Source organism: Haliotis cracherodii, unplaced genomic scaffold, assembly GCF_022045235.1.
Source record: "Haliotis cracherodii isolate W230 unplaced genomic scaffold, xgHalCrac1.p SCAF_10, whole genome shotgun sequence".
Classification (NCBI taxonomy): domain Eukaryota; kingdom Metazoa; phylum Mollusca; class Gastropoda; order Lepetellida; family Haliotidae; genus Haliotis; species Haliotis cracherodii.
In genome coordinates, this window is record NW_027266265.1 from 52,627,893 (window position 1) to 52,772,071 (window position 144,179).

The 144,179-nt window shown below is 40.7% G+C and overlaps 2 protein-coding genes across 7 annotated transcripts; both read left to right on the forward strand.

The window, feature by feature from the left end:
* Positions 1-2,726: 2,726 nt before the first annotated feature.
* Positions 2,727-46,132, forward strand: LOC139454518 (trafficking protein particle complex subunit 8-like). 6 transcript variants are annotated; one of them, XM_071236279.1, is made up of 28 exons: positions 2,727-2,992; positions 10,197-10,403; positions 11,342-11,431; positions 12,074-12,248; positions 13,084-13,246; positions 14,498-14,536; positions 19,635-19,806; positions 20,892-21,205; positions 21,916-22,025; positions 23,034-23,184; positions 24,394-24,497; positions 25,398-25,509; positions 27,011-27,142; positions 28,020-28,091; positions 28,849-29,001; positions 30,117-30,240; positions 31,468-31,662; positions 32,898-33,121; positions 34,486-34,800; positions 35,194-35,597; positions 36,449-36,602; positions 37,708-37,873; positions 39,952-39,995; positions 40,896-41,087; positions 41,854-41,958; positions 43,143-43,285; positions 45,022-45,111; positions 45,371-46,132. In XM_071236279.1, exons 1-28 carry the CDS (start codon positions 2,836-2,838, stop codon positions 45,648-45,650), a joined length of 4,587 nt encoding a protein of 1,528 aa, XP_071092380.1. In that variant the 5' UTR covers positions 2,727-2,835; the 3' UTR covers positions 45,651-46,132. The 6 variants fall into 6 exon arrangements, with proteins under 6 accessions (XP_071092380.1, XP_071092381.1, XP_071092382.1 ...); XM_071236280.1 differs by having other exon boundaries at positions 40,899-41,087; XM_071236281.1 differs by having other exon boundaries at positions 25,398-25,503.
* Positions 46,133-48,348: 2,216 nt separating this feature from the next.
* LOC139453891 (uncharacterized) lies at positions 48,349-72,289 on the forward strand. Its single transcript, XM_071235340.1, has 3 exons — positions 48,349-48,377; positions 50,107-50,212; positions 71,330-72,289. The coding sequence occupies exons 1-3, from the start codon at positions 48,349-48,351 to the stop codon at positions 72,287-72,289; spliced, it is 1,095 nt and encodes a 364-aa protein (XP_071091441.1).
* Positions 72,290-144,179: the final 71,890 nt, after the last annotated feature.

Below are 144,179 nucleotides of genomic sequence, written 5' to 3' on the forward strand. Positions count from 1 at the left end.
AACTGTGACGCTCAATTTCAATTTCATCTAATATCGATAAATAGTTGAGCCATGTTCTGTTGGTTTTTTTCATGCAGATAGGTAATTCAATACAGAGGGTACTTTTCGGGACAAAAAACAGGCTTTCAGTAAAAAATCTCCCGGGATTTCTTGCAGAAAGCCCGGGGCTTACCCTAGGAATGCCCGGGGCTTACCCTGGGAATGCCCGGTAAACTACCAGTAGGGGTTTAGTCGGTAAAAGAAGACCCTGGCGAGACAATAGAGTGACGTCACTAAGGTTTATAATACGATCAAAACCATGGAATGATGAAAAATACTCAAATAAGACTTGCGTACCCTCTCAAATGGATACGACTACGAAGCATTAAGCATTCTCTGTCCCGAGTGAAGCCCCTCTGTAATTGACGAGCCTTGGCGACGAACTTTCAGCATTAGCACCGAGGTTAATCTGTATATTACCTCTCTTTTCTGAATAAATGTCGAAAATTGTAGGTTTCCTGAGCTATCATGGAAAGATCAACTCAGCTACTCTTTTTTGCAGAGAACGACGCCACACAATTTTTTTTGTGATGTCAGGACCATTATTTGCGACAGTGCGGTCATATGACGTCACGTTGCTAATGACCTATTTCACGAACTAACCAATCAGCGTGAAGCAAACATCATAAAGTGATCAGTCAGAATTCCCGAAAATAGTTTCACCTTTATCACTGGATTGTCTGTTTCAGACTCGATTATTTACAGACCGCCGTCATATAGCTGGAATATTGCTGAGTGCGGCGTAAAACAACAAACCAATCTTTTCATTGTTATATTATTGTTTCGAGATCTGATCGGACGTGATAAAAGAATTCGGGTGTCCAGCTATAGGTGAACTGGGATTCGAACTCACGATCAATGGTTTCTCGCCCGCTAAAGAGGCCTATCTCTGCACAGCAAGGAGCGGTAGGGGGTAGCCTAGTGCTTAAAGTATTCGCTCGTCACGCTGAAGATACGGGTTGGATCCCCACATAGGCACAATGTGTGAAGTCAATTTCTGGTGTCCCCCCGCCGTGATATTGCTGGAATATTGCTAAACGCGGCGTAAAAACATACACACTCACTCTTCGCAGCAAAACGTAGCTAACGTTTATGGGAATGACTAAAGCCAACTTGAGAGGTTCTGGGGGTTTATTAACGCCGATTTTTTATATCGAAAGTTATTATTAATTCGGTAATTGGTTCTTGAAATTCATAGGTGAGGTGAGGTGAAATGGGGTTTAACGTCGCGTTCAAGATTATTGCACTGATATAGCGCCATGCATGCACGCGTGAGTGTGTGGCTGCTTGTACTAGTCCGGACTGATGCCGATTAATAGTGCTAGCCCACTGAGATACCATGACGTAGTTTAACATGAATACCTCACTCAGACACAGTATACTGACTCCGAGCCGACCAGTCCTTGTTATAGCCCTTTAATGTCGAGAGCCAGACAGGGTATCGACAAGTACCATCTTTAAACGTCTTTTGGTATGGCTGCCGGGAATCGAACCCCGGACCTTCCGCTCTCCGGGGTGACGCTCTACCACTGGACCACGGAGCCGGCCCTTGAAATTCAGAGATATAGAAATGTTATATTACAACACACTAGCATGATTTTGCTAAAACATGTATCCTAATAAAATATCTTTCAATCTGAATTTATTTTGAAGTTGATCAGCCCAATATCTCCCTGTAGCAATGCCTATATAGACACACGGACATCAGTATCCGTAGGTTGATGCATGCACATTCGCTGGATGATCACGGTGAACCGAAATAAGGTGAGGTGAAATGGGCTTTAAAGTCGCGTTCATATTATTACACTTGTATGGAGACTTGCCCTTTGCCCTTCGGGCAGACGCTCTATCCACTAGACCACGGAGGCTGTCTCTTGGCAGACGCTGCATCAACTTGACCACGCAGGCTGTCCAGAACAGAAATACATCATTTGAACGGTGGAACGTTGTATAATGAAATACTGAGAAACGTTATGCCGATCACGAGACGTTTTTGAAGAAATAACGATGATCATATTCTCTGACTTTCTATGACGGATATTTTACACAGGTCGCTTTTTGGCTGAAATAATGCCGATGCGACGTTAGATTTTAACTCACTCACACAACACAGTGAGCATCTAGTTGGTTTCATGATGTGACCCGAGAGCCAGTGTGTGTGGTTGTGCGCCGCGTTCAGCAATATTCTGGCTGTATCACGCCGCGTACCAAAAAATGTTGAACTAAATTGAAATTAATACTATAAACTATAGTGAGTGTGTGAGTAAATAATGCTTAACGCCGCATTAGCAATACTATAAACGACGTTTCCTGCCTATAGACATTTCAAACACACTTTAAACACATTATTTTGATCTGTAACTGAATTAACACTACAAAAACATGTAAACTATTACAGTGAAACTTCAAAATTGCATTTTCAATGGTATATATATATGTACAGCATCTATCGTTTTCATAATGAGAATGAACTATGTTTATTAGAATTTGATTAGGGTATTAGAAATCTGTGATTATGCATGTTTATGACGATTAACATAGAAGTAATAAATACAAATCATAAAAATGTATGATAAAATGAGGCCATCTGGCGGCTTGAACGCAAAATTCCCAAGAATGCATCCAACATGATAAATAAGGTTTTCACGATTATCTCCCTTGTTCAATCCCCCGGAAGTGGTATTTCATCAAAATGGCCGACGACATGTCACAAATGGATTATTATGCATTCAGTTTTCTCAGAGACAGTAGAATATCTGTAATATGGTGATTTTAGGGAAAATATCTTAAGGAACAATGGCACAGTGCAAACAGTCTGCACCGGAGTTTATCCAGAACACATTCAGTCCGCATGTGGCTGTCTTGTGTAGCAAAGATGCAGAGGTTTTGTGTCAGAAAAATAATTTGACTTTTGCTCAACTTGTTCAGCCTTTTTGTCGCTTAGGCACAGAAGGTAATGCGTTTATTTCATTTGAATATTCCATTGTGTGTCATTTTGTTGTTCAGAATACTCTATTTATCAAACTGATCACACTAGCCATGCCGTGTTTACAACCAATTCTGGCGACACTGAGGTGTAAAGGGGTGTGTCTACAAAGCCAAGGTGGTCAGTTCCATGTGATCATTAAATGAGTGTCATCTGTTAATTACTGTTGACACACTCACTTACAGTAGATATCCATTTAGAGTAGTTGATGCTAATATTTGGTTGTGATAGTGAAAATCATGCTTTTGAAATATTTATGATTGTATGTGATAATAATTTGGGGATCTGAACATGTTGTGAAAGACAGCAGTCAGCTGTTTCTCACAAACTATGAACATGCATAGAACCTTACATTATTCATGTTTGACATCCATTACTTTTTTAATATTCTTTGATAGATGTAAATATTATTCGATGAGAAAACCAGGAAGTAAAGCTGCCATATGCTTTCCTTATAATATGATTATACTACTGCTAATAAATTGTCAACAATTAAAAATATGTATATGACACACAAGTCTCCAAATCCCCTTGATCTATTTAGTCATCTTGTTCAAAAAGCATAGATTTCTTGGGTCCTATTTTAACCTGAAATCCCCTGAAAGCTTGAAGCTGTTTGGCCCTAGCAATTGAAGCATCGAATCAAAACATGTTAAACCTATCATTACTGAATGCTAACTGAAGACTTTGGAGGTTACAATAAGTGTATAATGTATTCCAGTGCAAAATTGATAAAACTTGGTGTTGAATTAGGTACAGTTGAAAACAAATTTTATTTTTTGGATATAATGTCGGGCCCTTATTTGTATTTTGCACCATAAAAAAAGATTTGTGTGTAAAAGTCCCCATGACCGCACTCTGAAATGAACACTGCTGCCTGCTATTACAAAATGTACAATACATCAATACAGCATGTACAGTTTATTGTTTCTCTCGTAATGACAGTGGGGCCTCGTTAGTACAATTGTCATGGTAACGAAGGGTAATTATTGATTGGAGCAAGTTATGTAGGATTCTATATATAGTATAATACTCTTTGTTTCATTTGGGTGATTAATCTGAATAGTTGATACAACCTGTACAAACAATAGCCATTATTGATTGGGTGAATTCCAGCATATGCTCCACCATTCTGTAGACAGGCTAGCTAATGACTAGTAATGTTGTACAAGAAATTAGAATGGTTTTGGTCGGTACATGTAGTATAACAGCAGGGATAGAAATAAACCAATAAAGACCAGCTTGAATAGCGATTATATATTGAATGAACAGCAATATACCCTAAAATATTTTTTTTTTGTCTTTTTTCTTTCCTTCTTTATCATGTTTATTTGTCTCAGCAGGTACAGCATATATATAGCATATGCAATGTAATGTGCCAGGGCGCTCTCAAAATTAGAAATAGGGGGCTCTTATTAGAGTATAATTTTGGTGAGAAAAAATATTGAGTTGAAAGATTGTAATTTTCGTGATTTATGCTGACAGCCTGAAATGATACAAAGGAAAGTCAGTTCTTATTATGCACGACAGTTATTTTTTCCAGAATTTAAGTGCCCATAATTAAGGTTGCATATAACACACAAGTGCATATTATACACAAATAAATACGTCTTGTGTACATAGATCAATCGGAAGGGGTGCTAATTGGGATTGTTCACTAGCCAATATATTAGCAAATATCGCTGTGGGTGCATATTTTGTGCATATTGGCTGCAGTAGTATGTGTCCAGTAAAGCCCTAACCATGCTATTGCCATCCCCAGTCTTTACCATGTTTTGAGGATGTTGACAAGGTTGAATGTGCTAGCTCTAAAATTGTCTGTTGTCATCATTCACTGGTATTCTCAGCATTTATTTGTCACTTCAGGGATTTATCACCGATTCCAAACTAAGGCCCTTCACTGGCAGACTGGGAAAACTCTTTTCAAAATTGGGATTTTTGTTAAAGTTGTTATTTTCCAAATATGGAGGTATTTTACATTGCATTCAATGGAATAGTGTAAAATACCTACTAAAGCCTTACTGATGCTCCTCTTTGGTCCTGTTATGAGTGGAATACAAGTCACTTCTACTAAGCCATAACATGACGGGTCACGGGTGGCCCAGTCGTCTAAGGCGCCGCGATTCGCTGTGCAGAGGTGTGTCCCTTGGGCACGCCAGAAACCTATGATTGTGGGTTCGAATCCAGGTATGCCCCGATTATGTTTCTAGGTTTGTCAGCACCATACCGGTGCTCGTGGGTTTCAGCGAAGTGGTAAACGTCTGAGACCTGCATCACTTCAGGCTTTCCTCCCACGTTAAGCTGACACGCCATGATATTACTGTAATACTGTTAAAAGCGGCGCTAAACCCCACTTACTCACTCATCATAAGATAGCTATGACTATAACTACATGTACATGAAGTGGGGAATTTGTAGTTCCAGTTTGTAATGACATTAACTTCAGACTTGGGCACAGATATCGAACTCTGGACTGACCTAGATAAATCCTTTCACTTGTCCAAAGCATGAGCCTGTACAAATCCATATTATAATGCTAAAATCTACTAGAACACATATAGAAATGATGAAAAGAGCCATGTTCGGTATATTACTCTCAAAAGTATTTAGCACAGACTGCACTTAATTAAACAACCCTTGAAGATCCAGGGCAGAATAGGTCTTCAGCAATCCATGCTTGCTGTAAAAAGCGTCTATGCTTGACATAAGAGGCGACTAACATGATCGGGTGGTATCCAAATTGTGTGGATGGATGCTCATGATGTCAATCACTGGATTGTCTGGTCCAGATTCGATCATTTACAGAGTGGGGTCATATACCGTACCATACCGTACCAAACAAACAAAGCATTAAGTTAAACATAAAATGCAGGGAGACATGTAGTTTTTGTCTAGTGTGCCAGGGGACACTCATATAGACGTGCCCAATTGGAATCAAGTTTCCCTACAAGAAGAAATACATTTGATCATCTTCTAACAAGGTTAGCTGTTGTAATTTAGAAAGTTTGCCACTTTCCTTTCATTGAGATTGATTATATTGATTATCCTTTTCAACTTCTGACTGCCCAGGTTTATTTTGTGAATCATTCTGCAGCGTTAGCAATTGGTGCTAGTCCTGCCAAACTGCCCTATAGTTAGCGTGGTTAAGGTATCATAAGCATGATAAGGACTAGTAGAAATTTGTTGTTTTTATGGGTTTTGCTATATGTCTTCATTATAAGGACTAAAGGGCTAAAACTGTTAGTTTCTGTCAGAGCATACTGTGTAATAACATAATTAGATGTGTTCATCATGACCTATGAAGATCCGGGGTAGAATAGGTCTTCAGCAACACATTCTTGCAGTAAAAGGCGACTATGCTTGTCGTAAGAGGCGACTCACAGGATCAGGTGGTCAGGCTCGCTGACTTGGTTGATGCATGTCATCGTTTCCCAATTGCATGGATCGATGCTCATGATATCAATCACTGGATTGTCTGGTCCAGACTCAGTTATTTACAGACCTCGGTCATATAGCTGGAATATTGGAGAGCGACGTTAAACAACAAACAGACAAATTAAACAAACATATGTTCATACAATCATTAACATGATTAACGTTATTAATTTCCATGTGTTTGTCCAGTTTTGTTTCAAAAGTAACTTTATCTCAGGTTTCATATTATATTCAGTATCATCATGATCATAAGCTATTTTTGTTAAAAGATATTCTTTGTACTGTTCAGGTACCAGGAACTTATTTTAACCATGCCATTGGGATAACGACCGTACCATCATGACCACTGACCATGTTGACACTCTAATTCAAGGAATTTGTAACCATGGTAACCCTGAAGTGGCTGTCAATAGTGTCATGATTAACATGTTGAAGTTCAATAAGTTTTGTTTCGTATTGATCATGCTGATGCTGATGTGGAGATTAATCATAGATCTACTTCACTTCAACGTGTTAAACATGTTCCTCAAATGTATTATTTTTAATCATTTTTTGCTTATCGTTAAGTTTAACATTGTTAAATAGGTGGAAAAAGCAATCATACAATATTGTATTGCCACACAGCTGATGCATTGTGCATTGATTTACACAGCAGGTGTAATGATCATGTGGATTCTAACACCACCTTGAATTTTGTCAATACCTTTTGAATATGGCGAAACTGAAAACATTATTGTAATTAAAACATGTAACATTGACCATAGGACTTTCAGTTCAGGTGAGCCTGTGAAGCTGAAACTTGTTAGGATGGTCCCTCCACAGCAGCCATGTTGGAAATGGTCATGTTTGCCCAATAACATGTTTAACCGAATGTTGCAAGTATTCCAGACCAATACATGTGAAAACATCATCAGAGCTACAGATAAGCAGCATATTTGCTAAAATACCCCCCCCCAAAAAAATATTCGAAACCCAGTTACTTACAATGAGCTTGCGTACAGAAACACTGCATTTAACATGTTGAATGAGTGAGTGTGTGAGTTTGGTTTTACGCCGCTTTTAGCAATATTCAAGCAATATCACAGTGGGGGACACCAGAAATGGGCTTCACACATTGTACCCATGTCGGGATTCGAACCCGGGTCTTTGGCATGACGAGCGAACGCTTTAACCACTAGGCTACCCGACCGCCCCTCATGTTAAATGAAAAACTCAAATGTATAAAAACAGCTCTTGAAAATACCCAATGACACTTTTTCAGCATGCGTTCAAAGGAGCTAATTTCCGAAAAACGATTCTGAGCTAATTTACTTTCCGAGTCAAGCCTATATATTTAGAATAGTCTTATACATCTAAAACATTGTCATTTTTTCAAAATCTAAAAATGTTCACTAATTTTTGGAAAAAAACAATAGAGTGATGAACAGATGAGTGAAAAAATATTGTTTACCCAACGAAGAATGTAAAAACCCACTTAAAATAGAAACCCTAGAATTAAAACTCAATTGCTCAAAAAGTTATCAGGAGCCCTGCATCATGTATCATTTCAAAGGGTGTAGGTATTATCGGTATATTGGTAAATTGAGGTTCATTCTTTCAAAGATATGTATCACAATATCATTTTTTCCTGCTTGATTTCAAATAGCGATTTTTATCATGTGATTAATGTTATATACTTGCCAAATACCTTCGCTGCCCAGGAGCGAGCATTTGGGGCCCCAAGATGGCTGTGTATTTGTTGACTGAGTAACATCATATTGTACCAGCATCTTATTTTGTTCCATTTATGAACTTCAGTTCATACCTTATTGTATCAAATTGCTTCTGAATTCAAAATTTAGAATTATACAATATATCATGATACGTATCGAATACGGCCTTGTGCATCGCAAAATATTGTGATACACTTCAGATCTCCAATACCCATCCCTGATCATTTCCATTTGATTAACTTCAATATCTGACAGTAAAACAAATAACATATTTGAACAATTTCAAACCAATACAATTTATTAAGATTTTAACATTGTTAGCATTGTTAGCATTGTTAGTGGTGTTTTTCATCATCCATTATTTTCTGCTTTGATTGGTCAGACCACCTCCTGGGTCGGGTCCTCGGGTCTTTGTTTTCATATATTGACCTCGTCATAAGTAATTATTTGTATAGCAAATAAGCAATGATCATGATGATATTCAGTACTCATAGCTCCAGATAAGCTGCGTATCTGCGTGAAATACGCATCAGAAATGCAGAAATATGCAGTAAAATATAATCCAAGCGTATCAAATACGCAACGAACATTACAGATACGCTACAAAAATAAAACTTGTGCGTATCATCAAAAATATTGTAAAGTAACCCTGCGTATTTGATTAGCAAATGAGCAACTTATATTGAAATTATAAGTTGGCATTCCGTCAACCTTGCCAAACTCATCATGATCATTTGCCATCACACTTTCTTGTGGAAGTATGGTGGTATTTTTGAGTCCTATAAAGCTCTTGAACCCACACGACACCAGTTTGCAGGGACTAGATGAATAGTGTTTTTAAATATTTAACTTAAATACCCACATGTGTAAAAACTAGTGGGTAACAGAAATACGCACCTAGAATAACTGATACCCAATGATTTTAAAATGCATGGGTAAAATACCCACAACACCAAAAGCTTATCTGGAGCTCTGGTACTTATCATGAACAGGACCCTGAGGCAGTGTATGCTTGTCTTACTGGGTGACGTTATGGAGTGAGTGGTCAGGCTCGGGAGTGTGTAGCATCTCTATCTACCCCGATGGCGTGAATCATTGCTCAAAATGTTAATCACTGGATTGTCTGTTCCAGACTTCATTATTTACAGGCCTTTGTCGTATAGCTGGAATATTGCTGAATGCAGAATTAAACAACTAACGAAACAACATGAACAAAAGGACTATTATTAACATAAGTGTTGAATATTGGTTGAAAAATCATGATAAATGATCCCAAGTAATCTATCATAATACATTAATAGATTGGCATCATGTTGCTTTGTTCAAGTTCAGGAAAACTAGATCACATCTAACAGAAACAAACACAAATACTTACTTCAGCACTATTATTTTTACAAAAAGGCGCTTTCCTCACAAATAATATGGAGCGACTCAACCTTCCAGGAAACAAAACTATCATAGGCTTGAGAGAGGGTGAAAATCGGTTTGTGTTCAAATCTGGAAAATTCGGTTCGATTGCTTGTAGGTGTTTCACTGGACACACTGACTATTGCTCTCTTGTTAATATTTCTTGCTTCATGTTCACATAGACAGCCTATGTGGTTTAGTGGATAGAGTGTCTGCCCGGAGAGCTGAAGGTCGTGGGTTTCAACCCAGACTCGTCATACCGAAAGATGTTAAAATAAGGTATTTGTTGTTACCCTGCCTGGTGCTCAGCATTAAGGGGCTAAAACAAGGACTGGTTGGCTCGGAGTCTGAGTGGGGTATTCATGTTAAACTGCAGCATGGTATCTCAGTGGGCTATCACTATAAAATCGGCATTAGTCCGGATTAGTACAAGCAGCCACACAAACAAACACATCTGCATGCACGTCGCTATATGAATGCAATAATCATGAATGCAATGTTCATATTGAAGAAAATGTCATTGTTGCATATATATACAACCATATTCTCCCACTCACCATTCTCTCCATGCTGACCAAATCAAAGCAATAATATTTCCCAACACTCCTGTTCTACAGTTCACATCAAAGACCCCAACAATGTGTCCCACTCAATCCACAACCTGCGTATCAGCACCTGTGACATGTCTGCCACGCCCCCTCAACAGGCGACCACCAAGAAGATGCTCGGTGATGCCGTGGCGGGATCACAGTTACAGACGGGGGATGGGGGGAGAGGAGCGGGCAATATGATGTCAGTTGGCAACTATGACCTGCAACTCCATGGTGAGTGTTATGTTTATAATAAATGTTAAGTGATGCTCTGGTACGATCAGGAGGGAGGAGAAGGGGAGGGCAATGTGATGTCACCTACAGCTCCTTGTGTAACACCATCCTTGTGTCTGAAGTCTTGGTGCTAAAGTTTCATAATTAACTTGGAAATTCTTAATGAAAATTATTGATTATTTTTTCAAACAAATTTTAAGCAGTAGACATGAAGGATTATTATCCCCCGCCACAAAGTTGAAGGGGGATATAGGAATGGGTGCTGTCCGCCGTCCTTTTGCCCATCCGTTACGTTGCCGGAGCAGAGCTGAAAAAACCATAAGGAGTATCCTAACCAAACTTGGCACATAGATAGGTCTAGTGATGAACTGGTGCCTTTTGATAATTTGGGATTTTTGAAAAATTTATTCAAGTTTCCATAGCAACGACTTTGACTTAGACTGAAAATGGTGGTAGTGCTTATTTCCAGAGCAGATCTTGGAAACGTACAGTATTTTTTTACTTGCACACAACCAAACATGTCATATTGGTGGGGGATATGAGTATTTCATGCTGGTTAACTAGTAAAATCTTAATGGAAATTATTGATTATTTTTTCTACAAATGTTAAACAACAGACAAGTGTGATGGGTTATTATTATTTATTAAAAATTTTAAAGGGAGTCTATAACATGTATAGGCCATAGCAAATTGTTCTAGTAAGTTCTTGTTCATCTGAAATTGCACGCTGTATGCCAATTTAGCTGTATATTAATGCCGTAATTATCGTAGTCTTAGTCTCAGTTTTCCATATGGATCGGATATGGGACCACACCGTCGTCACCCTTTACTTCAGAAAAGGTTTAGAACCAAGTATTTCTAATCATTTACAGATCGCCAAGGTAATTACCATTATTACCATTAGTTGGAGAAAATACAGTATGTTGATTGTATTTCAGCATCTACTCCATGGTTTGAGGCATACAGGGAATGTTTCCTCGATGTGATTGCCCTGTCAGACCACGAGTACCTGAGTCACTGTGTGGGATGTATCCTTTGTCTGGCAGACCACATGGAGGGGTGGTACTTGACTGTGTCGGCCACAGGGAGGGGTGGTACTTGACTATGTATGCCATGGGGAGGGGTGGTACTTGTCCACTGGGAGGGGTGATATATGACTATGTCAGCCACAGGGAGGGGTGGTACTTGACTGTGTCTGCCACAGGGAGGGGTGGTTCTTGACTATGTCGGCTACAGGGAGGGGTGGTACTTGACTGTGTCTGCCACAGGGAGGGGTGGTACTTGACTATGTCGGCCACAGGGAGGGATGGTACTTGACTATGTCGGCCACAGGGAGGGGTGGTACTTGGCCACAGGGAGGGGTGATACTTGACGGTGTCTGCCATGGGGAGTGGTGGTACTTGGCCACAGGTAGGGGTGGTATGTGACTATGTCGGCCACAGGGAGGGGTGGTATATGACTATGTCGGCCACAGGGAGGGGTGGTATATGACTATGTCGGCCACAGGGAGGGGTGGTATATGACTATGTCGGCCTCAGGGAGGGGTGGTATATGACTATGTCGGCCACAGGGACGGTTGGTATATGACTATGTCGGCCACAGGGAGGGGTGGTACTTGACTATGTCAGTCACAGGAAGGGGCCAGTTTGATCAACCTTAACCACTTCAAGGTATATTTGTGGCCTCCTCTGGTCAGAGTGACCCCATTGCGACCTTCACCAGCTTGACCAATCAGCAGCTTCAGCAGCAACAACAGTTTCCCAACAAGGTGCCGCGCTGGTTCTGTCCAGGAATACTCACCTACTACGTCCTCCTGCATGACGTCAGTGACGGCGAACTGCCCAGGTAAGTCAGTGCCAGACAGTGGTCTCTATATATGCTACATGAGTGTAGAAGTGGAGGTATTATAGAGCATTATTTGGAGTATTAGGGGGATCAGTCATTTGTTATTTAAGGGAATATGCGGAGGGCACCTGTAACTATGGCTGCTAATGGTCCTAAATAAGATGCACTTATTATGCAAAGTCATTTTATTATTTTGAAGTTAAGAAGGGTCATGGTTGTAAACACTCACATGGAGGGTTGGTCCAGATTGGGTTATTCTCAGGCCACCAGCATCATGTCATGTAGATGGAATATCGCTGAGTGAGGCGTTAAATGACAAACACACAAACATAACAAGGGGAAGTAGTTTCTTTGCTAAGTATCCAGTACATATTATCCAGTATATACTATCCAGTATCTACTATTCAGTATCTACTATCCAGTATCTACTATCCCATATATGTTATCCAGTATATGTTATCCAGTATATATTATCCAGTATCTACTATCCAGTATCTATTATCCAGTATATGTTATCCAGTATATATTATCCAGTATCTACTATCCAGTATCTATTATCCAGTATATGTTATCCAGTATCAATTATCCAGTATATATTATCCAGTATCTACTATCCAGTATCTATTATCCAGTATATGGTATCCAGTATCAATTATCCAGTATATATTATCCAGTATCTACTCTCCAGTATATATTGTCCAGTATCAATTAACTTGTATATGTTATCCAGTATCTAATATCCAGTATCAATTATCCAGTATATGTTAACCAGTGTTAATTATCCAGTATCAATTATCCATAATATATTATTCCCAAACCCTGATTTGTTGCACAGGGCGGAAGCTTACTACCAAAGCATGAAGACGACATTCGGGTCTCAGTGTTGCCACCTGCTCCAGATCAACTCTCGCTCCCTCCAGACTGTGGAGAACATGAAGCCTGAGGCCTCCCTCCCCGACCCCTGGAGTCAGTTCCTGCCCAAACCCCCCGAGGTACAGGTGGGTAGTAACACAAGGGCTGTATGTCCCCACAATATTCCCACACACACTTTCCTCCATTAATGTGGTCAACAATGACTGGGATGTGAAATGATGAGTATCTTGATCAGAGTTGAATATCATACCAACCATGATACATACAAGTGCAGTGAAAGAGTGACACTTTCATACACAAAACCTGCACTACAAATGTTTGCCATTTAGAGTTTCAAAATGGGCCCTTTAGGGCCAAGACCATCTTCCTGAGGCAAGGGAGTTAACTGACCATAAAAAGTCCAGTTTCCACCCTTGCCGAACTAGGCTAGTATTATGGAGTTACATTTTGGCTGGACTAACGAGTCTATGCATAGTCCAATCAAAATCGAGCACTGAAATTGAATTCCGGTTTGTAAAGTGTCATGCAGATTTCAGTCGACTGAAGGATTTGGAAACATGTGCACCGCTAACTCGTTGACAACAGATATTTTCTAAATCTTTTCATGTTTTTAATCAAGGTGCTCACGTGATTTGATACACTTCGCGATGTAAGACTCGTTTTATCACAATATAGATCTTGATTATCGATCAGATTGTCTTGACCGTGCGCCACAGTTTTGTTTGAAGCAAATGCAAGTGATACGAGAGGTTAAATCTGATTGGTCAATATGAGAGGCATAGAAAGGACATAACTCGTAATAGCTATTATACGATCGAGCCCAGGAATTCCAGCCTAGTTCGGCAAGGGTGGAAACTGAACTTTTAAAGTCAGTTAACTCTCTTGCCTCGGGAAGATGGGCCAAGACCAACATTTTGCCATGTGTTTTTTGGGGTTGTTTTCATGGACACTTTAATATTATAGGAATAGCATCATTTACTAAACACAATGTTCCAGGTATTATGATGTATTGTAGTACTTGTATTCTTACAGTTGCCTGTGTGAGTATTGGGATATATCCTGTAAGCAACTTGTACAATGTTAGGTTGTTTTGCTACTCGGGTACTATGATACCAATGTGTATAAATTTATTCCATACAAAGTTACAACACACACCCTGTGGAGACTTTAGGTTAGAATAGGTCCCCAGCGACTAAATGGACGAGGTGGTCAGGCTCAGTGACTTGGTTTATTGCATATTATCAAACCCTTATGGTGTGGGACTTTCAGCAAATGAGCCAAGTTACACCTTGAACCATCGTCAATCGTAGACAATTCTTACTTACACTGAGAAACTAAACAGGAGACATTTGGTGTAACATGCTCCCTTCTTCCAGCCGGTGAAATCCCACACGCCTCGCTACTTCATCACCTGGGTAAGTCCGCTGGCGCCCTCAGCCTGCATGTGGGGAGCATCGCCAGTGTCACACTTTCCATGCTTCCATCACTCGTGTGACACGTTGTCGTCGTTCAGCTTTCTCTGTTGCATGTTCACATCTTGGGGATATTTCAGCTTTCATGGAGACCTGTTTCTAACTGTAATTTTCTTGAGAAGTCTTCTGCGTTTCATCACCTCTTTTTCGGCTGATTTTCTTATTGAGGAGAAGTCCTTCTTTACCTCCGAACTTGAAACACGTTCTGCAACTCATGTTTTTGATGTGAATTGGCTTTTGTTTCATTACTGTACCTTTCATTTTTATTTCTGTATTTATTTTTTTACAATAGGTTGCTTGGTTACCTGACTGTGAAAAGCTACAGTGGTGCCATTGATATGTTTACTGTGTGATTCCTCCATGGGGATTCCAGGGCAGACTGGTCCTCTATGACTCATGTCTGTCAGCCTCCATGACATGCAGACTTCCGTTGTCCATGGACAGGCAGTCACACATACGAGCGACCCCCTCTCAGGTAGTCACTTGTATGTGTGACGGGGACCCGTCTCGCGTACATGTTACGGCCTGTAGTGTTGACTTCGTTGAGAGCATATTGTTGTACCCTGATGGCGTGGATCGTTGCTCATGATATCAATCACAGGATTGTCTGGTCCAAACTCGATTATTTTCCGACCGCTGTCATATAGCTGGAATATTGCTGAGTGCGGCTTAAGTCAACAAACAAACTAACCCCATGGATATTATAAGGGTAACGTTATTTTTCAGGGCATTATCATTTGCAGAAGCCTGAGGTCTTTCATTAACTGAAACAGTTGAAAAGATCGAGGGCTTCTGCAAATGATGCCCTGAAAAATAGCATTACTGTTATTATAGGTAAAATGGATAAAATTTGCTATCAAATAAAAATAAACGACAATATCGGTTTTGAAACAGTTACTGCAAAGAACACAAATTTCACTGACCCACATTTGCGAATATGGAAACGTCATAGAACAAACCAGATGAGGTATCTATTGAACATGACGTCACATTTCCCTGTCCCCATGACATCACCTAACAACGTGCGTGATAATGGCCCGTCGTCAAGCAATATGAGGGCATTATGAAGTTACAGTGGCCCCCTCATTTCTGATAACATACAGGTGGTTTAATGATAATTCTATCCATTTTAGCTATAATCAGTGTTACAGCCTCTGTGATGCAGCTTGAATGTCGCCAACTGCATCGTCAAACACATTTCTTACAATGAACAGGAATTACAGCAACCCATGTTGGTCATTAGAGGCGACTAAGTTGATTGGTTGGTCAAGCTCGGTGTAATGACCATGTAATGAATCGATGTTGCGGCCAGTGTCATGGACGGTGCTTATTTTAAGTTATTTCGGTTGGCTTAGCACTTTATTAAATGGCCACTTTTTGCAAAACTTTAACAATTTTTCACATTTGGCAAATTTGTTCATATCATTTATGATGTGCTATTAATGCAAACAGAAGTAGTGTTCAAAGTAGCATTAAGCGTGTCATGCTTATCAGCCTAGTAGCAGCATGTAAACATTAAACGTCAACGCCGTCAATGTCTCGAATACCCTCCTAAACCGATTTCACAAACCAGTCAGCAGTGAATATTATATGAATGGTACTCCGAAAATCAGTGATAACAGGGGTGTTTGTGAAAAGGGTAAGCATGCCCTGCCCTACCGGTAGCAGCAGCGACTCACACAGTTTGCCTAAGGAAGTCATACACACCGAGTTTCATACCAAATATTAGAGACCCGTGAAGACGCCGGGGTAGAATAGGTCTTCAGCATCCCATGCTTGACGTAAAAGGTGACTATGCTTGTCGTAAAATTTGGTTGATGCATGTCATTGATCCCAATTGCAGGGATTGATGTTCATGATATCAATCACTGGATTGTCTGGTCCAGACTCGATTATTTACAGACCGCCGTCATATAGCTGGAATATTGCAGAGTGCAGCGTTAAACAAAAAACCAACCAACCAACCCAATATTAGTGGGCATTCTCTTTAAATTGGACCTGTGAAGATCTATGTAGAGAATAGGTCTTCAGCAACCCATGCTTGTCGTAAGAGGCAACTAATGTGATCGGGTGGTCAGGTTTGCTGACTTGGTTGATGCATGTCATTGTATCCCAATTGCTTATGATATCAATTACCGGATTGTCTGGTCCAGATTCGATTATTTACAGACTGCCGTTATATAGCTGAAATATTGCTGAGTGCGGCGTTAAACAACAAACAAACAAATCTGTTTAAATTGTGTGGAATTATTGTCTCCCTTTTAGCATGTTTAGGGAGACCCAGGCTGCAGCAGGGATGAAGTGTTACTTTCCATATTGCTGCTTTTATTCTTTACACATTTAATATAATTATCAGGGTTAACATTACCATGAATATCCACCCAATAATAAATGCTAATGAAAGTTTTTCCAGTATGATGTATCAAAAAACATTGTGTATCACTAGTTGAAACAAGAATTGTAGATTTCATCTCTTGGATTGTGTGCGTATTTCTATCACCCAACATCTGTTGCTATTTTCCATGAATACATTGATGTGGATTGTATTGAATAGATGCAGCAGCTCAGGCAAGTGCATGATTGCCTGTTCATCCCAGCTTTTAATCTCCATTTTATTTCATGTGGAAATCCAGTCCATATTTTTATGATAATGCTGCATGTACGCTTCTGTAAAGAAGTGTGGTTCAGTTGGACACCCACCCCTTTTCATATCCAGTCCTTGTGGCATCTGAATCTCCAGTTCCCTGTTCCTGTTCCTGTTCCTGGCCTCATAATGCCATCATTTGGAGACGTTTAACATATCATTTCATGAATGTAATAACCGTGTCAGTTATGATGGGCAGTTCAAGGATTGGGGGACCACAATGGCTGCTGATAGATGCATGGATACATTCAGTAGTAACCATGGTTATGGTACTTTTAGTAGTAACCATGGTAACCTTGCTGATTGTGACTCATGTCTCATGGCTGTAGCAGGACCAGTGATGGTTCAAAGATCTGTGATAGAGCTCTTACAAGTTATGGAGCTGTGATAGAGCTCTTACACGTTATGGAGCTGTGATAGAGCTCTTACAAGTTATGGAGCTGTGATAGAGCTCTTACACGTTATGGAGCTGTGATAGAGCTCTTACACGTTATGGAGCTGTGATAGAGCTCTTACACGTTATGGAGCTGTGATAGAGCTCTTACAAGTTATGGAGCTGTGATAGAGCTCTTCCAAGTTATGGAGCTGTGATAGAGCTCTTACAAGTTATGGAGCTGTGATAGAGCTCTTACAAGTTATGGAGCTGTGATAGAGCTCTTGCTGATCTGTGATAAATCGGTGACATTGCTGTCATTTGGCTGTGATATTGCTGTCACATAGCTGTTATATAGCTGTGACAGAGCTCTTGTAAGTTATAGTGTTGTGATAAGCTGTGATAATGTTTCATGGCTGCGATATTGCTGTGATATAGTTGTGATGTATTTGTGATATAGCTGTTGTGCGATAACCACTGATGACATGAAAGCCATTCCCTCACAAATTCCATACTTTTTAACTATCAACTACAAACATAATAACTGCCCCATGAATTAATGTTTTCAAATAGAGGATAGATATTGAGTAAAGTTCTTAACCATGTTAACTGTGTTAATATTTATCAAGGGAATATTATATATATATATACTACTCAAAAGAAGTTAAGGATCACCCGATTCTTTCTTATTGGTAAAGTTAATCTGTCATGGCATGAGAGATTAACTATTGTAATATGAAAGAATCAGGTGATCCTTAACTTCTTTTGAGTAGTACAGTCGTGCCCCGCTTATACGGACTTCAGATATCCGGAAACCTCGGTTCCCGGACGATTTTCATTTAAAACGAAATAATTACTATAAATTTACCCGTATATACGGAAATTCAGTTTCCGGAACCGGACGGTCATTTTCATACACAAAACACTGAAATGCACACAAAATTGTCTCACTTATCCGGACAATACACTTCCGCTGGTGGTAATTCTTTGATTCGTGAGAAGTCAATTAACCAAGTGACACATTATTGATTAAAATTCAAACCTCAAAATGTGGTAAAGTTAAAACTTCCATGACAGACTTTTTGAAACGTGTATGAATAAAGATTGAGTGGATGTATCTGTTTGTTCTGTCATCTGTCATGAGTTGAATAATTGAAGGGAAGTAACTCTTCCAGTAAGAAGCTGGTTTCAGTTATACGGAAATTCGTTTATACGGACGAATTGTGAAATGACGCAAGTGTCCGTATAAACGAGGCACGACTGTATATTTATTTTCTGAAATGATGTAAAATATGGATCATGTAGAGAAAGGTTAGAATGCAAGTGTAAACAGTTACTGAGATGATCCCTACATTTAGGTAGACACACATGAATAACAACTTCTTTAGTTTACTGTAATGGCGTCTTTCCTGTATTGATCCTTGCTGACAACGGTGTAAGGACCTATACCGAAACGTCGCCATTACAGTCAAATACAGTTGTCATCCGTAAAATTGAGTCTTCTTTGCCATCCGAAATGCCTTTCAAACTATTCCCCACATTTACCTCTGTACATACAGGATAGAGGAATAGTAGCCTGTATACAGTGAATCTCTGTTAATCTGGACGGTTGCATTTCTCTTTGAGACCCGTGAAGATAAGGGGTAGAATAGGTCTTCAGCAACCCATGCTTTCCGTAAAGGGCGACTATGCTTGTCATAAGAGGCGACTAATGGGATCGGGTGGTCAGGCTTGCTGACTTGGTTGATACATGTCATCGATCCCTATTGTGTGGATTGATGTTCATGATATCAATCACTGGATTGTCTGGTCCAGCCTCGATTATTTACAGACCGCTGTCATATAGCTGGAATATATTGCTGAGTGCGGCGTTAAACAACAAACCAACCAAACAATTTCTATGTGAAAATGTCTAGATCAACACGTATCAGATGAACAAAACAGATACAGATACGGAAATGTGACTGTATACTTTTTGCATGTTTGGAGATATAATTTCCAATATGTCTACTCTGCTTGTCCAGGAGGGTGTTGAGTACGACGGGCTGCCACTGCAGGATGACGCCAGCTTTCCTTCCCATCTGTCGGAGGCAAGACTGACCTCAACAATCCCTGACCTCGAGAACTCAATGATCGAGACCACGCCAGATGTTATTTCTGACAAGATCTCCTCAGTTCATTCCTCTAGTCTTACAGGTAAGGGGTTCAGATAAGTCGGCAACAACTGAAGGAGATTGAACTGTAGTGGAACACAGTGCTATATGTATGGTGAAGAACTTAGGAGAAATGTGTTTGTGTCCGTGGGGATTGCGATTAGAATTGGTGCTAGGCAACCTATGCTGGTCGTAAGACGGAGACATAATGGATCAGGTTTTCAGGCTCGATGACTTGGCTGTCATCATGGTCATAGTGCCCCAACATCATGGATTGTTGTTCACAATATCTGTCACTGGATTGTCTGGTCCAGACTTGATTATTTTACAGGCCACAGGTTTTATAGCTGGAATATTACTGAGTTCTGCAAAAAAGTGCAGTTTATAATAAGTTTTGGGGCGGGATTTTGAGTCCACCTTTAATATGCTTGTCCTAAGAGGCTACTTAAGTGGATCAGATGTTTTGGCTTGGTGACTTTGCTGATTGGCAGCAATAGAAACTAACAGTTTTAGTCCACTTGTCCTTATTATAATAAAATATAAAAAAGACGAATTTCTATTTGTCCTTATGTGGGACATGGGTGGCCCAGTCATCTAAGGCACTGTGATTCGCTGTTGAGTTGCGTCACTTGGACACGCCAGAAACCTATGACTGTGGGTTCGAATCCCAGTTCGCCCTGATTATGTTTCTAGGTTTGTCAGCACCATACCCGTGCCAGTGGGTTTCACCGAAGTGGTAAACGTCTGAGACCTGCGTCACTTCGGGCTTTCCTCACACATTAAGCTGACACGCCATGATATAACTGGAATACTGTTAAAAGCGGCGTTAAACCCAACTCACTCACTCACTCACTCACTCACTCACTCACTCACTCACTATTAGTCCTTATGATACTTGAACTATTGGGCAGTTTGGCACTTAAGGACTAGTGCCAATTTCTAACACTGATTGATCACCAAGGCAAAGTCTTCCTTTTGTTGTCATGTCATTTCCAGTGGTAGATCTGGTGCAAGCATACTGAAAGAATCTCTTCTTCCTTTCTTAATAGGTCTATTATAGGTCTTTTAATGATCACACTTCAAAATGGCTGCACAGATAGTTCCATTAAATTGTGATGTTTTTCTCAGATTTGAACGAAACCAACACCAGCAATAACGAGATGTTGATGGATCACCCACTAGCATTCCACTCCACGGAGACCCAAGCTCAGGTAGAAGAATCCAGTATAGCCCATGACGGGGATGCCACAGCGGCTGCCAACGGTTACCAGGACGGGAAGAGCGCGGGCTCGGCGGCAGGGCAGGAGAAGAGCAAGCTGCGTGTCCACGGTGTCTGTCTCACGACCAGTGACATGGACCGCCTTCGTATCTTCATGCACGAGTTTGTGGTGCGATCCCTCATACCCTGGGCAGAAAAACAGATGAGGATGCTGAATGAGCAGGTGAGTGTGGGGCCCAGGGGGCTTCTCTGAAGTTCAGCCATTTGTTGTGCAGGGTTGTGTCTCTTGAGCGTACCAGAAACCTATTATTCTTGAGAATCAACTACCTCTGTTACATCATTGCCATACATCCTGTATTTTGGCTGCAGTCACACAAAACTAATTTTCAGAATTTTCAACAGAAGTCCTCTTCACTGTCAACCACACATGAATAGTTGTCAAGACACTAAGGGGGCGGTCGGGTAGCCTGGTGGTTAAAGCGTTAACTCGTCACACCGAAGACCCGGGTTCGATTCCCGACATGGGTACAATGTGTGAAGCCCATTTCTGGTGTCCCCCGCCGTGATATTGCTGGAATAGTGCTAAAAGTGGCGTAAAACCATACTCACTCACTCACTCAAGACACTAGGACTGCTGATAAACATCTAAGACTCTAGCTTGTCAAGGCGGGAAAACTTCACTTTTTTCCTGTGTGTACTGGATTCAATATCAGCTTTTCAGCTGAGTTTAATCTCCAGCACTTAAGACTATGTAGTCACACTGGATATCTAAAATTCAGATAATTAGCTGTTATATATTGTTCAGCTATTCAACACTTAGAAGTCACTCACAGGAGGAATTGTCCATGCCTTGTTGCGATGAACCCGTTGAAAAGAGTAACGTGTTTGAATGCCAACAAGGATGTTTAGGTGATGGATGATTCTTTGTTGCAGCTGACATCAAGGAAGGGAATCCACAGATCCATCTTTAGCGCCACCAAGAAGTGGTTTGGTACCAACAAACCATCAGGACCCGTACAGGCTTCCCAGAATACATCTGTAGTGTAAGTACACGGCTGATCTCCCAACACGTCATAGAATCTAGAATAGGGAATCATTGGACAAAGTGGATGCTGAGGATTGAATATACAGTATTTCCTCTATATTTTCCTCTATAGACGCAATATTCATGCAAGCTGTTTTGGAGGTATGGGTCTAATAGAAGAAATACTGTGCCTGGAAGGGGAACTGCCTGGGAAATTCAGCCCTGTGACCTGTGACCTGTGTCATCATTCCCTGACTACATGAATTAATGGTTTCAAAATTCATCCTGATAATTCATTTTTGAGGGTCCTTGCTGGCAATATGAGGGTCTCCTAAAGTATTGAACATGTTGAAATGGTGTAGTGTACTGTACGTTTTGATAATTACTTTAGAGCCTGGAATGAATCAATGATCATTTGGTCATAACTGCTCTTGATGTGCTGTTGATGCAATGAATATTATTGTGCGTACCTCGGGATGCACTATATTCATTTTCTGAGTCCAGTCTCAACATTTGTGCATCTCGTAAAACCCGATACTTTGGTTTGTGTGTTGGTTGACACCTCCTAAGCTGCCATCTTATTTTGTTAATGTCTAATTGTAATTGTAAGCCTTTAAAATGTTCTTAATTGGTAGCCTAGTGGTTAAAGTGTTTGCTCTTAATTCAGAAGGCCTGGATTTGATTTGCTATGTGGGTACAGTGTGGGCATCCCGTTTCTGGTGTCCTCTGCCATTATACTGCTGGATTATTGCTAAAAGTTGCTTAAAATCTTACAAATTCCATACTTTGCGACAGATCAGTGCCTAGTCAGAGACAGGCTAGACTGCCAGTTCCAGATTTTATGAATGTCCGATTGTAAGAATTTATGAGAGATCAATGGTTGCACCTGCTGGCTGCCGTTTACACAATACAAAGTAACATGATAGCATTGTAATGTTATTGACTTAGCCATTTCCCACTCACATGATAATAAAATGGACAGGGAAATTTATTTCTGTTGTCTTCAAAGGAAACTTTAATATTCCAGGTACACGTCTGAAGCACCTGAACTTCAACTCCGCCGTCTTGCAGACTTGGCTTTCCTCTTCCAAATGTACGACTATGCCTACCACACCTACCACACTGCCAAGAGAGACTTCAACAATGACCATGCATGGCTGCATTTTGCAGGAGCCTTGGTGAGAGACTTAGGTCATTGTTAAATCAGTCCCCTGAGGGGTCCCTGAACCCCCTGAGGGAAATAGATCCTCAGTATCGAGTTGTCTAGGGCTGGGATGAGTCCAAATTTACTACCCGGGTACCCACCCCCCTATTACCCAACCCTACCTTGGTACCCGATGTAGGTCTCAGGAGATGTCTCAAAAAGTCCAATTGGGAACATTTTTAGTATAGCCCTGGCAAAACGTATTTAAATACTTGTATTAAACAATCTGGTCATTCATACACTGATAATTTTTGTCATGAAACAATATATCACATAACTAACCACGGGTCCGGGTAGTCCTGTGGGTAAGGGGGTCCTACCCAGTACCCACCCGACTCGGGTACCCGAATTACCCATCCCAGCACTAGGTTTGTCACAATGTGTAACTGCTTAACTGTGTCTCACTGTATCTATGCTTGTTGGATCATGCTCATGCTGTCAGCCACTGGTTTGCCTGACCTGTAATTGATTATTTACACATGATATAACTGGTGAAGATTCGGGGTTGAATTGATCCTCATCAACCCATGCTTGTTGTAAGAGGTGACTAATAGGATAAGGTGGTCAGGTTTGCTGACTTGGTTGATGCATGTCATCATATCTCAGTTGCGTAGATTAATGCTCATGATATCAATCACTGGATTTTCTGGTCAAGCCTTGATTATGTACAGACTTCCATAAAAAAACGTGACTTTTGCTGAGTGTGGCGTTAAATTAAAAAAAAGAAACAATATGAACAAAACACCATGAAGTAGCTTGAATTGTGCTGATTTGGTGTCGATCTCTTAGTCACTAGTCAGGTAATCATCCTAAAAATAAAATGCCATAAATGCCAAGGAAAAAGCAAAAGTCTAATTAAGACTCACCCGTGAAGATTCCGGGGTAGAAGAGGTCTTCAGCAACCCAGTAAAAGGTGACTATGCGTGTCGTAAAAGGTGACTAATGGGATCGGGTGGTCAGGCTCGCTGACTTGGTTGATGCATGTCATCGATCCCAATTACGTGGATCGATGCTCATGATATCAATCACTGGATTGTCTGGTCCAGACTCGATTATTTACAGACCGCCGTCATATAGCTGGAATATTGCTGAGTGCGGCGTTAAACAACCAACCAACCCACCCACTTATCAAGACTCCTCTCTTTGTTGTGGCTGATGGTATGGCTGCTGTCCCACATTTCAGGAAATGGCCAGCCTGTCTATCTTCATGCTGGGGAGTCAGAGCCAGAGACAGTACCCACACCACTACATGGAGTCGGCCATCACCACCTACCTGACCACATGCAGGTGAGGACAGAGCAACGGTCACGGGCTCACAGTAGTACGGGGTGGTGGGGTAGCTTGCTTACATTGGTTGATTCATCACGCTGAAGAATGGTGTTCAATTCCACACATGGGTACATAAAGTGAAGACCATTCTGTCCCCTGCCACGATATTTCTGAAAATAGTACAGAATATGTTAAAATGGACATAAAACCAAACTCACTCCCAAACATTAATAACAGAGAAGGACTTGCAGGAGTTGGGTAGAAGAGTGCAAACTCACTATTGTTTGAAGTCCTCATAAAATTTTCAGAATGTTGACATGTATATTGTATGAAGACAATATGTACATTTGAATGTAGAAAAGTGCAGATTGTTATCAGTTTTTTGTAGTACTAATTTTAAAAGAATCAATATATGTTTTGTCACGCGTTACGATTGTATCCGTCAATAATCTTCGGAACGCAAAAAATACAAATCACAAGCTTCAATTCACATTTATTACAGAGATACATGACATCACACATATTGATCTTCACTGAAGTAGGGGGCGGTCGGGTAGCCTAGTGGTTAAAGCGTACGCTCGTCACGCCGAAGACCCAGGTTCGATTCCTGACATGGGTACAATGTGTGAAGCCCATTTCTGGTGTCCCCCGCCGTGATATTGCTGGAATATTGCTAAAAGCGGCGTAAAACCATACTCGTTTACTCACTCTTCACTGAAGTAAGTTGATGTCAAGCGTCTTTATGACATCACAGCACAATTGTATCCTAGCACCCATAAGGCCCTTTTCTCCTGGTGGGTCACAAATGTTTTTGCAAGTAACAAACCAATCTTAATTGTCCTTTGTTTGTCGTGCCTGGGGTTGCCACGTACCAAGCAGTCCTGTCATCACGGTCATGTGTGTATTGTCTCCCTCCAGGAACTTCCAGTACGCTATCCGGGCCACTCTAGTCAGCACGGAGGCACTCAAGTGTCGGGGAATGTATGGGGAGGCTGCCATGCAGTTCCTCAAGATGACCAATGAGGTGGGGGTTAGTTTCTGCTTTCACACTCTAGGAGCATAATCACACCGCTTGGGAACAAATGGGACAAGTTTGTACGTATTGGCTCAGTTTCAGGTATTTGTGTCAGGGACACAAACCAAACCTGACTTTGATGGACCCTTTCATCCCACTGAATCTACATCATGATGATCAGGATCAAAACTGAAGCGACCACTGAGTAATTTTTTTTTAAAGTGAGACAACGTCATATTTGCCAAACTGAACATTTGCAGAAGACCCAAGGAAATAAATAATATTTTTTCGGCAATACTGATCTGTTGATTAAAATGATCTCTAAGTACAGTTGTCCTGATGTTCTCCCGTCTGCTGTTTGGCTGCCATTACTAATTCTGCTTCAGTAGTGCTCATAGTTGGTTTCTGAGTAGAGAATAGGTCTTCAGCTACCCACATTTGCCATAAGACGTGACTATGCTTGTCATAAGAGGTGACTAACGGGATCTGGTGGTCAGGCTCGCTGACTTGGTTGATGCATGTCATCGTATCCCAATCACTGGATTGTCTGGTCCAGACTCGATTATTTATGGACTGCCGTCATATAGCTGGAATATTGCTGAGCGTGGCGTTAAGCAACAAAAAAACAAGCAAACAAAACAGTTGGTAGATTCAATAAGACTAATGGTGTGTGGGCTTTTCAGTTGAGTATAAGGCTAAAGAATAATAAGTGGTTCCCTGGCAATATTTGGTGTAAAGATTGATCTTATCCAATGTGCTTTGGGTTTGGTTTGAAGAGCTGTAATGTCAAGGTGTCAGAATTGCAAATGTTTTGCCAAAAAAAATTTATGCTTGGGTGTAATGAATGCAAAAGGTTTGAAAAACAAGAATATAGTTTTTCGGTCTAATATCAAGTTCATAATTGTTGAAGCAAATACATTGCTGGGATCCTTTTAGGGTTGTGAGTTAAGGACATTTTATCACAAAAGATTTCTATTGAAAATACTCTACATCATCATAAAACATTACATCATCATAAAATCTCAGTCATGGATTTATCTTTACCTGATCAGGGGCCGATAGTCGCCCCCAAATTGGAATTAAGCATGTCCCAATTCATGGTGTTTTAGTTATAACTGGTGTTCTGGCCTGGGTGAAGGTGACTCACTGATAACAGGACTAATATATGGGGAGAGGCGTTAATGTTTCATTTTACAGTATTACATTGGATGCAGTGTTCAAAATATGGTGTTAAAATACCTCTGAATTAAATAAAATGAGGTTTTGTAATAATTTCAATTTTCAACAGAGTAACAATTTTTTCCCAATTTGTATGCCAAAGGCACTTAGTTTGGAGTCCTAGATAAATGTCTGTGATTGGTCATTTTCTAATCTGAATCATGGTATAAATTGTTTTGAAAACTTCTAATGTATTAAACATTGGTTTTGAGAATATCCTGTTTGCTTGTGGGTTTTCTCTCCTACTTTTCTCAGGCAGAAGTATCTCTGGCATGTTCACGTGTTAATGATGTTGTAGGATTCCGACCTGTCCAGTGCCCTCTTCCTGGAGCAGGGAGCTCACTGTTTCATCAATATGAAGACGCCGATGGTGCGGAAATATGCGTTTCATATGATACTGGCAGGACATAGGTTTAACAAGGCGGGACAGGTACGTGCCTATCAGTCATTTGGGGTTTGGGTTAGAACAGGTCCCCAGCATTCTATTGCTTGTCGAAAGAGGCAACAAAATGGATGGGGAGGTCAGGTTCGGTGACTTTGTGTCATTGTACCTTGAAGTGTGGGACATTGCTCATAATATCAATCACCAGTTTTTCTCGTGATTATTTTCAGCCTCCTATTATGAAACTAGAATATAGTTTACTGTGAAAAAAATACAAAATATTAAGATAAGTATTTGTCACCACGTGCCATTTTCTATTACTTGCAACACTTGTCATTGTTTGATAAATCTTATCTACGAAATATTCACTGGTGGAAAGCAGAATCTGTGCTATTATGAAAATATACATGAAAACTTTCACAGCTAAGTTGCAAGTAGTACCATAAATTGTCCCTTGTTTCCACCAAGAACAGGGTGGTGGGGTATCCTAGTGGTCACACTGAAGGCTTGAGTTCGATTCCCAACATGGGTACAATTTGTGAAGCGCATTTCTTATGTCCCCTGTCGTGATATTGCTGGAATATTGCTGAAAGCAGTGTAAAACCATTCGCACTGACTCCATCACTCAACAAGATCGTATCCAGTCAGTAACATGGACGCACTAAGGTTCCCATTTGGTCCAGTACAAAGATGAAACACTCATCTCCCACAAAAAACATTTGAATCACAGTGACTAAAAAAGATATACTTGCAAATCATTTGATCATTTACTCATGTTTATGTTGAAATCGTTCCAATTTAAAATCACTGTTCACGGATTTGGTGGATATTTTAAAGTTTGTTGCAGTCAAATATCTTTGTTTTTCAACCTGACAAAATACTTTCACATCTGTGTGGTTTATCATCTAAGTGATTTATTCCACAGCGCAAGCACTCATTGAGGGCCTACTCGCAAGCATTACAGGTCTTCAAGAGCAAGTACTGGTCACTTGCAGAGGTCAGTTTTCCAACAACTAAATATGAATTTTTTCGATAAACATTTATCAAATTTAATATTTAATGCATGAGTTCAGGACACATTTTTATGGACGAAGACTTCTGTATTCTTTGTAACCGTGTTCCAGGGCCACTTCTTGCCCCTTTATCATTCACCCAAGAATGAAACGTGGCCCTGAAACATTGTTACAAAGAATAAAGAACTTTTTGTCCAGAAAAAAGTATCATGTATTCATGTTCTTCCAACTTCTAAAGTCTATCAAAGACTCACTTATGTTTTGGGAGAGCAAACATGGCTGGAAAATTGCTTTTAAGAATGTGTATTCTTTGCTGTGTCCACTATACAGATATTTGGAATAATTTGAAGCTTTGTTTTAGAACATGGTGAAAGGAAAATATCTGTTTTTACTTGGGTAATTGGACCCGTGAAGATCCGGGGTAGAATTGGTCTTCAGCAACCCATGCTTGCTGTGAAAGGCATCTATGCTTATCGTAAGAGTCAAATAACGGGATCAGGTGGTCAGGCTCTCTGACTTGGTTGATGCATGTCATCGTATCCCAATTGCGTTGATCGATGCTCGTGATGTCAATCACTGGAATCCAGACTTGATTATTTTCAGACCGCTGTCCTATAGATGGAATATTGCTGAGTGCAGCGTTAAACAACAAACCAACCAACTTGGGTAATTGCTTCCTACTATAAATGTGATAAGTTGTTGATAATCAGTTCTAAATGAGTTGTTTGTTCCTGTTGCCAGGATCACATCCACTTTACTATCGGGCGTCAGTCATTCAACCTCAAACAGCTGGAGAATGCTTCCTCCGCGTTCAAGCACCTGCTGATGGCGGAGAGCAAACAACCAGCTTCCCAGCAGGGAGCCTTTCTCAGAGAGTACCTGTTTGTATATAAGGTTAGTGCTACATCTCACTACATGGCATACGCTCTAGGTGTAAACTGGGCGGTCGGGTAGCCTGGTGGTTAAAGCGTTCACTCGTCACGACGAAGACCCAGGTTTGATTCCCCACATGGATACAATGTGTGGGGCCCATTTCTGGTATCCCCCACCGTGATATTGCTGGAATATTGCTAAAAGCGGCGTAAGACCATACTCACTCACTCACTTGGTGTTAACTACTGTGAGGATGTCAAGGCAGAATAGAAGGTGGTAAGAGCCGTTAATAATGAGGTTTGGGGGCAAATAAGATATGCATTCTGTTGATTTAGTCATGGCATGCTTGGAAGGTCGCCTTTTGTATCAGCCATTGGTTTGCCTCATTCCTGACTGTTATTTACAGGCTGCCATGATATCTTGTGTCTGTTCCATGTCCGACAGATGGCTGCTTGTGTTGTTGTCAGACACTCAAAGTAGACACAATTTTTGGATAACAACTTCTCTAATTATTTTACAGTAAATAAAGAAGTTGTTATCCATAAGTTATGTCTACTTTGTCATCCGTCAACTGCTATAAAGTGGCTAAAACAACATCCACTCATTCTGTATAAAGTGTAGCTATTGGGACATTTTATGTCAACCATAGTGTGGGAGCCTAATGTTAGGAGCTGTTGCTCATCCCACTTGTAGACTCTGGTTTGGTTCACCAGCATATAATGGGGGAGGCCATTTCTCGGCTTCCCCTGCAATGATATGGCTTCAATATTCAGGGATAAGAATTTTCCTTCAATCCAGGGAAATCTGCGGATTTTGTTACGGCAAGGGTCCATTTTGTAAATGCCATTACATTACATGTATAAATCATAGAACCCCACACTGGCTGACTTTCAGTGTTTAACATTTTATTCCTGGATTTCAGAGAAAGGTCGTTATTCATACCATATTAATCTCCAGTGTCCACTGAGTATTCAGTATTGTAATATTGATAAAAATATTTAACATCGTATTTAAAAAAATACTCTCAATTCTTACAGTGGTAACATATTCGTTGGATAATATGTTGATGACTAGGAGAATTTTCTTATTCAAGAGTTTTGATTTGATGTTGAGATGACCTTGACCTTGTTCTGCAGCAACTGCTGACTCAGGAGGCCGGGGAGAACTGCTCATATGGCCGCCTGCCGGAGCTGCCACTGCCCAACATCAACAGCAACACCACCAAGGTCCTGCTCGGGAAACAACAGCCGCAGATTCCAGGTGTGTGGCAGACGGGCTTCCACGAACTCTATGGCCGAAACAAGATGCTTAGTTTACTTTCATGTCTTTACCACCCGTGAAGATCCGGGTTGAAACGTGACTGGGTGGTCAGGCTAGCTGATTTGGTTGATGCTTGTCATCTTATCCCAATTGTGTGGATCAATGCGCGTAATTTCAATCACTGGAATTATCTGTTCCAGACTTGATTATTTAGAGATCAATGTCATATAGCTGGAATATTCTGAGTGCGGCAAACAACAAACAAACAAAAACAAAAAACAAAACATCTTTTCTTTTCATAGTTACCTGAAGCACTCTTTCATACAGCTGATTTTCTGAATATGATTTAAGGAGTTAATTCTATAAGTTCAAAACCAAGTAGAATACTCAGTTAGGTAAATCGTCAGATAACTGTGCTTGGCATGGATCAGGTGGTCAGGCTCTGTGACTTAGCTGGTTGATGTCTTATGATGGCATGTCTTCATGCAATGATCCTCGTGTTCATCTCATGCTCACTGTTTTGTCTGGTGCAGACGTGATTATTTAAAAGCCATCGCGACGTAGCAGGAATATTGCAGACGGCTATAAACAACATTCACTCACTCATTCAACTGAAATCTAAATAAAAAATGGTATACACTGTATTGTAGGTAAAACTATCCCTATGTCTGTTCCGAGATAGAAAGGTCTTTTCTCAAATGACTGATATTGATCAAATGGTTTCAGTGTGTTCCCTGACTGGTTGTGTGTCGTGCTCCAACCATGAGTAATGTAGCTCAGGCTAACACGTATTATTACCGTATGCGACGTAATAAGCGCCCCGCTCTAATAAGCGCCCACGGCGACATTTGCTAATAAATTGGCTAGTGAACAATCCCAATTAGCACCCCTTCCGATTGATCAATGTACACAGGACTTATTTATTCGTTTCTAATACACACTCGTATGTTATATGCACCCTTAATTATGGGCAATTAAATTCTGGAAAAATATATCTGTCGTACATAAACTCTTCAGGCTGTCAGCATAAACCATGAAATATATCTTTCAACTCTGTTTTTTTCACCAAAATAATATTCTAATAAGAGCCCCCTTTTTCTAATTTTGAGAGCGCCCTGGGTATTACGTCGAATACGGTAAGTAGTGCAATATTTGAGTATTGCTGTCCTCAACAGTCAATCAGTCAATAAATCACATGTAAATATGTACATTATTGACGTATTGCAGAGAACCCACGGAAGACGCCAGCAACAGGGGTGTGGTTCGATCACGATGAGAGTCGAAACATGAGCTGGCAGAAGCTGGAAGAGAGGCTGGTCATTTCAGCCAATGGTGGATCCCTGCCTAACACCTTCCGATCTACACTACAATGCTTTACTAACAATACAGAGAACAGGGCCAGCCCTATAGCTTTTGTAGGAGGTAAGTATGTCTCATTTCACATGAATGAGACCTGGGAAGATCCAGGGTAGAATGGGTCTTCAGCAACCCATGCTTGCTGTAAAAGGCGACTGTGCTTGTTGTAAGAGACGACTACCGGGATTGGGTGTTCAGGCTTGCTGACTTTGTTGATGTGTGTCAATGTATCCCAATTGTGTTCATGGTGTCAATCACTGGATTGTCTGGTCCAGACTCCATTATTTACAGACTGCACATGAGTGAAACCCAGCAGAGATCCCCACCCCTGGAGAGATTAGATCCACAGTCCTCGAGGCGTATCGTGACAGATGCCTAATGAGGATTGGGTGGACACAAATTGTGACTCAGTTATTCACAGGTCGCCATTGTAAAGCAGGGACATAAAACATTCATCCTTTACGTGTGTTTCATGGCGCCCATTTTGGCCCAGGAGTCAAAGGCAAATAGTTGCATCCCTTTGACGTGCCAGGATCCAGTGATAATGTTTTTTGAAACTCTGATCTGTTTGTGGTCCTTGATCACCAAAGTGGAAAAAACCTACAATCAGCGTCAATTTTTTTTTTTTTTGCTGCAATGTTAGGAGGGTATATATAACTAAACAACATTTTCTATTAATTTTTTATCCATTTTCAAAACACTTTGAATGAATTATTTGGTCCATTTTTGTCAATTCGGCCATATATTTTTATGTAATTCTACATAAAATTCTGCAAACATTAGACATCAGACTGCTCCTTAGCACAAGTATTTGCTAGTTTTTGAACCTGTTTGACATGTGGCTGGCCTTTTTCTGACAAACTTAATCATTATAGACTTAATCATGGCTAGAATAGTTTATTGCAGTGAATCTGGCGATCACTAGTGTCAACATACAGACATGCACATCCATAAAGCAATAATTCAGAAGTCAGCTTCACTTTGAAGTGAAATCAGGATTACATTTGATCATACCTCCAAACATACAATGTTTAAAAAAGCGCTCATTTTAATACAAGGCACAATTCAAATAACGACTGTTCGTTTAAGTAAACCTATGCAATTTTTACAATTTTAGAACATGCTTTCGACTCGCAAGTTAATATTCGGCAGTGTATTTGACAAATCCTGTGGCAGAAAAATGAAAAAAGTTGTATGATTTTGACACAAAAAGTGAGTGGACATTTATGTAAAATGTTCTGCGTCCACAGAATTGCTAATTGTTGTGTAAATCAACCATCTAATACCACTCCCGCTTTCAGAGCACATCGTGGTGGAGGTGCAGGTAGAAGACCCCCTGCAGGTGACTCTGGTGCTGTCTGACGTCATGCTGCTGTGGAGCTTCCTGCCCAGTATAGCCGGTGCTGACAAGCCACAACTCATCTCCAACGAAGTGTCCACAGGGGTCAAGAACAACCTGGCAGATGAGATTATCCAGACAACGGTCATCAAGGAGGTGGTTCTTGAAGGAGGGCAGACGGCTCCAGTGAGTTTCATACATGGGACTGTGAGGACCGGGGGTAGAATAGGTGTTAAGCAACAAACAAATCATACGTGAATTATATGCTCACCCCTATGCACCCTCCCCTGGATCCAGAGAACACATATCCTCACCCCAACACACCGTCCTATGGATCCAGAATGTCCTCACCCCAACACACCGTCCTATGGATCCAGAATGTCCTCACCCCAACACACCGTCCTATGGATCCAGAATGTCCTCACCCCAACACACCGTCCCATGAATCTAGGATGTCCTCACCCCAACACACCGTCCCATGGATCTAGAATGTCCTCACCCCAACACACCGTCCTATGGATCCAGAATGTCCTCACCCCAACACACCGTCCTAGGGATCCAGAATGTCCTCACCACAACACACCATCCCAGGGATCCAGAATGTCCTCACCACAACACACCGTCCTAGGGATCCAGAATGTCCTCACCCCGACACCGTCCTACGGATCCAGAATGTCCTCACCCCAACACACCGTCTCAGGGATCCAGAATGTCCTCACCCCAACACATCGTCCTATGGATCCAGAATATCCTCACCAGAACACACCGTCCCATGAATCCAGAATGTCCTCACCCTAACACACCTTCCCATGGATCCAGAATATCCTCACCAGAACACACTGTCCCATGAATCCAGAATGTCCTCACCCTAACACACCTTCCCATGGATCCAGAATGTCCTCGCCCAAACACACCATCCTAGGGATCCAGAATGTCCTCACCCCAACAAACTGTCCTATGGATCCTGAATGTCTTCACCCCAACACACCGTCCTATGGATCCAGAATGTCCTCACCCCAACACACCGTCCTATGGATCCAGAATGTCCTCACCCCAACACACCGTCCCATGGATCCAAAATGTCCTCACCCCTACACACCGTCCTAGGGATCCTGAATGTCCTCACCCCAACACATCGTCCCATGGATCCAGAATGTCCTCACCCCAACACACCGTCCCATGGATCCAGAATGTCCTCACCCCTACACACCGTCCTATGGATCCAGAATGTCCTCACCCCAACACACTGTCCCATGGATCCAGAATGTCCTCACCCCAACACACCATCCCATAGATCAGAATGTCCTCACCCGCATGCATCTTCCCCTGGTTATGGTTATATACTAGTTTTAAATAAAATCTGTGATAAGTCTAGTTACTTTATTGTCCTTTGTTGACAGTTTTTTTATATTGTCTCAATTTATAATCTGTTATAGTCACAATATGGCTGTAAAGTGTAAAAACCCTTTTTCTGGTCCTCCAGCATGCTTTCACTGAAAGCAGTGTAAAACTTCATTCATTCTCTCATCTTTATGAATGCCTCCTTACAGATCCGCTTGACCCTGGTGCCAAGACAGCCAGGTGAGCTACGGGTGGTGGGCCTGGCCTACAACCTGGGCACCACCAGCTCCCAGTCCCAGAGCTCCTCCCCCCTCCCCGGGGACATGCCCTCCTCCACCGCCTCCCCCTCTATCCTGGGCTCGCAGAAACCCACCTTCATCAGCAGCGTGTACGTGCGTGGCAAGCAGAAGCTGGAGGTGCAGGGGCCGCGGCTCAACGCCAGCAAGGATGACAAGACCAGCAAGTTGTATGGGCCAGACAGGAGGCTGGATCTCACGGTCCACGAGGAGATGCCAATATTAGAGGTAGGTTCCAAGAGTTCAGCAAGGGTAGAACTAGTGGAAACATTTAACTCACCGTTAGAAATTGGCACTAGTCCTGCAGTCCTTGACAAACTGCCCAATAGGTATCATAAGGACTAGTAGAAATTTGTCATTTTTAAGGGTTTTGCTACATTTTATCATTATAAGGTCTGGTGGACAAAAAATGATGGTTATTAATGCTGTTAACTTCAGCTCTACTAAATCATTCAGAATAAGTGTTGGGCCACATTCACAGACATGTTTGCAATATGTAGCAATACACGTCGGCCTCAATACAGTCACTTTGTACTGTAATATACCCAAGACAACTGTAACCACCAGCATTGCCCCATGATTGCCAGGCAGGCCTTTGTACAGAATTCTGTCCTGTTTCAGGTGAGCTTCTGCGACTTCCCCGACTCCCTCCTGTGTGGGGAGGTCCACTGTATTGAGATGGAAGTACGGAACACCGGTCGCAGCCCCCTACATCAGCTCAAGGTCACGTCCACACACCCCGACTTCTTCACATTCGGCTGTAGTCAGGACCTCCCGAAATACCCCTACGTTTACCAGACCAGGTCCGTGGACAGTGACATCAGCAACCCCATAGACTCGTGCAGTGTGCGCTCAGTGCCTGATGTTATAGACATTCCTATTGAAGGTAACATCCTTCGTCCCGGGGATACCAGGTCGCTGCCCATGTGGCTGCGGGGGAACGACATCGGAGGGGTACACGAAGTGGACTTCCTGTTTTACTATGAACCACTTAACACACAAGCCAAAGATAAAGATTCTGTGAGGTAACTGTTTATCAGTCTTATAGCTTTTATTTATGTTTGTTCTGGAGAATAATCCTAGAAAATTCCTTAATTGTTATTTTTGTTGTTGTTGTAATAAATATGCATTCAAGTTCCGTAGTCATCTTCCAGTGAGTCATCCTCGATTAGCAAGTGTCCTTGATTATCAGGTGCATCTGTTGGTATGCTCTTGCATCCTCGATTATCAGGTGTATTATATTTCCATTCTATTTTGATAAATATCCTGGACTTATTTGTCAGTATAGTTTCATTTTGATCCAGATTCCAATGCCATGATGCAAGCGAAGACATTGTGGCACTAGGAAGCAATGGTGAATATGTTTAGGGTATTTATTGAAATAGAATGGAGATTTTAAAACACTGTATAAGCAGTATACATGCAGTATACGACCCTGATCATGTGTCTGAGTTTGTCAGCGCCAGAGCCATGTCTGTGGGTTTCTGCGAATTGGTAAACATTTCGGACATGCATCACATCAGCTTTCCTCCCATACCAAGCTGACACTCTGTCACCCGCTGAGATTCTGGGGCAGAATAAGTGAGATTTGTACATAAAGGATAAAGAGGTTGCCTTTTTTGTTATTCCCACTGATTTCAGGGCAGAATAGATCTCCAGTAGCTTGTCATATGAGCCAACTAAATTTCAATTTGATGGTTAAAAATGTGTTATTACTGTTTGTGTGTTATTGTACCTTGATGACAAGGATTTATCATCAATGTCATGATCTATGATTCTATTTTCCTGTCCTAGATTATTTCAGGTCCAGGATATAGATTGAATGTGGCGACTGTACATTCTGTACTTACTTAATCCCCGTGTCCTTGATCCCCAGACATCGAGTACTGCGACACCGAGCGGTGGTCAACACAGTGGAGTCGTTGAGTGTGAGGGCCATGGTGACCAAGCCCAGTGCATGTGTGTCCAGCAGTGACAGGCAGGAACTCAAGTCTTGCATCATCTCGTGCGAGCTGGAGAACCTCAGTCAGGTAGGAGGCAAGGCACTGGGAGGTCTGTAAGAATCAGAGTCTAGCACACTTAGCTTGGTCGTCTAAGGTGACGCAATTCACTGTTCAGACAACTACGTTCATGGTGTAGAGGATAGAGCGCCCAGAGAGTGAACGTTTGTTTCCAGCTGACTCTTGCAAAAGAACTGCAGCTGTATGATTCAGAGTTTAGAGGCTAAAAGGGGAGGCTCGGTAGCCTAGTGGTTAAGGCTCATCACGTTAAAGGCCGAGGTTCGATTCCCCATTTAGGTACCCCTGCTGGTGCTCCATGCTGACATAGGGATCAAATAATGCTAAACGTGGCAAGAAATTAAACTCCCTCCACCACTAAGTCGTAGCTTAGTTCGTCATCTTAGGTGACAATTCACTGTCCAGACAACTGCCTCCATGGTATAGAGGATAGAGTGTCTGCCCCAAGAGCAAATGGTTGGGGGTTTGATCCCTGGCTGAGTCATGTCTAAAGATGTTTCAAGATGGTACTTGTTGTTACCCTGCCTGGCTCTCAGAATTAAGAGGACTGGCCAGCTCAGAGTCACTATACTGTGTCTGAGTGGGGTATCAATGTTAAACTGGTGCATGGGATCTCAGTGGGCTAGCACTATGAAATGGCACAAGTCTGGAATTGTGCAAGTAGCAGCACGTTACTACATGAGTGCAATAATCTTGGAGCGTGACGTTAAACCCCATTTGACCTCACTGTTCAACCCAGGTCCTGGTTACAATTGGTCTTCAGCAACCCGTACTGGTCTTAAGAGGCGACTGTGCTTTTCGTAAGAGACAAATATTGGGATCTGGTGATCAGGCTTGCTGACTTGGTTGATGCATGTCATCATATCCCAAATGTGTTGATCAATGCTCATGATGTCAATCACTGGATTGTCTGGTCCCGACTCGATTCTTTTCAGATCACCGTCATATAGCTGGAATATTGCTGAGTGTGGCATTAAACAACAAACAAACAAAACAAAACACCTCACTGTCCAGACTCTCATCCTGAGGCATGCTGGGACCCTACGATCATGGTGTGTACGCTTCAGTATTGACAGTGATGTTGCCCTGTTGTGTAGTTTACCTGTGCTTGGTACAGGTGCAGGTCCAGCGGCCCCACATCCAGGAGGTGCAGGTGACCCAGGTGTCATGTGCCAGTCAGGACTGGGTGGTCAACTCTCTCAGCATCAGCGACCAGAAGGACGTCCGCATCGGCAGTCGGCACATCCTGCAGCTGGCACTCAAGGGGACCAAGTGCGAGACAGGTGGGACAAGTTTGATGTGTTTGTTGTCAAGGGTGTGGGGCATGTTTCATAGTTTGGGTGTTGAATTGTTGAAATCTCAGGTTTGACAGTCAGTACTTCAGTATTAGGGGTTCAGGTGGCCAGTGATCATGGTGTAAACTCTGGAATTTAAGTGGGTCCTATATATTAGGGGATAAGGGTGGTCCAGTGTTTCAGCTTATCTCACTACAGCAAACTAGATAATTTATTTATTTATTATGACTGACAACTAACACGATATAACACGTTCAGAAACAAATTATTTAAGAATTGACCTTCACTTTGTGTGAGTTCATTGAAGTATGAACCTTCATAGAGTGAGGGCCAAACTGTAAGAACGTCGGAGCTTTGACAGAGTGAAAGTCAATTCTTATAATTTTTTTATCACACTTTCTTACCTCAAAGGATGTAGGCCAAGATCTAAACACAATTTTATTTTGTATGTGTGACTTCATGTTTTCACTGACAGCCATACAACAACCAGCTATATCGCGGAATAAAATAGTTCCTCAAAAAGAGAGCTGACATGAGCGTAGAAATGCACGACTTGCTCTTCAGAAACATCTTACACATCACATGTGTTCAAATAATATTACTATTAGATGAGATAGGTCTGTAAAGAACTACCTCAGTAAGTCAGTCACAATGACAGCGCATCATAATACATTTACGGTACATCAAGTACTAGACGTCAAAATGGCCGACACGATAAACGTGACGGGAGATTTCTGAAGTTGTTAATGAACCTGTGGCGATTACATGTGTTAGTCATCATTGATCAACTGAAAGGTGAATAAAGATGCGTCAAACAGACACATAGGTAAATTCGAAGATTGCTGGAGACGGTCACTGTCAGCCTAGACACGGATCGAGTTGATACTACAATAGTTTGGATATGCATTTCTTCGTTTGTTCATTAGGATATTCGTGATCAGTCAAGCTCTCTGATGTTTCTCAATGTATACTGAAACGCTGAGACCAAGATTAAAGGTTCTAAATGATCAGAAAGCTTATGTATGTTTTCGTGCTAGGGAATTCCCAGGGGTTTCCCCAGGAATGTGGAAGTAGTCCGTCAGTGATTATGACATTTCAAGAACACGATCTCGTGAAAAGCGTATGAACGTCAAATTGTGTCGTTCGTACACTTCTGAAGGTCAATTTTGCTGTCATGTGACCGACCTCTCGTCCAATAGAAAAGCTGTATATCGTGTAAACGTCAAATTAAAAAGTTATTATTAGATGCTATTAGACATTTTGGAGAGGGATTCTCCATGTGCTGTGTCCAGAGCGCCTGCAGGGTATGTACTGATGGAATATGACGGACAAACACTCGTGACTGGGTAACCTGTTGATGAAGCAAGTTGCATGCAGCAGTCTCTAAAACCCTAACTACTTGCCCTGGGTACCATTCCACAAAGGGATCTTAGCACTAAGATGATCATAACTCCCATACTTTAACATAGGCTTACATCAATCATAGCGCTAAGATGATCATAACTCCCATACTTTAACATAGGCTTACAACAATCATAGCGCTAAGATGATCATAACTCCCATACTTTAACATAGGCCTACAACAATCATAGCGCTAAGATGATCATAACTCCCATACTTTAACATAGGCTTACATCAATCATAGCGCTAAGATGATCATAACTCCCATACTTTAACATAGGCCTACAACAATCATAGCGCTAAGATGATCATAACTCCCATACTTTAACATAGGCCTACAACAATCATAGCGCTAAGATCGCTTTGTGGAACTAGGCCCTGGTCGACAGTAAGGCTTGATGGAGAAGTTACTGTATGGTTGGAATCATTGAACGTATGTGACAAACTTAAGGGGTGATATATTCCTCGTTGACGTTATGTGGATAGGTGCCAAATGAACCGTTGGAAAACTGCCTGAAGCATGAATTCAGAGTTGCCTCCCTTTATTATGTTTATGGACTGTTATGTACCGGTAACTATGAAATGGATTCAAACTCTGTTATAGTTGGCCAGTGTTTGTTGTATAAAAACTATCGTGCCCTGAATGTGTGTCTCTTTGTTTGTAGATGGAAATCTGATGTTCAGTGAGGTATTCTTCGACATGCAAAAGGTAACCTTGTGCAAACAATGACAATTTGTTTTTCACATGCTTCTGGCTTGCCGTAACATATCTTTTTGGTATTCTTGTTAAAAACAGTAGGTCATGCTTGTTGTAAAAGACAGATAATGGGGGATTGTGTGGTCTGTGTCACTGAACCCCATGGGCACGCTGCTACTACTAATCCTAATCTGTTTATACAGTGCTGAGTTCCACCAAAGCTCCTCACAGGTGCTTTACGTTATTATCATTACCCTGGTCAGTGAATCAGTGTGCACTCAGAGTCACATTACCATCACCTACTGGGTACCCATTCACTGCTGAGTGAACAGAGGCATATTTTGAACAAAATTACTTGACTAAGGAGACAACACATGTATTATATGTGCTTCAGTGTAGGGACCTGTGAAGATCCGGGGTAGAATAGGTCTTCAGCAACCCATGCTTGCCGTAAAAGGCGACTATGCTTGTCGTAAAAGGCAACTAACGGGATCGGGTGGTCAGGCTCGCTGACTTGGTTGATGCATGCCATCGATCCCAATTGCGTGGATCGATGCTCATGATATCAAACACTGGATTATCTGGTCCAGACTCGATTATTTACAGACCGCCGTCATATAGCTGGAATATTGCTGAATGCGGCGTTAAACAACAAACCAACCAACCAACCAAAGCTTCAGTGTAGGACAGGGCTGAAGTCCTAGAAACTCTCAGGACTCCTCACCCATCCAACTTCCCTACTCGATTATTTACAGACCACCGTCATAAAGCTGGAAGATTGCTGAATGCGGCATTAAACAACAAACAAACAAACACTTTAAGAACCAGTAAAGTAGTTGTATGATATAACAGATCTATACAAAACACAATGAGGTGTTTCTCCAGCACTACCATGCCATCATTCCTTGTCAGCAGATCAACAGTGTCCAGACTCCCTGCTGTGACTTCTACTTCCGGAGTCCAGCATGTCGCCAGATCAGCTCCTCCACCGGTGACACCACCCTGCTCCCCATCCCCTCCTACCGCTCAGCGCCCACCCAACCCGACTTCTCCAGCCTCAACAAGGCCAGGGAGGTGAAGCTGACCCTCATCATACTCTGGAAGGTAGGTCTGTTGCCGGGAAAGATGCTGATAACTCTTCTAACATGCTGACTGAACGAACCCTCACTTTGGCAATGAACCCTCCAGTGTGCCAGTGCATTCACATTCTACATTTGGCTCCCATATTTATCAAGAAGTCACTTTGTGACTCACTTATGTCAAAATCTATAGAAAACTGAAACCCCCTTTTTCTACATTAATGATTTTGGTCATGAAGACTTTGGTTTGGTTTTTATTTTGAAGCCTTGTCTTTCAGTTCGTTAAATTTTACCCTTTTGGAAAATATAATATTCCTTTGGCTGCCTTGAAGATAACATTAGCTTCCCCCCACCCACCCCCAATCTGACTTAGGTCTGCTCGTTTGAGTTTACTAAAGTCCATGTAAACGCCTTGAATTTGGTCACATTTCAGCAACCCCCCCCCAAAAAATGAAAGAAGTTTGTTTCAGCTTAAGAAGGATGAGTTATGACATAAAGTCTTTACGTTTTTTGTCATATTAATTAACAATTATGTTTTGGCCATTACATTTATTTTCTTGTCTTTATTTATATAAGTGAAGAATAATAATTTTGTTTTTAATTTTTATTAAAAAGAGTTTTGTATGAAAAACTATACTGAATATGTACATTTTGATTATTTTTCTGTCAATTTAATGTTTCATCCTGTAGTGTAGCATATCATAACAAAGAAAATATCTTAAACTTTGTCTGGTCTTTTATTGTTTGATGTCAGCCTCATCTTAACCTTGAACATATTGTTTGTGCCTTAGGCATTTGTCGCCCAGGAGAATGGTCAGCTGAAGATCCTTGTCGGACAGCATCATGTGTGCATCGAGAGAGTGGACACAGTGGTCACAGCATATCCTCTAGTCCAGGTAGGGCATGGTATTCCACACCTGAAACTGTCATGGCACTGCCACAGAATGGGGGGAACAACATTAGAGAGGACCAAGATTACGTTTATGGGGCAAATACATGGACGCCCACTGACATGCGTAGTACCTGGGGTGGCCCGGTAGCCCGGGGGTCTAAGGTGTACAATTTCACTGTGCAGAGTTGCATCTCTAAGGCATGGTATGATTATGTTTCTCAGTTTGTCAGCACCATACCCGTGCTCGTGGGTTTCACCGAAGTGGTAAACGTCTAAGATCTGCATCACTTCGGGCTTTCCTGCCACATTAAGCTGACACGCCGTGATATAACTGGAATACTGTTAAAAGCGGCGTTAAACCCAACTCACTCACTCACTCACTCTCAGTTTGTCAGCACCATACACATGCTCAATTGGGCTTATCTCCCACATCAAGCTGACATGCCTCTAAGCTATTAATATTTAAGTTTTTTTACAGTAAAGACTGTCCGTAAAACTCATCAGAATCCTCTTCGAGAGGGTTAGCATTGAATTAATGGAAGTGTTTAAACAGTTTGGAAATGTCAAGAATGCTTGAGAGTTTTGTGTTCACTTTAACATGTTTCGGTATAAATCATAGATAACATATGTCATTGTGTCCCATATATTTAAGATAATGTTAAAAGTCATTAGGATTGTCTTAAGAAGTCCATCTTCCCATCCTTCTCCCTCTCCCTCCTACACTCTCTAATCATTACATATTGTGGGGGCACGGGTGACCCAGTCATCTAAGGCGCTGCGATTCGCTGTGCAGAGTTGCGTCCCTTGGGCAGGCCAGAAACCTATGATTGTGGGTTCGAATCACGGTTCGCCCCAATTATGTTTCTAGGTTTGTCAGCACCATACCCGTGCTCGTGGGTTTCATCGAAGTGGTAAACGTCTTAGACCTGCATCACTCCGGGCTTTCCTCCCACATTAAGCTGACACACCGTGATATAACTGGAATAATGTTAAAAGCGACGTTAAACCCAACTCATTCACTCACTCATTACATATTGCCTGGGAGGGAAGAATTAGGAAAGATTAAAACATGTAAGTATTATAACTCTTGACAATTTATGGATGGATGAGTAAATGAGGTGATTTTCGGCAACATAGAAGCCACTTCACTGACCATGCACGGACTCACTGTCTGACCTCTGTTTCTAGTCCAACCAAGACCAACCCCCACTCAAGTTTATCCGTGATGTAGAGCCGGAGACGGAACCCCAGCCGAGTCCTGAGGTGACGACGAAGCTTGTCAGCTACTCCTTCCTCCACCAGCTGGACTCCACGCACGACTTCAACAAGGGGTCAGTAGCCTGGGGATGTCCCAGCAGCATAGGTCCAACACGAACGTGTACCATGATCCATGTACTGTCAGCGTGGTAATGCATTGGGGTGTTTATTGCTTGGTTTACTAATCTGTCAACCGTAAACATAATAAAATCAGAAGTGTGGAAAAAAATTAAATAATTCCATCTGAGAACCTTTTTCATTATTGCTGATCATTAACTGAATATATACATTTGTTCGCATTCCTGTCAACTTTAAATGAAAATGCTATAGCCCTATTTCTTCACATAAACATTATTCATTATTTATGATTTATTTTTTTATGGTGATAAGTGTTGTTAATTGCTATTTTACTGCAGTTGGGAGACTAGGTCTCATAGGGACTTTTTTTGATACGTGTTGTTACTTCCTGTGTTACTGCAGTAACCTCTCCTCATGGGGACTCCTGGTGATAAATGTTGTTACTTCCTGTGTAACTGAAGAACCAGGCCTCATGGGGACTCCTGGTGATAAATGTTGTTATTTCCTGTGTTACTGCAGTAACCTCTCCTCATGGGGACTCCTGGTGATAAATGTTGTTACTTCCTGTGTTACTGCAGTAACCTGGCCTCATGGAGACTCCTGGTGATAAATGTTGTTACTTCCTGTGTTACTGCAGTAACCTGGCCTCATGGGGACTCCTGGTGATAAATGTTGTTACTTCCTGTGTAACTGAAGAACCAGGCCTCATGGGGACTCCTGGTGATAAATGTTGTTATTTCCTGTGTTACTGCAGTGGGGACTCCTGGTGATAAATGTTGTTACTTCCTGTGTTACTGCAGTAACCAGGCCTCATGGAGACTCCTAGTGATAAATGTTGTTACTTCCTGTGTTGCTGCAGTAACCTGGCCTCATGGGGACTCCTGGTGATAAATGTTGTTACTTCCTGTGTTACTGCAGTAACCAGGCCTCATGGGGACTCCTGGTGATAAATGTTGTTACTTCGTGTGTTACTGCAGTAACCTGGCCTCATGGGGACTCCTGGTGATAAATGTTGTTACTTCCTGTGTTACTGCAGTAACCAGGCCTCATGGGGACTCCTGGTGATAAATGTTGTTATTTCCTGTGTTACTGCAGTAACCAGGCCTCATGGAGACTCCTGGTGATAAATGTTGTTATTTCCTATGTTACTGCAGTAACCTCTCCTCATGTGGACTCCTGGTGATAAATGTTGTTACTTCCTGTGTTACTGCAGTAACCAGGCCTCATGGGGACTCCTGGTGATAAATGTTGTTATTTCCTGTGTTACTGCAGTAACCTCTCCTCATGGGGACTCCTGGTGATAAATGTTGTTACTTCCTGTGTTACTGCAGTAACCTCTCCTCATGGGGACTCCTGGTGATAAATGTTGTTACTTCCTGTGTTACTGCAGTAACCAGGCCTCATGGGGACTCCTGGTGATAAATGTTGTTTCCCGTGTTACTGCAGTAACCAGGCCTCATGGGGACTCCTGGTGATAAATGTTGTTTCCTGTGTTACTGCAGTAACCAGGCCTCATGGGGACTCCTGGTGATAAATGTTGTTTACTGTGTTTCTGCAGTAACCAGGCCTCATGGGGACTCCTGGTGATATATGTTGTTTACTGTGTTACTGCAGTAACCAGGCCTCATGGGGACTTCTGGTGATAAATGTTGTTATTTCCTGTGTTACTGCAGTAACCAGGCCTCCTGGGGACACCTGGTGATAAATGTTGTTTTCCATTGTTGTTGTTCAGGTTGTGCATTGTCCCTGTGACCCTGAAACTGCAGAACCACACCAACACCTCTGTGGATATATTGGTGGACACCAGCAAGTCTTCAGACAGGTACAGGATCCATTCTCTCCTTACAGTTTGGCGGGCTGGGTGGGTGGGGTGCGCATAGGTGCCAAACAATGTTTTTGGGAACAGGATAATACTATTATATTTAGTATATAAAAACAGGTCTGAAATGCTTAGATTGAATTCCATCACAGAGATATTGAAATTGACCCCTCAAAAGCCTCAGAGACAAGAGATAGCCCTGGTATTAACATTATATTCTCATAAATGTCTGTGTCATGTCATGTTTTTAATTTATACCCAGGTTTGGAACAGCCTCCAGCCCATCCCCGCCTCAGTTCTCCCCCGGTTCCCCCACTCCCCCAGTGATGAGCTGCAGTTTTAGCTGGGTCGGCCCCACCCTGGCTAACCTCACCCTTGACCCCGGGGCCGACCAGCAATTACAACTGAAGGCTGCCTTCTGCCGCCCAGGGGTCTACAACTGCAACAACCTGGCTGTGTTTGTGACCTACGCAGATGCAGACCCCTCAGAGATGATACTACAGAAGCACTCGACACCTAGCATCATCACACTCTCTGCTTGACCATGCTGGACATATCAGCTTTGTCCATTTGTCTACATCATGGCATAACAGGAACTCATTAAATCCATGGAATTGGCAATCAGTCATCCTAACAGGGCTTTGGATACAGATACAAAAGAAGAAATGTGTTTTATTGTTTTTATTTGGGCAATGGACATTTAATGTTCAAGTGTCTTATAAAGAGTATGGAGGAATTCCTGTTTTGAATAATACCTTTTGAGTGGATTGAGTGCAACCTTATAACTCTTGGACATGTGTTAGAAATGCTTCATGTGCTTGACTTGGTGGTGCAAGCTTTGCCCTGACCAGTTGCATGAGATGGAGATCTTTGTCTGCGTGCTTTGTAAGATAGAACATGTCTTTCACAGTTTAACCCAAAGTTGGTGTCTTGAGCTGACAAGAACTGGATTAGCAGAAGGAAGTACTTTGGTATTGTAAGAAGGGACCACTGGATCAAGGCAGGACATCAACGTGACGGTAGAGTTAAGCCTATTAGAAGTTCCATGAAGGGGACACAAGACATTGGAAGCTGAAGAATGTCATGCCAGTGATGATTAGCAGAGGAGTTGAGTTCACAAGACAACAGAAGGTTTGGTTCATTCAACAATGATGGGTGATATTGTGACTAGGTGTTCACATAAGTGACTCAATTTGGAAATGGTTCTGATAAGGATCTTTCTTGTAACAATACATTGGACAATCAGCTTGGGTTATGTTTGATGTCTTCATACAAGATCCAAGGACACCCAAGGACACCCAAGGACACCCAAGGACACATGATGAAATAATGGCCTGAAATGGAGTGCTTGTGAATTGTCTGCTTATGAATTATTCTGATGATCAATTCTTGTGGAGTTCAACAATATAGAGGAACAGTCTTTACTTTTGTGATTATCAGAGGGTGCATTGTGCAAAGCAAGACTTCTTGAACATGATGAAGCACTGCTAATATTGGTGACCAGTGTGATGAAGGCTTGGAAGTATTTTTTCTTGCAATGGTTGGAATTTTGGAATATTCCACAGTTTCTATGTTGTTTTTTGTACAGTTCCAGGTGTGTCATGGATGAATAATAACCATGAGAGGCTTCCTACAGTTGCACATGCTTCATGTTTAGTGTTCTCACAAGAAACTCTTGCCCTTGTCTGTTGGACATGTGTCAAAGAAAAATCCACGAGAGTCCCCAGAAACAGTTGAAGCCACCGCTCAGACAGCCTCCATCTTGCTTTATGTTGTGACAAGCACCTGTCTGTCAGGATCTGTGGTTTCAAAGGATCATCTGACAATGAGGAACCGTTGGAGCCACCACACAGACAGCCTCCATCTTGCTTTAGGGTATGACAAGCACCTGTCTGTCAGGATCTGTGGTTTCAAAGGATCATCTGACAATGAGCAAATGAGGAACAGTTGAAGCCACCACACATCACATCCAGTCCTCATCTTGTTTTTGTGTAATGACAAGCACCTGTTATCATCAGTTGGTTCATGATGTCCTCTGCCTTTGATCATGAAACTAAACAGTAGCAGTTATACAGACATGTTTTGGCCAACCAGCGAGTGTGTCGATGGTACAACATATAGCTTTACATGTGATTCAACTTCTGTGATCAGATTCAGCATCTCTGTCAACTTTCATATTGACTCTGTGTAGCACCTTAGACTGGACAGCAGATGTGTGTGTGTGTTGTTAGGTTTCTTACATTTGATATTGATAATCCTGTTCCATATCCTTGAGTCTTCTGTGATGTTCATAAATCCTATGTAAAAACTCACTAACTCACGCACGGACACGCTTTCTTACCTTCAGTGCTTGAACTTGTGAATCAGCTAATAATGATATATAATCATATAATCATTGTATAGGTGTTGATCCAGGATTTTGTAAAAAGGGGGATATGCACACTCAATATAAATCACACCGTGAACAAACACATGCTACGTTGGCAAGTCAGGTGTTGGACAAAAGGGGATGGATGGTGTGGGTGGGGTTCTGTGTCTGCCAGTTAACAGTGTTTGAAATCCATCACAGTATCCAGCCAGTCCCTTAGGTCATTTAAGCCAAAAAAGGAAAAAATCAGAAAGGTTACCAAGATTACTTGCCCTTGGGAAGAGTTTCAATAATGTGACTGGCTGTGTGACTCTATTCCAGCACTGCCAAGATGAAGATGTACATGTGCATGTATCCTATGTTGCTGATGCAGAATTGTATGTATCGTCCAGTGTGGTACACATAATTTATTACATAATCCTTTATATGATACATTTTCATAACTGAGCCTTTAATGTTGTTGTACCCACATTTTGTACCCACTGTTGGTCCTGTTCATACTTCACCTTGCTCCTCCGTAGGATACATAGAGTTGGGTTTCTTTCAGGATTGTTTCCTTCATTGTGACACTAAATAGTTGATACACAACCTTGGACTAAAGAGTGTTCATTCTCTCCACTTGAGATACACTTCTAGAAATTGGTACGTACTATAAATTGTAAAATTATTGTGAGTGCCGACCGCTATTGAAAGTGTGACATGAATCAATTCAAGTTGCCCTACCTTTGAAATATGAACCAACCTCTTTGATGTTGAAAGTTATTACTTCAAGAAAGGGATGCTCGCATGTTTTGCATCAGGTCCATGCATCGTGTAGTTTACAGTATTCATGAAAGTGTTGTCATGCTACATTGTTGATACACATTTAGAACATGGCTCCTCTCTTCATGAATCACTTCATGTGAGTGTCGACATTAAGCATGTTACCATGGTTACTATGTCTATTATGTTTACTTTGTCCTTGAGTAGTAGCTCTTGCTGTTTTCAATCATATTATGAAGTATCCTTTTTTTAACTTTAGAAGTTGGAGTACTAAGTAAGGATAAGTTATATCGTTGAACAAATTGTAATAAAGAAGTTGTTCATCCATATATCTTATCCTTACTTATTCTTTGCATATTGCATCAAAGTAATTTCATTTAAGTAATTGTCATCAATTTCAAGTTGATTTGTTTTTACAGGGATTGTAAGAAGGTTTTTGTAACTTTTATGAAAATTGTATCAAAATGTAGCTTCATTTATGACGTACTTATGATTTATGATCAGCCCAGCAGTGTTGTGTGCATCAGGTGTATTCATGTATGGATGAGGCTGTTATTGTGGGGCAACCGTCAGCATCACAGGTAGCAAGCAAGACAGCTAAATATGTCAACAGTTCATGTGGATCAACATGCGAAGGGGAGTATTCATGTGTGTTATTTGTTTGAAAATCATATTAGCTGATAAAGATCTTGATGATGCCATGGTAGCATGCAAATCAAGATGATTGAAGGGTAAAATTGAATCTTGGTTGTCGGAGTGGACAGGAATTGAGGGCTAGGATGTTGATATGTTGTTTCCATGGTTATAGTCAATTGTAGTTCTTATCACACGGCGGGTTATGATGCTCAAAGAAAGCGAAAAACAATTTTACTTATCTCAAAGTCGTATTTTGATTTAAGTAATTTTATTGATCCAAAGGGGCCACTGGTGTCCCAGTCATCTAAGGCGCCTCAATTCGCTATGCAGTGTTGCGTCCCTTGGGCACGCAAGAAACCCTATTTGCCCCGATTATGTGTCTTGGTTTGTCAACACCATACCCGTGCTCGTGGGTTTCACCGAAGTGGTAAACATCTGAGAACTGTGCATCACTTGGGGCTTACCCCCCACATTAAGCTGACACATTGTGATATGACTGGAATACTGTTAAAAACGGCATTTAACCCCACTCACTCACTCACTCACTATTGATCAAAGACTCTTCGAGGGGATGATAAGCCCTAAATGTTATAAAAATAACTGCAAGTTACCTTTTCCTAATGAGATGATTAGGAAATAGAGTTTAGTTTAGCTGATTGGAAGTTTTTGAAGAATATCTGGCATTCACTCTTCCAAATATACCTTGTCATTTTGAAGGAAAATAATACACCTGTACTCTTCTCCACAATCTGCTCACTTCTAACAACATCATCCAAAGAACAACTTGAATGTGTTGTGACCATAGAAAATGCTTAGTATTATTAGCACAGGTTACAAGACATAGCGGGGCGGTCAGGTAGCCTAGTGGTTAAAGCATTCACTCGTCACACCGATGACCCGGGTTTGATTCCCGACATGGGTACATTGTGTGAAGCCCATTTCTGGTATCCCCTGCCGTGAGATTGCTGGAATATTGCTAAAAGCAGCGTAAAACCATACTCACTCACTACAAGACATAGCATATTATCACTGGGCCTGATATCCCTGCACTGTAGAGTGGGAAAGACATGCTGCTTCTGTGGGCATCCCTGTCATAGAACACTGCAATCGGTACTGGTCGGAAGCCAACACAACGTTAAGTAGACTGCTTCCTTGTTTAATTTGTTTGTAAATGGGCATTGTGTGTGTCATGTGAAACCATCACACAGCTGTGCAATTGTCATTTCCTGTAGTTCATCATTCAACAGAGTGAAACCAATGCTCATCAGCATCATCATCGTCATCATCATCATCATCATCATCAACATCTCATCATCAGGGAGGCGTGCCGGGAGGGCAGTGTGTTTAGTATAGGCCATTATTTATTCACATTACATCACTAACACGATTATGTTCTCAGAAATTTGGGTAATTATTTGTGAAAAGTATTAATGATTTGATATTCTTGCCTGGTGACAATGTTGAGAGGTTATTCTTGATTTGTTTTATGTTTCTACAGGTTTACCTATTTTAGTGAAGTTATGGTAGGTCAGTCTCTGGTGAAGTGTGACGTCTCGAGGATGCTTAATGGTGATACAGCAGTTTGTATGGAACATTCCTATTGATTAAACAAATAACACTATATCCTTGTCGTCTCCTAAGAAGGCGACTAGTAGGAATTCTATATTGATATTTCTAACACAGATGGTTAGAACAGTAGTGAATACTATGGAAACATGATGACAACTGACAGGGTCCCTTGTCCCAGATATCACTAAACACAGACAACCGCCTTCTAGAAATGTGTTGCTACGGGGCTAAGAATGAAGTTTTGTGAAAGTAAGATAAGTTGCAGATTAATGCCTGTCCTCCATTAGTTTACTAGGAGGCAGTGAAGCACCGTACGAGTTGTATCCTTTAGGTTTGCGTGGGTCTTATGTAAGATATAGTTTGGGAGTTTTGGTGTCCAAGTCGTCTTTGGCAAAATTCAGTGTACAGAGTTGCGGCCTATAAACCTACAGTTATGGGTTCAAATCACAGGCTCATGCTGATTATGTTTCAAGGTTTGTCAGCACCGTGCCCTTCTAATGGGTTTTACCAAAGTGGTAAAATGCTGAGATATGCATCACTTGTGTTTTCCTCAACATTGGGAGGCACGGGTGGCCCAGTCGTCTAAGGCACCTCGAGTCTCTGTGCAGAGTTGCATCCCTATGAATGTGGGTTTGAATCCCAGTTCGCCCCGATTATGTTTCTAGGTTTGTCAGCACCATACCCATGCTCGTGGGTTTCACCGAAGTGGTAAACGTCTAAGACCTGCATCACTTCGGGCTTTCCTCCCACATTAAGCTGACACGCCGTGATAAAACTGGAATACTGTTAAAAGCGGAGTTAAGCCCTACTCACTCACTCCTCCCACATTGAGCTGACATGCCGTGATATAACTGGAATATGGTTCAAGGCGGCATCATGGTTTAGGTCGTTATTAACTGTTTGAATGGCCTTCTAGAAGTTGGTGAGTAAATAAGAAAACGTACAACTTTATGGATAACAATAACTTGAAGTTGCTATCCATAAAGTTGTAAGTGTTCTCAGTCAGGTCATTATTGACCTCAGGTTCAAATCCTTATTCATGGACTGGTAGAGATAGTTGTATTAACCGTAGGACTTTTGTCAGTATTTCTTGTCAGAGGAAAACTTGACATCGCAATAGAGGGAGGACTCTATCTACCTTCTGTACATATGAATAGGAGTATTGGTTGTACATTTGCGTCAAATTTAGTGAAACAAGTTGTACAAATTTAGTTTGGACTGAGTGGATGTGTGAATGGTGTGGAAGGCTGTAGAAGTTCCTGCTGACAAGATGTTGATGAAGGAATGTACATAGGAAGATTAGTACTTGTCTTGTCATGTATGTGATCAACTATCTCCAGGTTGATAGGAATGTTTTAATGAGTCCTCACTCTCAGAGAAAACTGCATAATCATGAAAATGTTTAAAAGTATATGTTTATTTTGCATGTTTTGGAAACTATAGTTCACATCCGTTTTTTAGTTATCATTTAATGTTGGGAATATAACAGAAGCTGTAAAACAACATATCTTTGGCAGAAAAAAACGATTAATTGGCTCTCAGGCAGTGACTTGTATAGAAGTGTCAGAAAGCAAACTGTCCATGGGATTGCTTATGAGACACAAAGGCAAATTCCAATGTGACATCCCCCATTGATAATGCATGCCTATGTGAGTAAGGCCAACTCAGACAAGCACTCAAAGATGAGATGTATTAATGCCTGAGAACCAAGATGTATTTTTTTTCTGCCTAATTTTGACATGGTGCTGGGAGAAAACATGAATGTAAAGTAATGGAAACATCTCAGGAATAAGCCCACTGAGTCCAGTGAATTAAGCATTTTAACAGTTTTTGAAGATTGAACACTAAATGTGCATTAAGCCAGATCAATAGTCTTCAAATGAGACATTTAGAAGATGTTTAACCAGAAAGGGATTTGGGGCATTTATAAAATTCAAGTTGTACTGATTTTATCAGATTAGGGTGTGTGAGTAATTCGTGTCAGAAAGGCCCACAAGCCTATACAAGGCCTTGCACTTGTTTCCTCACACGATCAAAATTCATATACAATCATACACTTAGCCTCCTATAGTTGCTCCCCTAGGGGGCGCCAGAAACCTATGATTGTGGGTTCGAATCCTGGTTCGCCACGATTATGTTTCTAGGTTTGTCAGCACCATACCTGTGCTCGTGGGTTTCACCGAAGTGGTAAACGTCTGAGACCTGCATCACTTCGGGTGTTCCTCCCACATTAAGCTGACACGCTGTGATATAACTGGGATACTGTTAAAGGTAGCGTTAAACATAACTCACTCACTCACTCACTTGGCCTCCTATGCCAGAAGATGCAAGGACTATTCTCATGGGCTTATTACACCCGTAAAGTGAAACTCATGTGGGCTTATTCCAGAGACATATATATATGGTACAGACTATAGTTTAAATGTTTGTCCTCGTATTGAAACACTAAGCAAATTCCTATGAAACAGATGCCACTGCTGTGAAGGGCTGTCTCTCCACATCTTCATGTCCCATGTTCACATTCTCATGTCATCCGGCAGTGTGGCCTGGCGTTGTTGTGCTTGCAAGGTGGCCATGCCTGGATGTAGCATTATGCATGGTGTGGCACGAGCTCTGTCTGTGTGCTGTTATGTTACTTTGTACACAGTTGGCATAACTTATTGCAACCATTCCATTGTACCCTCACTGGGTATTCTCATGGGTAGAAGTATCCATGCCCCCTCAATCACAAGTCCATTCCCTCTGCTCAGACCCGTATCCTTTGTGTTGACAAAGCTTAATCACACATTGGGGCATTGGGGCTGGTGGGGATTCCAGGTTAGAATACGTCCCGTGCAGTGTGTGCTGGTCATGAAAGGCAACCAAGTGAATCAGGTGACTTGGTTGAAAGTGTTTCATTGTGTCCATTGCATGTATTGTTCATAATATCAATCACTGGATTGTCTGGACTTGATTAATATGTAAGTGTTCAACAACAACAAAAGAACAATGCTGGTGGGCATCTTTAGACACCTCTTTATGTTTTGGATCACCCAGTGCCAGATAAGTTAAGGATTGTATATCCCATGAAATGCCAATTTGAAAATTCTATTACCAGAATTAATAAGGTTTTTTGAATCCAGAAATATTGGTACCAAAAAGCAATGGTAAAAATACACAAATATCATGTCATGCAAGAATAGAAAATGTATTAAGATTTTATCACAGCCTTCCAACCTTCTTTGCAATGAGAAGGGGGGTGGCCAGGTAGCCTTGTGGTTAAAGGGTCGCTCGTCACGCGGAAAACCCGGGTTCGATTCCTGACATGGGTACAATGTGTGAAGCCCATTTTTGGTGTCCCCCGCCGTGATATTGCTGGAATATTGCTAAAAGTGGTGTAAAACCATACTCACTCACTGCTATGAGAAGAAACTGTAACAAAGAAACTAGTTGATAGCAAGGTCCCAAAGTTAGGACACCACATGGTTTCCTTATTGTCCCATTAATTTAACACATAGGAAGCAATGAGGACAGTCTCAACAATTATCTAGAGGCGATATTGCCTTATATGTAGCCATTAGTGGGGACTTGCCAGCCACACCACATGGGTAACTTGGTAAGTTCATGCTTGATTTGTGAGTCATCTTTGGCTAAATGTCATGGATGTCCACGGCAATAAAGTGTTCACTGTTTGGTGTCTGTAATGTTCTTCATCAAACCCTATGTAATTCGGTATCTCATGATACACATTTCTCTTATATTATTTCATCAATCAGGTGTATATGTTATAATAAGGATTGTTAAACATGAAACATGGTATGTCCTCTTTAATCAAGCGTAACCATGGCATCCACAGCAGTCTAATGGTTGATCCCTACAACTACATTCTGTATTGCTGTGATACTGACACAGGATGTGACCGTCACATTTGTGAGATTGTGTTAGCAGCTCTGCATACTGCTATGTGGAGTGGGACTTGTGATTGGGTGTAGGCATCGCCCATTTAGACTACCGTCATAGTTCGCCCTGGCTGTGATTGATGTATTTCAGGGCCTGTCTGTTGTGATGTGGTAGAGGTGAGATGTGTACATACAGGATAAATAGTCATGAATCAGTCAAATAAACTGTAAAGCTTCAAATGTGTTTCTTCATTTCTCCCTGTGGTAGATCCTGAGTTTAAATAGTTCCCTGGCGACCTATGCCTGTTATCAACGGCTACTTAATGGATTGGATGGCAGCCTCAGTGAGGTGGTTGATTGCATGTCATCGAACCGTGGCTGAAACTACGAAGCAATGGTTTGATCCTGCCTAGATTACTTTCACGCTGCGGTCATATAGCTTGAATATTGATGAGTGAGGCAATAAACTACAAAGATGCAGTAACTGGGATCACTGCAATCATTCTCACCATGACAAAGTCGATGAACCATCCGCTCATTGACATAATATTCAAAATATTAGCGCAAGTAAATATTAGTTTTGGAAACACTACATTTATATGATATGATAGGCCCATCAAAGATATCAGCTCTTTCATGGTCATTCATAATCATTTCATTTCAACTGACATTGAAAGTGTTCTACAAGTATTTCAACTTCAAGTTACTTCCAGTGTTGCTGATACTTTGACGTTTTAGATACTAGATTTAGGCATTCTAATTCTTTGGTCCTAATGGCAATAGTAAGTGACAACATTACACTGATGAGACATTTAGACGCAGATGCTAGCACACTTCTATCATGCTTGATAATGGTGCCAGCATCTGCAATGGCGCTACATTCTACAAAAGAGATCCACCACAGCCTTCGAAATTCATACTAGACCTTAAATTATTTAGTTTGGAAGTGGGATGGAAGTGGATGATAGGTCGTTTCAATCTATTGCTGAAAGGAAGAAGTTACACCTTCTTTTCATTGTTCTTAACCATACTTGACGTACAAAGAGAACGGCTTGAAAAACGATTGTAAATCCCTTCCCATGCCTCAGTAGTTTGTAGCGTGCATGGCTTCCACGGACAGAGTGACACCACAGACCTGGTTCATCGGAGACTACAAGCTAGGTTCCATGCAAGAATGACTGTTCTTCTTCACATTGTTTATCGGTTACTTGACACATTCTCTGAACCATAAATCCTTTTCGTTCGTTTGATGGTTTTCTCTTTTTACAAACGTTACTGTTTCTGGAAGCAACAATTCAATTTCTGAGTGTGGTTATACCCCGCAAATTAAATCGAAGACCCCGAAATGGCTGTGTCGTTCAAGAAGACAGATTTGTAATGATGTTCCTGGTCAATCTATCTCTGATCGTGACTACTAAATACCAATTTAGTTCTCTGTGAGAGGGAGAAGACATTTGAGAATTATATTACTCGCAGGCACTTGCAGGATATGTGGAGTTAGGTGACATCAAATTGAAATTGGACAGAAGACTTATTTGCCGAAATGGCGTTCAGAGAGAAAATGCTTGTCTAGTCCCAGTTATATCAGGGCTTGCATGGAATCTTGTTTGTGTCTAGAAATTAAAGACAAGCAACTGTCGATAACACGCGCCGATGCAGCGTTACATGCGATTGCCATTTTATTGACAGATCTTGAATCAAATCACGACGTCCCTATTCTTGTTTACACATGACGGAATTTTCTCCAGAACAAACACGACCATTCAAAATCTCACGTGATGTCACGATACACCTGACCACAACACAATCAAGCCTCAAATGCATCTTAAGTAAGATCTGTTTTGGGGTTCGGGCGTCCCAGTCATTTTGGGCGTCGTATTTTGCTGTGCAGAGCGACAGGCCAGAAACCCGGATTCAATGATTTAATTTCGGTGTTTGTCAGCACCATACCCGTGCTCGTGGGTTTCACGGTAAGCGTCTAGGCCCACCATCACTTCGGGAGTTCCTCACATCAAGCTGACACACCTGGGAATACAAAGCGTCATTAAACCCAACTCACACACTCACTAATATCTATTTTCCAAAATAGCGCCTACAGATACTACTACTAATAATAAGTGCATTTATAATGCGCCAGATTCCATTCACCAAGTGGATGCTCATAGCGCTACACTATTATTACCCCGGTCAATGGATCAGTGTGCACTCAATTTTCATTTCGGATACAAATGCATATCTGGAAACAGTTTTATCATGAATCCTACATGTGCCCAGAAATGACAGACAAGTAAGTGTCAACAACACGTTTACTTACACGCAGTATTCTTGTTATCGGAAACCTTGAATCCAATCACGACGTCTCTGTTCTAGGTAACATGATACGACTGCCCAAAGAACAAATAGTCAGACCTTTAAAATCTCAAGAAATCTCACTATGCCCCTCAACACAGCCAGGGGCGGTCGGATAGCCTAGTGGTTAAAGCGTTCGCTCGTCACGCCGAAGACCCGGGTTCGATTCCCGAAATGGGTACAATGTGTGAAGCCCATTTCTGGTGTCCCCCACATTGATATTGCTGGAATATTGCTAAAAGCGGCGTAAAACCATACTCACTCACTCACTCAACACACCCATTACCACCTGTACATTTTAAGAGGTAATCATGAAATGTTCAGACAAGAAGGCAAAAGGTCGAGTAACACATTTGAAATACCATTCTGTTAACGATACTGATCGAAGCAGGTCGTCAACGAAACTGACAAGGCAAGTCTTTTTGTGAGTGTCATAGGAATCTGGTGTGATGCTGCGTTTTTTTCTTTAAAATGTTTCCTTTCAAAACGGCGTTGTGTTAAAACATTTCAGACGTTTCCAGACATTATGTAAATAGGTTTTCATTTCTGCTCAGAATAATATTAAAAAAATTCAACAGTGAAATCGATTATTTATTGTGTACTTTCATAAATGCGTGATGGCCGAAAGTTGTTTAAAATCTAACACGCGGGCAAGAGCGACTTGCATGATTTAATTCCGACAACCAGTGAGTTACCAGCCCACCATAACTGCCTGACTGTGTACACAGGGCGAGTGTTCATGCTAGGTCAGTCAGGGGGAAATCGTTGACAATTTAACTTCACAACCCTTTTTATACGAAGCTTTACGGTTTTTATCTCTACTGTACAAGTTAAGATTTTGATTTGGATTGAACTCGAATGCATCTTCTGGTTCTGTATGTACTGCGTCATTTTTATTGTGTAATGACAGGAGCAATGTTTGCATCTCACACGCGGAATAGAGCAACAACCACGATGGCGGGTTTTATATTCTGAGAAACAGAGCAATAACCTAAGCCAGTCACACTGTCTACCTACTCCCAGTTTGTATTGAAAAAGATGTGTTTGCTACCTGACTCGGCACAGCAGTGGCCCTGTCACGTGACGGCGGTATGACAACAAACCTGACAATCGAGTGATGGACCTCAAATCTTGTCACACGATAGCTTCGTTACTGATATTCGTGAAACTAGAAACGATATGCCAATTTTGAACCACGTCTGCTGTGTACATTTTCAGTGACAATATCTTAATCATTCCGACCATGCCCCCAAAAGTACCCAGTAAACTGATATTATGCTTTGAATTTTCAACCTCTGCTAAAGGAGAGCTAAATTTAATAACATTGTTGTAAACTTCGGCTGTCTCGATGTTTACCCTAGACACCTGTTTTAGCACACCTGGCTGAAGGCGGTTATCAATATACATAACATTGATGTGGTGGAGGCAACTTGATTGAGCGATAACACTGTTAGATATAAGGTGGCAATATTATTGTTAGAATAGACAGATGTTGCTCATATTTGAGACATGTATGGAAGACGACAGGGCTTTCGGCACATTCTGTGAATAGAATAATGTCTAAATTTGAAGGTGTACCTGTTATCGAAATAAATAAAATTCAAAAAGTTGTAAGTACTTTCAAAGATGGTCTAAATCCAATAGTCAGTGCCTGTTTGTTTTCTCCCACATGAATAGAAACAAATAGATCAAGGGAAAACTTCAATTCCAAAATTATTACAGAAACTGAAACTCAAAGGGTTACCCAGAAATCATTACGTGCAGAACTAAATTGTGAAATCAGTAATGAGTGAGTTGGGTTTAACGCCGCTTTTAACAGTATTCCAGTTATATCGCGGTGTATCAGCTTAATGTGGGAGGAAAGCCCGAAGTGTTGCAGGTCTGAGACGTTTACCACTTCAGTGAAACCCACGAGCACGGGCATGGTGCTGACAAACCTAGAAACATAATCGGGGCGAACCGAGATTCGAACCCACAATCATGTTTCTTGCGTGCTCAAAGGACGCAACTCTGCACAGCGAATCACGGCGCCTTAGACGACTGGGCCACCCGTGCCCCCGAAATCAGGAATGACCACACACGATCACTGAATCATCAATACATCTATCTGATGAAGACAACTCATATCAAAGTTTGTAGTGTTGTTCTTTTTGATTTTCACAATTTCATGTATCATGGCCGTATCTATCATTTTTTGGACTGACAGTGTGACTGAACGTGGGACAACCACTAATTCTTCAAATATGTGACCAAATATTCCTTTCAGAAATGACAGACATGACTTGATAAGTGTCACCAGGATGTCATACATCAGTGTTACTGGATGCCGGAGTGTGATCAGATCCAATACATAACGTCAGTACCCCCGTTTAGCTGACACGCTGGTCCTTTGTGTCTATTACATTGCCATCTAAATGTCATATCTCAATTCCACACCTTCAAATAATCAGCGTCAAACCTTCAGTTAGAGAGAATCAGGATGTTCCCTGAATCGGTTGTCGTTGCAGCGAGTTACACTTTAAAAAGACGCCAAACCCTTCGCAGCAGCCTTTCTCCAACCAGACAGAGTTGGTACTAGTATATCATTTCTTGCCTCCTTACCGAAACTGTTTTACTAAGATAGGTTGTCTAAAATCGCTTTGTCCTCCAAATATTAATAAATTAAAGCGACACAAACTATTTCCATAACCATAAGGAATATGTGCTGGAAGAAGAGTCCACTGTACGAGTCCACTGTACGAGACCGATTATATACCGTATTCGACGTAATAAGCGACCTGCTCTAATAAGCGCCCACGGCGATATTTGATAATACATTGGCTCATGAACGATCCCAATCAGCACCCCTTCCGATTGATCAATGTACACAAGACTTTATTATTTACAGACCGCCGTCATATAGCTTGAATGTTGCTGAGTGTGGCGTTAAACAACAAACAAACAAACAACGTGTTAGTGAAAACCAGTGTTTATATAACCAGCCCAAATACAGTATTAACGTATTCCATATAACATTCCAGTGTTATGTGGAATCGTATTAGGATAATGTTTGCAGAATCAACATCCGTGTGTTATTGCCATTCATCCTCTTCTTTGTATTTTTGTTTCTTATCACAAACTCCGTGTTAGTTACAAAAATGGCAAACAGAACATTCAATGCTTGGAAACTTCATTTTTGTCCAAAGGAACGCGATCGTTCTAAGAGGAGCGTGTCAAGTGGTTGTGTTGGGTGTCACATCATCTCTCGCTGGTTTGTTGTTTTACGCCGCACTCAGCAATATTCCAGCTATATGACGGCGGTCTGTAAATAATCGAGTCTGGACCAGACAATCTAGTGATTAACGAATTGCGAGTTGCACAAAGAGATTCCGGGTAGGGCCCTCGACCCCCTGCTTGTCTTACGGGTCTAAAACGGGGATCGGGTGGCCAGGCTGTGCGACTTTACTGATTGTGTGTCATATATCTCGATAGCGAGCTCATCCTTTCCTTCTCTGGTCTGCCTTGTCGATACTCGATTATTTACAGGCAACCATAGTATGGCTAAAAATATTGTTGACTTTGTTCGTACCACGTGATGCATGTCATCGTATCCCAATTGCGTGGGTCGATGATCATGATGTCAATCACTGGATTGTCTGGTTCAGACTTTATTATTTACAGACCGCCGTCATATAGCTTGGATGTTGCTGAGTGTGGCGTTAAACAACAAACAAACAAACAAACAACGTGTTAGTGAAAACCAGTGTTTATATAACCAGCCCAAATACAGTATTAACGTATTCCATATAACATTCCAGTGTTATGTGGAATCGGATTAGGATAATGTTTGCAGAATCAACATCCGTGTGTTATTGCCATTCATCCTCGCCAGTGTTATAACATGGCCTGAACAAGGGTGTTCCATTAGGCATTACGTTGTAAGATGTCTTCTTTGTATTTTGTATTTTTATCACAAACTCCGTGTTAGTTACAAAAATGGCAAACAGAACATTCAATGCTTGGAAACTTCATTTTTGTCCAAAGGAACGTGATTGTGTATTTCCATCAATTTATCATGCGTAATGTCAAATTTAACTTACGTAAAAGGAGATTGTAAAAAGGTGTTAGAGATAGGCTGAACAGGTTTCAAATCATCCTCAAGGAATATCATGGACACACCTTTGCTCTGATCTCTGACACGGGAACATCCACATCAGTACTGAGAAGTCCCATCGTTGGTGTAATCCTTGACTTAGTTTCACACATTGTACCCATGTCGGGAATCGAACCCGGGTCTTCTGCGTGACGAGCGAACGCTTTAACCACTAGGCTACCCGACCGCCCCTGCTTCTTAGAGGACCGTGTCAAGTGGCTGTGTTGGGTGTCACATTATCAGAGAAGCACGAATGTACATGGACCTCGAAGCCAAAAGCTCCCATTACGCTTGGTCTTCAGTGCTGGCTTTCTCTCCTTAAGCTACCATCCACGTGTTAAAGGTTTGAAGTTTCCATTACCTTGTTTTTTATTGTTCCCAGGGTCGCCCTTTCAGAACATTTAAACATGATCTATTTACTTATTACTCACCTTACCGACCTCCGCAGCCATATATTAACATTCTCTACCTGCACTCAGGATTAAACATGTCACTGCCAAAGTGTGTTTGTATTCTGTTCAAGCAAGTAAAAAATACCTGCTCCAAAATCATTGCACCATCCCTGTCGTAAAGGTCGCACACATAGTGCTCGAAGCTAAGAACAGATCCTAAAAGGATCACTTTCCACGAAATGGCTATCACCCGCATCATGTGTTGACGAGGACATTCTGTTCCATCTTTGAAGCTGAATTGGCTGACGTATGCCTGACCACCCATCACTATCACCTTGTACAGAAAACAAGTTTCCGGTTGGAATAACTATCCGCGATTATCCAGTGTATCATATCTCCATTTCATTATAATAAATACATTGGACCCATACACCAGCATTGCTTTGTTGTGAATCTTCTTCTTTTTTATTTTTTTAAATTTATTTTCCCTCTTTATTCATCTCAACAGGTACAGCATTCATATATACATGTCATGTCAATACAATTGTGGTACATGGTTTTAACAAAATGTACATCTTTCCATACAATAAATTGTTGCCTTTAAAGTCCGCGTACTGTATCAGTGTATCACTGATCAGTTTGGAAGGAAGACCAAAAACTAAACAAGTTTGCATAGTTACAATTTGTGAATGACATTACCTTTGTAGCATTGTAATAACTTTTTATCTCTTGCTGTATGTGTTCAAAATGTGGCCTTAATCCTTTCCTATATTGTCTGTATATTACTTGTTTTGTTATTAAAAGTACAATATTCAATGGGTTGTTGTGTTTGCCTTCAAATCCAAACAAAACATTTTCTCTGTTTAAATCAATGGTTCCTTCCACAACAGATTTTAACCAGATATACAGTCTCTCCCAAATCTTTCTTACATGTTCACAATCATACAACATACGGATTATAGTTTCAGGTTGTTGTGAATCTTGATCGAATGACACGAAACTAGACGATAGTAACTCAATCAATTTGTATGATCGAAACAAGGGTTTACATGAAATATATCGATTGTTCGTACGGTGCTTCAAATTTGATTGTAGATCTCTGCGGAACTTGCTTTCATAAGAGGTATTTTTATTGTTTTTTCATTGTTGTTTTTTATTTCAAGCTCATGAACGAGATATGTTCAGTGCAAGGTGCGTGATAAGAGAGAGCGTGCTAGTGACGTCACTCCCAAAACGAGGCTGTGGTAGCGAATGGGTCTAGGGTATATATCGTAATAGAGGTACCATTCGTCACCAACTCGCGTAATTCCGGAACAAGCCAAATAGCGACTCGTGCTCCTCTCATGGGCATTTTTGCGACTGCGTTCCGTCTAAGCGCAAACGGGCAGAGTTAAAAGAATTGTCAACTCGTTAAGTATAATTATTATATATTTCCCCCATGTCATATATATTCCAGGTGCTATTTAAAACACATCGGGACTTACGGTACATATACAGTATGATTGAACACATTTAACTGTATCTAGGGTATATTTTTAGATGCAAGACATGTGTAAAATCAAAATTCATTTCTGAGGGATTCTTTGACCGAAGTACTTTAAGTCATACGCGCATTCTGATTGGTTTGTCGTATTTTCGCACATAACATTCATCGATAGGGGGACGAGTCTTCTTGCAGGGTACGGAAAGGGGCGAATGGTGACGAACGTAGAGGTACGATACACTCGAAAGTCGAGGATGACAATTGGCACGTACATTGTCCTTGTCCTTTGTCCTTTCTGTACAAACCAGGACCACAGTATGTGTGGCGAGTAGAGAGTCTTCATTGAACGTATTTGGAAAAATCAGAATATATTACCCAGTAAGGTAGAAAGATGTGTGACATTGTTCCAATATTTGAACATGTATCGTTGAGAGATTCGCAGTATTGATTGGTCAGTTCTTATTATAAATCTCACCAAAGTCTCGGGGATTACTTCACTTATTACCTCCGAACGGTGAGTGAATTGGGTTTAACTCCGCTTGTAACAGTATTCCAGTTAGATCACGGCGTGTCAGCTTAATGTGGGAGGAAAGCCGGAAGCGATGCAGGTCTCAGACGTTTACCACTTCGGTGAAACCCACGAGCACGGGTATGGCGCTGACAAACCTAGAAACATAATCGGGGCGAAACGGGATTAGAACCCACAATCCCAGGTTTCTTGCGTGTCCAAGGGACGCAACTCTTCACAACGAATCGCGGCGCCTTAGACGACTGGGCCACCCGTGCCCCCATCTCCGAACAGACAATCTTTTACTTCTTCCAGCCCACTGGTTATTCCTATGTCTGGGGAGGACATCCTTACCCTTTTCGCGAACACCTTGTGTCATCACTGATTCATGTGATTTTCACCGCTATTTTGCCGATTACGCCCAACTGGTTATTCTCTGTCGTTGACGTTTTATGTATAATTAAGCATCTTGTTCTGCAAACGGCGAGATAACACAACGGTGACACTACATGTACACATACACTGAAGTTTACATTCCAAACAGGATGGTAAACATTGTTCTATCACCTAGATTCACAAACACCAGCTCATCTGTTCATTGGATAGTTTCCTCTTTTGGCAAATGTTATGATGGTATTTTATTAACACAAATGCAATCATTGACACAGAAATGATGGGTAGTTGCGATCGACCGTTCAAGAAGACAAATTCGTAATAAGGTTCCAGGTCGATCTGTCACTGACTACTAAGTACCAATGTCGATCTCGCTCAAAGGGAAAGAAGTCATGCAAGAATTGTATCACTCTCATGCATGTGGATATGCCGATTGTAAATTGAAAAATGTCAGAAGCTACGGTTGCCAAAATGACACAGAAAAGAAAAGAAAATACATTGCTGGGCAGTCGTCATTGGCATGGAATCCTCTGTGTCTAGGAATTACAGTCAAGCCAGTGTCTACAACACGTGTTCGGACAGGATGACTCTGGTTGCCTTTTTATTGAGGCATCTTTAATCAAATCACCACATCAATATTCTTAACACCGAGAAATATTTCCAGAACAAATAACCACACCATTCCAAATCTCACATACTTTTATAACCCAGGAACACAATCATATATTTCATTTTTCATCTCCTGAAGACCCGTGAAGATCCAGGGTAGAATAGGTCTTCAGCAAACCATGCTTGCCGTAAAAGGCGAGTATGCTTGTCCTAAGAGGCGACTAGCGGGATCAGGTGGTCAGGCTCGCTGACTTGGTTGATGCATGTCATCGTATCATGAGGGGCGGTCGGGTAGCCTAGTGGTTAAAGCAGTCGCTCGTCACGCCGAAGACCCGGGTTCGATTCCCGACATGGGTACAATGTGTGAAGCCCATTTCTGGTGTCCTCCGCCGTGATATTGCTGGAATATTGCTAAAAGCGGCGTAAAACCATACTCACTCATTCACTCACCCAATTGCGTGGATCGATGCTCATAAAGTCAATCACTGGTCCAGACTCGATTATTTACAGACCGCCGTCATATAGCTGGACTATTGCTGAGTGCGGCGTTCAACAACAAACAAAACGTCATCTCCTGCATATTTCTTCACAAATGTGTATAACATTGTAAAACGTTCTCTATTTGAAGCATCCATTTAGACATCAGCGTATTCTCTAAATAAGTCTTAAATCAACTACACAAACCATTATAGCTGCTTTTAGTGTCTGATTGTGTCTCAGTTCCCTCTGGTTAAACGTCTTCTCTTTTGTCACAGACATTGAACCCTTTCGGCCCGTTAAAACACTTCATTCCACCATAAATATACAAGGACAGAGATCCTAATTGTAAACCACTCAGGTTTTTTATCCTAGATTAAGTCAGTAAAATTGATTTTATGAATATTACCGCTTGTGTGTGTGTACTGCATCACTTCATTTTTAGGTGATGGCAGGAACCGAGAATAGTTAAGACTATCGCATGATTTGAACGATAGACTGGCGTCAGTGCTGAAAGGAGAAAAAACCCATTAACCCTAAATAGCTCCATTCAGGATTTGTGATGAAAGTGTTTTTCAGTCGACATCGCCTTGATTAATGTTAATTGTTTATATAATACGAACAATACTCGACTATGACAAAATGAATCTTACCAGAAATAGTATGCATATGTGGCAAGTAGTGACCGCCTTGTTCAACCTACAAGCGACCTTCATCACATGCTACCCAGTTATCTCGGTGTTTCCTTGCGACAACAATCGACTTTATACACAATTATCTCTCACACCATCTGTCAATCGTCGCCTGAAGTGCCGCAATTAACTGTATCTTGGTACGTCCCTCAGTTGCACCCTTTGACGTTCGAGGATCTGCTTTTCGAAACCCAAATCAGTCTTGACTATGATCCATGCTCTTCAACATCTGATGCAACGTCTAATAGGTCAAACGTCTAAAACCTGCATAACTTCTCCTACCTCAAGCTAGCATTCTGTGCTGAAATACTGAAACACTGCATGATCAATTAAAGGAACAAAACTTTTTCCATTCATCTCTACCAAAAGCAGAGTCAATAGTACGATTTCGACAATAGCATAAACATGTGTTTATAAATCACTATCAAAAAGGGGGCGGTCGGGTAGCCTAGTGGTTAAAGCGTTCGGTCGTCACGCCGAAGACCCGGGTTCGATTCCCCACATGGGTACAATGTGTGAAGCCCATTTCTGGTGTCCCCCGCCGTGATATTGCTGGAATATTGCTAAAAGCGGCGTAAAACCATACTCACTCACTCAGTATCAAAAAGTGATGATATTAGGTGTTCGCGAAAAGGTGAGCGTATCCTGCCCCATCGGTGGCACCCGTCACAAACACATGCAAAGTCAAGTCAAGAGTTCATCGAAGCACACGAGAACACGTGGTATCAGGCTGAGGGAATTGCATCAGTCGTCGTTTTGGTCACTGATACGTCAGACCCGTGGAATAGGTCTTTACCAACCTATGCTTGATGTAAAAGGCAACTATATGTCGTAAGAAGCGACTGATGGGATCGGTTGGTCAGGCTCGCTGACTTGGCTGATGCATGTCATTGTATCCCAATTGCGTAGATCGATGTTCATGATATCAATCACTGGATTGTCTAGTCCATTCTCGATTATTGACGGACCGCCGTCATATAGCTGGAATGATATTGGTAAAAATCATTATTGGACCTACTGAAATATTCGACATTAAGTGAACATTGACTATCGGAAAGTTGCATACTGAAAAACTGTTCAAAGCGATGTTCACGTAAACACTCACTCCAAGATTAGGGTATATAATTTTCATAAGATTCGAAATATTTTTTCGGCCACTGCTAAGCACATTTCAGTTTCTAGTAAAGGGCAAAATAGGGGTTACAATTGTATGAATAGATCACTGGAAATCAGTGATGACACCAGGTGTCTGCGAAGCATAAAACCCGGTTCAACATTATGTTTATTCAGTACTTCTGTAACACATAATCTTTTTCAAAGCAATTCCTGTATATTGAACAGTATTTTAGTTATATAAAGGCGGGTCACCTTCATGTGGTAAATGAGCCTTAGGCAATGCGTGATCTATCAATGTAGTGACACCTGCGAGCACGGTATGGTATGATAAGCAGGGGGAATCGTGGATTCGAGTGAATGAGTGATTTGGGTTTAACGCCGCTTTTAACAGTATTCCAGTTATATCGCGGCCTGTCAGCTTAATGTGGGAGGAAAGCCCGAAATGATGCAGGTCTCAGACGTTTACCACTTCGGTGAAACCTACAAGCACGGGTATGGTGCTGTCAAACCTAGAAACATAACCGGGGCGAACCGGGATTCGAACCCACAATCATAGGTTCCTGGTGTGCCCAAGGGACGCAACTCTGCACAGCGAATTGCAGCGCCTTAGACGACTGGGCCACCCGTGCCCCCATCGTGGATTCGAAACATCGATCACAACAATCATGCACGCCTAAGTAATAGAACTGTATCAGGAAGACAGTGTCACCCGTGCCCCCTCTCCTGGAATTAAAAGCCAAAAAAACATTTCCTGATCTTCAGTCCATTGTACGAATCCGTCTGTGTGATAAGCACCTGTTTATGACTTACTATCCAACAGTGAAGATACCAGGTAAGCGAACAGGTGGGCGTATCCTGTCCCACCCGTCACAAACACATGCAAGGCAAGTCAATTGTGTGCTGAAAAAAACCAACTACAAGTCAAAATAGCGAATTGTGCCGGGGCATCATTTTGATGCGTCAATTTAAGAATAGTCACCAAAACCAGGATCTGTTTGAATGAAAATCACACAATGATTGATGGCGATACGAATATTTTAGGGCTTGAACTTAAGGACTCATCTCGAGATGAAACTTCCGAAAACGTGCGCCTGGTCTCCCTGGACCCTTCCACGATATAAATCAGTCTTCAACAGTATCACTTAGTGATCGTGATGGCAGGTTCATCTCTGTGGAACTGGCATGCGCTAAATTATTGAATAGAAGTTATTCTGGTAGCCTCTAACACCAGATCCTGTTTGCCGCACTTTTGAAAACGATTGATTTGCTTCTAACTCCTCGTTTAATCAAAAGAATGATTGAAAGAATAGGGCCATGTTTTAACCTGCGGATGGGATATAGTCGTAGGATTGCTACAGACAAGCTATATTATCTTTGTATCAGGTGCCTCTTCAATTACATCAAGAAAATGTTCTCCTAACGACCTGATAAGTCATGGTTGCAAGTCTATTCATATCCGTGCCGAGGCGGATCTGATGTCTTAAGGACCTGAATCCTGTTCTCAATTAGGAAACTAATGTAATCATTATATCACCACGTCTGGAGTGGTTGAGTAAGTTAGAATTTAACATCATTTCGCCAATAGTTCAGTCATATCGTGACGAGAACTTATACATTGATAATAGAAATATATAGATTGAACAAAAACCTGTCATCGATGGACAGTATAATGACTAGATTATCACACTTTTAAAACTAGTTGAAAACATTTAAAAGAAGAAAGTATTATTCGACACCACAACATAAAAATGGATAATAGATCGCCAGCAGCTACAGTTAGACCACCACACAAGGGACACTGGGAACTTACATCCCCGCGTCTGGAAGAGTGAGTGAGTGAGTCAGTATGGTTTTACGCCGCTCTTTGCAATATTCCAGCAATATCACGGCGGGGGACACCAGAAAAGGGCTTCACACATGGTATCTATGTCGGGAATCGAACCCGGGTCTTCGGCGTGACGAGCGAACGCCTTAACCACTAGGCTACCCGACCGCCCCGCGTGTCTGGAAGAAAAAACGTTCAAAAAGGGACATTAACATTTAAATGTTAATGTCTACGTCTGACTTATATACCTACGTGACATTGATATGTATATCTCTGTCACAATATAGAATGGCAAATATGTGTTGATCCCGCCCAGCCTACACCAATGTCATGTTTGAAGGTGAAGGTCAGAATGTCTATGGAAATGGTATTTTTTCAAAGTGTGGCGAGCCATGACGTTAAAATGTGGTCGGAATTGCTTTTGGCACAATGTAGTTCCCATGATGGCATCGGTTGAATGAGATATCCCCTGACGTACAATGGTTGGTATACTTGGTGATATTTAAATTTAAAGTCCAATTACAAAATAATGTATACTTACTTTAATACGGTCTTACCATGTGCGCGTTATACTATGAGTGAGTGTGTCTGGGTGTCTACGCCAATTACGACCCATGTGTGGAATCGAACCTGGGTCTTCGGAAGGGCAAATCAACGCGTGTACCAATAAGCTACTCCACCGCCGTTTAACCAAAATGACTCACCAAAGCCTATCTGAAACAGTATGTAAAGGTAATTCAGTATTATAACATTTCTCGTCACGTCCCCAGTACATCCTACCATGATATCGAAGAATGCTTGATTCTGATTGGTTAGAAAGAGGTTTCCTTTTTGCTATGGAAACCCCTTTTAAATACAGTAAGCCTTTTCACACAAAAAGCGTGCGCGTGAATACATATCTATTCATAAAAAAATGGCTGCAGATCGATCACCACTAGGAACTGTAAAACGTATCGATATTTCCTCTATTACACTCTTAGTCTCAAATACGAGCCAGGTCTCTAATACACATCGAGTCAAGGGCTCTCGGCCTAGCGCCTGATACAGGAGTGACTGGGTGAGTGAGTGAGTGAGTTTAACGCCGCTTTTAATAGTATTCCAGTTATATCACGACGTGTCAGCTTAATGTGTGAGGAAAGCCCGAAGTGATGAAGGTCTAAGACGTTTACCACTTCGGTGAAACCCACGAGCACGGGTGCTGACAAACCTAGAAACATAATTGGGGCGAACCCACTCTGATACAGGAAAAACGGTTGTTTGATATCGGATTTTTTTAGCGACGAAATGTTGTTCTAGGCCGTAATCCTGACTGCTTCGGTGATTAGATTACAATACTCGATACCTCTTATTTATACATTAGAAACCTCACGCTAAAACGCTCGGTTTCAAATTAAAATAAGAGGTATCTACTCTACACTGGGACTACATCAAATCTCAAAATACAGTAGGTTTATTTCCTACTTGATCTTATGTTTGGAATGTTAATTTCTGTTAATGTATGAAACTGATACCAAATAATATGACGACAATACTGATAAAAGCGGAGTTAAAAAAAACTCACTCTACGATCTCGCTGAAGAGGAACAGAAATACCTTTATTTAGAGGCAACATATAGAGAAATTATATTGATGTTAAATTACTCATTTAAATTAAAAGCGGAGTAAAAACAAACTCACTCACTCTTCGATCTCGCTGCGGACTAACCGAAACGCCTTTATTTAGAGGCAACATATAGAGAAATTATATTAAAGTTAAATTACTCGTTTAAATTAAAAGCTGAGTTAAAACAAACTCACTCACTCTACGATCTCGCTGAGGACTAACTGCAATGCTTTTATTTAGAGGCAACATATAGAGAAGTTATATTAAAGTTAAATTACGAAATACTTTATACGTTTTTGCCATGAGCGCGTTATGCTATGAGTGAGTGCCTGGGATTTTATGCCATAGCACGACGGAAATTGGCTGCACACATTGTACGCATGCGGGGAAATGAACCCGGGTCTTCGGCGTGGCAGGTCAACTCCTTATCCACTAGACTACCCGACCAAACTTATCCACAAAAGCCTATTTGAAAGGATATGTGACGGCAATTCAGTATTTATGAATTACCGTTCACATCCTTAGTAAGTGCATTCTACTTTGAGATATTTTACTCCTTCTGCATGAGGTTGACACGCTGTGATATAACGGAAATCCTTTTACAAGCGGAGTTAAACCAAACTAACTCACTAACTCATTCTACGTTCTCACTGGTGAGGTACTGAATGCCTTTAAGCAGGCAATGGAAAGAGAAGTTATATAAATATTTCGACAGATGGCGGCGATCAGCTGCTGCGACAATTCCGGTGCAGCAACACCGTGATTGTAGATGAAGACCGCTGGTTGATGGTTTCAGTAGAGGAAACATGAACAACACTGATCATTGGGTGCTTCATCAAATCATTCAGAACACACACATTCAGCTCACCTCAATCCCATATAGGTCAGCTCGGCGAACATTTGAAGGAAGCCATATTGGAACAGGATCGGCGAATTCATGTGTTTATGACATGATACAAGACAATCTGGTGGTAGTCGTGACCATCTTAACAATGCAGCTCCATATCATAATGAATGCCTAATTTCAATCAACCATAAAGAAATAATTTCTCAAAATCGACGCTCTTGTTTTCCTGACTATTCGCGGGGTTGCCGGGCACGGTATTTCACGGTAGTGGAATCTTATTATGTTGGTAACGGAAGAATCCTAACGAATCTGGACAGAACACATATTCAGTACAGATCAACGTCTTGTGATTTGCCTCTGGAGAAAACATTTTCCGAAATGTTGCAATATGTATCGAATACTGACGGGTCACGTTAAAACAAGTGTATTTGCAACGTATCTGACGGTTTGAAATACACGAGGTGTAATAAAAGTAATATCTAAAAGCGACCAGTGCTGCAATATATTTATTGCTACCTGAAACTTGGCACATGATCGAAATTCAACGTTGAAAATGATTACACGAATGAGTGTTCTCTCAAGGTGCAGCCTGGCAACACAGGACAAGGTGCAACCTGGCAACACAGTGCAAGGTGCAACCTGGCAACACAGGACAAGGTGCAGCCTGGCAACACAGGACAAGGTGCAGCCTGGCAACACAGGACAAGGTGCAACCTGGCAACACAGGACAAGGTGCAGCCTGGCAACACAGGACAAGGTGCAGCCTGGCAACACAGTGCAAGGTGCAACCTGGCAACACAGTACAAGTGTATTCTGGCAACACAGTACAAGGTGCAACCTGGCAACACAGTACAAGGTGCAACCTGTCAACACAGGACAAGGTGCAACCTGTCAACACAGTACAAGGTGCAGCCTGGCAACACAGTACAAGGTGCAACCTGGCAACACAGGACAAGTGTATTCTGGCAACACAGTACAAGGTGCAACCTGGCAACACAGTACAAGGTGCAACCTGGCAACACAGGACAAGGTGCAACCTGTCAACACAGTACAAGGTGCAGCCTGGCAACACAGTACAAGGTGCAACCTGGCAACACAGGACAAGGTGCAACCTGGCAACACAGTACAAGGTGCAACCTGTCAACACAGGACAAGGTGCAACCTGTCAACACAGTACAAGGTGCAGCCTGGCAACACAGTACAAGGTGCAACCTGGCAACACAGGACAAGGTGCAGCCTGGCAACACAGTACAAGGTGCAACATGGCAACACAGTACAAGGTGCAACCTGGCAACACAGTACAAGTGTATTCTGGCAACACAGTACAAGGTGCAACCTGGCAACACAGTACAAGGTGCAACCTGTCAACACAGGACAAGGTGCAACCTGTCAACACAGTACAAGGTGCAACATGGCAACACAGTGCAAGGTGCAACCTGGCAACACAGTACAAGTGTATTCTGGCAACACAGTACAAGGTGCAACCTGGCAACACAGTACAAGGTGCAACCTGTCAACACAGGACAAGGTGCAACCTGGTAACACAATACAAGGTGCAAGCTGGCAACACAGTGCAAGGTGCAACCTGGCAACACAGTACAAGTGTATTCTGATGGACTTTCAAATCCCCTCCTACCAAATCCTCACGGTGGTTGACGGAGATGGCAATGAATATCGATCACAAAAAGGTTTGCAACCAACATGTCAGTTAATAAAGTTTTTTTTCCTAAACTTTTTATAATGTTATAAATTTAGTTTCCATTCATTGTCGGTTGTTTCAAAGAGGGGATCGCCTGTTCCGAGTCTGTTCGCCATGTGCCTAACAGCTTCATAAACATTATCATTTGATATCAAAAGATATGCCTTCGTTAAGTCTTGTAATCCCATCACCGAAGCAGTCAGGGTTACGGCCAAGAACATCATATCGTCGCCCAAAAGATCTAATATCAAACTATCGTATTTCCTTTATGGGACGCTTGGCCGTCTATTAATTTCGCGATAACCGTTGACTCGAGGAGTGTTCAAGACCTGGCTTGTATTAGAAACCCAGCATGTGATTGAAGAAATAAAGGTACGTTTTACAGTTCGAAGTGGTGATCGATCGGCGGCCATTTTTATGATTTTTATTTTTTATATATAGGCTATCGAAGTATTCATACGCACGGTTTTTTGTGTGAAAAGGCTTAATACACACGTATTTAAAGGGGTTTCCATAGCAAAAAGGAAACCTCTTTTTAATCAGTTTGACTCAAGCATTCTTCAGTGTCATGGTAGAATAATCCTGCAAAGACTACTTGGAGGCACTGTGTATAGTAGGATAGCAGAAGCATTTTAAGTAACATGTTTTCTAAAGGCTTCTTCTGATGAATGTTCTGAAGCATTGCAAAGTTCTTTCCGAGACGGTAATACGATATATATTTCAAAGACGAGATATATTTTGTTTTGCGGGGATGTTTAGACAGATGTTTTCCAGACATTTTTGTGTAAGAGCTAGTACCCAATGTTTGTCGTAGCAGCCGATCGGTTGGAATCTTATAATGTGTGATCTGGCTGACTGTGTGTCATCGTTCCCCAACAGCGCTGCTATGATTTGTTTGGACCAGACATGACAATTTACAGACAGCCGTGAAAAGTTGAAACACTCAATTGCTCATTGGTGCCAGTTTGAATAACATCTTTCTCTCGCGACAGGTACTTCATGTCATAACTCACTCACGAGTTTCACAAACAGCTGGAGTTAGCACTAACGTAACGCTAATCTAGGTTCTCAATGATTGTTTTGTCAGGTGTGGTTGCTTTTCCTTTGACAGATACGAATCAGAAATCTCTAATGCAATGGTAAATGTAATTTTCAGGTTGAAACCGTCTTATCATTGCATTTCTTGGCATTTATCATGTTTGATTAAATTCAAATGAAATATGTTCAGCCTGTCTACCTAAATGATCATAAATGGACATCTGATTAGTGAGAGTTGTGTTTCTTTTGCGATTCCTTTGGACCAAACGCCTTTCATCTGACTGAAATACGCTATGGATTATTCTCAGCCACCGGCGTAGTACTGGTAATGAAGGTTGTATGTCTGAATAAAACCAAATGAAGATTTCAACTCTCATGTTCCTGTCCCAGGTGCAAAAAGATAAAATGATTATGTGGAGCTGGGAAACTTAATATACGTTTAGATCCCAAACCGGACGTGGAATCTGTTTTCTTTTCCCCGCTTGCTGTACACCACCAATATATCATAGACCGCTTGGGGGAATTCCTCTATTCTTGCACAAGCGTGTTTCTAGAGGCAAAAAAACTTCATATCTGATGACAGTTCTTTGCACAAATTAAATTAGTGACTCCGAAATGGCAGTTTAGGTTTTTCGTTCAAGACGCCACGTTGTAATTTTATAAGGTTTCAGGTCGATTTCACTCAGATTGTGACTGCTAAATGCCAATTACTTACTAAGAGGCAGACTATTTTTTAGAATTATCTTGCTGCGCATATAAGGTATACCAACTCGCATGTTGGAAACGCCGCGCTGAGTGCTAGCAATCTAAGTGAGGCAGTTTATAAGACGCCATCGGCAGTCAGGTTGCAATGCGTTTTTAGACAAAATGTTGCCCTGAGCGGTAAAAAGACGCATACAGTCGTGCCCCGCTTATACGGACTTCAGATATCCGGAAACCTCGGTTCCCGGACGATTTTCATTCAAAACGAAATAATGACTATATAAATTTACCCGTATATACGGAAATTCAGTTTCCGGAACCGGACGGTCATTTTCATACACAAAACACTGAAATGCACACAAAATTGTCTCACTTATCCGGACAATACATATAATCCTTCCGCTGATGGTAGAAGTCAATTAACCAAGTGACACTGAGTTACGTTTGAGCTACGAGCTTGTCTATTGTACATGTAATCCCCAAGCACAAGTTTGTGGCTTGTATAGAGACCTTGATGAACTATATCGAGAACACAGGCGATCTGGACAATTTGGAATTATTGTTTAAAATTCAAACCTCAAAATGTGGTAAAGTTCAAACTTCCATGACAGACTTCCAGTAAGAAGCTGGTTTCAGTTATACGGAAATTCGTTTATGCGGACGAATTGTGAATTGACGCAAGTGTCCGTATAAACGAGGCACGACTGTATATGCAAATTGCTCTATAGTTACCAGGTTTGTATCCAGATTTGCAGTTCATTACCTACTGCATCCTTTAAAGCTAGTCAATCAATCAGTCAAGATTTTATTCGGTATGAAGGCCATAGGCCCATATACAAATAACGATTTACAAGTATGGTAGTTCTTTGTACAACTTATATCAGTGACACCGAAATGACAATTTAGAGTTTTCGTTCAAGGCGTTCAAGAATCAATTAATTCGGTATGGAGGCCATAGGCCCATATAAAATAACAATTAAAAGGTATGGTAGTGGCAATATACGTAATTTTAAAGTGTTTGATAATAAATGATAAATAAAAAGGCATAGTGATTTTATTTGTTCCGTATCGTTTGTGGCAATTATCTTTTTGAATGTATACATATTTACATTAGTGATACATGCCTTTGGTAGATATGTAATTATAACAACATCTCAATGAGCACCCACAAGGAAAAAAACGGTAATCAGCTTCTGTACCTCGGTCACATAAAGGACAGGTTCTCATGTATGTATTGATCTTTTGTCATCTACCTTCATTACTTCTCAACCGTAATAATCACCTCCCCAAAAAAAACAAAAAACAAAAACAACAACAACAACAAAACTTCACGATTGTATTTCGAAGCTATTTGCATTAAGATACTTTTCTTGTTCTAACAAACTTTTATATTCTCTATATAGGTTATATCTTGAACTGTTAATCATAGTAGATATCCAATTTTGATGAGACATCAATAGCGCATTCTTTCAACATACCTATTAAACATTTTCTATATCCCGCTGTTTTTGACAGCCAAACAAAATCAAAACAATGAGAAAATAAGAGATATCTAATATTTAAGGCCACATTTTTATATACATTATCTAAATAAAGAAACACGCTCTTTGGGTGAGGCGGTCTTCATGCATTGATAATATTTTACACCAGAATCCAACGCTACGAACAAGAGAGTTGATCTCCATTGGTTATCGGTCACATTCACCATAACCTATAGCATTAGGTGTTTGTGGTTTTTACAAGCCAGGAGATGGATTTTCTCTTTTCTCTCAAATCTATTGATTCTATAAATTTCGAATGCGTACAAAAGAACTGGACTAATCTGGCATTAAAATAACTTGAGTGAGTGAGTCAGTATGGTTTAACGCCGCTTTTAGCAATATTCCAGCAATATCACGGCGGGGGACACCAGAAAATGGCTTCACACATTGTACCCATGTCGGGAATCGAACCCGGGTTTTCAGCGTGACGAGCGAACGCTTGAACCACTGGGCTACACGACCGTCCCTAAAAATAACTTGAAGAATACTTCTTGGGTAGTTATACATATTGTGCTAGTTGTAGGAAGAAACTAAACTAAAGGCTTTTAGGCATGTATAGCTCGATCTGCGACATGTTTACTTAGACTGACATTTCAAGTGAAGAATATTCCCAGATAAGTATTGACGACCTCTAAAATGTGTCCTCTGTAATACCATATATCTTTTAAATAGCTGATATGTTTCCTCTTCGTAAAACAACATTAGATTTTTACTATATCTGGAAAGAGTTGAATCCCATGAGTTACATGGGATATAACATCTGTTGGTTATTTATTTATAAATAATGAAACTAACATAGGTCTCAACATACGTCCTTGTCTTAAACCAAATGGACATCAAAATAATCTATGAAATCTGTATTACATCTAACACATGCTTTACTGAGAAAACAATATTTGAATATTTGAAATGTTTAAATTCTTCAGTAGGACATTTAGGTAAGAAGGAGGCATCACCATGGGCACCAAATGGTCTTCCCTTCCTGAGGATTTGTTTCTTAATGCATACCAATTCTGCTCGGATTTGCAACGCCATAACAAGTTAATTTGGCCAAGACGTTAAACTTAAACTTCAAGAATATCGATGATCTGATATCGTTCAAAAATCATCAAATAGCCAATTCCCTGATTTACCGACCTGAACTAAACATAAAGGAGACCAGTGAGACCGACACATCTGTTGCATAAAGATTCAGAGTGACAAAACACTCTCCACAAGACTGTATGCCAAGAGGGATGACTTCAACTTTCCAGTAGTCAACTTTCCCTTCATGTCGAGCAATATTCCAGCAGCTCCAGCCTTTGGTGTTTACGTTTCACAACATTTGAGATACAATCAAACATGCTCTTTCTACCAAGAATTCTAAGAGAGTCATACAACTCTTGCTCAGAATTTGTTTGATCAAGGTTACAACATTCAGGGCCTCAGTAAAGCTTTTAAAACGTTATGGTAGACATTTCCAAATATATATTCATAAGTCATCAATTGTTTCCTGCAAATTTGATAACATGACACGGGGACATTTCAAAATTTGACGCATCAGTGACAATAATGATGTCCGATGCAGTTCCCAATTTTGGCATCTTCCATTTGTTCCCGTTTTTTTCCAGGTGTACAATTGACTTGCATTTGCATGTGTTTGTGACGGATGACACTGGTAGGGCATGATCATCATTATTTTATAATGATTCATCAACACATCCTTATGATATAGTCGGAATCGAACAATGGACTCTGCTTTTAGCACAGATTTCATATTAATATGGAAAGCGTTTTGTCTATTTTATTAACAAATCGGTATGCACTTTGTAGTGCCTGAACAATTTACGATTAAAGCTATTGGAAGATAATACATTCCATAGCTTTGCTCGATTGACACAATCAAAATCGTTTCCAAATCAACAAAAGCTACATAGTTTCGTCTTCATTTGCATAGACATAATAATAATTTCATTATTGCACATAAGGTTGGTTGGTTGGTTTGTTGTTTAACGCCGCACTCAGCAATATTCCAGCTATATGACGGCGGTCTGTAAATAATCGAGTCTTGACCAGACAATCCAGTGATTAATATCATGAGCATCGATCCACGCAATTGGGATCAATGACATGTATCAACCAAGTCAGCGTGCCTGACCACCCGATCCCGTTAGTAGTCTTTTACAACAAGCATAGTCACCTTTTACGGCAAGTATGGGTTGCTGAAGACCTATTCAACCCCGGCGTCTTCACGGGCCTGCACATTAGGTAAAAATGTTATCCATAGTCGACTAACCTTGGCGAAACCAAGATATTTGGAAATTGTATTCATAACAACTGCCCATTTTGTAAGTCTGTCATTTAATACACATGTATAAATCTTTCCTTGCGACCTGGTTAAATGATATTCCTCTGTACGTTTCAAGATTATTTATATCGCCCTATTTTCGCAATGGGATAACAATTGCCTTAGTCCATAAGTCCGGAAAAAGTCTTGTTACGATCTCGTAAACAGAAAGTAGAAATGGCATTATAATTGGACCCGAAGACTTGATCATTTCAAAAAGCACATTATCATTTCAAGGTGAATTTCCATTTCATTTGAGTAATAGCGATTTGATCCGGTGCCCAAAGAAGCATAATCTTGCGAACTTATTGATCTTACACGATGCAGTGTAGGTCAGCAGTCTCTGTTTTCTCTACTGTCCAACTGGCTCCGCTTGTGTCAACTCGACTCATTTCAACATCTCGTTACATTGAGGGTTTGAATTCCCATACGATACCTCTCTGGGTGGAGATTGAGAATTTGTCAAATCTTCACGCAGAGGGTATCATTACGGAGTATACGATCTGATTTTAATGAGACTGGTTTATTCTCTCGGCTTCTACATGTATACAATACCATGGAGTGTCATTATTCATGCTACACGTGTCTTTGTGCTATCCGAGGTGACCCCTTGAGGGGAGCCTAGTGCAGATGTGCTAAGTGCTTGACGTCATTGACGTCGAAATGGCGATGACAGCCAGGGTCTTTGTAAATATCTTCTGGAAGCCCTATATGACAGGGACATTTGTTTTTCCCTACTGCGTATCAGAAAATACTTTGTTAAAGACATGGCCACTTAAGAAGCCGTTGTGTAAAACCAGTCGGAGGGTTGAGATGATTCTAGTTAGGATCAATTAATTTGGCCGCAGAAAGTATGCGTGTCAGTGAATTCAATTTAAACGAGTTTTGAACCATTATCGCCCACAGATTTGTTGTTGATTTAGTTATTGCAGAGAACTTAATGAAACGTATAATTTAGTTACCTTTGGTTGGGTGACTCCATATCCTTTGTAGGCAATTGTAGATTTGTTGTTGATTTCGTTATTGGAGGAGAACTTAATAAAACGTATAATTTAGTTACCTTTGGTTCGGTGTCCGTATCCTTTGTAGGCATTTGTAGATTGGTTGTTGAATGTCACTGTGTCCCAAATTGCGTAAATCGATGAACGTGATGTCATTATTAGGTTGTCTAATCTGGACTCAATTATTTACAGACTGCCTACATATTGCTGGAATTTTGCTGAGTACGGTGTTATTTAACAAACCTTGGTCGATGTGAAAAACACACGTCACATCAGGAATAAAATCTTTAACTATCAGGTTTCTCTTTACATGTAACATATCCCAATCACTAACACATGAAACCACAGAGGCATTGTGGATTTATAAGATATTAAACGAGTTTTCCATTTCATATTAAGTCTAGGGAATATTTATTTTACGACAAAAACTTGATAGGGTGAAATGACTGAAAGTATAACACACACACACACACACACACACACACACACACACACACACACACACACACACACACACACACACACACACCGACCAACTCCACATCGTGCTATCAACATCGGTAGAAGAAGCTTTCCACGTGTAAGTGAAAACCAGTGTTTGTATAACTAATCCAAGTGAAACATTAACGTATTCTATATAACATGTGAGTATCATGTGGCATCCTATTGCAGAATCAATATGTTAAATCAACATCCGTGTGTTATGTAGCATTCATCCTCCTGCTGCTCTCCTTTTTTTATATTATAGCCAGTGTTATAACATTGCCTGAACACAATTGTTCCATTACGTTGTAAGGTGTCTTCTTTGTAGTTTTGATTTTTTATTTCAAACTCATGGAAACTTCATTTTTGTCCAAAGCACTGTGATTGTGTATTTCCATCAATTTATCATGCGTAATGTCAAATTTAACTTACTTAAAAGGAGATTGTAAAAAAGTGTTAGAGATAGGTTGAACAGGTTTCAACTAGAATCATCCTCAATGAATATCCTGGACACGACTAACTCACTCACAAATTGATACCAGAAACGTTTGATTTTATACAACTTCATTAAATATTTGAAACTGATTGAGATTGGACAGTTATGAGGCGAATGTTATTTTGATGACGTCCAGTGTATACACGACTGGAATGATGGCTCTTTTTCACAGTTTTGTTGATATAACAGGAATAATGGAATTACCAACTTTGTTGTAATGAAGCTTCAAATCTCACGTTACTCATTATTGCGAGCGACAAGATTGCGAAATTTCACAGAACCGCCTAAACCTGTACTTTTATCATCTATTGGGGTTGTAATCTTCACATTCATTTCAGAACGTGAATTTGCTAATGCTCTTAAAAAACATGGAAGGTATAATTACATATAATCTACTTATATGACCACCATCAATTTACAAGAGTGGTAATGTTCCATTTTCAGATTAAAGATTCATTTTTGCTTGTACACGCATACAACATTGAACGTCAGGATTCAAGTCGGGATCCTGTATTATTCACTGACAAATGTAATCTTTTAACAATTAATCAGAGGTTCATGAAATCTCTGAAACTGTAATACGTCATGAGAAGGCTCACACGGTATGTTTCCCTGCAGCATCACTTAGGTTTACATTTCTTGAACCGACTGTGAAAGCCCAATCTCCATGGCACTGGTTTGTAGCACGTTCTTATTTTATCGTCTTACGTAAATAGCTGTCAATGAATGCTGGATGTAGCATCTCTGATAAAAATGTAACCTTGGGGACAGCGGTCCAATTCATTGCTGTTAATGTCTTAGGACCATCGAGCAGAAAGGGACATGGATTCACAATCAGAGCATACATTATTAAATACCAATGACGTAAATGTGATAATACTATAGAGTGTTGTTTCGTTTTGAAAACTCCACTTGTCAAGACTCTGCTAGCCGTATACAATGTATTAAATGTATACAATTCGGAGAAAAGTTGTTTGCGGTGTCATAAAAGACGGGATGATTCCTTAGCAAGGTTTTTTTGTGAACAGTTAATGTGAATGCGTAAACCTTTAATGAAGATTGCAGATCGTAATGTATACTCCGTAAGGAGCTTAGAAAGTAGTAAATGTGTACACTGATCAACGTGATGCTGTTATGATTGTAGAGCGCGATGAGCATGCTTTATCACATGGGTACAAAATATAGCGCAAGATATATATGCATTCATTATTCTTGTCATAGTTATGACTGCTGTTGCTGCCGTTGAAAACTTGCAACACAAGGTGAACCAAGAAAATTTACTGACGCGGCAAATAATCCTCACACGAATCTACTCTGAAGCATCCGTCAGTTCCTAACGTCATACTTTCAGATCTGATATAATCCAAAGAACATAATACACCTTCAGAAAGATAGGAACCATTCATTTTCAGCATCAACAAACGTATCGTCTTACCCATTAGCAACCCATCATCTCGATGTTCGAATCACAGTACAATCCGCCATGAGCTGTATAAACCCACGTGTTATTGTTGTCATCAGAGGATGTGCGATACTCAGGTTCCCATGGTATTGGGTTGTTTGAAAGCCACCCTGACGTACATAACACACAGAATGTATGAACAGAACCGGGTCAAGGGTCATAAAAAATACTTCAAATCAATAATATCTAAGCTCAAGTTTCACTTGACATCCAATTTGGTCTTAAATAGCTCTATTTCATATAAAAGTGTAGATTTCAGGCAAATTTCATCCTTAAATGTAAGTCTGCCTATGAGTGGACCTTTAGACAAGGAGTACAATCTGGATCTGGTACAATGGGGTCAGTGTGCTCAGAACTAATATTTAATCCATGGCTATTATTCATAGAACCGTTTAAACAACATTGTTTACCAATCAACCATATATCACATGCCCAAATCGGGAGCCTATTATGAGCAAATGTAGCCTTGGTAAAACAGTAGTTTTTTTCTGTTTGTTTTGAAAGGTTACCAAATGACACGGTCTATATAATCATACTATTATATAGACTAGCACATGAATATAACACATATATTCCTGTTACTGAACTTCTTTCCTAATTGTCTTGTCTCTCTCTCTCTCTCTCTCTCTCTCTCTCTCTCTCTCTCTCTCTCTCTCTCTCTCTCTCTCTCTCTCTCTCTCATTGGTTAACCTGTGGAAAATGCTTCGTGTGACATCTTGCTACTCAAGTTTTGAAAATTTTAGATTTTGCTTAAAGGCAAAATGCCTTATTATCTAATTACAGACGACCGTGCCTTTCAATCGTTCGTGTCGTCCCGGTAATCTCCGTGTTTGGGTTTTCCCCATCATGTTGTTCCCCGTGAGCACTCCGTAAGCACTCCGTAAGCACTATAAAAGTGCAGTGCACGTGCGGTCCGCACTTTTCACTCAAAATCATTTTTGTCCTTCCGCCCACACCAATAATATTATGTTTCTGTTCTCGCAAAGTGTTAGTAATTTCGCTGGGTTTTTAAAGCGGCTTACCATAATATGCTCCATAGTATTAACATAATTTTGGTTATGTCCTATCTGCAAATTTTCAGTCCTCCAATATATCTCAGGCAATTTTGCATACAAAAGTTTCAGTTAGCATTCTTTATATTTGTTGACATGTAAATAAGATTAGCTCTTTTCATTATTAGTCAGCCATTTCGCCTTGTTCATTTCATGTTTGTCTTTGTTTGACGCTCTGGTTGTTGGAGCTTATTGGTTTTAGGATCGGCCTTGTAGGCCAATTGATATGTACTAAACCTATATGTATATATATTCTTATTTCAACTTTTATACTTTTCGTGCATGTACTGTCTTGCGGCCTGCACTTGAAATAACATGTACTGTTTGCGGCCAAATAAAGTTTTTATATAAACCATGTATTCTTCGTGGCTCGGTAAGGAGGGTAATTTGACAAATACTCGATTCTGATTGGTCAGACGGAGATTTGAAATCACAATAACTAACTCGGATTGAAACCCCGACATACGGTTGCTTTGTAACTCACATTTATAGAAAATAAAAGCGACAAAAGCCATTTCTATAATCACAATAAATCTCTGCTTAAAGCAGAGCCCAGTACAATTTCGTCATTATGACGAGCATGTGTTTATGACTCACTATCAAACACTGATGACACCAGGTGTTCGCGAAAAGGTCAGCGTATCCTGTCACACCATTGGACCCATCAGAAGCAAAAGCAAATCACATATTTTCATGTAATATGTCTGCATATATACCCGATTCCATATAAACTGAATGGCAAAAGAAAGTATGCAGAGGTTTTATTTATGTAATTTAAAATTGAAAGAATTGTTGTTACATTTGGGTTTGTCTATTTAACCATCACTCTTTCCAGCAACAGTTTGTAAACGTAATTTGTGGCTTGATAAATGTCTGTACAGATACACTGGTACAATGGAGACTGGGGTTAGAAATGTATTTGCAACCACGTGACCCCTACTTTGTTGTACATACATTTGTGCCGAAATAGCAAATGTATTGAATTTCAAGGATATGATGTCTAAGATAACCATCAACAGTTGTGCAGTTTCTGATTTTATTTTTAAGGTTACAAATTGAATTATATTTTAAAAAATAAAACCAGGTAGAAATATTCTTTAAGTATTGACTAAGCGTCAGTTCAGTTTATGGTTTGGATATAACATCGCTAACTTAAGACAGTTTCTACTGAAAATCAAACATGTAATAAAATGAACTGAGAAGTATAGTTTTCTCAGTTTATATAAAAGTTTATATAAAAGCGTCAAAACCCTTTCCATAATCATAAGAACCTGTCAATCACACGTTTACATGTTTACTGTAATTCCCTGGCTCACAATGCTGTTGTAGACGATGGTCCTTAAAGGTGACAGAAAATTATTTTTACTAAAGAACCTATTTGAGGCCTTGTCAGTGAGTAGAACTACAAACTGTGCACGTAGGGTAGCAAGCAAGACTATAGCTGGGCAAGAATGGGTTTATTCCAATTGTAAGTACTTCTTTCTCAATCATCCTCGGTAGGCATTTTGAAATAATGATATATACAATATTTGGTTACTACAAAATTCAAAGTATGTGTGGCAGCGAATGTTGGCAGAAAACACGATAAAACTAGACAAAGATAAAGCGACAACAGGGAGCTTGACAGGATGATGTATAACAAGATGTCTTTATGGCTCACATGTTCTGCATAATTCGAGCTGATATTTAGGAAGATGCAAATTTTTGACTAATGACTAATGACTAATGACAGTATTTCAAAATCGGCATGTCTTTGGCCAATCTAATCTTTCCCGCAAATGTAGGTTAAATTGGAGAAAAGGTGGAGAATAATTGCTCCAAAAGGTTTAATTTTCGCTTAAAGTTTATCTTGACGGTCATTTGGATGCCATATGGACATATAAGATAACTTTCCTAAACATAGTTCCGTAAGCAGGTTGCTTAAAAACAAACGGAGATTGACCAGATGCCACAGTACACAGCGTGAGAAGTCTTTGAGGCATTAAGTCGGCTTATGTACAAAATGCCAGTTGTAGGTACTGACTTGTCGTAAGTTCAACTTTAATGTCATATCCTGACATCCATTCGTCTCCAGGAGAATACATACAGGTGCACGTTAGGGAAAGGATTCCCCATTAGGCGCGTTGAGCCAGTGATGAGCCCTTACTAATGGGAATTACCATACAGCGATATATTTGTCCAATCACAATGATGGCTTCATAATGTCGTGACCACAATGTCCGGTCGGCGACAATGAGTCCATTGCCGGGCATCATGGTAGAAGTCACACCTGAATAATGTCATGTCCAGAAACCGGCGCGGCAGACAGATCTGTCTGGCGGCATGTTTGATGCTCCAGTCTGGTCAGTTAAACACATCTTTTGACACCTTGGGAATGGCCAGACTGTGGTCTTTTCAAAGGTACGTCATCGCAAGACTATCGCTGTTGACAATACGTTTCATCATGCTGATGTGAACGCTAGACAGAATCTAGATCATCCCGATTAGGCAGTGGTCTTTTCAAAGGCACGTCATCGCAAGACCATTGATGTGGACAATACGCTTCTTCATACTGATGTGAACCCTAGACAGAATCTAGTTCATGGTGACTGCTTTTAAACACATCAAGTCTGGTGTTATCACACACAGACTAAGACGCACACTCGCACACACGCGCATGCATGCATGCATGCACACAAGGCACACACACATTTCTAGAATGTTCCAGAACACATTGAGGGTGACATACACACACATGCACTTGCGCGCAGCTCGCACACACTAACTAACACATCAACTCAAACGCACATACACACATACACAACATAAACAGCGCAATGCAGCAACAGTGGTACGTGCGATACTTTTCCACACAATATGAGTAGATTAATTTGTTTCCTCGTCATAAGCATGGATTAAAGAATATTGAACCAGACCCAAAGAAACAGATACTAGCTATATTATCATCAAAGGAACAAGATTGCTCTCGGATCACCAATTTAATACATCGCTCATCTTATAATTCACTATACATTGTGCACGTCATAAACTGGTTACTTTTCTCTCTTAAAACCAATTATAATTGGTCAAAGAAACGGTTCAGTTTCTATTGAAAGTGACAGCCTACAAATTAAATCAGTGATGATGGAGATGATGCTTCAGTCCAAGGTCGAAGAAGATAGACATGTGTAATTAGGTTAATCTCCCCTATTGCTCATCGTGGCACATAGGGAAGGAAAAACGACTTCAGGAATTATATCCCTTTGCTTATAATAACCATCAACTGACTTGAAGCTGAGGATATGTCACACTGAGTGGCATTAGGCTGAATCAGATGAGCAGTGCTTTCTGACAAAATGACACAACATGACTTTCTGAAACAAAACGCACGCATGGAATCCTCTTTTTATGTAAACGGTGGCAGATAATAATCCTTAATGTTCGCTACGTGCATTTAGGTTGCGTTACAGGCGATCAATTTTTAATGGGGACTTCTTGAATCAAATCACGACATACCTGTTGTTGTATTCACAGTCTGTGATGGTCTTCGTAACAAATAACCAGACCATCCCAAGTCTCACGAGATCTCAAAGATAAGTCTTCTAACAATCAGTATGTCACAGTGACGCTATTCCCAGTAAGAGAGACGACCGCCTCCGTGGTCTTATGGTAGAGCGTCCGCCCGGAGAGCCGAAGGTCCGGGGTTCGAGGTTAAAAGATGGTACTTGTTGTTACCCTGTCTGGCGCTCGGCAATAAGGGGTTAAAACAAGGACTGGTCGGCTCGGAGTCAGTATACTATGTCTGAGTGGGGTATTCATGTTAAACTGCGGCATGGCATCTCAGTGAGCTAGCACTATAAATCGGCATCAGTCCGGACTAGTACAAGCAGCCACACAAACACACACACGTGCATGCACGTCGCTATATAAGTGCAATAATCTTGGACGCGACGTTAAACCCCATTTCACCTCACCTCACCCAGTAAGAGAGATTCCCGATGTGTCGTGGACCTTATGCCAAATCGTTGAGTCATATATTTGAGGACAATCACACAGTAAGTGGATGTTGCTAAACAGCTGGAGAACATGGAAGTACACCTTCTACGTGTCATTACATCCAGCCTCATACGCGACAACATCTTCAGGGAACAAATGGTCACTTAAGACATTTTTGTCACTCTGAATATATATGCATATATCTAAATATGAATCAGACAAAACTGGTCTCTTTCAATTCTATTTCAGGTTGTAGTTTTGAATTGGCGATTTGACCATTGTTGAATATATCAGATGGTCGATAAACCTGAGCTTCTTGGATCATGGGCGTTGCATTATAGTTTACGATTCTTATAATGCAACTACTTTATATGCACAACACCATCACTGCCCCCTTTGCGAACACTTTGTATCATCGCTATTTGATAGTGATTCATAAACACATGTGTGTGATATAGTTGTAATCGTACAAAGTTGAGCGAAACCTGGTCCCCGGTGGTGCCGTCACAAACACATGCAAAGGCAAGTCTAACGTTTATCGAAACAACAAGAGAACAAATGGCACAAGTCTAAATTGGTAATTGCATCCGACATAATTATGTTCACTGATGTGTTAAATTTGAAAATATTCTCCATGTGTCTTCCAAAACTGTTTTGAAAGCTTTATTCTGTGATCCTGATCAAACAACTTCTGCCCAAGAGTCGTATGACGCTAATTTGAAATCTTGGTAGAACGATAATGCTCGATTGTGCCTCAAACGTTTTGAAATGTAGACACCAAAGGCAGGAGCTGCTGGAATATAAAGGACATAAAGGAAAAGCTGACTATTGGCAAGTGAAGGTTTTGTTACTCATAGAACTTAATATGAAACAGACATGGCGGTCTCACTGGCCTCAAAGGCTCTTGTGCTTCTATTCACATCGAACCCATGATTGGCCCCGTCACTTGCAGGTAGGACTAAAATATTCTACATATTTCCACATACGTTTTATTGTTGATCATCAAATCATTCATAATCAAAACAAGAATATTTTCTTAATTCTTACAAAATTTCGTTCCCAATATGAATCAAATTCTATAGTATGCTACACCATATCTGTTTATCTGTTTGTGATTTGATAACAGGTTCAAACGATAGATGTCAACGTAACACCATGGTTATTAACCCACGCATATGAAACAAAAGTTCCCTTGCATCAGAGAAGTACCTTCTTGCATATCTAGAGCCACTGGGGCACAGTAGAGTAATGTACAGATCTTACTTATATCCCAGACCTATATACTAAAGCACCATGATGGAAAGCACTGTCGTTGTACAGAGCGTTCATGTCTTTAAATGTACAATTGAGTGTGTAAAATCAACAATAAACATTACCTTCTAGCCTTTTCTTGTATTAACACATCAAAACCTGTGCAATGAATGCCTACACATGTCCAGCAAAGGTACGCCTATGCCTATTAAAGAGGGAATACAATATGTACATGTATGCTCAAGACGAAAATCTCTGTATAAATTCTGTGTAAGCATGTCGTTTCAAGAGTTCTGAATGGACGTCATGCACACTTTCTGGATACCTGATAACGAGGCTCACACACAGCGCGCTTTTCCTGTACGGGTATTGCCAAACAATAACTGCCATATCGATACAATGTGGGTCGAGACACCTTTGATTACAAGGTAAATCTCTGGTTAGATCTGGTGAGAAACCTCTTCATATTGTTGACTTTTTTCCTCCTGGCCCAAATAGTGAATATTCTGAAACAGAGGAGTTTGATATCGGGGGTTGAATTACACTCAAAATGAACGAAAAGAAGAAACAAAAACTTGAGACAGTTACACCATCCTAATGGATTGCTTCTAATGCTTGCATAATGGAAAAGTTGATAAGGGAGGATAAGTTGCAGGGGACTAGATCATTGACTATCTCGCATACACTGCTAAGTTTGGAGAATTAGCCTGCCGTTACACATGGGCTTCAGTACTGTGGAATGACTTTGACTATAGAGATAAGCAGACCCAGGCAGGGTTTCGTTGGGGATCAGATGGACAGCATTTAAGTACAATGTATCTGAAAGAAAGGATAATGGCTGCAGCTAGCGTATCAAAGAAAGACAATAGACTGACTGACTGAGTATGGTTTTACGCCGCTTTTAGCAATATTCCAGCAATATCACGGCGGGGGACACCAGAAATGGGCTTCACACATTGTACCCATGTCGGGAATCGAACCCGGGTCTTCGGCGTGACGGGCAAACGCTTTAACTACTAGGCTACCCGACCGCCCCCCAAAGAGAGACAATAGACCAGTGAAGCATGATGGTGGATCCCCAGTGAGAGAAGTGTGTTGGCAGTTCAACAAGGGCAAGTGCAGCTATGGTCAGAGGTGCAATTCTGACCATGTATGCAGTGTATGTGGAAAAGGTCATCCGCAAGTTGAACATGGCGGGAAACCACAGAAATGTTCGGAAAAGAGTCAACAATATATAGAGGTTTCTCACCAGATCTCCCTCTTTTCAGTTAGGTCGACGGGTTCAGATCTTTTCTAGCTGGTTGCATTGGATTACTGCTACCATCTGAGTGGAAGCCAAGAATATCTCAAGTAGTCCAAGCCCAACCGGGGCTGGCGGTTTATTACCCCCAGTAGCAGCATGAGCAGAGGATGCCCCTGCCAGTAAACTTTGAACTCCCCTGATGTGCCCCCTCTTTAGCTTAATAGTTCAACATCTTCCTGTATCATGTTCATCAATGCGATCTTCGTATCAAATCCTTCTTGAATTAACACATGAGCCACTTCGTCTGGTAAACCTGCCTCTTCTATGAACAGTTTGACATCGAAAGCACGCGGTTTTTGGGCTTCTCTCGCGGCAGCCGCCGCACTATCAAAGTCGAATACACTCATCGTAACATCTATATATCAGCCTGTATGTAGATCTTATTCACACGCAGCGCCCCTCAGCGATTTATGTATAGACTTGTTCATTCGTTGCCATGATTAAATTTTTCTGTACCTTTCGTTGCCATGATTAAATTTTGCCGCCACTGTTTGCTTGCCAGTCACCGGATATGGAAGTACGCTAAAAAGCCGGACAATCCTGTCCTAGGGGAGGTAACTCCTACCGTTTATTTTTTTTCCCGCTTGAAAAACACCTCATCCCTGTGGTCTCATTCGACAGTCATCACCTTGTGTTGACATTTGTCCATGCTGCCAAAGACCTCGATGCCATCTATGTATGTCTGGCATTTTGTTACGCGCCACTACCAACCGTCACATCAATATTCCTCTAAGTATCTCCAAAGATATATATCAACTCCAAAGAAAATACTGTCAGAGAGGATATTGGCGACTCAGACGAGATGGGTTGTAGAACTGTTTGATAATGGAATACTGTCTCCTGTTGTAATTATATGCTGACGTCAGGCATGAGCTGATTAAAGCATGTGACATGTTTTATGAGATACGTTTTCTCCTTTTGAATACTTAGAAAGGTAATACTTGATCCAGCTAAATGTCCTCACTCAGACATGTTCAACTTAGGTTGTTGGTCTGGGGCGATTCCAGCACCGAGTTGCAATTGGATGCACCGAACACATGATCTTGAACGTATATAACCCCAAACCACAACATTAAATGACGTCACGTGATCAGTACAAGTGCTTTAAGAACATGGCGTCTATTGTGACAATTTTCGATTCGATGAAGTAGAAAAGTAGTTAAGATCATATATTGATTGCAATGAATAGCATATTCATAACGAAATCTCCAGAAACACAATTGGGAATTCTTCAAAAGTTTACACATGGACAAAATTTACTGTCACAGTCATCATGATTTATACGGTGTTGTCGCGAATAACTGTAAAAAATGCTGACGCGACTTCATGCAATATCTATTCATTCATTATCATAATGTCATTGTTTCGAAAATCAAAACTGTGTAAAAAACAAAACTGTAAAGTGTATATTAGGTTAAATAATTGACCCCAAAATAGTGGCGGTGGTGTAGTCTTGTGGTTAAAACATTTGCTCGTCACACCGAAGGCCTGGATTCGGTTCCCCACACAGGTACAAAGACCATTTCTGTCATGATATTGCTGTAATACAGCTAAAAGGGGCGAGGAGTCACACTGTCGCACACAGCCACTCAAAGACTTGCATAAATAATCATATATCAGAATAAATAAATTTGTAATCCAATTTCTGCTAAAACTAATCTCGGCATTGATCTTTACACACATGATTGTAACAAGTCCAGTTACAATGACTGAATGTGAACAGAGCCTTGAAGGGAAAGAATATTTGAGTTGTTTTTACCAAGATACTGGTCCACGCTGTAACTGAATACCAAGACTAAAACGGATTTAAAGGAAGTCAATGCTGGTTCCAATACAAACCTTCATTTAAGAAAAACACGACGTTGGGCAGTTGTTTATTGTTCAATAAAACACTGCGGGGAGAATAGGTCACGTATCGTTTATTACTTATATGATAGGTCAACATCATGTACAGCCGTTTTTAGGAGCTTCAAGCATATTTACTCTTATTTAGATAATGATGACTCCCTGAATACAATCTGATCGCTGTTATGTCGGACAAGTCCATTGTATAAACAGGGGTTTGGTATTTCCTAAATGTTCTCACAAACATCAAAATAATGAAAAATGAGTATGTATCTTTTATTCTGAAACGTACGCATCCCCTCTCAATTTGCGAGTGTTCGAATCTCCAGAAATAACGTCATGATAGAACAATGTTTTATCGTGAAATAAACCACACCTTATTCTTCATTGTTCTTTGCGATTTATCGCGGAGTTATCTAATAAAGGTTTTTAGAAAGTATGATCCAATTGCAGAAGAGAGTGCTCAATGCAAAGTAGAGCATAAATACAGATTTGGATATACTTTCTTTATATAATTTTTCACCCCTGAGATTCATGCACCCATGGTATTGCGTACGATCATCAGGCATAACGAAACATGGTTTTTAGTTTGACCCTTTCTTTTTTGATCGGCTTGGGAGTTTACCATGGCGACAGGTGGATATGAGCTCGTTTCTTTTGTTTAGCTTGTTAGACAAAAAGCCAACTGCCCAATGAACGGTAAATGCCTCACTCGTGACGTCTATAAAGCCACGGTTGCAACAGATACCAATGATGTAACCTGCATTGGGTTAGCAAGCGGTCCCTTCAAGACAAGGTATAACAACCACACAAAATCGTTCAGAAATGAGAAATATGAAAAAGAGACAGAACTCTCCAAGCACATCTGGAAGTTGAAAAGAAACAAAACCAATTACAAAATCAAATGGGACATAATCAAGCAATCAAATACCAACAAAAGAGACTCAGGGATTTGCAATCTATGCATGGAAGAGGGTACTGACACAAGAAATGCCAAGATTAACAGCAGAGGAACATGAACGTGCCTTGGGCATGCTTCAAGTTGGTACGTCAAGTAGAGTCGTTGCACAACGGTTTCAATGACATCATTCAACAGTCCTCAGGCTACTGAGCAGATACCAGCAGACAAGAACCACCACAGATCGACCACGTCCGGGTCAACGTCGTGTAACTACAACACGTCAGGATCGCCATATTGTTCGTCGGCATCTTCCTGATCGTACACTTCGGCTACAGGACTGCAGCAACCGTACAATTGCAAGGCCGACGGAATTGATCAGTGCTGACACCGGACGTCGACGTCTCCGCCTAGCAGGGCTACGTGCTCGACGTCCATATGTTGGACCCATACTCACTGATCGACATCGAAATGAACGTCTGCGTTGGGCCAAAAGGCATCGTCATTGGAGATTGCGGCAGTGGCATGGTGTGCTGTTCTCTGATGAGTCCCGTTTTCATTTACGGAATGCTGACGGTCGACTGCGAGTGTGGTGTCGACGTGGAGAACGTGACCACAATGTTGTACAGACTGATCGATGGGGGTGGGGGTGGGTGGGGTTTGGTGGGGGGGGGGGAGAAAATATCATGGTGTGGGGCGGCATCATTCATAACCATCGAACAGAGCTCCATGTTTGTCGTGGAAGAGTTAATGCCCTTTACTACAGGAATAACATATTGGCAAATCACGTCATCCCATTCTTTCACCAGCACCAGGATATGCACACCTTCCAACAAGAAAATGCAAGAGCGCACACAGCACGTGTTTCAACACAGTACCTAGCGAACAATAATGTGCCTCTGCTTCCATGGCCAGCCCGGTCACCCGATCTATCGCCAACTGAACATCTTTTGGATTACCTGGGCCAACGCCTCTCACGTCGTCCGCAAGTACAGAACCTGAGAGAACTTGAAGATACACTACGTCAAGAGTGGAATGCCCCAGAACAGACTTATTCGATCAAAGAGAAGACGTTGCACGGCCTGTGTTGTTGTCAATGGCGGACATACCAGATATTGACTTTTCATTTTAACGCTATGTGTCTTCCTTACACTGATGACGTAATTGTAATTACTGTGTGGTATTCCTGTTTCCTTTGTCGTCTTTCGTAATAATCCGTCTATGTCTGTTCTAATCAAAATCGGTCATTGCTCAAGTTGTTTTTGTAATATTTCAAGATTTATTGCTGGTGCGTTTTCAATGCTGTCCAGTATATATATATATAGGTGAGGTGGGGTGAAATGGGGTTTAACGTCGCGTCCAAGATTATTGCACTTATATAGCGACGTGCATGTACGTGTGTGTGTTTGTACTAGTCCGGACTGATGCCGATTAATAGTGCTAGCTCACTGAGATACCATGCCGCAGTTTAACATTAATACCCCGCTCAGACACAGTATACTGACTCCGAGACGACCAGTCCTTGTTTTATCCCCTTAATGCCGAGCGCCAGACAGGGTAACAACAAGTACCATCTTTTAACGTCTTAAAATTTACATATTTATTTATCTATTTATTTATATATTTACATACAAATGACGCCAGTTGTGACAAGAGTACCGTTATTCAAGGGCTTGACCAGCTGGAAAGGATGGTAGAAGTTCCCACTTTACCATTACCATGGCCTCGAAGAAGACAGAGCGGGCCACTTAGGAACACGCAGGTAATTGAGCTGTGAAGTGATTGAAGGATAGAATCAAAGACATAATTGTAAACTGCCGGGCAAAGAAAGTATACACTTATGTGTGACGGTAAAACAATCAAGAAATGGTTATTCGATGATGATGTATTTGTTACAGTGTATTATTGTTCTGTTTTGGACATTATTGGAATGTTTCGGCAACTGTTTTCAGGCTAGTAAGGTTTTGATAACGTTTGGAATTTTTTCGTCAAATCCAATTTTCAAATGTTTATTTTCTTTTGCCCGGCAGAGCATTTGATCACATATAGTGGGATGGATTAACTTAATGTTAACGAATGTATTTGTTTGTGCACATCATTACACATTGAAACTGATTATTGGAAATGAGACAGGTAAGCATACAAGATACACTGGTCTGTATTAAGTGTTAAGCTCGTTGGCTTGTAATTGCATCTGGTGAAAATACATTTCGTAAGATTTTCGTTGATTTTCACTTTCCTTTTAAAATTATTCAAACCAGTTCACACCAAACTATATCTTTCACAAACAGAAAACTAAGCCATTAGTATGATGGATTTAATGATTGTTTTCGCTTGGGAATTAAAACCTGACACCGATGATGAACGTTGACTTCAGAATGACCTAGTTGTTTCAGTAGGTCAACGTTTAACCCCGGAACATAGAGTCGAGACGTTTCTGATTGATCTGCTGCGATAACTACTGTCTGAGTATAAAATCAAATACGGTTTCCAAACAGGCAGTGCTACTTTGTGTCATACCATAGTCTAGCGGTTGTTGTTGCTTGTCATCTGTTTGCTTTGGCTAAAGTCTTTATCAACACGTGAGTCTGGCTTACCTCGCCTTCAAAGATATTCCAGCAACATCAAAGCGGGGGACACCAGAAATGCACCGTGTGAGAAATCAAGTTCGCGCCTTTACCGAGAGGGCTTCATCACCGCTCCTTATCACTTGCTTGAGATTGAATTTCTGCACTATAAATTGAACGTTCAAAATCATCGTGCGTCATCTATGTCTGCGTGTTTGTTGTTTTACGCCGCAATCAGCAGTATTCCAGCTGTATGACGGTGGTCTGTATATAATCGAATGTCAGTGACCTGTGTGCCATTCCAATAACAGTAGTCGTTGGTTAAGATATTGTTATATGGCAGTGTAATCTCTTGTTAAACAATGTTGTAATTGTATAATGTTTCACTTTTATGTTGCACCCGTGAAGATTCCGGGATGGAATAGGTCTTCAGCAACCCATGCTTGCCGTAAAAGGCGACTATGCTTGTCGTAAGAGGCGATAAAGGGGATCATGTGGTCAGGCTCGCTGACTTGGTTGATGCATGTCATCGTATCCCAATTGCGTGGATCGATGCTCATGATATCAATCACTGGATTCTCTAGTCCATACTCGATTATTTACAGACCGCCGTCATATAACTGGATTAGTGTTGAGTGCGACGTTAAACAACAAACCAACCAACTTTTATATTCCTATTGTACTGCCATTCTATTCTATTGGTTAAAGCGTTCGCTCGTCACGCCGAGGACCCGGGTTCGATTCCCGACATGGTTACATTGTATGAAGCCCATTTCTGGTGTCCCCCGCCGTGATATTGCTGGAATATTGCTTAATGCGGCGTAAAACCATACTCACTCTATTCTATTGTGTACTGCAATTGTTATTGCTGTACAGTAAGATTTGTAAACCTAGTTAATTCAATAATATATTTGTTAGTTGTATACCAGATCTTTGTTGTTTTTTGGTTTCACATTTAATTCTTTTACCTAGAGATATGTGTTATCTTATTTCTTTAATGTGGAAGTCGACACGTAAGAATATCAACGACTGGTTTGCCCGATCTATGACAAGCAAACACATCCACACGTACACTATATTCCCCTCGCCATGATCAGGCTCACGTGCACAAATCACAGGCTGATATGGCGGACACAATATGTAAAATAAAACACTAATCACGTTGATGCAGGAATCCACTCGTATCTAAATCTTAAATGTCCCCATCACATGTGACTTACAAACCTCTGAAACAGACACCCATTTCACAACTGGCATATGTCCTACATCTCTGTAAGTCAATTTTATGCAGAGATATCTGCACTGACCTTTTTCACGAAAGAATGACACACATCAGCGTAACCAAGAAATATATCATTAAATGTCATTCGAATACCAAGAGACAACACAATATTTTTAAAGTGAATGCCTTTGAGCTAAAAATTTTTAGAAAGCTAATCATTATTTTTTTTCATTTCTTTTATCCAAAAACTGCACCTGGTTTAACAGACATGCGAGTATCGGTTCATATTATGTTCACAGTTAGATATATTTCATCTTTGCTAAATTACACGAAACAGTGCATTGAAGTTTACATTGTGGGAGCGGTACTCACTACACTCTAGCAATATGCAATAACTGTACCCCGTTTGCAATAGTTCTGCAATGACTGATTAACGCAATAACATATGGCATCAAATGAGTATTACATTAACTATTACATCACCATTCCAAACAAATTAAAGGGTCCCCTACCGTCAACCTCTGCATCAAACACGGGGGCTCGGGTGGCCCAGTCGTCTAAGGCGCCGCGATTCGCTGTGCAGAGTTGCGTCCCTTGGGCACGCCAGGAACCTTTGATTGTTCGAATCCCGGTTCGCTCCGATTATGTTTCTAGGTTTGTCAGCACCATACCCGTGCTCGTGGGTTTCACCGAAGTGGTAAACGTCTGAGACCTGCATCACCTCGGGCTTTCCTCACACATTAAGCTAACTGGAATACTGTTAAACGCGGCGTTAAACCCAACTCACTCACTCACTGTATCAAACACCGTCTCGACGATGGAAAGTACATCCTGGAGAAGCATGTCCTTATTGAAATCTTATGTTCAGGAACAGTCCCTGTGTAAACACATTACCGACCGCAATCAGTATAGGAGTGTCACCGTATATGACAATTGGAGTCGCATTCCAAAAGATATGACGTCATGATACCCCAAGATCTGCTACATCAGCAGGAATCTCAAAATACCGAAACTTTCTAACAATTAAACCGTTCATACCAATTTTCCTATTATGGAAACTCTCAGATCATCTAGTCTGTAAATTCCTTTATGATTCGATTGAGGATTGTTGGTATTGAACGATCTTAGTAAAATTGTACATGAGTTCCTGATTGGACCTGATAATGATCCCTGTTGTGCCTGCTTCATACCAATGTTTGGGGGTTTCACCAAACTGGTAAACGCCAGGGCCATGTGCCATTCGTGCTACCTTCCCACATCAACCCGTGAAGATCCGGGGTAGAATAGGTCTTCAGCAACCCATGCTTGCTGTTAAAGGCGACTATGCTTGTCGTAAGAGGCGACTAACGGGATCAGGTGGTCAGGCTCGCTGACTTGGTTGATGCATGTCAACGATCCAAATTGCGTGGGTCGCTGCTCATGCCATCAATCACTGGATTATCTGGTCCAGACGCGATTATTTACAGACCGCCGTCATATAGATGGAATATTGCTGAGTGCGGCGTTAAACAATAAACCAACCAACCAACCAACCAACCTTCCCACATCACGCTGACAGCCTTCATGAAAACTACGTTTGAATACTAAGTGGACCTATAAACCAGGCTTAACGTCTAAGTTCCTCCAACACACGGAATCTCATCATGCAGCCTTGGATTAATCAGCTGAAAAAACGTGACTATTTAAAAGATAATATGTACGGTACTGGAATAGTCATTTTTTATGACATGTCACGTCTATGCCACGACATGCCGGTCACCTTGGGGAAGACGTGTTTCTTTTAAAATAGAAGATATTGTCTATTCCCTTCTTGTTTCTACATTCTGTGTAAAATCTATCATTGCTCAAAAACGATTGGCGCTGAATCTATGCCCCTTCTTATTTCCCGTCCATAATCCGAGCTAAACCAGCATTTGCATGTTGCCTTGAATTGAGAGAGAAATCCATCAATGTATATCGGCACCGGGTCTATCCGGTCGGATGTGGTGGAAGGAGAGGAATGACCTAGACTGACAAATGGCTCATTTTCGATTATATTGGTAACATCCGGTACGTAATACCACTAATCGGCGGTTTCCTGAAAGCAGCATCACCGCTATTACTGTACTCTCTGACTCCTGGTCTTTGACAACGATGCACCTGGATCACTACAATAAGATCAATTATCGACGGAGGCAGTTGGCTGGTCATAGTGTGAACCTTGTGACATGACATGGGATGACGTGGAATATAAGACACAGCGGTCATCCGTTAGGTCTTCACGTCTTTGACAAGACATTACTGAGGCGACTGAAAACCACCTTGAATTTCAACGTAGTGAGACAATGATTCTCATGTATTTTATATGTTTGTCTGGTGTGTGTGTGTGTGGATGCGTGTGCGTGCGTGCATGTGCATGTGTGTGTGCGTGCGTGTGTGTGTGTGCGTGCCTGCGTGTGCGTGTGTGTGCGTGCGTGCGTGCGTGCGTGCGTGTGTGCGTGTTCGTGTCTATGTGCGTGTGTGCGTGTGCGTGTGCGTGTGTGTGTGCACGTTCGTGCCTGTATGTATAGTGAAACTTCCATATTCCGGACGGTAGTATTCCCACCGGTATCATCCGTATTAACAATTTCCTGGATGAATGTATCCATATATTATGCGCCAAATTCCTCACCAAGTGACTACTCCTGGCGCTACATTATTATGACACCGGTCATGGATCAGTGTTCTCTCGTAGGTTAACAGTCACATTACCATCTCATTCTAAACCCAGTCTATTTGTAGTTCGAACAGTTTATGACTGCTCGATCAATGTTGTGTCAATGAAAGGTTAAGCAGTTCAAGTCTCTGAAGCTAACACATACTGAAGGCTCAAGAGAATCCTGGCCCGAATTATTATAATTATTCACCATGCTGACTAGGAAATGCTACATTAGCATTTTCAATGATATTGTAATATTTGGAAGTCAATATAACATGTCAACGTCAGTTTTGTCGTGAAATGGAAACTGCCACTAAACAAAGATCTGAGGACATCCCATTACGGGTCACGTCAGAACGACCTTTCACGAATTTTGACCGACGAATGAAATGACTGACAAGAAATCGATATCAGCCAATCAGAAGGCAGCTTTGTCGAGCTTTACGACACTAGTTTCAAACTGGCGACTACGCTTCGAAACATATTTTGATTAAAAACATTAAAACTGATAAGAACATTCTGGAATGTCTTATAGATGGCCTAGATTGTATGGATATAATCATAAAACCCGTAACTGTCGTTCGGAATGCCCCGTGTTAAATATTTCGTGGTTGCATGATTAGAAAACACATTCGGACTGTCACTTTCATGATCTGGTAAGCGACGCTCTGATTGGTTGGATGAAAGGTCGTTCTGACATGACCCTTAATGGGATGTCCTTAGATCTTTGTTTAGCGATAGCGAGAACTAAGATCTAATTTTAATGAGATTGGGTGATGACCATTATATGAATGGATCACTTAACACCAGTGATGCCACGAGGTATTCGCGGAAAGGTTAACCATGTCCTTCTCTATCGGTGGCACCATCTCGAAATACCTAACATATCACCTCCATACTGTTTGTGTAAGTTCTAAATACAGATTCATTGGTTAATACTCTGTAGAATCATTGAGGAGCTGATATCCACAGAGTATGGATCGCGCGGCCAAACTATCTCTCAGCCCTACAAGAATCTCTGCAAATTACTGAAGTCTGAACCGAACTGCTCCCAAAGCTTAACGATGTGGCATGCATCATTCCACTAGCGTGGTATTGTTGACTTACTGCCTACTCCCAGACCTTACTTGTTATAGCTGACTTACTGCCTACTCCAAGACCTCACGTGTTATAGCTGACTTACTGCCTACTCCCAGACCTCACTTGTTATAGCTGACTAACTGCCTACTCCCAGACCTCACGTGTTATAGCTGACTTACTGCCTACTCCAAGACCTCACGTGTTATAGCTGACTTACTGCCTACTCCCAGACCTCACTTGTTATAGCTGACTAACTGCCTACTCCCAGACCTCACGTGTTATAGCTGACTTACTGCCTACTCCCAGACCTCACTTGTTATAGCTGACTAACTGCCTACTCCCAGACCTCACGTGTTATAGCTGACTTACTGCCTACTCCAAGACCTCACGTGTTATAGCTGACTAACTGCCTACACCAAGACCTCACGTGTTATAGCTGACTTACTGCCTACTCCCAGACCTCACGTGTTATAGCTGACTAACTGCCTACTCCCAGACCTCACGTGTTATAGCTGACTTACTGCCTACTCCAAGACCTCACGTGTTATAGCTGACTTACTGCCTACTCCAAGACCTCACTTGTTATAGCTGACTAACTGCCTACTCCCAGACCTCACGTGTTATAGCTGACTTACTGCCTACTCCCAGACCTCATGAGTTATAGCTGACTAACTGCCTACTCCCAGACCTCACGTGGTATTGTTGACTTACTGCCTACTCCCGCGCCTTACTTGTTATAGCTGACTTACTACCTACTCCCAGACCTCACGTGTTATAGCTGACTAACTGCCTACTCCCAGGCCTCACGTGTTATAGATGACTTACTGCCTACTCCAAGACCTCACGTGTTATAGCTGACTTACAGCCTACTTCCAGACCTCACGTGTTATAGCTGACTTACTGCCTACTCCCAGACCTCACGTGTTATAGCTGACTTCCTGCCTACTCTCAGACCTTATGTGTTATAGATGACTAACTGCCTACTCCCAGACCTCACGTGTTATAGCTGACTAACTACCTACTCCAAGACCTCACTTGTTATAGCTGACTAACTGCCTACTCCAAGACCTCACTTGTTATAGCTGACTAACTGCCTACTCCAAGACCTCACTTGTTATAGCTGACTTACTGCCTACTCCCAGACCTGACGTGTTACAGCTGACTTACTGCCTACTCCAAGACCTCACGTGTTACAGCTGACTAACTGCCTACTCCAAGACCTCACTTGTTATAGCTGACTTACTGCCTACTCCAAGACCTCACGTGTTATAGCTGACTTACTGCCTACTCCCAGACCTCACGTGTTATAGCTGACGTACTGCCTACTCCCAGACCTCATGTGTTATAGCTGACTTCCTGCCTACACCAAGACCTGATGTATATTATATATGCGAGGACAGTCCCAGTACCCAGTGACACAGCAAAACAGTCCTGCTAGATTTGTTTGTATTGGGTTCATATAATTTAGTTCTTGATAATTAGTTGACTGATTGTAACAAACATAGAAAAGGCTGTTTTGACTGTGCAGAGATATCACCAGCATCTCCACTTTCGGCTTATATAAAATATAAATGAATCTGAAGGGATTTATTCATCGGGGTAACTGCTCCAAATATTGATATAAAATAGCTGCACCATCATAGAAGCACGTATGAACAGAACACATCGCACCTTTCAGGGGTGTGATAAATGGGAGGACACCGCGGAGGGGTGCGTGTAATCTTTGGAAACATAGTGAGTAAGGTAACTCTAAATTAGGCCACTTTTGTAACTATTCTAGGCATATACTTCGGATATTATGAATATTTCGGGGGTTGGTGGTGTTAAATGATCAGCTGGTTCATAAATATGCCCAAAATGAATAGTATGTTGCCTGTGGTGAAAAAACGAATAGTTTCGTTAATGGAAAATAACCAAACGTCACAAATCAAATTGATGCTTCCTTATGTGGAGAATCGAAACCAGATCTTCGACGTGATGACAAACACATTAGCCATTCGGCACCAAGGCAGCCCCTTGCTACCTAGCTATCCTGGAACAGTGTCAGTATCAACAGTAACAGCCCAGACTTCAGTGTCAGTAGCATGCGTTAAGGCTGCCTAGCTATACTGGAGCAGTGTCAGTATCAACAGTAACAGCCCAGACTTCAGTGTCAGGAGCATGCGTTAAGGCTGCCTTACATGCAATCGTCATTTAATGGAGAGATCTGGAATCGAATCACGAAGTACCTATTACTATTTCCTCGGGACGTGACGGTCTTCACAACAAATAACCAGACCATCCTAAATCTCACGAGAATACCACGATACGTCTTCCAACAATCAATATTTGACAGCGGCACTCTCCCCATCTCTACCTTCTGCAACTGAAACCACTTTATCGAGTGGTATATTTGAGAGGCAGTCAAACACTAAGTGAAGATCTTAAAACAAAGCAGGACACAGAAAGAATTGAACTTTTTGTGTGCAAATAGACACGACAGTTGAGTTTACTTCGTGTCATTATTGTTCGCATTCCGCCTGATAAAACATGTTTGTGTTCAGATGTGGCCACTTAAAGACTCAGACGTCGCCATTAACTGGGAATGGTGATTCTAAATTTGGTCCATATCTTTGTTTGGGAATAACTTGAGGGAATCAAGATGGGTTGGGGATGTGGGAAGTTGATGTATATTTTAAACGATTTCAGTTGTGTCATTTATGAAATACACTCTCTTTGCCCCGATTATGTTTCTAGGTTTGTAAACATCATGGGTTGGTAAACGTCTGAGATCTGCAACAGTTAGGGATTTCCTCCCACATCACGCCGTGATATGACTGAAATGCTGTTCATAGTGGCGTTAAACCAAACTCACTCACTCATTCACGCACTCACGCACTCCCTTTATCTTCATTGAATTGTATGGGAATACATGGGAACGACATTGTATAAAATGTGTTTAGATCCTAACCACAAACTTCAAAACGTTCCTTGTCCATTAATTTTAACATGTTTAGGTCTTAATATATTTAAGATTTATCCCCTAGAAACCCATTGCTGGTACTTGAAAAACGGGTGCTTTCCATGTTTTTAATTAGCGTTTAATGCGGATACAGGAGTGAGTGAGTGAGTGAGTGAGTGAGTGAGTGAGTGAGTGAGTGAGTGAGTGAGTGAGGGGTGGGTGGATAGGTGGGGGTTGGAGGAGGGGGGGAGGGGGGTAAAAGTGTTTTGGGGGTTGGTGTTGGTAACTAAAAATATTAAGTGTCCAGGGTAGTAATCAGACATACTTTCATTGTCAGTTTCCAGGTATGATAGAAACTATATTAGTCATCAACACATTTATGAACACATAGATTTTAAACCTCAGCGGGATATGAACCTGCAATCTCTTCACCTGTGACTGAGACTGTTGTGGTCACAAGTGTCAATTTACCTAGTCTCCATTAACCCACTTTGGTTAGGTTGTACATATCTCTGTTAATGTTGTACCAAGTACGTTGTAAGTCCTGGTGGAAACGTGTTAAAACGTGTTTAAAATCGAAACATGTTTTACCGTGTTTAAGTTCTGAACATGTTTAGATTATGGGGATGTCGTGTTTAGGTGGTGTTAGGCTGTTAGACGATAGCCCATTTCATGTGGTTTGACCTAAACGCGTTTTGAACATATTCTTAATCATGTCTAGATCTAAAAATGTCTTGCTTGCTTTTACTTTGTAAACACATTTTTTACAGATTCGCCACGGGTCGTGATGTCCAGTCTCAATTCCCCTGGATTGCGATGATTGGTCTGCCAGCATGACGACGTTCACGGGTGTCACAAAATAGACAAACGTCTGCGACATGTACCATCACTTCAGCTTTTCATCCTATGTTAAATTGCCGACGAGGTATAACTGAAATACTGCGCTCAACCCTAATAACGCTTTTTAGACCAGTCATCTTGAAACAGAAGGTATTTCCAGTTAACATCCCAACTGCACCTGACCCATTTATAGTGACCCATCCATCTTGATGTGCATCTCATAGGTACATGGACAACCATGCCCTGTTCCTATCATGGTCTTAGTGCAAGACGTGCGCCACCGATGCAAGCTTGGCGACAACACCAGGCTAGAGAACTTCGAGTTGCACCGCTAGCTCACCACGGACTGGGATGGCTTAAACGCTATGATTGATGGCGTGTTTTAAACCCCCAATTTGAAAAACGTGTTTGGGATTGAACTTCACAACTATTACGTAGCAGGTCGTGATGAAAGAATCGATCATCATTATGTTTTAAGTGTTATGTAACGTTGGTTGTAATGTGAGTTTTCAGAAGCCAAAATTCTCTCTACCGAAAATATGTTTCTTGGCTCTGACGTAACATGTCAATCAGTTGGAATATGCGGTTTATTACCGCGTTAAATTAAGGCTCGTGGTATAAAATCTAACTGGGCCGCATAAAACCAGATATACCATGAGTGATACGGCTACAACGGATTTATCTTGCCGGCATGTTTCAATCCGCCATTGAAAACGAATTAAAACAAATTGAAAACAGACAGAAAACAGCTGTTCGATTACGTTGGGGTTAACTTGTGCGGTGTCACGTGACTTTTATTGCCGCATAAACAACGTACATCTTTCTACATCGTAGCGGGATGCAAGAGATTTATTGCCCAGCTTAACAAATTGTGCAGACTGTTTTCTTCGTGGCGGGGTATAAGGTATTTATTGTCTCGCCCAGGAATGTATTTCGTAGTATTTTGTCAAGATCACAGATCTCACCATTGTGACATGGAGCCAAGAGAAAAAGAAGTTGTATCACATGATGGTGTTGTGTCGTGTTTTGTCACGTTGTGATGTTGTGTTATGTACTTGGATGATGATGTTGGTCCGAGAGGTTTATCATGATCTATAACAACGAGTTTCACGTTTAGCATGGACAGAACAAACTGATTTTCAGTTTTCAACTCTTATAATTGTCACCACTAGTTTTCCTTTCCAATGGAACCTCTTTAGACAGATGATCGAGACAAATAGGTCCCATCATCATTGTGCTTTATCCCCATGCAATAAATTCTTAATGTGCACCCGTTTAATGAGCAATTGCAATGTTTATGTCTATGTGTCTACGTTTGTACGGTATTATATGTCCAACTTCATGTAAATATACAGATATTCAGGTCGTCCGACTGCTTGTGTACTGACGACCGCCTGCAGGATGTGCCGCTCGGATAAAAGCCCGGAGGTTGATCTGGAACTCCATTACCCAAATTTAAAGCATGGATCCTCTATTTCAAACTGGGGTTTAACATACCTTCCAAATAAAAGAGAACTCTTGATTTTGACGTTGTTATCCTGCATACTTCCTGTTCGTCACTCACACTCGTATAGGGTCGAAAAGCGCCACTCCTATGGCCCGTTTTTCGGAAAATGCATTATTCGTCCAAGCCGCATTGTAAACAAGCGTGTTGCACACGTAACGCGAAGCGACTGGTTCAAATGTATTATCCTAAAGTTCGTCTTTACGTCATTGTTTGCAAATTGAAACTAATTTTCCTATTATCTGTTTAAAGCCATGTTGGTCCTAAATTTCACTTTCAACACGTGGTTCAGTCATGCAGTCTCAGGGAATCCTGCCTTTATTCCTGTGTATTGATATACTGTTATGATTTTACATGTTATTATTTCAGATATATTGTATCTTCGCGAATTTAAGGAAATAAAGTTTTCTATCTTTGCTAAAACTCAGGTTCCCTTCTGTGGGGTTCAACACCAGGATCTATCATCCAACCCGAGACCTCTCAATATTTATCCCGGAAACAGTTCAAAGTAGTTCAATCTGTCATCTTATATCGCTTTCATTACATTTTCACGACATTTGTGGGAATAAATGATTCACAAATTACGAGACTCCGACGATGAAGATGCGAGACTCCGACAATGTGAGGTAACTGGAGATTAATTAGATAACATTTCATCAAAACCAACACATCCAATGGTCTCAGCCAGAGTATGTTTTCCGACAGTTGCGATCGAATACCATTGGTTGTCACAGTGTTCTTTCAGGGGCCAGGGGTACACAGAAGATGGAGCATTGGGTGGACGGTGTGACGTACACCTAGACAAATCAGGTTTGCTTGACGATGAGTTACCCCGAGACCTTTGCACGTCCCATTCTTCACAACTCTGTCAAACGTGTGACGCAATTCGACAAAAGCTGGATCCTACAGCAGAGATTACAGTCCCCCCACGTTGTTGAAATGCACTTGAATCACTAGAATAATATAATGACCAAACATGACAGGTGGATAGTTACTGCCATCTTCTTCGTGGGCATTCACACAAATCTGAACAATTCCTCATCGTTTAAATCGCCCAATTGGCTGGTTATCGAACTAAGTCTTGGACCACCAGTATCCCCTTTCATGATTCTGTCATTTCTTGCAATCTGCAATGTTTCGAAAATATTGTAAGTCTACTGCATTGATTTTCTTGTACTTTTGTGAATATAGTTTGTCCCATTATGGCAACTACATCATCAGGTTTTGGTAAAACACTTACCGATAGAACACTCGTTGAAGGGTAGGTATTTCAGAGCTATTCACATTTAATTGCAATGCTCTCGTCACTGCTGGAATCAAACGACTTTTCGATTCCAAGATAGTCTTCGGCAAACACGTCCATTATATAACATATATACTGGACATTTAGAAACTATATAAGACCAGCTTCCATGTTTGAACGTTTTAGAAATTTACATTTTATTCTGACTTAGTAATCAGGATACTATCCGTTTTTACCTATAGTGGTATCTCACATTGCCCTTCGCTAATTCTCTCAAGTATATCGTTCTCATTATTTAAACAATGTGTAAAGGTTTTACTTGTGTTTTTGTGGTGTACGATCTTCTGGTATTACAAACTGCGAGTTCAGACGTATGAACAGGTAACTTGATATTAATTAGATAACGTTTAATCCAATCCAACACATCCAAGGGTCTCAGCCAGAGTATGTTTTCCGACAGTTTCGATCGAATACCATTGGTTGTCAGAAGGTCAGAAGCTCTGCTCAATGTCGTGATTGTGATGTCAGGGTAGGTATTCTGTTTACTTAGTATTTGAACCCATCCAAGAGATGTTCAAACTAGAAGGTGAGTTAGAAATATTTCTACCATGTTGCGACGAGAACACATTGCACATTCATTGAAACAATTCATAACGAAAAACAACATGAAGGACGCGGATGTGCATGGTCATGTTTACAGCCTTGGAGAACAGTTACCAGTAAATTTCCCATTGCTGTAAAACAGTAAATAACATGGCGAACTCCACTCGTATAAAATCTTGAATACCATCAGTTGATACGAACTCCAGATTCTTTCGCAGCCAGGTCATGACACTTGTCCAAATCCTAAGAAGTCGGCCTAATGCAGGGAAACCTATGCTGGACTTTTTGACGTAAGACGTGATTACGCACATCTCGCGTGATAAGGGATCAAGTACGTGTCAATTATGACTGAATTACGACTGAGATTCATGAAATTCGCCGACCCGACGTCTATCTCCACGACAAAAAGGTTATCGGCAGTACAAAACAGATCAACAAAGGTTCAGCAGCTCACTGTACAATACTCCTTGACTTACCCTTGACTTTCACTTGCTGACTGAGTGAGTATGGTTTTACGCCGCTTTTAGCAATATTCCAGCAATATCACGGCGGGGGACAACAGAAATGGGCTTCACAAATTGTACCCATGTCGGGAATAGAACCCGGGTCTTCGGCGCGACGAGCGAATACTTTAACCACTAGGCTACCTGACCGCCCCTTCACTTGCTGAAGTACACTGACATATTTAAGGGGCCGATCATTGATATTTTGTTGGCGTGGTGCTGACATGTTGTTGCTCTCTTGGCATGATGGATATCCTGAACAAGGCATTATTGTTCAAACAAACAAAACTGTTGTAGACCCCTTGTCATTCTTGTAACAGTAACATAAATTTGAAAAACAAATAAACCTAAATTTGTTATGTTGTGTAAAGAGTATAACCTATCGTCATATGATTGTCTATTCGTATTAAAAGTAGTAATACATACAATATATATATAATTATATATATGGTAATATATATATATTAAATAAGTGGAGTAAGATTGAACACAGTTTTAATAGGCTAGCCTAATTCTAAAACGTAGTGTTCAGTCTATGTGTGAATCACTATTAATCTGGTGAGGATACCAGTGGTTTGCGAAAAGGTGCCCCATCGGCTGCACCCGTCACAAACACATGCACATGCAAGTAAAATATTCTCCATGAAAAAACTTTCTATCTTGAATTCCATATATACTTTTACTTTTAACGAAACAACATCATCATACTTCTATCTTTCTAATATTATTACATAGTTACGAGTAATCTTTAAAGGTCGCTGGCACATCATCGATGAGGACCCGCTGTAGCCAATCGCAACTTCCTGTAAATGTTTTTGATTAGTTTACCACTTTTTAGAGGCACACGATCCTATGTTCCTGACCACAAGATTACGGTAGTCCTTACCCAAAGGGAGGTTAATCTATTAGCGGAACACACACACATGCGCTCCTGGATTCTGAGGATAATTTGCATTTCTGGAACAGCAGTTTATATTAACATAAAGTGTCAATGCCAGAGAATAATCAGTCTCGGTTATCTGCCGAAACATATTCCATTGGGCACAAAAGGCAAAGTAGTGATGGAAACTACATGAATGGATCACCGACAATACTCCCGCAACCTGAGACGTGACCCAAAAATGACCTAAGATTATTTACTGAAATCAATGCTGATATTTGGCTGATAAGGTTGCACATGGCAGATACTTGTTAGTCAGTATGTCACCGGAGAACGGCACCAATAATATAATGCTAATATCTTTATTGCGAGCTGTCATCAGTATAGATAACAAGGAAGCAAATAACGGTATGAGGCCTGATAACACAGGGTTAGATCTCCCCAGCCTTACCCAAATATCTTGACAGCACCAGTTGTAATGTCTTCATTTATACCAATTCAATCTGTGACACTAAGAGATGGATAAATCTCCCCTACGAGGAGAGTACCTTTGAAATGAGGCTCGGGGTCGATTTCTTTCTGCTCGGGATCATTAAATATCAATTTTGGACAGTGTGAGAGGGAGAATACATTGTATAATTATATTGCTGTGGACATAATAGGGATGCACTCGCTGGAAGTGTGGTGGTAAGTGACATCGAGTTGAGATACGACGTCTGATGAAATTACTCGGATACAAACTGGACTGTAGCAAGGTTTTTATACGGCTCCGTTGCAATCTTATAGGGATAACATTCACGTATTCGTCAGATCTCACAAGATGCGATAGCCATATTACCCATAATCAGTTCTCATCGGTCCACCTTGACATGACCCATACGTAGGGGTCATAATCTCTTGTCCTGTGTGTTATGTGGACTTCATGCATGTTAAGTATCTGAAGTCAGTAAAGTTATTATATACCACTGATTTGTATGACAAAGAGGCTCAGGAGAAGGCAGTGGACTCAAATGGCGGCAACGAGGATCAAAAGATGGCAGTGAGACTCAGATGGTGGCAGGTAGACTAACATTAAGTCCCAAAAATATTTTCTTTTTAAAAGATATATCTACAAAATAAGAAGATAATAGCGAGGTCCAGTTGATGGCCACGATCTCACTAGATGGCAACAATCACAGTAGATGTCAGCTCAGCTCAGAAGTTTGCAGCGAGGCTCAGAAGATATAAGCGAGTGAACTTAGTCAGCAATTTTGGTAAAAGAGCGCGAGAAGAAACAACACAGATGTAGGCATTGTACTAGGAGCAAGTCACTGTAATAAACTGTAAAAGTTATTAAAATGTAAAGTGTACATTACCAAAAACTGTCACAAAGTGTTGTTACAAACTGTTTAAAATTTATCAAATGTAAAGTGTCATTAAATGTTAAGTATAATATTAAAGTATCTATTTAAAGATGCTTTGCTTTGTTTGTCAGATCTTATCTGGACTATTGGTGTCCTTCCAAAACTTCTACATGCCAAAACTTCTACAGCTTGAAACAACAAAGTTTATGGTCCACTGCACCACTAATCTCCTGGCTATTACCTGTTGGGCATTGATTGGAACAGTCCAACTAATTAAGTGTACAACATACAACAAAACAAAACAATTTGAAGACAATTTACTCATATAGCACTGGTACAAATAAATAGTACACAAACTTTTTGCACTAGACTACTTACTAATTTAATGTAAGCACTGGTATAAATAAATAGTACACACACTAATTTAATGTCACAACTGGCCTCACTCTAACACATACAGCATTAAAATTACTATATTTCAAGTCTCTTTACCAAGTTTGAGAAGATGACCAACAGCATCAAGGAACTCGATAGATGTTTTCTGTCCTTGAGTCAACATGTCCTTAGGACGTCTCAGGCGATTTTCAGTCTCTCTGTAAACTCGCTTCCTGCTGGGTGGGGCGGCACCAAAGTCTAACTTTGCGATTTGTGTCCTGTCTGCCCACTCAATCTTCTTAATCACTTCTACAAATCGGTAGATATTCGGGTGGCGGTGGGGTAAGGTTCTGTTAAGGCGATGGTGAAATCCCTCAAGATTGTTGTTGGCTGTTTGGTGGTGATTCCACAGAGGTATTGGAAACCGAGCATCATCGTCAACCCAGTTGATGGGTCTTTTTATCATAATCTTCTTTATCTCCAAATAAGTTGTTTTCATCAGGTACATCTGTAACTATTTAATCTTCCCAAACTACCCTTCCTTGCCTTTCTAAAACAACATCGTAAAGAAGCAAATGAATCTTCTTAATTACAGGAGGACTAGACCATCATAACAATAGGTAAACTCAATCAGCCATGACAGCTCTCTGTAGATGTTTTGGCATGTAGAAGTTTTGGCCTGTAGAAGTTTTGGGAGTGAACCTGACTATTCCATCTTAAAGTCTGAGGTAACAAGCATAAGGATTAGTGTGCACTCAACCGTTTAAAGTGTTGTTATAAGCTGTCTAACTATTGGGACGTCTAACTTATATATATATATATATATATATATATATATATATATATATATATATATGAAACTTTACCAAGTCGAAAAAGGACAGTGAATAATTGTAAGAAAAATGAAACTTCATATTTTGCACAATTTTAAGAAGAATTATGAAGAGAAGAAATAGGACTATTTTGTTGCCATGTAGATTCTCCTTTTTGTGATGACTTTCACTAATTGGCTACAACGTTCCAACAGCGTAAACCTCTTCAGAATTCTATCTAAATTGATGCAAAACTGATTTTTTTTACTCGTTGCTACAGTTTCAAAACATTTGAACACAGCCTAGAGCGTTCTTAATTCCCATAGCAAACATTGTCACGACACATAAAACATGGTTACGTTTCCGTATCAGTTCATAATGTTGACTTTTGTGAAAATATATTCAGCCTCATGAAATGTTGAAACAACCCTTATTTGTACAGTAGACATGGACATAATAATCCGTACACTAATATGTCATTCACGGTAAAACCGGCATCCAGGATCAGACGATGGCAGAGAGGTTCCATAGATGGCATCGAGGCTAAGAACGAATTTGCATAGCATTCGGTGGAGAGTTTCATTTTCATTCTCACTGTCTCTAGATCTACACCCAACACATCTGCCACATTTCACTAATGTAACCTAACTAGGGTATTACTCATTCCTGCTGTAATTACATCACATAGGGTGTGATAGTATAATATGTTCAGTACATAGATCCGCCACTATCTTTCCTCAAGACGACATGCTGAGCTTTAGGTTCATGCAATCAGATCCAACGCTGCAATGGTAATGTAATGCGAACACTGACAATCAGTCTCATCTAACGTGAAGCATCCAGTGGATATTAGAATATCCCACTCATTTATGTAATACAGGCTTATTCATGTTGTGACCAATGAGAAGGATATGTGATGTTGGTCAGAACGTAATACAGGAAATACTGTATGCACATGTATGCTCAATACGAAAATCTCTGTATAAATTCTGAATAAGCATGTTTCAAGAGTTTTGATTGGATGCCATGCACACTTTCTGGAGAGCTTACAACGAGGCTCACACACAGCACGCCCTTCCTGTACTGGTACTGTGAAACAATAACTGCCATATCGATACAACGTAGGTCGAGACACATTTGATTGCAAGAGAATCCCTGTGGTATCATTCGACAGTCATCACCTTGTGTTACAATTTGTCCATGCTGCCAAAGATCTCGATGCCATGTATGTCTGGCATTTTGTTACGCACTACTTCCAACCGTCACATCAATATTCCTCCAAATATCTCATAAGATTTATACCAAACTCCAAAGAAAATGCTGTCAGAGAGGATATTGGCGACTCAGACGAGATGGGTTGTAGAAGTGTTTGATAATGGAATACCATCTCCTGTTGTAATTATATGCTGACGTCTGGCATGAGCTGATTAAAGCATGTGATATGTTTAATGAGATACGTTTTCTCCTTTTGAATACTTAAATAGGTAATACCTTATCCGGCTTAATGTCCTCACAATAACTCCACGTTCCCACTCAGATATGTTCAGCGTAGGATGTAGGTCTGAGGCGATTCCGGCAAGTTGCAATTGGATCCACCGAACACATTCTATCTTGCACGTATATAGCCCTTATGACATGACATGATCAGAAAAAGTGCTTTAAGAACATGGCGTCTACAGTGACAATTTTTTCGATTAGATGACGTGTATTGAATTGAAGAGTAGTAAAGATCAAATGTTGTTTGCAATGTAGAGCATATTCATAACGAAATCTCCAGAACAACTCTTTAAAGTTTACACAAAGGCACAATTTACTGTTACAGTGATTATGATTTATACTGTGTTGCCGCGAATAACTGTACACATTGCTGATGCGGTACACGCAATATTTATTCATTCATTGTCATAATGTCATTGTTCAGAAAACCCATTCGTTGGAGATGTATAGTGTTTATTAGGTTTAATACGGCCCAATAAGCCTCCTGACTACTTGCGCAGAATAGTGGCGGTGGTGTAGTCTAGCGGTTGAACATATGCTCGTCACACCGAAGCCTGGTTATAGTTACCCACATAGGTTCAAAGACCATTTTTGTCGTGATATTGCTGGAATACAGCTAAAAGAGGCGTGACGTCACACTCACGCGCACACTCACTCAATCACTCACAAAAATAAACATACATTGGAATATATACATTTTTAATCCAATTTCTGCTAAAACAAATCGTGGTATTGATCTTTACACATAGGATTGTGACATGTCTAGTTACAATCATTAAATGTGAACAGCTCCTTGAAGGGAAAGAATACTTGAAGATCCGACTTTCCTTTCTACTTCAACCGACATCAAGCGATGGACATATGTAAATCTTTGAAGGCAAATGTGAGGTGAGGTGAGGTGAAATTAGGTTTTTAACGTCGCGTCCAAGATTATTGCACTTATATAGCGACGTGCATGCACGTGTGTGTGTGTGTGTGTGGCTGCTTGTACTAGTCCGGACTGATGCCGATTTACAGTGCTAGCCCACTGAGTTACCATGCCGCAGTTTAACATGAATACCCCACTCAGACACAGTACACTGACTCAGTGCCTTTGTGCTGCTTCAACAACACTGAAGTGAGATTCCGGAGGTTAAATGATGGTAGAGCTTGAATTCTGACTGAATGAAATGTATAACCATCTCACCATCCCACTGCTCCCAGCTCTTACTTTGTTGGATTGTGTGGCTTTTTGATTGATGGTAATGAGATCAACAATCTTAAGATTTTTTTCTTTATATTGGAATGTTTGTATGTTCAAAGATTTACAAAAATATGCAGTTTTTCTTTATCCTCGGGTTGACTTTGGATAAAGTAGTCTTCTGACGGGATGAAGTGGGATTCCAGGGCATAATTTGTTCCGAATACCTCAGGTTCGCCTCTACTGGGTTCGACAATGTGACCTCCACCATTAGAATTCCGGGTTAGAATTAGCTCCCAGCAAACTATCGTAAGTGGCGACCAAATAGATCAGGTGGTTAGGCTCGATTACTTGGTTGATCGTACCCCCACGGCGTGAATGTTCCTCACGATGTCCATCACTGGATTGTCTGGAGCCACCGCCATAAAGCGTGTCCATCACTGTCCAACAGAGAAGATGTAAGCCTGTCTATCACTATTGAACCCCAAGACGAGCAGAACAATAGCACCTGGTGTCATGACAGTGACCTTGGAAAACAGGAAACTATTCACTCACGAAAGGTTAACTTTAACCAAGAGAGGAAACGTGTATTTTCTGGGGGCTCACGTTTCAACTCAAAGAGACTAGAGTACTACATAATAGCTGACCAACCATTTGAAATCGTCAGGGACGCCATCATCGACTACGCTAAAGACCGAGGAGTGACAATTAGTAAACTGTCACTTCTGAAGCACTGGAAGACATATAATCCAACGTACACCATACGTATCCATGTTCCTAACCAAGGGGCCAAGGTCATGCTTGAAGACGAAACATTCTGGCCAGAGAATGTCAACTGTAGAGAGTGGGTTCCCAGCAAAAGATGGTATGTACACAATGATGATGAACAGTCAAGATATTAAACACGACAAGTAAATCAAGATCCCGACTATTTGTGACCTATCTGTTGTTTCTTATGATCAGACTTGCTACATAGAATGTGCGTGGCGTTATGCATACTGCTACTGAACTTGCTGATAAACTTGAAAGGTGTGATATAATGTTGATTTCTGAACACTGGCTAAACAGACAAAACGAATCCTACTTAAATCGGATCCATGATGAATTTGATGTGTATTCCAAATGTGACAAATCAGAACTACCAAGACCTAGAGGCTCAGGAGGCGTAGCAATATTTGTTCGTAAATGGGACTGTTGTGTCTCGTCTGTGATAAACACTCCAGATGATGATCGAACGATCAGTATCAAATTGACTATGAACAATGTTCCTGTTTTTATTATAGGAACATATCTTCCATCTAGTAATGTGCTGGACAGTGTTTATTGTGAAGCGCTTGACTATGTCATACAATTATATGATGTGTATTCACAACATGGACAGACTATCATACTTGGTGACTTTAACACAGACTTACGCACTCCTGATAAACTGCGCTCCAAGTACTTAAACAGAGTATTGAATGAGAGATCTCTGTACTCTGTGATCTTCATTGATGACGTCACTAGATATACATATTTCACCAAAAGTGGAAATATTAAGACTATGCTAGATTACATTTTTGTAAATGTTGATTTTAAACCTAATGTTGTCGGATTTGTCATTGATACAAATGTATCTTACTCTGTATCAGATCATTTGCCTATTCTTGCCTGTCTAAGTATAACAACACCTATTAGCCAATATGGAGGTGATAAACTTAACGGGCGCAAAGCAACTGAGACGGATCTAATGCTTTATCGTTATGAAACTGAAAACTGGCTTCGTGATACTGTTTTTGCAATTTCAGACTACCAGCCGCCAGTACACTTTATTCAATATTACAATGAATACATCACCTCAGCCCTTCAAAATGCAGCAATAATGTACATTCCTTCATCAAAATTCCAACCTAGGCTGAAACCGTACTTGAAAAAGGATAATCTTAAATCATTACACAATAGTATGCGCAAGTGTCGTAAAGAATGGAAGGAAAATGGTAAAACTCGTGATAAAAGCAACATCTTTTTTGCTAGATACAAAGAAGCCAAACGGTTATTTAGAAAACAGCATCGGATCTCAAAACTAAAGCTGATAGATGATAGATACAAAGAAGTTTATGAAGCTGCTGATGTTCATGAATACTTCAGGGTAGCTAAACGTTATCGTAAAAACAAAGGTCATACTCAAAAACTTGTCTTATTCACCTAAATCATCTAATGACCCGAAAGATATATGTGATATGTTTGGTGACTATTACAGAAATCTAGCTGCCCCGGATACTGATCTGAAACATGATGTTCTATTTTCCTCTTACGTCAAACAACGTGTTAATGACCTTGAAAATGAGGTATCAGATAGCACTGATTCTCATGACAATAATGGTGTAGCTATAGCATCTCTCCTTTCAAAACCCTTCACTGCTGAAGAATTGATTTTTACTGTCAAATCTCTTAAAAAAGGTAAATCACCAGGGCATGACGGAATCTCGAAAGGAGCATATTGAAAAAGCAGGTAGATCTATTCATCACCATCTCATGGTTTTATTCAATGCAATTGTGCACTATGAATATATACCTTGTGAGTACAACATAGGCCAAATCCTCCCGATCCATAAAGGTCATGGTAAAAGCAAGTCGGATCCTGCTAATTACAGGGGAATAACTATGACATCTGCTTTTGGAAAACTTTTGGAAAGGCTCATACTCAACAGAATCGAATCCTGGGTAACTAAAAACTGTAATTTCTCACATCTTCTCCAATTTGGCTTTCGCAAGAATGCAGGTGCAGACACTGCGGCCCTCACACTATTAGAAGCAATAGCATATTACAATGAAAGAAGTTCTCCAGTCTTCTGTGCATTTCTAGATAATGAAAAAGCCTTCGACAGGGTATGGCTAGATGGACTTTTCCTAAAACTTTATGACCTTGGTATCACGGGTAAAACATGGCGAATACTACGTATCTCTTATATGTCTATGAACTCCTATGTCAGCTTTGCAGGCTATAGATCAGACTTGTTTCATGTACGCCAAGGAGTTGGTCAAGGCAGAGTTATATCTGCTTGGCTCTTTACATTATATATAAATGATCTGTTATGCGAGCTGGAACGCTCTAAGCAAGGGCTAAATCTGCCGTGGGCACAAACTCCAGGCCAGCTCTTGGCAGATGATACAACACTGTTTAGTAGCTCACCAATATGCCTTCAAGATCTTCTCAATGTTGTAAATCAGTATGTATATAAATGGCAGCCTAAGTACAATGTCACGAAAAGCGCTGTTCTAATATTTGACGTGCAGCGTAAATTTACCTGCTCTCAATCACTGTACTTGAGCAGTATGTGTGTTCCACTTCAACAATCTATTATATATGCAGGTGTCAGGATTAGCTCTGATAAATCTTCCTTAGAACGAACACAATTAGCTTGTGAAAAGTTAAAAATGTTAATCAATAGAAATAATGATACTGGACTAAAGTTTGGAGGCATGAATCCAATCCCAGCAAAAAGGATCTGGGAACGAGTGATACTCCCATGCGGGCTCTATGGATGTAATGTCAGGGGACTAATAACCCTCAAATAATTCGATATGCTGGAAGATATTCAACGTTATTTCAGTAGAAAAATACAGGGCCTTCCAAAAAGTACATCAGGTACTGTTGCTGTGAACAACATGGGCATGATATCTCTCAAATCCTTTATTGAAAAAAGTCACTGTTACTACTTGGAAAACTATGCCGGTCCAGTTACAGCTATGTTTTTTAAAAGGTATTCATTACTCGCCTTGGACAGTTTAGATACGAAATAGCGTTGGATAACTTTAGAAAACGATGTGCTTTGTCACCTGTATATAACATGCTTAGACTTGCCAAAAATACAATCTCTATGCAGAAATAGAAGATTATCTAATTAAATGTAGCTTCCCAAGTAAAAAGGCATGGTCTGATATTGTTAAGGAAAGGATTATTTTTGCAGACGAGGAAGCTGTATGCTCTAGGCTGATATCTAGACTTAACTTAAATAGATATGTTTCGCTAAGTAATGATAAAGAACACAGACTTTGGCTGCTTGCACTTGAACGTCCTGAACAGTTCCCAAACCTGTCTCATCTTGTACGGCTGGGATGCCTAAATATAGAATCTAGGGAATGTCGATGTTGAATTGTAGCTCATGATATTATTAAGCATGTCTTTTTGTATTGTACATTGAATATGAATGACAGAAATGAACTATTTGAAAGCATTTGTGATGTGATAGATGTCTCTACATTTGCAAGACTATGTTGTGAGGACGATGGTATAATCCTGTTTGTACTACTTGGCGGTATGCCTGAGTGTGTTAGCTCTTTATCTCAAAGTCTATGGGGTGACCTTATGGTTATTGTGTCAAGATACTGTAGGAAATGGATGTATCTGTTACAAAACAGTTAGAAGAATGCTTGATTGTCATGCATTTGTAGTTATCATTTCTCATAATATTGTTAAATTGTACTACTGTACATCTCTGTAATTATACATAATATCATATATGATATGTATCTTCAATATCTGGAGGAAATAAAGAATATCTATCTCCACTCGTACACTATATTCCCCTCGCCATGATCAGCTACGTGCACACAACACACGCTGTCATGGCGGACACAACACACGCTGTCATGGCGGACACAAGATGTAAAACACTAATGACGTTGATGTATGAATCCAAATCTTGAATGTCCCCGGGGCGGTCGGGTAGCCTAGCGTTCGCTCGTCACGCCGAAGACCCGGGTTCGATTCTTGACATGGGTACAATGTGTGAAGCCCATTTCTGGTGTCCTCCGCCGTGGTATTGCTGGAATATTGCTAAAAGCAGCGTAAAACCATACTCACTCACTCACGCGAATGAGTACAGTTGTGGGGCTTTAGACAACAACACTGAGTGGCGGGTGCTACCGATATAACTGGACATGGTTATCCTTTTCGCGAACACCTGGTGTCATCCCTGATTTTCAGTGATCCAGTGATATTATATTCACCACTATTTTGCCTTTTACGCCAATGGAATGTGTCGGCAGATAATCGAGACTGGTTATTCTCTGGCCTTGACGTTTGATTTAACTATTACATTACCATTCCAAACAAATTTAAATGTTCTTGACCGTCAACCTCCGTATCAAAACCGTCTTGAAGATGGAAAGTATATTCCGAACAAGCATCTGTCCTTATTGAAATCGGATGTCCAGGAGCAATCCCTGTGTAAACAACTTACCGACCGCAATCAGTATAGGAGTGTCACCGTATATGACAATTGGAGTCTCATTCTACAAGATATGACGTCATGATACCCCAAGTTCTGTTATATTATCGGGAATCTCAAGTTACTGAAACTTTCTGACAATTAAACCGTTCGTATCTGTTCTTATTCTGGAGGCTCTAAGGCCATCTGGTTTCTAAATCGCTTTATGATTCGATTATAATAAAATTGTAAATGAGACTTGCAGATTGAGCCTGATAATGATCCCTGCGCTAAGATAGCTTTGTGAAACGGGCCACTGGTAAACGTTCGGGCCATGTGCCACTCGTGCTACCGTCCCACATCACGCTGACAGCCTTCAAGAAAACTACGTTTGAATACTAAGTGGACCTATAAACCAGGCTGAAGGTCTAAATTGTTCCAACACATGGAATCTCATCATCCAGCCTTGGAGCTTGTCAGCTGATAAACCGTGACTATTCAAAAGATGATATGTAGGTACTGGAATTGTCATTTTTTTTGAGATGCCATGTCGATCCCATGGTCACCTTGGGGTAGCAACAGAGAAGCTATTGCCTATTCCCTTCTTGTTATACAGAGAAGCTATTTTGTATTCTTTTGTACTTTATACATTTTGTGTCAAATATATCATTGCTCAAAAACGATTGGTGCTGAATCCATGCCCCTTCTTATTTCCCGTCCATAATCCGAGCTAAACCAGCTTTTGCCTGTTGCCTTGAATTGAGAGAGAAATCCATCAATGTATATCGGCACCGGGTCTATCCGGTCGGATGTGGTGGAAGGAGAGGAATGACCTAGACTGACAAATGGCTCATTTTCGATTATATTGGTAATATCCGGTACGTAATACCACTAATCGGCTGTTTCCTGAAAGCAGCATCACCGCTATTACCGTACTTTCTGACTCCTGGTCTTTGGTCATGATGTGATGTGACATGACACGGAAAAATAGGTCACAGCGTGCGTGCGTGCGTGCGTTCATGCGTGTGTGTGTTTTGAGTGGACCCCCATATTCCGGATGAATGTGTCCATATATTATGCGCCAAATTCCTTTCACTAAGTGAATGCTCATGGCACTACATTATTATTAGACCCGTGAAGATCCGGGATAGAACAAGTCTTCAGCAACCCATGCTTTCCGTAAAAGGCGACAATGCTTGTCGTAAGAGGTGACTAAGGGGATTCCCCGCATTACCCCGATTGTCAGAAGGGCTGTATTCCTGACAATGTCAGTCCATAGATTCGGTGGTACCAAACCTAACTCACCGAGTCGCGGTGAGTGGGACAACTTGGTACCAACACGACCTTAGCTACTTAGCTATTCTGGAATAGATTCAGTATCAACAATAACATCCCAGACTTCAGTTTCATTTGCATGCATTAAGGCTACCTTACATGCAGTCGTCATTTAATGGAGATATCTGGAATCAAATCACGAACTTCCTATTAGTATTTCCTCGGGACGTGATGGTCTTCACAACAAATAACCAGACCATCCTAAATCTCACGAGATTACCATGATACGTCTTCCAACAATCAATATTTGACAGCGGCACTCTCCTCAACTCTACCTTCTGAAACTGACGCCACTTTATCGAGTGGTATATTTGAGGGGCAGTCAAACACTAAGTGAAGATCTTAAAACAAAGCAGGACACGGAAAGAATTGAGCTTTTTGTTTGAAAATAGACACGGCAGTTGAGTTTACTTCATGTCATTATTGTTCGCATTCCGCGTGATAAAACATGTTTGTGTTCAAATGTGGCCACTTAAAGACTCAGAGGTCGCCATTAACTGGGGATGGTGATTCTAAATTTGGCCCATGTCATGTTTGGGAATTACTTGAGGAGATTAAGTTGGGTTGGGGATATGGGAAGTTGATTATAATTTAAACGGTTTCTTTTGTGCCATTTATTCAATATTAATATATTCTGTGTTTATGTATATTATACTTTATCATGTCTTCGACCCGACTATGTTTCTATCGTGGATTTCAGCAAAGTGGTAAACGTGTGAAACATGCATCACGTCGAACTTTCCTCCCACATTAAGCGGGGCGGTCGGGTAGCCTAGTGGTTAAAGCGTTCGCTCATCACGCCGAAGACCCGGGTTCGATTGCCGATACGGGTACAATGTGTGAAGCCCATTGCTGGAATATTGCTAAAATCGGCGTAAAACCATACTCACTCACTCACTCACTCACTCACATATTAAGCTGACACACTGTGATATAACTGGAATACTGTTCAAAGTGGCGTTACACCCAACCCACAAACTCTCTCACTTCACCTTGTTTGAATTGTATGTAAATGAAATTCGCTTCGATTATGATGATTGGTCTGCCAGCATTACGGAGCTCGCGGATGTCACCAAACAGGCAAACGTCTTCTGTGGAATTTCCTCCAGTATGCCGTTGCTGCCATGGCAATACTTCGCTAAACCCAGAACAACGCTTTACAGAACAGCCATCTTGAAACAGAATGTATTTCCAGTTAACATCCAAACTGCACCTGATCCATTTATATTGACCCATCCATCTTGACGTGCATCTCATAGGTACATGGACAACTACATCCTGTTCCTGTTTGATGGCGTGTTTTAACCCCCAATTTGAAAAACGTGTTTTGGATGGAACTGGTATTGGTGCAAGACGTGCGCCACCGGTGCATGCTTGTCGACAACACCAGTTAGGATAACTAAGATTCGATATGAAAAGACTCGATCATCGTTATGTTTTAAGAGTTATGAAACTTTGGTTGTAACGTGACTTTTCAGAATAAACTAAGACAGAATGCTCTCTACAGAAAAGATGTCTCTGGGCTCTGAGGTAACATGACCGGGTCCTAATTTACATCCAGGATGCACAACCCTATCCTGTTCATATCCTGGTCTTGGTGCAAGACGAGCGCCAACGGTGTTTGCTTGTCCAAAACACCAGGTTTGAGAACTCAAAAACACTATGATTGATGGCATGTTAACCCCTAATTTGAAAAACGTGTTTGGGATGGAACTTCACAACTATTACGTAGCAGGTCGATATGAAAAGACTCGATCATCATGATGTTTTAAGTGTGATGTAATGTTGGTTGTAATGTGAGTTTCAGAATAAACAAGGCCAAAATTATCTCAACAGAAAAGATGTTTCTGGGCTCTGAGGTAACATGACCGGGTCCTAATTTACATCCAGTATGATAAAGCAGCTGGTAGCCGCTGCTGTTGGAACCAGGTTGACATTGAAACTTTGGAAGAACTGCTTGGTGGTGGTCATGATGTTGTATAAATAACTACACCTCGAGTACTACAATGATCAATCTACTGTCCAAATGGCAGATAGTGTCAGTACTTAATTGGAGACTTTATCGATTCTAGAGTCATGCCATGAACCATATCAAGGTGTGTTGTGGTGTTTTGTCAAGCAGTTGGAAATGTTTCTTACTGCATCAGCTTCAGGCTCGTGCTATAATAACCAAACGGGGTCGCATAAAACCACATATAACGTTAATGATAATACTTCAACGAATTTAACTTGCCACTGAAAAAAAATAATACCAATTGAAAACAGCAGCTGTTCGATTGAGTTGGGGTTAACTTTCGCCGGGTCATGTGTCTATCATTGACGCAAAAACAACGTTCAGATTTTTGCTTCTTAGCAAGATGCAAGAGATTTTTTGTCCACTTCAAAAATCCACGTGCAGAATGTTTTCTTCGTGGCGGATTACAAGGTATTTGTTGACCCGCTCATAAATGTATTTCATATTATTTTCTCAAGATCACATGAACCAATCAGACCACAACATTATGCATCTACAACATCGAGTTTCAGGTTTAGCGCGGACAGAACAAAGCTTAGCTGAAATTTTTGACACACTCGTACAAACGAAGACTGACAACTCAGAAAGGTCATTGTCAATCGAATAGTATCGATAATTCCTGTTTAGATTTCGTGGTTCTTCACGTCATATGTAAAACGGGTAAACCTACTAATAAGTACGAGTGTATATTCAAGTCTTGGACTGAATAAAACTAAATATCCGGAGTTATGTTGATATCAATAGTAGTTAATCTTGCCACGAAGTTTCAGCTTTAATTCAATCTACAATAAACTTTCCATAAGTTATTGACTTATTTTCGTAACAATATGCATGCCTATCACACATGGACGAGTTTAGTTGTGTAGAGTGCAGCGGTGCTAAACCTTTGATATACAGTAAAATACGCTTATAACGAACTGACGGATATTATGAACTTAATTTTTGGTCCCAGCCATTTGCTGTATAGGTTGTTTATGTATGCTTATAACGAACTATGGTTATAACGAACTAAACTTAGTGGTCCATTTGAGTTCGTTATAACCGTAGTTTACTGTATTGTACTTGTTACTCAGTCAATTTATAGGAAATGATAATTCATTTATCTTTCTTGTTTCTTATTTTACTGTCACAGTGTGGCACATCAACTATTTCCTAGTACGTTTGATTTAGGGCAGGTTTGATATCACAGCGTGTCCGCTAAATGTTGGAACGAAGTTTACCACTTTGGTGTAACCTATGTGAAGGCTACGGAATGGTGCTGACAAACCTAGAAACATAATCGGGGTGAACCGGGATTCGAACCCACAATCATAGGTTTCTGGCTTACCCAAGGGACGTTACTATACACAGCAAATCGCGGCGCATTGGACGACTGGACGACCCGTGTCTCCCTGCTAACAGTAGGGTGTATTATGTAGCGTTTCTTTTGGGAGAAAATATGTTTGACGTAGAAATGTTTTGCTACACACTTCTAAGGAAGTGGCTTTTTGTTGTGAATTAGGACGCGTTTCGTACATGGTCATGTTTACAACACTGGAGAACAGTAGCCAGTGAATTTTACCCCATGCTGTAAAACAGCAAATAACATGGTGAAATCCACTCGTATAGAAAAATATATCGTCATTTGATACGAATTTCAGAGTGTTTGGCAGCCAGGTCATGACACTTGTCCAAATCCTAATAAGTCGGCCTTATGCAGGGAAACCCGTGCTGGACTTTTTGACATAAGACGTGATCACACACATCTCGCGTGATAAGGGATCAGTTACGTGTCAATTACGATTGAATTACGACTCAAATCCATGACATTCGCCGACCCCACACAGACCTGATGTCTACCCCCGCGACAAAAACGTTATCGGCAGCACAATACAAATTCAAAAAGGTTCAGCTGATCACTACACAATACCCTGTGACTTAAAAAATGTCAATATTCAGTTGCTAAAGTACATGAAGGGGCCGATCATTGATATTCTGTTGGGGTGGTGCTGACATGTTGTTGTTCACTTGACATGATGGCTATCCTAAACAATGTTTTGAGGCTCAACAAAACTGTTTCAGACCCCTTTCATAGAAAACATTTGTCTGTCTTGAAACAGAAGCAGAAACCCATAAATCCAATACACTGAATTTGTAATGTGAAAAGATGTTAACCTACCATCATATGATTGCCTATTCGTATTAAAAATAGTAATACATACAATATATATCTAACGCTATCATGAGGGGTAGCCCCTATAACAAGAGATAAATATATTCCCAAAACATCGCATTTCCAACGTATAAGAGTGCAGTTCAGTTGCATCTGCAATGAACCGCGTTATTCCCCATATTCATAAGAATAGAAAAAGAATTGAATTGAATTGAATTCCATATATACTTTTACTTTTAACGAAACAACGTCATCATACTTCTGTCTTTCTAATATTGTTACATATTTACGTGTCACCTCTAAGGTATCGGTCACATTATCGATGAGGACCCGCTGTACCCAATCGCAACTTCCTGTAAATGTGTTTGATTAGTTTACCACTTTTCAGAGGCACACGAGCCTATGTTCCTGACCACAAGATTACGGTAGTCCTTACCCAAGAGGAGGTTATTCGATTACTCAGAACACACACGTGCTCCTGGATTCCGATAATAATTTACTTTTCCGTTACCACATCGTGATATTTCTTATGGTGTGTATATATCAAAACAACATAATAGAGAAAGTCAACGCCAGAGAATAATCAGTCTCGATTATCTGCCGAAACATATTGGGCACAAAAGGCAAAATAACGAATGGATCACTGACAATACTCCCGCAGCCTGAGACGTGCCCCGTGGATGATGACCGCATTATGGAACGGAATATGTTGTTTGTTGAAATCAGTGCTGATATTTGGATGATAAGTAAGCACGTGGCAGAAACTTGTTAGTCAGCATGTAATCGGAGAACGGCCCCAATGATATAAATACTAAATTATTGCGGGCTGTCATGTCAGTGTTGATAACGAAGAAACAAATAATGGTATGAGGCCTGAGAACATTGTAATGTCATTTATGCCAATTCAATCTGTGGCACTAAGAGATGGATAAATCTCCCCTACGAGGAGAGTACCTTTGAAATGAGGTTCCGGGTCGATTTCTTTCTGATCGGGATCATTAGATATCAATTTTGGACAGTGTGAGAGGGAGAATACATTGTATAATTATATTGCTGTGGACATAATAGGGATGCACTCGCTGGAAGTGTGGTGGTAAGTGACATCGGGTTGAGATACGACGTCTGATGAAATTACTTCGGATACAAACTGGACTGTAGCAAGGTTGTTATATGGCTCCGTTATAATCGTCTAGGGGTGACATTCACGTATTCGTCAGATATAACACGATACAGTTTAGTAGAGTTATGTATTGCCATCAATCAAATGAGATGTCCTGGTTCAGACCTTCACTTGCAGGGGTTGAATACATGTGGATGAATAACCATATTACCCATACTCCCTCGGTCCACTTTGACATGGGGTCATACTCTCCTTGTCCCCTGTGTCCGGTGAAGTTTCTGAAGTCAGTAAGTCGGAATATACCACAGAGGCTACGACAGTGCAAGTGAGGCTAGAATTTGGCAACGAGGCTCAGTAGAAGGCAGCAGGCTCACATGGTGGCAGGGAGGATCAGAAGATGGTAATGAGTGTCAGATGGTGGCAGGTAGACAAACATAAAGTCTTAAAATATATATCTACAAAATAAAAAAGTAAAATTCAAATTAAGTCCAAACAAGGATCAATTACCGAGCTGAGGCAATTTCGTCTTGAGTTGGATTAATGTTTTAATTTTTTTTTCTCGTGCATGTCATAACATAAGAAAACATACAACTTCATGGATAACTTCCAGAATGCCATGGCAATTGATATGATAGTAGTACAAAGGCAACGTTTTTTAACATGTACGGTTGGCTGATTTAAGGTAATTGATTTGGTTAGGGCTCTGAGCAAGTCGTGGGCGAAAACAACATTGCCTATCGACATGACCCCCAGAACGTGATCACGTTTGTCAACTTGCTGCTATACCTAAAATGCTTTCCTTCTTAATAAGATATGTCCTAAATATGTATCAAAGTTAACCAAGTCTGAAAAGGACAGTGAATAATTATAAGAAAATTGAAAATCCATATTTTGCAAAATTTTGAAGAATTATGAAACAAAGGAAAAGGACCTTTTAGCAATAACTTTCAGTAATTAGTATAAGGTTCCAACAGCGTAAACCTTTATATAATTCTATTCAGTTTGAAGCAAAATTGATTTTTCTTTTCTCGTTACTACCTTTTAAAAACATCGGAACACGGCTTATAGCGTTCTTTGATTCCCATTGCAAACGTTGTCACGACAGTCTGGCCAAAACATTTAACATGGTTACATTCCTGTACTAATTCTAACTAATGATGACTATAGTGAAAATATATTCAGCCTCATCAAATGTTGAAACAAATCTTCTTTGTACAGTAGAAATGGACAGGATAATCCGCACACTATTATGTCATTCGAGGTCAAACCGGTTTCTGGCTAAAAAGATGGCGGTCAGATTCAGAAAATGGCAGCGAGGTTCCATAGATGTCACCGAGGCTAAGAAGGAATTAACATAATTTTCTTTGGAGAATTTCGTGTTTATTCGCGCTATCTCTAGATCTACACCCAACACATCAACCACCTGTCACAAATGTAGACTCACCAGGGTATCACATCCTTGCTGTAATTAGAGTTATTAATTATTTGCTGTAATTAAATAAGAGAGAGAGGGAGAGAGAGAGAGAGAGAGAGAGAGAGAGAGAGAGAGAGAGAGAGAGAGAGAGAGAGAGAGAGAGAGAGAGAGAGGAGGCGGGGAGAGACAGAGATATTTTACGCAGCTTTTAGCAATTTTCTAGCCATATCACGGCGCGGGACACTATAAAGTATACACATATTAACTAATCAAAATGGTGCAGCATGGAGTAATTGGACAACTACTTGAAGCTCGCACATTTGAGGATTACTGGCTCAATAATATGTCTATCCAAGGTTAAGTAGTTCAAGCTAAATGCCACACGGCTGATGCAAGTCTCTGAAGACAACAAAAACTGAAGGTTCAAGAGAATTATGGTAATTATGAATCATGCTGACTAAGAAACGTTACATCAGCATTTTCAACAATATTGCACTATTTGGAAGTAAATATAACACGTCAACGGCAGAGAATTATTATTGTTGATTATCTGCCGAATCCGATTTCATTTTAAACTGGTGATGACAATCATATGAATGAATCACTAAAAAACAAGTTTTCGTGAAAAGGTTAACCATGTCCTTCTCTATCGGTAGCACCATTCATGTAAACAATCACTTGAATTCCAATATTCTTAAAACCTAAAAGTACTAAATACAGATACATTGGTAAATAATCTGTAGAAACATACCGCCGAGTATGGTGCAAGCGGCCAAACTATCTCTCAGCCCTACATACATCTATGTAAATTACTGAAATCTGAACCGAACGACCCAGCTTATTTTAAGAGGCTTATTTAAGGAGTAATTCCTCCCAACAGTAGAACGAAGCACAACTACATTTTTCTTTTACAAGATGTCATTTGAAAATTTTGGTTGTGGTGATTTTCTTTTGGTGGCAGACGTGGTTTTTGGAGGTATAATGTATATTTTTGTATGACAAAATTAAGTGAATCAAATAAATGGCTCTAAAAAAGTCAGTTTGCATATTGCAATGCTCATTTTATGAACAAAATCAGTGTGCTGACGTAGGAAACCTAGAATAGAACCAATAAACAAGTAGCAAAATGGTTTAAGTCGAGTTATCGGCCAAAATGTTTCAAAAACAGGAAATAAATCCCTCAATATTCATTTTCAAAGTGTTACAAAACTAAAGATAATGTAACCTCCATATTGACAATCATGTCGTGTGATATCTCAAAATCTGCCCGATTGCTTTAGGAGCTTATGAAAAATTCCACAATTAATATAGGTATAATATAATGTATGAAAATTTAACAAACGTGATCCTACCCCCAATCCTGTTTAATAAACCCACAAATATACAATAGCATATGAAAAAAATTACAATGACCCCACTAACATTCTTCTACACCAAATTGTTTTATTTGATCACATGAATCGTTTAAGTATCTTACATATGTGAGCTTGAGATATTTGATTTATCTAATATGGCGGACAGTATGGCCTCCAAGATGGCCGCCAATACAGGAAAATGACAATATTTCGTCTTCACTAAGGAATGTTTGAGAAATTTAAATGTTAAAATTAAGGTTTCGACCAGGAACTCAATCTATCGTCTTATTGTCATATATATGGTAATTTTCGCGTATGTTATGTACTATGATTGCTGATCATACTGACTTACTTGGAAGTGTCAGTGTGAAGTACTTTTATGCAATTGCTTCAATATTGTCAGTAACTCATTAACAAAGCCATTATTTTTCTCGAATACAGCAAAAAACATTCAGTCACTGCCATCACCGCCACTGTCACTCAAGCCTTCAGATTCATCATCGTCTGCAAAGTTTTGGAAACCAGAACAGGTGCAGTGTTCGGTATGTGGCAGTCCATATCTGTCACTGCAGATGAGATAACTGATACATCTGCAGTCATATTGTCGTCTGAAACATGTCTCTCAACATGCGTTGCTTGAAGGCATCTTCTAGTGGGAACATTGTAGCTGCCCTGTCAGTGTTGGAGGCCTGGACATAGCCTGGGTCATCCAGGGTGTTCAAAAGTATAGCAGGTGGACGAATCCTCTTGCAGAGTTTAGAGACACTTCTAAGGGGCTCAATTCAAACTGACAAGTTCTTCAAAATTTCAACATGTGTCAGCAATATTGAGAAAGCCGTCTTCTTTGAATTTATAACCAGAAATAACCATAGGAATATCACATTTCACAATGTTCTAGATCCAGGGAATACCCAGTCTTGATTATCTCAGCTCAGAGCAATTACGCTATTGAAGATTGGGTCCCAAGCAGTGTATCGTTAAGTGGCATAAAAATGTAAGTTCAAATAATTTTTATAAGATCTTATCCTTATCAGTTAATTTGAAGTCATCTTATATGGTCACTGTTTTCATATTAGAGGTGGGCACACTCCACCGACCCAACGACCACCCACCCCTCCCTCTAACCCTCTAAACCGTTTAAACAGTTTTGGTACTTGTTGTATCTTTCTCTGGGATGCTTGCAATATGACAACATCAACACCAAGCAAGATATTAAATATGTCCGTCAAAGCAAAGTGCTGAAATAGTCAGGTAATCAAGTATTTAATGTCTGAATGAGTGAGTGAGTGAGACTTTGTTCCTTTTAGCGACATACATCCAAAGCATGTTTATAGCTATGTTTAAGTATGTTTAAAATATATTTTATACCACAAAACATTATTACGGTCTACAAATGTGGTAACATGTTATAGACACGACCCTTAAAATTCAGTATTGCACACGCAGCAGATAACAGCACAAAATATTTTTTGAATAGTTATAAAACATAAACACCAGAAAACAACCAGTCTCGAATATCCGCCAAAACAGATTCTATTGGACGTAACAGCAAAATAGCCGTGAAAATGATATGAATAGATCACTGAAAATCAGTAAGAATGGTTAACATGTCCTGCCCTCCGATGACACCTGCCACTCACAAAATTTGCATAAACATAAGCATTGTATGTTGTCTTCCATGCGATGCTTGTCTTTAAAGAGACCAGAGAATCAAGTAATGGACCAGGCAGAAAATCCAGTGACACGATATTGCATTTACTGCTTTTTGTGGAAATTAAAAACCGATATCTTCATTTTGAATTACGTCTGCTGTGTACAAGTGCAGAAGAGTGTTTGGAACGCAGCATGGCTACACAGCCACACTATTTTTTTTATGCCATGAGTAAAGATATTTCTCGTTTACATCACGGTCATATTCTTTTGACTTCATTTGAAAGTCTAGTCATGCGGAACTGTACGTGGTTTGTGGTTTAAATGACGTCCTCTTATGGGTGATTCGAACCTACTAGCATAGGTTTCTGGCGTGTCCAAGGGATGCAACTCTGCGCAGCGAATCGCGGCGTCTCAGACGACTGGGCCACCCGTGCCCCCGGTCCTCTTATGAAGAATCATGTATGTAATTACAAATATAATCATATAGTACACTCCTTGGGTATTGAGAGCAGTTATAGTGTATTCATAAGGATTCTGATATATGTCAGATTATGAGTTTGGGGTACCTTTATGTAGCCTTTGAATGACATTTAAAAGTGATACACATAAAGACGAGAATGTATGGATGTCGACTTCTTTATTATAAGGAACACAACATTTCGGAGTATTCACTTACTCCTTCATCAGGTGAATTAATGCTATGAAGCACAGAACATATATATGTACCTGTAAGAACAACAAAAGTAAGACGATAACAAAGGTGGAAACTAAGCAAGGGAAGCAAACAGTTATTTGAATAGTTTAGTTAATGGTTAACGTTACAAGTCAAATTGATGTTTCCTTATGTGGAGAATCGAAACCAAATCTTTGACGTCATGAGCAACACATTAGCCATCCGGCACCAACACAGCCCCTTACTGCCTAGCTATCCTGGAACAGTGTCAGTATCAACAGTAACAGCCCAGACTTCAGTGTCAGTAGCATGCGTTAAGGCTGCCTAGCTATACTGGAACAGTGTCAGTATCAACAATAACATCCCAGACTTCAGTGTCAGTAGCATGCGTTAAGGCTACCTAGCTATACTGGAGCAGTGTCAGTATCAACAGTAACAGCCCAGACTTCAGTGTCAGGAGCATGCGTTAAGGCTGCCTCATATGCAGTCGTCATTTAATGGAGTGATCAAATCACGAACAACCTATTACTATTTCCTCGGGACGTGATGGTCTTCACAACAAATAACCAGACCATCCTAAATCTCACGAGATTACCGCGATACGTCTTCCGACAATCAATATTTGACAGCGGCACTCTCCCCATCTCTACCATCTGAAACTGACGCCACTTTATCGAGTGATACATTTGAGAGGCAGTCAAACACTAAGTGAAGATCTTAAAACAAAGCAGGACACGGAAAGAATTGGGCTTTTTGTTGGTAAATAGACACGACAGTTGAGTTTACTTCGTGTCATTATTGTTCGCATTCCGCCTGATAAAACATGTTTGTGTTCAGATGTGGCCACTTAAAGACTCAGACGTCGTCATTAACTGGGGATGGTGATTCTAAATTTGGTCCATATCTTTGTTTGGGAATAACTTGAAGGAATCAAGAAGGGTTGGGGATGTGGGAAGTTGATGTATATTTTAAACGATTTCAGTTGTGTCATTTATTAAATACACTCTGTGTTTATGTATGTTATTCTATCCTCTCTTTGCCCCGATTATGTTTCTAGGTTTGTCAACATCATGGGTTTCGTCGGTTTCACCAAAGTGGTAAACGTCTGAGGTCTGCAACAGTGAGGGATTTCCTCCCACATCAAGCAGACACGCCCTGATATAGCTGGAATGCTGTTCAAGTGGCGTTAAACCAACTCACTCACTCATTCACGCACTCACTCATTCACTCACTCATTAGTTAGGCTATAGCTCATTTCATGGGGTTTCATCGACCTAAATGCGTTTAGATAGAACACACCAAATGTGTATTTCGTTTAGAATTTAAGCACATTCTTAATCATGTTTAGATCTAAGCATGTCTTGTCTGTTTTTACATTGTAAAAACATTTTGTACAGAGGAACCACGGGTCGTGATCATCAATGTTAATTCCCCTGGATTGTGATGATTGGTCTGCCAGCACGACGACGATCATGGGCGTCATTAAATAGACACACGTCTACGACATGTACCATCACTTCAGCCTTTCATCCAATAACTGAAATTTTGTTGAACCCAAATAGCGCTTTTTAGACCAGCCATCTTGGAACAGAAGGTATTTCCAGTTAACATCCAAACTGCACCTGACCCATTTATAGTGACCCATCCATCTTGACGTGCATCTCATAGGGGTATGCACAACCCTATCCTGTTCATATCCTGGTCTTGCAATTGACGCAAGACGAGCGCCACCGGTGTATACTTGTCCACATCACCAGGTTTGAGAACTTCGAGTTGCACCCTGTCTCACCACGGACTAGCTAAGGATGGCAACAACGCTAAGGATGGCGTGTTTTACACCTAATTTGAAAAAAATGTGTTTGGGATGGAACTTCACAACTATTTCGTAACAGGTCCATATGAAACGATTCGATCATCATGATGTTTTAAGTGTGATGTAATGTTGGTTGTAATGTGAGTTTTCAGAATAAACTAGGCCAAAATTATCTCAACAGAAAAGATGTTTCTGGGCTCTGACGTAACATGACCGGATCCTAATTTACATCCAGTATGATAAAGCAGCTGGCAGCCGCTGCTGTTGGAATCAGGTTGACATTGAAAGTTTGTGAGTATTGCTTGGTGGTGGTCATGATGTTGTATAAATAACTACACCTCGAGTACTACGGTGATCAATCAGATATTAAAACACCGAGACGGATTATCATCATCTAATTGTGATGGAACAACGAGCTTCATGTTTAGCATGGACAGACGAAAGCTTAGCTAGAAGTTGAGGCGCACTCGTATAATCGAAGTATGGCAACTCAAAGAAGGTCATTGTCAACCGATATTATCGAGATTTCCTGGTTAAATGTCCTGGTCCTTTCTGCATGTCATATGTAAAACAGGTAAGCATACTAATAAGTAAGAGAATATATTCAAGGCTTGGACTGAATGTAGCAATAGTTCGGAGATAATGTAATATGAATGGAAGTCGATCTTGCCACGAAGATTCAACTTTGTTTCAATCTACACTCAAGCTATTGGCTCTGATTTCGTAGAAATATATCTTCGCTATATGGCTGAAATATTGCCGATGCGACTTTAAATAGAAACTCACTCACTCGTAACAATATGAAATTTCTCAATATCATTATCAAACATAGAGGAGTTCAGTTGGGGTGCAGAGTGGCCTAAAACTTCGATATAGTTTCCTTGTTACACAGGCAAATTATAGGAAATGATAATTTACTTCATGTTTCTTGTTTTTATTCTACTCACACCATTTTCATAAACTATTGCTTAAATTTGATTAGGGCAGGCTCTATACAGAACGTGCTTTACCTTTTCACAAACACCTGGTAACACTGATTTTCAGTTATTCATTCATATAATGTTCACCACTATTTTGCCTTTAACGCCCAATGGTTTCCTCTGTATTGACAGATGAACGACGTATATTATTATGTATTGTATACTGTAATGGAAGTTCGTGTCAAACTGTTAATTGGATGCTTTTACTAATAGTGTAGCTATGCAGTCCCAGGAAATCCTGCCTGTATTCGTGTGTATTTATATACTGAAATCTTTTTACACGTTATTATTTAATATTTATATATTGTACTTTCACGAATTCAAGGACAATGAAGATTTCTATCTTTATTCGAGCTCAGCTTCCTTTCTGTGGGATTCAATACCAAGATCTATCACCAAACCCAACACCTCTTAAGATTAATCCCCGAAGCAGTTCAAAGTTCAATCTGTTATTTTACATCACTTTCAATACAATGTCACAACATCTGAAGGAACAGATGATTTATAATGACGAGTTTCCGACAATGAATATGCATATGAGGTAACCGGATATCAATTAGATAACAGTCCATCAAATCCAACAGGCCTGTGGAGCCTTCCAATGGTCCCCACCAAAGTATGCTTTCCGACAGTTGCCATGGAATACCATTGGTTGCCAGGTTCTTTCAGGGGCGAGATATACACAGAATGGAGCATTGGTGGATGGTGTGACACATAGCTCCTAATCAGAGGAACTCACGAATGTACTTTTGTTCTGAAAGTCCCCTCTGGTTACAAATGTTCCATGTATATTTTAAGCATTTCCCAGCCCCATTTTCACCCAGCTGGAGCTATGCTTTAGGTAGATGTCTGTGTACGTCTCCACTTCGTAATGCAAAGTTCAGTCCAGGCGTTTACACCTAGTTTCAACCAACACCTGGTGATGACCCACTATGGCCTCCTCCCACAGGAGACGCTCTTCTCCCAGACAAATCAGTTTTACTTGACGATGAGTTACCCCTAGACCCCTGCTAGCTCCATCCTTCATAACACAGTCAAACGTGTGACGTAGTTCTACAAAAGTGGATCCCACAGGAGATCCTCAAGTCCGCTCACGTTGGTGAGATGCATTTGACATCATTAGAATAAGATCATGACGTAACGTGACAGGTGATTAGATACTGCCATCTCCTTTACGTGCATTCACACGCCGTCTAAGGCGCCGAGATTCGCTGTGCATGGTTGGGTCCCTTGGGCACGCCAGAAACCTATGATTGTGGGTTCGAATCCCGGTTCGCCCCTATGATGTTTCTAGGTTTGTCAGCACCATACCCGTGCTTGTGGGTTTCACCGAAGAGGTAAACGTCTGAGACCTGCACCGGGCTTTCCTCCCACATTAAGCTGACACGCCGCGATGTAACTGGAATACTGTTAAAAGCGGCGTAAAACCAAACTCACTCACTGACTCGAAACATATTGGGCACAAAAGACAAAAAAGTGATATGAACTATATGAATGGATCACTGACAATACTCCCGCAACCTGAAACGTGCCCTGTGGGTGATGACCGCTTTATGGAACGGAATATGTTGTTTGTTGAAATCAGTGCTGATATTTGGCTGATAAGGTAGCACGTGGCAGATGCTTGTTTGTCAGCATGTAATCGGAGAACGGCACCAATAATATAATGCTAATATCTTTATTGCGAGCTGTCATGTAAGTATAGATAACGAGGAAGCAAATAACGGTATGAGGCCTGATAGCACAGGATTAGATCTCCCCAGCCTTACCCAAATATCTTGTCAGCACCAGTTGTAATGTCTTCATTTACACCCATTCAATCTGTGTCACTAAGAGATGGATAAATCTCCTCTACGAGGAGAGTATCTTTGAAAGGAGGTTCCGGGTCGATTTCTTTCTGCTCGGGACCATTAAATATCAATTTTGGACAGTGTGAGAGGGAGAATACATTGTATAATTATATTGCTGTGGACATAATAGGGATGCACTCGCTGGAAGTGTGGTGGTAAGTGACATCGAGTTGAGATACGATGTCTGATGAAATTACTCGGATACAAACTGGACTGTGGCAAGGTTGTTGTGTGGCTCCGTTGCAATCTTCTAGGGATAACATTCAAGTATTCGTCAGATCTCACACGATACAGTTTAGTAGCGTTACTTTTTGCCATCAATCAAATGAGATGTCCTTGATCTGGCCCTCACCTGCAGGGGTTGATTATCTGTGGATAAATAACCATATTACCCATACTCCCATCTCCTCGGTCCACCTTGACGTGGGGTCTTAATCTCCTTGTCCTGTGTGTCAGATGGACCTCATGTATGTTAAGTGTCAATGAAGTGTGAATTTCAGAGCTGGTATAATTTAGGCTGGAGTTTCATTCGTGTTTTAATTTATTTTCTCGGGTCTGGGAGACAGACTAGGAGACAGGGAGGATCAGATGAAGACATCGAGGCTCCGAAGATAACAGCAAGGCTCAGAAGATAACAGCAAGGCTCCGAAGATAACAGCAAGGCTCCGAAGATAACAGCAAGGCTCCGAAGATAACAGCAAGGCTCAGAAGATAACAGCAAGGCTCCGAAGATAACAGCAAGGCTCAGAAGATAACAGCAAGGCTCCGAAGATAACAGCAAGGCTCAGAAGATAACAGCAAGGCTCCGAAGATAACAGCAAGGCTCAGAAGATAACAGCAAGGCTCCGAAGATAACAGCAAGGCTCCGAAGATAACAGCAAGGCTCAGAAGATAACAGCAAGGCTCGGAAGATAACAGCAATGTTCAGAGGATGACAGCAAGGCTCAGAAGATAACAGCAAGGCTCAGAAGATAACAGCAAGGCTCAGAAGATAACAGCAAGGCTCAGAAGATAACAGCAAGGCTCAGAGAATGACAGCAAGGCTCAGTAGATTGCAACGACCCCAGTAGATGGCAACGATCTCAGCAGATGGCAACGATCTCAGTAGATGGCAACGATCTCAGCAGATGGCAACGATCTCAGCAGATGGCAACGATCTCAGTAGATGGCAACGATCTCAGCAGATGGCAACGATCTCAGCAGATGGCACAGTAGATGATAGCAAGGCTCAGAGGATGACAGCGAGGCTCAGTAGATGGCAACGGTAACAGCAGATGGTACAGTAGGTGATAGCGAGGCTCAGCAGCTGTCAGCGGGGCCAGAAGATGACCAAGAGTGAACGTTTCACATGAAATACAAGAATGAGTGGGTTAATTATAAAACATTAATTTCTAGCCTCCTATTTCATGTCAAGTTTATGTCCCGAATGGAATAATGTTTACCTTCCCAGAATTTTAACGAGAGACAAAACATAGAGCCACATCACTACCCGCGTGCATGTCATGACACAAGGAAACATACAACTTCATGGATAACTTCCAGAATGCCATGGAAATGGACATGATAGCTGTACAAATAAACCGCAAACTAATACACCAGTCATACTAAAACCGGTTTCTGGTTTAAAAGATGGCAGCCAGACTCAGAAGATGGCAGCGAGGCTAGGAAGAAATTTATAAAACTCGGAATTAATATAAAAGTCTGTGGAAAATTTCGTTTTTATTCTTGCTATCTCTAGATCTATACCCAACACATCTACTAGATTTCACAAATGTAACCCCACCAGGGTATCACCAGAATGCCAATCAAACATACTTTTACATCCCTGCTACAGAAACCGCCAAAAAAAAATCAACGTTTCAATGAAACTGTGAAATTCAAAATAGTGGATAGGTGAACCCACCGTTTGACTGGATTCCATGCATGATAGATAGAATACTCCGTCGGTAATACAATCTCATCAGCATCGGTAAGGTACTTTCAGCGTTAACGTGATTTTAGAAAACTTGATACTGGTTAAGTTGTGATTAAAACTAATGCTCACAGAGTGTATACGTGTGGACGAATTAATGAACCCAACATTGCAGACTCGCGCTGCGTGTTGAAGGCAACGTATTTTAACATATACGATTGGCTGATTTAAGGTAATTGATTTGGTTAGGGGTCTGAGCAAGTCGTGGGCGAAAACAACATTGCCTATCGACATGGTCCTAGGGCGTGATCACGTTTGTCAACTTGCTGCTGTACTTGAAATCAATCAAGCTTTCTTTCTTAATAATTCGAAAAAGGACAATGAATAAGAAAATTGAAAAAATATATATTTTGCTCAATTTTAGACTATTAGTTAATGTCGCCATGTAGATTCTCCTTTTTGCAATGACTTTCAGTAATTGGCTATAACGTTCCAACAGCGTAAACCTCATAGAATTCTATCTAAATTGAAGCAAAATTGATTTTCCTTTACTCGTGGCTTATTTTAAAACATGTCTAAGAGCGTTCTTAATTCCCATAGCAAACATTGTCACGACACTGGCCACGACATTAAACATGGTTCCATTCCTGTACCAGTTCATAATGGTGACTTTTGTGAAAATATATTAAGCCTCATCAAATGTTGAAACTACTCTTATTTATACAGTAGAAATGGACATAATAATCGACACACTAATATGCCAGTCATGGTAAAGGTTCATGTGATCAGATCCAACGCTGCAATGGTAATGTAACACAATCAGTCTGAACTAACGTGAAGCATCGAGTGAATATTGAATCTCATAGCATTTCTGTACATCAAGATGGAAAGCAAACACTGTGAAAGTGTCAGTTTGCAACTTATGTATATTCTTAATAAGCGACAAAATATTTCCATCATCATCAGAAATCTCTGCTGAAAGCATAAACATGTGTTTATGAATCATTATCAATAGTGATGATACCAGGTGTTCACGAAAAGTTGAGCCTATCATGTCCCAACGGTGGGACCCGTCACAAACACATGCAAAGGCAAGGTAAGTCTTTATCTGAACAAACAAAGGAACATATGGATGGTAAAAGTCAAAATAAGGAATTGATGCTTAAAATGTGGATATCCTCTACCATAACACTTTAGGAAGCTTTGCTAAGGCCTTAAATGCAAAAGCAAGGGCGTGGAGGAAAACACGGACATTGCATCGAACATCATCTTTGTCACCGATGCATCACAGGCGGAAAGCATGCATGTATTCATCCAGCAGTTGGAATGAGAACATTCTTGCTCTCTGTTCAGACCGCCTCCGTGTTCTTGTGGTAGAGCGTCGCCTTGGAGAGCGGAAGGTCCGGGGTTCGATCCTCGGCCGCGTCATACAAAAAGACGTTAAAAGATGGTACTTGTTGTTACCCTGTCTGGCGCTCGGCAATAAGGGGCTAAAACAAGGACTGGTCGGCTCAGATTCAGTATACTGTGTCTGAGTGGGGTATTCATGTTAAACTGCGGCATGGTATCTCAGTGAGCTAGCACTATAAATCGGCATCAGTCCGGACTAGTACAAGCAGCCACACAGACACACACACGTACATGCATGTCGCTATATAAGTGCAATGATCTTGGACGCGACGTTAAACCCAATTTCACCGCACCTCACCTTGCTCTCTGTTCACAAAAGTGGCAAATAAAGAGTCCGCGTGAAGCTGACACCTGTCTACCTAAAACATTTTGAAAGCTTTACTGGGGCCTTGCATGATGAAACCCTGATCAAACATTTGATCACGACTCGTGTGATGCTCTTTGAAATCATCAAGCTCGATTGTACCCCAAACGTTGTGAGATGTACACAACAAAGGCTGGAACTGCTGCAATGCTGCTCGATATAAGGGAAAAGATCTAGATGACTATTGGAAAGTTGAAGGCATCCTTCTTGCCACACAGTAACTGTGTTGTCACTCTTACTTTTTTATGCATACATATAAATCTCAAAAAATAGATGAGAAGGTTTCAATGGTCTCTTTTCTGGCTAGCTCAGGTGGATAAATCAATGGAAGGGAAATAATTGGCTTTTTGACCGTTATTGAACGATATCAGAAGGGAAAAAATCCTTTTGCTATTTAGGAATTTTGGAATTTGTGTATTATATTCCGGTGTCTTCACTAGTTATCAACTGTTTATTATGCTTTTGAAATTTTTATCGTCACTATTTAATCTAGATCCTTCCAAACCAATGACAAAAACCGCTCCCAGTTATCGACTCGTGGTAACACCTTGGCCAGCAGTCATTAATCAGTTTTCACCCAGTATCTCCGACTCCTTAGAACAAGTCCCAGGAGGGTTTTGTGGAACACACCATTGGCGGGGGATATGAGTATTCCATGCTTGTTATGTCAAATACCTTTCGTGATAAAGTACTGGATGGGCATACACGTGTAAAAATTTATTCCGGTAAAATGTTTCCCAGTGAGTTCGCTATGGATTCAAGCCTTGTAGTCATTGATAATGACTTCAACCTTTGTAGCATGCGGAGACTGCTTTTCCCTGAAGGAGAATACATACATGTGCACACGATATGAACTTTATCCTCCTCATTAGTGGTTTATATATAGCAAGTGAGAAACATTATTAACACTCCAGCCAATCGGACCAGGAGGACTGCAGGGGTTCTTATTCCATTGGTACAACACAAATTGCGTGAGGTAAATAACAAGCAATTAAAATTTTAGTCGCCCCTTACGACAAGCTTGGGTTGCTGAAGACCAATTCTACCCCGGAATCTTCACGGAACTACAGCTTAATGTATCAGATCCTTGAGAAATGAAATTATCTGCACGGCAACGACTTAACAGTATATAAAGAAGTGGTTATCTTTACAAATAGCTTGCAATTAGGACTCCAAGTATTAGTGCTAAACATCAATAGTTGCATATACTATAGTTGGTATAGTTTTTACTTTATATGTAAAAATATCAAAACCATTATATATCAACTAATCTGTTGTACATATATTAACACTTGATTGTAGGCCATTCGGAATTAGGTTTCAACAATGCAAGGAAACAAGGAACCCGGTCCACGATGGGAAGTAAATCCTTTAGCTCCGTTTGACAGTCCTCACTCGATACATTGGTTCATCTCCGTCAACAAATCAAATCAGTGACACGGAAATGGTCGTTTAGTTCTTCAGTCAAGAAGACACACATCTGTTACAAGGTTACTGGTCCATTTCTCTCTGTCCGTCTCTTTTAATACCAATTTCATACCATGTAAAAGGGGAAAGCCAATGTGGAATACCAGTATATTGTCAGCTTTTGTACACCAAAGGCTTCAACTGCTGGAATATTGCACAAATACAATTTGTAATATCTTGCAAAACTCGAATGTTCATCTATATCAATGAAACGTTCTGTATATTATTGTGAGACAGAGACATTTCCAACGCCCGGGTTAATCCACATTAATCCATACCACATCCCAAGTGTAGTCTTCTGACATTTAAATCCAGGCAGAGTGAGTGAGTAAGGTTTTACGCCGCTTTTAGCAATATTCCAGCAATATCACGGCGGGGGACACCAGAAATTGGCTTCACACATTGTACCCATGTCGGGAATCGAACCCGGGTCTTCGGCGTGACGAGCGAACGCTTTAACCACTAGGCTACCCGACCGCCCAAATCCAGGCAGAGACACATGAATAAAAGTATACGATGTAAAAGCAACATTGTGGTTACTTTACAATTCTAATGTACTGCTTTACTATTTTATTTGATCTGACAACTTCAGGGGCCATTTTGTTTTTTCCGAGTTGTCGGTAGAGAAGTGTTTAACGAAAAGCTTCACAGACGCCGAAAATTACATATTTCAACTCGATGCGGTCCCTTTTCTAATCATTTACCTTAAATAAGACGCGGTATTGCCATGGTCCTATTTTACACATCGTAATTACTTCACGGGTTTGTGGACACTGCGTTCCTCGATTACCCGTGAATACATACGGAGTCGTCGCTCTTTACAATCAACGAATAAGTAACGAGTGCTCAGGCCAACGAGTGTTCATATTGCATCGACATTATCTCTGTTATGTACTACAATCTTGCCGTCATCAACTCTACACATCGATTCAATATCCCAATTACCACGAGTCCATCCATAGTCACCCCTGATGCATCTTCACGAGGCAAGGGAGTTAACTGACTATAACAGTCCAGTTTCCACCCTTGCCGAACTAGGCTGGAATTTTCAGTGGCTATTACGAGTAAGGTCATGTCCTGCTATTGACCAATCAGATACAATCTCTCATACCACTTGCATTTACTTCAAATAAAATGGCGTCGCCCAGGGAAGAATATCTTATTGATAATCGAGATCTATATTGTAATAAAACGTGTCTTACATCGCGAAGTGCATAAAATCACATGAGCAAATTGATTAATAGCATGAAAAGATTTGCAAAATATCTGTCGACGCCAAGTGGACGACACACATGCTTTGCAAATCCTGCAGTCGACCAAGTTCTGCACGTTGACATCCATGTTGTTTACGAACCCATGTCTAGTTCATTACTCGATTTTGATTGGACTATGCATAGGCTCTTTAGTCCATCCAAAATGTAACTCTGGAATTCCGACCTAGTTCGCCAGGGTGGAAACTGGACTTTATAGTCACTTAACTCCCTTGCCTCAGGAAGATGCTCCTGACGTTGTTTTGCTGAACTGTTGATAGAAGCGGAGTAGACACTCAAGGTGTATATGATGTCCGCACGATTCGTTAATAATCTCATTATTTTTCCTTCCTGTAATTTGTCCTTCAGTGATTGAGCTACTTCCGAACCAGCTATCTAAAAACATCACACTGTGGTATAATATCAAGGCAATAAATTGAGCTACTTAAAAACCGTATGTGTAAAAACCATCTCACTGCATCACAAGCTGACAAGAAAACTTTTGATGCTATTGCGCAACACCAATGCAAAGTCTTTGTTCGTCAAATTATATTTATTATAATTATTGCCCAAATATATTTAATCAACATAGGCATGTTGAAACAATATAAACACTATTGGTTTCAATTCCTTTCCTGTTTTACATCTTAACCCTGTTTTGACTACTATGCGATTACCGCCCTTACATGCAGAATTTGATAAACGATCGATGTCTTTTCACAGTAAATGAGCGCTGTAGCCTATTCAGGCCGAAACTAGGTCAATCCGCAATCCGCATGTGATGAACCGACACGTGGGCACATTCTTCCTGACATTATTGCGGTAAACCTTCCAAAAAATGTCATGAATTTCAGGGTTTGAATAAAACTAAAACTCTATAGATAACGAAATATCGAGAAATTTAAGTGCTTCTGAACCAAATATGATATGTTATAAACAATTGTTTTAAAAAGTAGAAATGCATGTACTCAAAATGCCATATTTCTATTACCTATAAGACACATACAGCTTCAGAAAACTGTTACAAATAGCAAGAAAAATAACCATTCAGAGTATTATATCAATTAAAATTGAAAAAATAATACTAGTTCAAGTGCACTTTTATATGTTTCACTGTTGTTTGAAGACTTACCGAATTCATAAACTTCATTAGAACCCCGTGGAATAAGCGCGGTAGACTATTCAGGTCGTGGATATCCTTTTCACTATTGTGACAATTTTTCAAACATATTTTTTTAATAAAACAACTAACAACATAACGGGAATACATTTCCCAAAAATTAACTGTATCTGTAATGAGATACCATTGAATGAAAGAATCCGTAGTTCAGCTCAACATTTTAAGACACTTATAAGTCAAAATCAGACCAAGTTCCCATCATACTTCTCCTTTGGACATAGACAGAAAGGTTATCACGCGAGTGTGTTTGGGGATGGTAAATATCCTGCATTAGGAATACATAGAGTTTGTTCCTAATACAGGATATTTACTACCCCCAAACATACAAGCGTGATAACCTGTTTATCGTATAATGTCATTCTTTAATTCTGTGCTTGAAAATTGTTTTCCCTCTCTCACAAACATTACCGAAACAGTTTTCCTGGAATGCGCGCATTAATATTTATTACGTCACAGGGTAAGTGATGTGTCAGTCGGACAGTGACAGTAGCCAATATAGTTCCAACTGAAATCTGTTTCTTATACAGTGGCGAAGCAACATATACGCAAAACAACAATTGTTTTTAATTGCCTTTCGCGGCAATCCATCGGTCTGTCCGCTAGAGTAACTGCACTTTGTGAAAGGGAAGCTACTCTAACCCTAGTCTATGAGACGTCACGGCCTCGGTGAGACGTTGTTAACTGTCGGTCTGTCCTGTCATAACGTTAAGAAGTGCAGTCAGATGTACACACAGCGACAAAACGAAACAAGATAACAATTCAAACATATTTCGGCCAAATCCAACTATTTTAATTTGTGGAGAAGGTTTCAAGCCGCAGAGGTCTACCAGCACAGATATGGCTACTGATCCGGTTTGGCTAGGCCTCGTGCCCTCGCAAAATTGTTTCAAAATTTATATCTCCAAAGTTGCCAAAACTTATAAAATGCCTAAGCTACGTCACAGTTAGACGCGGATTTTCAGTATATTAGACTGTTCTTTTGATAATGATAGCAATTATTCCTGTAGTTTATCCAGATTACCGATGGTTAATTCTGACTCGATCGCCGAATGACAAGGGCGACGCCATGTTTGTTTATAAACACTGAGAGTAGTCCCTACTTGACCTTTGATATTTGCATCTCTATCCGCAAATGACCCCAACGGATATCGTTTTTATCTTTTGGCTTTATCCTGCCGAGAAACCTACCCATTATATGATAAAACATAATATTATACACACAAAGCTAAGACATAAGGTTCGTCAGTTAAATTATGATTTACATAGTCTAGGAACTAAAGACACAGCAGAATGTTTATGTGGTAGTAAATGTGAAAATGCATATCGTTTTTTTCTTTGAACGTCACTTGTTTAATGACGAAAGAGACATTTTATGTAGAAACATAAGCGGTATCGCCGAAAATAAACCAACTGATATCAATTTGATATTCAATGTAAAAGGGGATTTACTAGAACAATATAACATACAAATATTAATCCATCAATCAATTATGTACGGAGTAATATACGTAATACAAAGAGATTTATGTAAACTATATTTTACTCACTGTTCACTTATCGTTCTTATTCTTTTCTGTCCTCTGTTCCGTTCATGTTTAGTACAAATTGTAAATCAATCGTGGAAATATCTGGGAGAAGGTGACTTAGTTGGAAAACTTGTCCCCTGTCCCAATCCTATTTTGTGAATAAAATATGGTTAAATCAATTGAACTGTAACAGACAATTGACAAAAACTGAATTGCATGAAATTCTATACAATTACCCATAAACCAGCATGCTTCTGACTTTTAAAGAGGACTCTGGATAAGCTATTTAACTATAGGCTGCAAATGTGTATGGCATGACGCCAATCAATGTCATGTTCGTGTCGGGGTGACAATTTCGCGATGAGTCATTAACTATTGGCTGCAGCAGCGCGGAAGTGGATCAGTGGAAATGTAACCACATCCTCATCTTCAT

Bases quoted from the DNA above. Each gene is read 5' to 3' on its own strand.
- LOC139454518 (XM_071236279.1), top strand. From the start codon at position 2,836: ATGGCACAGTGCAAACAGTCTGCACCGGAGTTTATCCAGAACACATTC. The intron at 27,143-28,019 runs GTACGTGCCTAT...TTTATTCCACAG, and splicing joins GGTTTAACAAGGCGGGACAG to CGCAAGCACTCATTGAGGGC. The intron at 41,959-43,142 runs GTAGGGCATGGT...CTCTGTTTCTAG, and splicing joins CAGCATATCCTCTAGTCCAG to TCCAACCAAGACCAACCCCC.
- LOC139453891 (XM_071235340.1), top strand. From the start codon at position 48,349: ATGGCTCCTCTCTTCATGAATCACTTCAT. The intron at 48,378-50,106 runs GTGAGTGTCGAC...CATTTCCTGTAG, and splicing joins CTCTTCATGAATCACTTCAT to TTCATCATTCAACAGAGTGA. The intron at 50,213-71,329 runs GTGTGTTTAGTA...TGTTCTCTCAAG, and splicing joins GGAGGCGTGCCGGGAGGGCA to GTGCAGCCTGGCAACACAGG.